The 118,345-nt window shown below is 41.7% G+C and overlaps 3 protein-coding genes across 9 annotated transcripts in view; all 3 read left to right on the forward strand.

Annotated features, from left to right (window-relative positions):
• Nucleotides 1–8,500: 8,500 nt before the first annotated feature.
• Nucleotides 8,501–49,216, forward strand: TCEA3 (transcription elongation factor A (SII), 3). The gene is made up of 11 exons (XM_006883533.1): nt 8,501–8,702; nt 16,240–16,302; nt 16,998–17,103; nt 18,103–18,247; nt 22,395–22,457; nt 32,588–32,751; nt 32,924–32,980; nt 37,445–37,599; nt 44,169–44,315; nt 47,690–47,761; nt 49,204–49,216. Exons 1-11 carry the CDS (start codon nt 8,634–8,636, stop codon nt 49,210–49,212), a joined length of 1,050 nt encoding a protein of 349 aa, XP_006883595.1. The 5' UTR covers nt 8,501–8,633; the 3' UTR covers nt 49,213–49,216.
• A 13,547-nt stretch (nt 49,217–62,763) lies between these two features.
• ZNF436 (zinc finger protein 436) lies at nt 62,764–68,173 on the forward strand. Its single transcript, XM_006883663.1, has 3 exons — nt 62,764–62,796; nt 64,057–64,183; nt 66,921–68,173. Exons 1-3 carry the CDS (start codon nt 62,764–62,766, stop codon nt 68,171–68,173), a joined length of 1,413 nt encoding a protein of 470 aa, XP_006883725.1.
• Nucleotides 68,174–84,074: 15,901 nt separating this feature from the next.
• Nucleotides 84,075–118,345, forward strand: part of HNRNPR (heterogeneous nuclear ribonucleoprotein R) — a 40,072-nt gene continuing 5,801 nt past the window's right edge. The window contains exons 1-8 of one of the 7 annotated variants that reach the window (XM_006883534.1): nt 84,075–84,223; nt 87,341–87,506; nt 89,774–89,892; nt 90,664–90,771; nt 91,912–92,025; nt 110,097–110,273; nt 112,161–112,296; nt 114,006–114,211. In XM_006883534.1, coding sequence (XP_006883596.1) covers nt 87,350–87,506; nt 89,774–89,892; nt 90,664–90,771; nt 91,912–92,025; nt 110,097–110,273; nt 112,161–112,296; nt 114,006–114,211 — 1,017 coding nt within the window. In that variant the 5' untranslated portion in view covers nt 84,075–84,223; nt 87,341–87,349. Of the gene's footprint in view, nt 84,224–87,340; nt 87,507–89,773; nt 89,893–90,663; nt 90,772–91,911; nt 92,026–110,096; nt 110,274–112,160; nt 112,297–113,994; nt 114,212–118,345 lie in introns of those variants that run through there. The other 6 variants (XM_006883537.1, XM_006883540.1, XM_006883536.1 and 3 more) reach the window with 6 other exon arrangements.

Consider the following 118,345-nt stretch of genomic DNA (forward strand, 5'->3'; position numbering starts at 1 on the left):
GCAATGGGAAAGTCTGCTGTTAGGGACCTCTCTTAAGTACTGAAGAGCAACGGTGTCTCTCTGGAGACTAAAGTGCATCTGATACAGGCCATGGTCTTTGCAGTCACTTGCTATGCATCAGAGAGTTGGGCAATGACTAGTGAGGATAGAAGGAGAATTGATGCCTCTGAGCTGTGGTTTTGGAGAAGAGTATTGAGGATACCATGGACTGCTAGGAAAACAAACAGATCCATCCTGGAGAGGGTTAAACCAGGCTGATCCTTGGAGGCAAGGATTCTGAGGCTTCATCTGACATACTTTGGACATGTGGTAAGGAGGGACATCATGCTTGGGAGGGTGAAGGGACAGCAAGCACAGGAGGGGAAGGCCCTCTATGAGGTGGATTGATTCAGTGACTGGGGTAATCAGGATATGTGTGTTGGAGACAGTGCAATTGGCACAGAGCAGAGCAAAGTTTAGGGCTGTTGCACATAGGGTCATGACTTGACTGCACATAACAACGACAACAGTGTTCCCTTGCTCTATTCACACAATAGCCTCTTGATAAAGTTTTCACATAAGCACAGTTAAGTGCTCTAGGATTCTCAGTGTTAGCCATAACTTGTTAGGATCCACACAGTCAAATGCTTTTGCATAGTCAATAAAGAAAGCATAGATAAACATTGTTCTGGTATTCTTAACCTTTAGCCAGAATCCATCGCCAGAATCCATCTGATATCAGCTGTGATATCCCCAGTGCCACAGCCTCTTCTAAATCCTGTTTGAATTTCTGGCAGTTCCTTATCTAAGTACTTGTTCTAGCCATTTTTTAAGGATCTTCAGCAGTATTTTGCTTGCATGTAATATCAATGAAACTGTTTAATAGTTTCTACATTCTTAGATTCCCCTTTCTTTGGAATGGGAACAAATAGGGATCTCCTCTGACATTTAACAGTCTGACTGATAGCAACCCTGTAAGACCACGTAGAGCTGCTTCGCCGGGTTCCCAGAGCTATAATCTTTATGAGAGCCGACTGCCACACCTTTCTCCCAAGAAGGACTTTCACAGTACTATTTAGCTGCCGGGGCTTTAAATACTATGCTACCAGAAGTCCTTTTCTTAGGGGTCAAATCCAGTGATTATGTTGTCTAAAGATTAGTTGCTCTGGTGATTTATTGGCAAGGGGTTGTGATGCCGACCCAGAAGACTATGGTTTGAATCCACCAGCTGCTCTAAGGGATAAAGATGGACAGTCTCCTCCTATGCAATTTACAGCCTTTGAAAACCCACAGGATGGTTGCTGGGTGCCATTAAATCAAGTATTATTCATAGCGTCTCTATGGACAACAGATCTGAACTCTGTCCTATCGTGTACCATCCTCACAATCTGACACACGAGCCCATCGCTGCTCTCATCTTGTCAATCCATCTTGTTAGGGATCTTCCTCTCCTTCCCCGAACCTCCACCTTTCCAAGAACGATGTACCTCTGCAAGAAATAGCCTTTCCTAGAGATGAAGCTTTATCATCTTTGCCTCCAAAGAGCATCCTGGATGCACCTTCTGTAAGGCACACCTGTTTGATCTTTTGATAGTCTATTTAACTGTAGATCATAACAAATTATGGCTAATGTTGAGAAGATTGGGAACCCAAGAGCACTTTAATTGTGCTTATGCAAAACCTCGACCCAGAGGTAGAGGCCAGGGATGCTGCCAAACATCCTGCAATGACAGGACAGCCACCCCCACACCATTATTGAGCATAAGTAGTACTGAGGTTGAGAAACTGCTATAGAGGCAGACCACGGAACTGAATCAAGACCTCCACCTCCACTAGCTCACTCATTTCATTTGTCTCAATTTGATCCTCAAGACAAGGATTTGGGGACCAGAAATTTATTTATTAGGGCGCTCAGGTGGCATAGTCCATAGGGAGTTGAAATGCTAATCCAAAGGCCTCACCTTTCTAGCAATTTGCTTCTCGGGAAAAATAGGCGATCATCTTCTGTATGCTGGACAACCTTGGAAACCCACTAGAGGAGGTTCAGGTTAAAGTAATTTTCTACTTGATGCCGGTGAGAAGGAGAAAGAAGCTTATTTGTAAAGTGATTTCAGGAAGAATAATGAGAAATTAGGGAAATTAGATCTTAGTTAACCTAGTACTGCAGAAATTTTTTTAAACACAAGTGGGTAGCCTTAAAGAAACTTATTATATGAAGGCTAAAAGTCCAAATGGTTCTTGGAAAGTGAAATTGTTGGTAGCCCCAGGTGTTCTTAGCATTCCTTGGCTTGTAAACTTTACATGGTTTCTTCCACCCTATGTACAGTGTGTTTCTTGTGTTTCCCAATGGGTATGAAACCATGCAGTAGGATTAGATTTAGGACCTCTTCTATTCCAATATGGCCTTGTTAACAAGAAAGCCTTTATTTTTAAATAATTTTATAGGTTTGGCAGTTAGACATCAGTTTTCCTTTCTGAGAGACACAATCCATAACGGGGAGTGAAACAAATGGTAAAACGCAATAGAGGATGTGTTAATAAAGGAAGTTAGCACAGTGGGCAGGGAGGGCTTAGTTTTGTTGGGCACCTGTTATATGATTATATTGATTAGACCTTTCTTTTTTTTAAGTAAAGTTTTTATTTTAATTGTGATTTTAATGAAAATTTACAGAAAAGTTAGACTTTCATTCATTCACTGTTTCACATTTTACCCCCTCACCCTCCCTTAAACTTACTTTCAAGGTGTCCAGCTAGTATGAAGAAACTGGGTTGCTGTTATGTGCCATCGAATCACCTGCAACTTATAGAGACTCAACGTACAATAGCTCTGAACCTTCCCTGGCCTGAGTCAGTTTCACTGACTCTGACACACCCATGCCCCCCCATTACCCCCAGTTACTGTGTCAATCCATCTCATCTGGGGTCTTTCTCTCTTGTGCTGTCCCTCCACCTTTCTAGGCATGATGTCCTTCTCCAAGGACTAGTCTCTCCTGGCCACATGCCCAAAGTATGTGAAACAGAGCTTCAAAATCCTTGCCTCCAAGGAGAAACTTGGTTTCACCCTCTCCAGTACAGACCTATTTGTTCTCTTGGCAGTCCATGGTATGTTCAATACTCTCCTCCAGCACTACAACTCAAAGGCATTGATTCTTCTGTCATCCTTAGTTATTTTACAGCCCTCTGATGCACAGCAAGTAATTGTGAAGACCATGGCCTAAATAAGCCACACCTTAGTCCCTAGACTGACATCATTACTCTTTAGCGTTTTCGAGAGGCCCCTGACAGCACAGGTTGTGTGATCTGAATAATGAGTCTTTCTTCAATTCTGATGCCACATTTCTCCTCATAAAACCCAACCTCCCGAATGATCTGTTCCACGTATAGATTGAAAAGGTATGGAGACAGAACACATTCCTGATGTACTCCTTTCCTGATTTTGAACCATGCAATGTTTTCCTGTTCTATTCTGACCACTGCTTCCTGGTCCAAGTATAGGTTTCGCATGAGCACAATCAAGTGTTCCAGGATTCCCATTCTACTCAAGGTTAACCACAATTTCTTGTGATCCACACAGTCAAATCTTTTTGCATAATCAAGAAGCACAAATAGACATTGCACTTGTACACCTTGTTTTCAGCCAAGATCCAGCTGACATTGGCAATAATTGTACAAATTCTGAATTTTTCTTTTGGGTTTGTGTTTTACATGTCAGCATGGCTGAAGTAGGTTGTTATGTGCCATCAAGTTGGAACCCACTCAGAGCTAAACCCTCAGGCAAGTTTTCAGAGGCTGTGCCCTAGTGGTAAGAAGCTGCACTACAATCCTGAAAGCATGTGGTTTGAACACACCCCCTGCTCCTTGGGAAAAGGATGGGCAGTCTCCTCTCATGAGATTTACTGCCTCTGAAAACCTGCTGTAGGGTCAGCTATGGGTCAGTTTCAGCTCGATAGTACACAACAACAACAAGTTGCACAGGAGACGATTGCTCATCTTTCTTTCTCAGAGCAGGCTGACTAACAGTACCTGATTATGCCAATCAAACATTAATCTAGGTGTTGCTGTGAGGATAATTTGCACATGTGGTTGGCATCTACAATCAGTTGATTTTAAGTAAAGATTAACCTAGAAAGTGTAGGTAGGCCTCACCCAATCAGTCAAAGGCTTTAAGAGAGAAAACTGAGATTTCCCAAAGAAGATAATTCTGCCTCAAGACTGTAGCAACAACTCCTTCAGTCTCCAACTTGCTGGCCTGACTTGCATGAGCCAATTATAATTGAAATAAATATCCAGTTTGTTCTGTTTCTTTCAAGAACTCTGACTGATTCGGGATCCTTAACTGTGGCATTTCTCCAATCCTGATGCCACATTCCTCGTCATAGAGTCCAGTTTCCCAAATTATTTGCTCAGCATAACAGAAGGAATAGATATGGGAAAAGGACACAACCCTGATGCACACCTTTCCTGATTTTAGGAAAGGATCAGGATCGAAGGAAGACTCATTAGTGACCTGCGTTATGCAGATGCCAGAATCTTGTTTGCGAGTGAAAAGGACTTGAAGAGCTTTTTGCAGAAGATCAAAGACTGAAGCCTTTGCAAAGATTCTCAGGAAAACAGATTCATCCTGGAGAGGGTTAAACCAGGCTGCTCCTTGGAGGCAAGAATTCTGGGGCTTCGTCTGACATACTTTGTACATGTTGTAAGGAGGGACAGGTCCTTGGAGAGGGACATCATGCTTGGGAGCGTGGAGGGACAGCACAGGAGGGGAAGACCCTCTATGAGGTGGATTGATTCAGTGACTGGAATAATCGGCATGGGTGTGTCAGAGGCAGTGCACTTGGCACAGGATAGAGCAGGGTTTAGGGCTGTTGTACATAGGGTCACTATGAGTCGCAAGCGACTCGACAGCACATAACAACAATAACAACCATTGATCTATGCTGGCTCTTACTAGGTCTTTTCAGGTCCCCACTGAATCTGTCCTAATTCCTTCAAACCTTCCTCCACCCACCAAACTCTGCCATCCTAGAAATTCCCCCCTCCCTGCACTCCTGACCTTGCTCCTTCCCTTTCCCCTTTTGGACTTTTATACACTGCTTACTAGTTATCCTTCTATTTTTACAATAATGGTCTAATGCAGTATTGGTCCTTATGAGACTGGGTTAGTCCACTCAGCATAATGCCCTTTAGACTCTACCATGTTATATAGCATTTTACAAAATTGTTGGTCCTGAGTGGTGCCTACTATTCCATTGTGAGAATGTACCATAGTTTCTCAATCTACTCGTTTGTTGATGGATATATAGGCCGTTTCCATGTTCTTGCTATTGTGAATAACACTGCTTTGAACATCAATGTAAAAAAAAAAAAAGCAAAGATTCTCACCACTAGACCAATGGGCAACATCATGGTGGAGAAAAGGTTAAAATTGTCAATAAATTAATGTTGCTTGGATCCACAATCAACACACTTAGTATCAGCTGTCAGGAGACAAACTGTATTGGAAAATTCTGCAGTCTGGGACTTCTCCAACTTACTGAGGAGCAATGATGTCAATTTGAGGACTAAGGTGTGCCTTATTTAGAACATGATCTTTCCAATCATTTCCTATGCATCTGAGAGTTAGACAGTAAATAAGGACAATAAAGGAAGAACTTATGCCTTTGAGTAGTGGTGTTTGAACTAAATATCCCATGGACTGCTAAAAGAACAAACAGATATGTCTTAGAGAAAGTACAGCCAGAATGTTCCTTGGAGGCAAAGTTGACAAAGCTCACATACTTTGGGCATGTTGTTAGGAAAGGCTATTTCCTTAGAGAGGAACATCATGCTTGGACAGGTAGAGGGTCAGTGAAAGAGAGGAAGACCTTCAGCCTGATAGATTGATGGCAGCAATGAGCTCAAGTATGTCAGAGATTGTGAGGATGGCACAGGATAGGTCAGGGTTCAGATCTGTTGTTCATAGAGTTGCTTTAAGTTGTACATGACTCAAAGACACCTAACAACAACCACCATGGCATTATTTCCCAAGCTCTTCCAGCCTGTCCTAAAAGCCCTCAGAGAGGAGGGACTCTGGGTTATGTCTGGGGCTTAGCCGCAGGTGACCTTCAAGGGAGGCAGAAGGGATCTGGTAGGCATCAATAATCTCTTCCACAGTCAAGCTGTGCAACCCTGAGCATTTAATCACCCTCTGATCATCACACTGTTTTTACAACGAAAGGGTTAAACTCAGCATTTTCTTCAGGTCCTTAGAGCTCTGATGAGGCAGGATCTTTGGTGTCTTTTGATGTTGTTCAGTTCAGGGTGGAAACCCAGCAGAAGTTTGAAGAAAAGCCTATATGTTGGGTTTTTGGTTCATCTTAAAAGGCAATCCTTAATAATTGTAACCAGCCAAGATCTTTCTACTGCCTCTTCATCCCAGGAGGGCTTGGCTGAGGATTTGGTCAAGAAACCACCCCAAACCCCAATATATCAAAGTCTACATCTAAAAGTGATCTGTAGTGCTCTGTGGTGCTAGGGCTCCACCTGTCTATCTCTACTTCCTCTCTCCCAGAACTTTCCAGACTCCTGTGCTGCAAACTTACTGGTCTTTCAGTTCCTGAAACACCAACACACCAAGCACCCTCTCATCCCAGAAACCTCACAGCACACTCAGAAACCTACCAGGGCTGTTTCGCTTCTCACGGGATGCCCAGGGCCAGAGCTCCCTGGTAGCGATAGGTGCTCAATAAATATTTGGTGAAAGAATGCTTCCTCCTTTTTCCCTCTGAACATCGTCCAACTCCTACTCCACACTTCATTCAGCCCAAAGTTGACAATTTCTCCTTTTTTGACAATTCATTTCTTTAGAGGAGATTAACCCAAGTTGATGAAAACCACTTTGAATGAGTATGTCCTTAAACATATCTTTGATCTCACCCCAGTTATTACAAACACAGCAATTGAATATGTCTGCCGCTTTAAGACTTCTCTAGTCAATAAACTTAAAAGGTGTGTAGGTCTTCTTTGTTCATTCATGTCAAGGCCACTGCCTGGTACTGGTCCTGCCTTATTCATTGCTTGGATACTCAATATTTGTTAACTTCGTGGGGGGGGGGGAAATCCCACCCCTGCCTATGCTGATCAGGTGAGAGAGCAGCAGTTGTTACTAGGCTGTCTCCTTGACTTAGGCAGGAATAGGGATTATCTAAGAATAAAGTATTTTAGGAAAGCCTGGTCACTTTTGTGGACACCCAAGGAACAGATCTGCCCCACACACAGTGTAAGGCACTTTTTAAAGCTTCTGTTCCAGATCCCCAAGAGTCCCTGAGTGTCACAAATGCTTAAGTACTTAACTACTAGCCAAAGGCTGGTGGCTTGAATTTACCCAGTGGTGCCTCCGAAGAGGCAAAGCTGACAGTCTTCCTAAAGATCAAAGTCTTGAAAACCCTATAGTTATTTGTACACACAGTATTGGCATAGTTTGGCATGACTCAAAACCTAACAGATACTCCCTTAAAATGTGCTGCTGGCCTAGAGGTAAGGAGTTGTGCCGCCAATTCAAAGGTATGTGATTCTAATGCATCAGAGACTCAGGAACAGCCTCTGAAGACTTCTTGGGAGTCGTTATGAACTGGCTCTAAGGAGCACAACAACAGGTCTTTAAGTTTCGGCTCCATCCCATGCTCTCTTTTTCCCAGAAAATTAATTTTCTGTCATTTAACTTGCTTAAGAAGGATTCAAGTCTGCAAGGGAAAGTCACTCTACCAGAGCAAGGCAAGGGTGTGCACAGTTGCGGGAGGGAGGGGAGTTCAATTATATGCCTTCCCCAGCCCAAGATAACCCCTCCAGACTCAACCCCAAGACAGTGACAGTGACCTGATCCTGAGTGAATAAAGGAAAACCCATGCATCTGAATCAGTGTTTCTCTAAGATCCTTAAGAATCTCTGGATATTCAAAGTTGTAGAGACCTCTCAGTTTCTGCAGCCGCACCACACCGCTGCACTTGGAAACTTGTTGGAAATGGAAAACAGTATGTAACAAAACAGCCGGTGCATGCAAAATTATGCACACTTTGGGTTTGCACTCTAAGATGTAAACGGAGAGCTTGGATATTCGCGTGTATACAGACCTTTTGCAAAAATGAGTGAACGCTAATGAGTTGGATTTAGCTTGATTAAGTTGACGAGCTTTGAGCTCACCAAGTAACCTTGGTTTGATGGCACGGGCGTGAAATGAGGTGCGCCAGCTTTCAGCTGCCCAAGTGCAGGAGTCCAGAACTCTTTTCCGAGTTCCTGGGGCACCCCTAGGCTCCTCCTGCCGTTGTCGTGTCCCGGGACGACAGATTCCCCAATTGGGTCTCCGATCTCTTTTCAACCCGTCACCTCCCAAGAAGGGGCAGGGGCGAAGGGCCCTCTCTCGCGGCCTCTCCCTCTCCTGAGGCCCGGCGGGCTGGCACGAACACTCTGCCCGGGCGAGTCCTTGAAGTCTATATTTAGAGCGCACCAGGCTCCCCTCCTCCCCGCCGGGGTGGGGAGATGGGGGGAGAACCCCGCCCCCCGCCAGTCGTGTGTGTCGTATGTGTGTTTGGGCTAGCGCGGGTCGTGTGTCTTCCAGTTTTGCGCCGCCGCCCCCTGCTCCCCTAAGTTGCTAGCCCCCGTGGGTGTCGCAGGTCACCATGGGCCAGGAAGAGGAGTTACTGAAGATCGGCAAGAAGCTGGAGAAGATGGTGGCCAGGAAACACACGGTGAGGCTGCAGAGTTTGGGCCCCCGCCCCCGAGGCGCGGCGCAGGCGAGCCGGGGAGTCCCGGGCGTCCCGGGGGCGCGTGCTGGCGGGACGCCCAGGAGGCGCGTGCGGACCCGAGGAGGCGCAGCTTGCGCAGAGCTCTGCGTCGCTTTGGGACTGTGGGGCGTCTCGGGGTGGGTGTGTGCATAGACTAGGGCGCTGAAGGGGCGGCTTTTGCACGTCCCTCTACACTTGTGGGGTTCAGGAGGCTTCTGAGTCGTTTCAGGAGAGTCCGGGAAAGTGGGCGACAAAACTTGAACCTGAGGAGACTTGCAGAGTCCCAGGACGCAAGACCTGTGCAAAGCTCCAGGAGCGGAGGGTGGTGGGACAGGGGTTGAGGGGTGAAGAGGAGGGGCTGGCTAGGAAGGAGGCAGAATTCCGAGGGGGTTCTAGAAGGAGCAAAGAAACTTGAGCAGATGAAGAGTGCCGGAGAGATGAGGAGTGCTGCACCCCAAAGTGGATCTGGGGAGAGGAGCGGAGGAGTGCTTAGTGGGACATTGCGTCTGGTTGCAATTTTCTGTTTGCGCGCGGGGAAGGGCTGAATGGGGCGGGGTTGAGTGGCGGGGCGAACAGGTGCTGGGCGACCACAGTGCCATTGGGATTGGTACTGGGCTGGATGGGGGGGGGGTGGAGCGGGGAGAGGGCTGGGCTGACTGACAGAGGCTTGGGCTGCCCGGCCCAGGTGGGCAAAGGACGGGCCTTCCCGAGGGTCTCAGGGATCTCTGTGCAGTTGCCCAGAGCGCAGCGCCAGATCTGAAGTTAATGTTTGATTTCTGCGTGATCTTTGCCTCCGACTGGGCAGGGCCCGGTCATAGCAAACTTGGCTTTGGTGCTGTGCAGGGCATGGGTTCATCTCTGAGAGAAAAGAGAGGACAGAAGACCCTGGGCATGGGAAGTTCAGATAGCGACCTCTTGTCCCACCATCACTAGGCGTTTGGGAAAGGGGTGAACCTTAAGGGAAGTTAACAGAGCCTGGAGAGGGAGGGCTGGCTGCACAGGCCTGTCTAAGGCACGGGCAGATAAGTCTAGCGGGTTCTATAGCACTTTTCCTTCGCCAGCTGTGAGAGCTCATGCAGCAAGTTTAAGCGAATACAGTATTTTCTATTTGAGAACCCTTACTCCTGGCTTCAAAGTGTTGCAGTGGTTAAAGTGCTCCGCAGCAAACCGATAGACATGCAGTTGGAACCTGTCAGCAGCCCCCAGGGAGCTTTCTGCAATCTGCTTTCCTAATGGTTTAGAGCCTTGGGAATGCTACGGGGCAGTTCTCCTCTGTTCTGTAGGATCATGTGAGTTGGACTTCACTGCCTGGCAGTGGGTTGGATTGGGTTTTGATTCCTATGGTCAGGGTTTTCTTCTCCACTTGCTTCCCTTTCTCACTGTTTCCTTTTTCCACTCACCCACCCACTTGCCTCCTTGTACCTACTCCCCTTTTCCACTCCAACACCCCTCGGAGTCCCAGCCAACAGGAATCTGCTGCCTGACCCGAGCACCAGTCCACAAACCCACAAGACTCACTCTTTTCCCCTAAAATGTTTCCAGCCACTGGGGACTGTTTTAATGTACCCTACCATCCAAAAGAAGAAAAAATGTTACCGGAAGCTTCTGAAGGACCAAGGCAATCAGGCGAAAGTGCAAGAGCCAGTTTTTTTGTTTTACTTTGTTGAAAAAAGAAAGAGCTCTTTCGTGAAAAATGAATAATTGGATCTCAAGGCAGAGTTTTGATTGTTAAGCTGAAAAAGTGCTTGATTATGTTAACTATTTAAGATTGATATCAGATGTTTGGGCAGGGGTACAATTTTTCTATTTGCCAGGTCCACCTCAGGGCTTGTCAGTGAGCCCAGGAGTAGATAAGGAAGTGTAATGTGTTACTTTCTAGAGGCCAGACCCTCCTTTTCTACATCTGTAAGGAGATGAAATTACATCACTCATGGAGCGGGGTATATGCTGGCATTTGTGGGGGTTGAAGAGATGAGATGTGTATGTAAAGGTCTGTGGTTGATGAGAGTTGGTTGAGGTCTGCTTCTGCACAGCCGTGAAGAGTTAGGAGGGGCATAGGATTAGCCCACAGAAGGGTTCTCATTCCAACACTCCAAACTCTACCCACCCCAGCCCTCCAAAAGTGGTAAAACTCATAGTCACCTGGCTCACTTTCCTGCATAGTGGTGGTGGAGCCCAGTCAAGGCCTTTAGAGGTGAAGTTCTTGTTGAGTAGACAGGTTACTGCAACCCCTTGTTCACTGACTTACACTGGGAAAGAGGCTCAGCTTCCGGATTCAAGGGATGGAGTAAGGTAGGAAGAGGAGGTGAAGCTTGGGAGGTTTGGGGAAAGGCAGTTTGGTCAGGGTGGGGAGGTAGAGCTCTGGCTGAAGAGGAAGGGACTTTTCACCTTCATTGCTTTTATGGCCTCAGGAAGCCACTCTCTTGGCCTCAGTTTCCTCTTCTGTGACATGAGAAGAGGAAATAGTGTCCCTTGGGGATGGGTCTCTGTGGAAGTATCCAGAGCTTTCTCCAGAGAAGATGCGAAGCTGGCTTCAGGGTCCTCGCAGCACAGAGCCAGTCTGTAGCCACGTCTGCGCCTGGGCTCTTGGCAGCATCCGGGTGGGCACAGAGCTCTGGGCATCTGGCCGAGAAGGTGGGGCCCGCTCTGGGAGTGAAAGTGGGCCCGCCCTGTGGTGGTTAGGGAGAGAAGGACACACTTCCTGTAATAAGACGGATCCTCCACGTTGCAGCTCAGGCCTGTGGTTTGGTGCCAGTTGCTAAAGTCCCAGGGACTTGGAGCTTTTGTTGGATTCAGTGAGTGTGCCCTGGCTGAAACCACTTCAAATTTACAGCTGAACACCAATAATTACAGCTCCACATGCACATAATTACTTGCAAAAAACACACAACTCTGCACACATGTAGCCACACACTATATTAGCTGAACAGGAAACTACAGATATATCTGCCTTTAACTGACATGACAAACATACTGACCCTGGCAGTTTCTAAAGGGAGACACAAAACCATTTCTTAAATGGGCAGAGGCCATGAAAAGATATTTTACCAAAGAAGACATTCAGATCATTAGATAATCTCTCTCTCTCTCTGTCTCTGTCTTTCTCTCTCTCTCTCATTGCTATAAAGTCAGAACCAACTCATAGCTGGCCGGGTTATCAGAGGCAGTAAATCACACAGGAGTAGATTGCCCATCTTCATCCCTTAGAACAGCTGGTGGATTTGAACCTTCTTCCTTTGTGTTGGGAGCACAATTCCTTACCCACTAGGCCATCAGAGATGCAAATTAAAACAACTGTGAAATAGCCTCTCACTTTAGCAGCAATAGTAAAGTTCAGTAGGACAGGAAACAACAAATATTGGTGAGGACGTGGAAAGATTAGAAGGTTCTTACACTGCTGGTGGGAATGGTGTCACTAACCACCGTGGAAAGCAGCCTGGTGCTTCCTCAGAATATTAAAAGCACAAATACAATTTGACATTTGATCCAGTAATCTCACTAACAGGCATATATCCTAAAGAAATAAGAGCTGTGGCACAAACTGACGTATACACATCCATATTTATTGCAGGGAACTCTGGTGGCTTAGTGGTCAAGGAGTTCACTGCCATCTAAAAGGCACACAGTTCAAATCCACCAGCTGCTCTGCGGGAGAAAAATGGGCAATCTCCTCCTATGTGATTCACTGCCTCTAAAAACCTGCTGAAGGGTCTGCTGTGAATTAGTTCCAATTCATGGAACACAACGACATTTATTGCAGCATTATTTACAATAGCAAAGAAATGGAAAAAACCCAAATTCTCCATCAATATACAAATAGTTAAAGAAACCATGGTACATTCACACACAGTGGAGTATTATGCAGCAATAAAGAACAATAAAGAATTCGTGCAACACTACATAATGTGAATGAATCTGGAGGAAATTATGGTAAGTGACACAAGTCAGTCACAAAAGGACAAAGATTGTAGCAGATCACTATTATAAAAAGCTAGAAACATTTTTACACACAGAATCCCTTTTGGATGTTTATGAGGAAAGAAGGAAGGAAGGGGAGTAAAAATTAATAGATAAGACACTAAGTGAAGTAAAAGGCAATATACAATAAGAGGTTGATCAGATATTGTAATTAAACATTAATTAATTGTAAATAATATATGAATGATAAAAAATCAATATGTTTTGTAAACTCTATCTTATTATTGTTACATGCCATCCAATTGCCTGAAACAGTGACCCTATGTATGTACAATCACTTTGAACTTGGTCCTATCCTGAGCCAATCTCACTGTCCCTGACACACCTAACCTCATTACTCCAGTTGCTGTTCCAAATCATCTCCTCTGGAGTCTTTCTGTCTTACACTGTTCCTTTACCCTTCCAAGCATGCTGCCTCCTCCAAGGACTGGTCCTTCCTGGCCATGTGTCCAAAGTATATGAGACAGATCTTCAAGATCCTTGCCTCCATAAAGCAACTTGGTTTCACCCTCTCTAGGACAAACCTGTTTGTCTCTTGGCAGTCCATGGTATGTTCCATACTCTTCTCCAGCACCACAACTCAAAGGCATTGATTCATCTTCTGCCATCCTTAGGTATTGTCCACTTCTCTGATGCATAGCAAGTAATTGCAAAGACCATGGCCTATATTAGGCACACCTTAGTCTCTAGATTGATATTATTCTTAAGCATGCTGGAAAAGTCTGTCCCCGACAACAAATTTTCCCAGTGCAATTCATCATTTTATTTACTGACTGCTGGTGCCAAGAGTGTTGATTGTGAAATTGAGCAAGGTGAAATTTTTAACAGTCTCAGTCTCCTCTCCATCTATAATGGTGCTGGGGAAAAACAAAACAAAACAAAACAAAACAAAAAAACAGGAAAAAATACTCAAGGGGAAAAAAGTAGAAGTTAGAACAAATGAGCTCTTTTAAAAAAATACACACATGCATGCAAATACACAAAGACAACTACATTCATATACAAAACACAGCTATGCCCAGACACATATAACTAAAGATTTAGCAAACAGCCACACTTAACATATACAAGCATCACCTCAAAAGACAAATAGACAAAGGCATTCTGAAACTTCAGATACTCAGCCCCACATGGACAGAGACACCCCCAAGTGCATACATATCCTTTGTGCACAGGGAAATGTGGCTGTCCCACCATAGAGCTGTGACACACAGAGGCACGTGCCCACTGTTGACTTCGCTGTTGTCAGGTACCATCACATTGACTTTGACTCACAGCCACCATATGAACAACAGATCTGAGATCTGCCCTATGCTGTGCTGTGCTCACCATCTCGGACACACTTGAGCCCATTGCTATAGGCACTGTGTTCATCCGCTTGATTGAAGGTCTTCCTCCCTTATGCTGACCCTCAACCTTTGATTCCTAGCTCAGCTTTTCACAAGCTTTATATCCTTGGGAAAATTATTTGACCTGTTTTTTAGATTTTTTTTTTTTAATCTCTCCTCTGTAAAAATGCATTGTAATTATGTAAAATCGGGGATAGTGATAAATACCTATCTCATAGGATGGTTGTGAGTGTTAAATGAGATAATACATGTAAAAGACTTTGAATAGTGTGCACTTTGCAAGCATTTAATGTTACACAGAGTTGTATGACCACAGGTTTGCATGCACACATATATCCACAGGACACATCACTGAAATAAAATCCTGTGAACCTAAGTTCTGAGGGAGGCTGAGGACTTAGGGAGGCTCCCTTGGAATATGATCCAGGAGTTGGGCAATGTGGGAGGTTGGAAGCTGGAACCGAGCAGGGAGGCAAGGAAGGGACATACAGAATAGTCAGCTGGTGCTCCCCAGAGAACCGAGCAAGCCAGGAGGCTCAGGCTGGCTGCTGGGAAGGGGGTGGGAAGAGAGAGGCTAAAATGGGCGAGGAGTGTTTAGAGCCTGGTAGCTAGCAGGCATGCTCTTCTGAGTACCCTTTGGTCCCCTCCTACATTCCTCTCCCACTTCCTACTTTGGGTATTTTTCATTGCTCAGTCACCCATTCATCCATTCATTCACATAGGAAGCACTGGGCTTTGTACTGAGCTCTAAAATCTCAGATATACGAATAATTCTTTCTATCCAAGAGCAAGCTTTGGTGGCCTAGAGGTTAAGGAGTTGCACTGCCAACCCAAAGGAATGTGGTTCAAATCCAGTAGTTTCTCTGAGGGAGAAAGATGGGCCATCTCCTCCAGTCCAGTTTACTGCTTCTGAAAACCTGCTGGAGGGTCAACTATGAGTCAATTTTGACACAATAGCACATAACAACAACAACTTTATTCAAGAGAAATAAAAATATATATCCGCATTAGGATCTATACACAAATACTCATAACAACTTTATTTTTATTTTTTTAATTTTTATTGTATTATTTTTACGTGTACCATCAAATCAGATCTGACTGGTACAGGAGGAGATTGCCCCCTCCTTCTCCAGCAGAGAATCTGGTGGATTTGAACCGCATCCCTCTGGGATTGCAGTGCAGCGTCTTGTCACTAGGCCACCAGAGCTCCCTATAACAACTTTATTTGTAATAGCCCCAAACTGATAACTACCCCAGAGTCCCATCACCAGGTGAATGGATAAACAGATTATGGTACACTCTGCAATGGAAAACTATTATTCAGCAATAAAAAAGAACAACATTTGACCCAGACAATAGCATGGAAGGATCTCATAATGATTATATGACAATAATTGAATGAAGGAAGCCACCACTCTTCCTTCTTGCCCCGAACCCCATGCAGTACTCTTCATATAAAACCCTACAACGCAAGCTCATCTACAGTGACACGAAGCAGCTCACTGGTTGCCTGGGCCCGGGGTGGGGGAGTAGAGAGAAGGATAAATTACAAAGTGACGTGAGGAAACTTGCAGTGATGACTTTGTCCACATCTTGATTGTGGTGGTGGTTTCATGAGTGTACGTGTATGCCAAAATTCATCAAATTGTGCGCTATTAGAAGTCCACTTAGACCTTCAATGTACGTCTGAAAGTCTACAGTTCTCACCGTGTGGGGGGGTGGGATACAGAAACACTAACAAGCCATGTCTAGATTCACCTGGGGGGAGTGTGGGGTGGGGAAGAGCATGCTTGGTAGAAGGGTCAGCAGGAATAAGGTGAGGTTAGAGGGCTAGTCTGGACCAGCATTTTCCTTCTCTCTTCTCCCTTTCCCGTTCTTCCACCCTTTGTCTGTCTGTAGGAGTAGCATCCACTTCCCAAATAACATGCCTCCAGAAACTCTATGAAGTTTGATAAAGGTTCATAGTTGTAGAGGGGCTTCAGGCCTTTTCATAGGGTTGCTATGAGCCATGCTTGACTTGAAGGCAATCAACAACAACATCCTGTAACTGGAATGGTCTCATCTCATCCCTCTCACCTCCCTCTCTCCTACCAAGACCATGCTATAGTCAGAGACCTGGGACCCAGTGCGCAAACCATGGACCTCGGTTCTCACCTTGTTGCCTTTCACAGGCAGGGGCCCTGGACCTTCTGAAGAAGCTGAACAGTTGTCAGATGTCCATCCAGCTACTACAGGTGGGCTGGGATAGGGTGGGGAGTCCTGGGGAATTGCCTGGATTTTGGGGACAGGGAAGACACTTTTAGTAGGAGATGACAATGACGGAGGAGTTCTAGGAAGAATTTCTGAAAACCTAAGAAAAGGGGAGTCTTGAGATACAGACCTCTGAGGGTGGGGACTGAGGGAGATACTGAAATAGTAAGTTAGAAACAGGGTGCCTTCAAGCATTGGGACCCTTCTAAGTCTAAAAGCCTGGTTTTCTTTCTTCAAACACCCCCTTTCCCAGGGCCTCAGGCCTGTGGAATCCAAGAATCCAGTGATCCAGGGAGAGGGGAAAGCGCTCTTGGTTTTAGATCCTCCCTTTGTTGCTCTTATAGCCTCCAGATTTTACTAGAAGCCTGTTGGCCCTCAAAACCTACACTGTGGTAACCAGAGCTTCGTCTAAATTGGAACTTGGGCTCAAAGACACGAGGAGTCTGAGAAAGGCAGGGGTCCTGAGCATCAGTTAAAGCTTCCCTCCTCAGCTTGACCAAAGCCAAGGGTCTCATTAGGGTAGGGGTCAGGCCAGGGCCTCAGTTATAGGATCAGGGAAAGTATTGTTTCATCCATAAGTCAGAGCTGGGGCCCTGGAGGGATCAGGAGGAAGAGGATGGCTGACATAGGATCACCAGTCCTGGTGCCCATTCCTGCAACTACCCATCTTGCTTTGCAGACCACCAGGATTGGAGTTGCTGTTAATGGGGTCCGCAAGCACTGCTCAGATAAGGAGGTGGTGTCCTTAGCCAAAGTCCTCATCAAAAACTGGAAGCGGCTCTTGGGTAAGAGAGGCCAGGAAGACTGGAGTTGGTGTTTGTCTCCATCCACATTCGCTGGAACAATGCCTGGCACCCAGCAGCATTCAGTGTGTGTTTGTTGAATGACTTAATAAATGACAAGTGTGTTCTGGATCAGGGAGTTAGGAATGCTGTGTCTGTGTATACACGTGCAAACATTTTAGATGTGAGCTTTTACATACCGATATATGCATGTATTTGTTTGTGTGCTTGTATTTGTGCATGTGTGTGTGTTGAGTATCATCAAGTCAAAACCAAGCGGATTTTCAGAGGCAGTTAATCACATGGGAGGAGATTGTCCAGACTCCCGCTAGTGGATTCAAACCACGTGCCTTTGGGATTGCAGCACAGCTTCTTGCCACTAGGCCACCAGAGCTCCCCTGTGTTTGTGTATATGGTGCATGTATCAAGGGACTCCACAGCACAAAACAACAACAACCTAGGAATATACATGGAGTCCCTGAGTAGTACAGATGATCATCCTTTATTTTTATTGTCATTTCCTTTCTTTAATTGAGATTTTAATGAAAGTTTAGAGAACTTGAATTTCTATTCATTCATTGTTGCACTTTTTCCTCCCTGCCCACCCCCAGTTTTCTTTTCTCTTTGAAAAAAATTCTTTCATTGTTGTACAGTCCCCCTTCAAAGTAATCTACTTTTGAAAGACCACCCACTGACACACGGCCCTTCTCTGACACCCACGGGATTGCCCTGAGTGAGGTGGGCTCAATGGAGGCTGGATTTATGTGTGTATACAACCATGAAAACGCGCACAGATCTGTGTGTAAATGCAGTTATATTTCCATGTGACAGTGTGTGTTTGCACACATGTGTCTTGTGTAGTCATGTCGTGTGGCTGTGTCCAAATGTATATTTGTGTGCACGTGCTGGGGGGCTGCCCTTTGTTCTCTCCTCCCGAGAGCCATGCTGAGTCCTGCTTTGGTACCACTGAGCTGAGGGACAGTGCTTCTTTGTTGTTTTCAGACTCCCCAGGGCCCCCCAAAGGAGAAAAAGGAGAAGAAAGAGAAAAAGCAAAGAAGAATGAAAAAAAACATGATTGTGCAGACTGGAAGCCAGAGACAGGTCTTTCTCCACCGAGGAAGAAGCAAAAGGAAGAGCCCAAAGACAGGTAACAAATATTTGGGGGGTAGGGGGAAGGATGCTGAGACTTGTCACACCCTCTGCCAGCAGCTCTGCTTCTAAGGTTGCATTTTGCCCTCACACCCTGCCTGGTGGTTATTGTTACTGCCGCCAGCTGTCCCACCTCTGGGAGTCTTTGACTCAATCAGACAGATGCACAAGACCCAGAGGTGCCAGTTGGCACTGACTCCACCAAAGAGGAGGCAGGGACAGAATGTCATGTGCCTGCAGGGTAGCCTGATGCATGCTCAGAGAAGGCCACATGTAGTGCTCACCGTCTCTGGTTCACCCACATGATGGGTGTTTCACAAGAAGCTCCAATGTAGGGAGCTTTGGTGGCCTAGTGGCAAAGAAGCTGCACTGCAGTCCTGAAGGCATGTGGTTCGAATCCACTAGATGCTCTTCTGGAGAAGGAGGGGCAATCTCCTCCTGTGCCAGTCGAATCCAATTGAACGATACACAACAAGAAAGAAAAAAAAAGGGAGGCTGCAAAGTGTGGGGACCTCCTGACTGAAAAGCCTCATCTCCCAAATCTTGTAACGGTCCCTGTCCCAGCAAGGACAGTGATCATTCACCAGCTCAGAGCAGAGAAACACTTTGATTTTCCACATTATTTATAATTTATTATTTATAATTCCTTCACAGCCTTTCTGGTCTTAACAGAATTCGAAAATCAGCTATCGCTTTTATTGTAAGCGATGTTGCCTGGTAACACCACTGATATTCCACCTGTATCAGGTTACAAGGGTAAATAAGACTAGGACCTTATTTGTCCATAGAAAAGGGAAAGCATCTCGTTAACTCTATACTCAGCTTTCCCACTTCGTGTTGAGGAAGCTGAAGGTGAAAGGAGCAGTGACTGTCCTAAGAACACACAGCTGTTAAGCAACAGAGGAAGATTCAGATCTTCATCTATCAGACTCCAGGTCTCCACTGAGAGGAACAGAACTATCTTTTGTCTCAATTCTGAGCCTGTTAACCTTGGCTCTTGGCTCACCTCAGTCAAGTTGCCCCCCAAACCTCTGTGACTTTCAGATAGGATCTAAGTGCCTTGTCTTTCCAGACAGATAAAAGCCTTCATGGATGTATGAATAATTCCTACTTATTCTTTGTGTAGAAGAAAGGCATGAAATTGGCTTCGAAAAATGCAGCCATTGAAATCATTATGGAGCACGGTTCAATCTGGCACACATGGGTATCACTGGGAGGCCGAACCCACAGGCCAGCAACTGGCTTGGTTTTTTGTTTCCTATGTGACTAGAGCTCTGATGGTGCAGGGGTTTATGTATTGGGCTGCTAACTGAAAAGTCAGTGGTTTGCATCCCACTAGTTGCTCCACAGAAGAAAGAAGGGCAGTGTCTACCTGCAAAGATAGATAAACAACCTCAGAAACCTGGTGGTGGATGATCACCCTTCAGAATGCACTCAACGGCGGTGGGTTTTCAGGTGTGACTATTCAGACCACTTACCTTCTTGATAGACTATGTCTGTTTATTTAATAGGTAAAGGGATGGTAGTGATGTAGTGGTAAGAAATTCCCCTACAATCCTCAAGTCATGCTGCTCAAATTCACCAGCTGCTCCGTGAGAAGGACGGACAGTCTTCTCCCATGCAATTTACTGCCTCTGAAAACTCGCTGGAGGGTCAGCCATGGGTTGGTTTTGACTTGATAACACACAACAACAATAACAACTAGATAATACTGAAGACGTCTGCCACCCATTATATATCTATTTTTATAATGCACACATCTTTGACCCATTATATCCACTCCATGCCAGGAAGTTCTTCTTTTTTTAAAAAAATATTTTTTTATTGGGAAAAACATATTGGGGGTACAAGGAGGTGAGGGTTGGGGGCAGAAGGGTGAGGATCGGCCAGGATGCAGTTGCAGAGCTGCACAGTTTGGTCTGTGGGGGGAGCAGGTGAAGGAAATAATGAGGGTCCAGTGGGGACCAAATGCTACAGAGGAATGACAAGCATTTTCCAATAGTAATTAAACCAACTGTCTTATTGATTTGGGAATTGGATGCCGACTCTCTGGCTTCTTCATGCTGAACAGGGGCGTAGATATAAAGGGGGGAAGGGAGGACGCTTTATCACCTTACTGGTGGTCTTGGTTTACAGCTGCTTGCCTTCTTGCTCCTGAGGGCCGCGACGGTTCGCCCCGAGCTGGGGGCCAAGCGCAGCCCGCCCCGGGCAGAAGGCCACAACGGCTCACCCTGGACAGAGGGCTGAGGGCAGCCCGCCCTGGGCAGGGGGCCAAGGGCAGCCCGCCCCAGGCAGAGGGCCATGACGGCTCACCCCGAGCCGGAGGCCGAGTGCAGCCCGCCCCAGGCAGAGGGCTGCGAGGGCTGAAGTAGTCTTTTTTTAAAAAAGAAGAAGAAAAACTGTGTGTGTGTGTGTGTGTGTGTGTGTGTGTGTGTGTACCGTCAAATTGGATCTGACTGGTACAGGAGACTGCCCCTCCTTCTCCAGCAGAGCATGAAGTAGAGTCTGGGTCCCCCCCCCAACCAGGTGCCTGTCGGGGCCTGGGTTTCAGCTGTCCACACCACAGCAGTGGACAACGAGCTTAAAGCCCCTGATGGCTCTGGGCGCTGACTCTCACCAGTGGCTATGGATGAAGTCACAGGCGATTTTCAGCCAGCGCCGGGAAGTTCTTCTTTTTTTAACAGTCCTGCTGGACTTTATATAACTGTCTGGGAAAAGGATGCTGGGAGGTGGGAGGGCATAGGAACAGGAAACTGCCAACCTCAAATGGTACCATGGCCATCTGAGGGCCACTGCACCCAGCAGTCCACCAAGGGTGTAGCTTGAGGTCTCAAGGGCATAGGCACAGGAGGGGCTCCCCATCTATGGTCCTCTGAAAGAAGGCTTTGCAGGCCTCTCAGAGTGCCACGCCATCGTGGTAGCTGGACGTCAGAACCCCACAGACCAGGCTGAGGCACCTGCTTCCCACTGCCCTCCTCACAGGACCCAGCCCCCTCCTCATCTCCCTCCTCCTGCAGCCTGGGGGGCAGTGGGTGGGAGTTGGACCTGGGACCAGGGCCACTGAGGGTTTGGGCTCGGTCTCTTAAGGAGCCCTTTAGGCTGTTGAGGCTGGATGGCTCTGCCTTGATGTAGAGACGTACAGTGTCCACCATCTCACTGGACATGGTGCTGGTGACCCATGGGAAGTTGCTGCACCTACAGGGGGTGGGGGGGATGAGAGTTCATTTTAAAGAATTCACTAAAGTACAAATATCCTAAGTTCTGTGTGTAATAGTCATCTGTTTTTAGAAAGTACTTTAGATTTTACATCTTGAACACTTCCCTGGGATGTTGAATTGTAACTTCCTTTTAACTCAGGAGCTATGATATGAAGCTGTCAAAGTGACTAGACACACAAGAGGATCTTGCTGGGAGGAGTGTGCCTAGCAAGGGTCCTGGTCCAGCTCAGCTGGTGAACTTAAGTTTCCGTTTTTGTAATGAGAACTTACCATCAGGATTTATTATATAAAACCTATATCAGGGAGCGCTGGTGCTGGTAGCCTAGTGGCAAGTAACTGCACTGCAATCCTGAAGGCATGAGGTTTGAATCCACCAGATGCTCCACGGGAGAAGAATGGGCAGTCTCCTCCTGTGCGATTAACTGCCTCCGAAAACCCACTGGAGGGTCAGCTATGGATTGGTTCCGACTCAATGGTACACAACAAAAACACCAAAAGTATATTTATGAACTTGAAAATAAAAATGAGAAACTTTTGCCCACAGTTGTGTGGCCTCCAATGAATAAAACGGTTTTTGTTTCCATTCCCCTCCCAGGCCTGGTCTGTTTACATACTTTTTCATTTTGATAGGAAGTGTACAAATTACTTTGTCTCCTGTTAGTTTGCCTTTGTAATGTTTTCTGAGTATTTTTTTCATGCTTCTGAATGGTTTTCATAATGGGTGATTGCAATAACTGAAAAATGTTTCTGGTTTGTTCTATAAATAACACTGCCAGGGGGTCCTCCCACCTGCTGCAGATGCAGTGGAGGCAGGTCTCCTCATCCTTAGCTCCAGTGGCCTTGGCCTGGGATGCTTTCTCCCCTGCTCTCAGGACTCAGGATGCATGTCAGTGTGCAAGACAATATCATTTCAATCTCTCATTTCAGGAGGGACTCCACAGACTCCAAGTCTTCTGCCACCTCCTCTCCGAAAAGACCATCAATGGAAAGGTAAAATAAGCCACGGATCTTCATTTCAAAGGTCCCTTCAGCATGGGCACTCCCTCTGCTCTTTCATAGAGGAAATAAGAGGTAGAAGAAAGGAGGAAACCCCCTATGTTCTGTTGCATTCAAATTCTAGGACTCACAACTATAAGACTAATGGGCCTGAGTCAGAGATGTGGGTCCTTCACTTGGGTAGCTGACCAGTTGCTTGGCCCATCACTATCTGGAGAACTTTCTCCAGGTCAAACTTGAGAGCTGAGGTCATGAGGACCTGTGCGTGGAGTGAAGACAGTTAAGGCAGTTGTCCTATTGATTTAAGCTGAACTGTTTATTTAGCAGGTGTCATAGAAGCATAAGTCACCAAATCACACATTCATTGAATGTCTGTTCAGGGCTTATAATTGAAGCCTCCTGACCCCCTCCTATAGTGCTTTTCCTAGGGTCAGTATTGGAGATGGGAAACCTAAAAGATCAGAAAAAGTCTTCTCAGTTTACTTTATTCACTGTTGTTGTTGCTATGTGCCGTCCAGTAGCCCGTGACTCATAGCGACCTTATGAACACTGCCCTATCCTGAGCCAATCTCCTCATGTCCCATACATTTATTGACACACACACCCTTACCACAATCACTGTATCAATCCAGGGTCTTCCTCTCCTGCACAGATCCTTCACGCTTGCAAGCATGATGTCCCTCTCCAAGGACTGGTCCATCTTGACAACATGTCCAAAGTATGTGAGATGGAGCTTCAAAATTCTTGCCTCCAAGGAGTAGCCTGGTCTCTCAGAACAAACCTTTTTGTTCTCTTTGAGGTCCATTTTCAATAGCTCAATACTCCTCTTCAGCACCACCACTCAAAGACATCAATTCTTCTTCTGTTATCCTTAGATCAAAGAGCTTATCTACTACCCAAACCATTTTTTGCACTTTTTCTATATTTCATCTTTCTTTTGGATTATTTCATTCATTTGTTCATGCATTCACTCTTTTATTTGGCAAACCCATTTGTTGAGCAACTTCTTGCCAATTTAACATCTTCCAAGGATAAAGGTGCACACAGTGCTGGCTAATAGATACCAAGGCAAATCACAGAGTACATGCCCACTCTGAACGGAGCACAAACGATTTCATTCCTCTTATTGTTGCTTTACTGAAATGCTGGTCCTGCATGCAGGGCCATGCCTATGAGTTTTCCAAGAAAAGCTGGACACTTATTGTTCCATATGAAATTCTCTGTTTCAAATATGGTCAGTCTGTTCACGTTTTTATAATATGCAGAAAACTCAGTAAACTGTGTCTGTAGTTCTAGAGTTGTGATCTTTTTGCCCAGGCCATGCACCTGGTCTCTGCCTTTGTGGAGCTAACCACCAGTAGAGAGGCAGGCAGCAGGGTAGTTGATTTTAGAGGGGCATGGGCAGCGTGAATGGTTTGCACTCATCTGTAAGTTAAAGGTGAGTGGTTTGAAAGTGCCTGGCAGCACATGGAAGAAAAGCCAGGTGATCTGCTTCTGTAAAGATTACGGAGGAGGGGGGACCCCAGGACAGTTATACTCTCTAACACATGGAGTCACTATGAGCGAGAATAGACTTGACAACAATGGATTTGGTTTTGTTTGGAGTAGATACACTAACACACAATGGGAACATACAAAGAATATTTCAGTCTGGCTTGAGAAGTCAAAGGGAGACTTTCATATAAGAGATAGTATTGCAGCTGAGAATTAAAGGATGAATGGGAGTTTCCTGATGGATGGCTAGGAGAAGGCGCAGAGAAGGAGAGAGGGAATGGCTTGGTCACAAGTATGGCAGAACCGCACCATGACGTTGTGGGAATGATAGCTGGGTTAGCAGGGAACAAACTTCTTGTTGTTGTTGTTGTTGTGTGCCATCGAGTTGTTCGTGACTCATAGCAACCCTATATACAAGAGCTCTAAATGCTGTTCTATCTTGTGCCAACCTAGCCATCTCAAATGCACTTATTCCCACGGCTCCAATCACAGAATTGATCCATCTCATCGAAGGTCTTCCTCTTCTTCGCTGCCCCTCCACTCTGCCAAACATGATGTCCCCCTCCAAGGACCAGTCCCTCCTTGCAACATGCCCAAAGTATGTCAGACAAAGCTTCAGAATCCTTGACTCCAAGGAGCATTCCGGCTTCACCTTCTCCAGGACAAACCTGTTTGTTCTTCTAGCAGTCCATGGTAAATTCAACACTCTTCTCCAGCACCACAGCTCAAAGGCATCAATTCTCTTTCTATCAACCCTATTCACTGTCCAACTCTCTGATGCATAGCACATAATTGTGAAGACTATAGTCCGGATCAGGCGCACATTAGTCTCCAGCCTGACGTCGTTGCTCTTCAGTACTCTTGAGAGGTCCCTCACAGCTGACTTTCCCAATGCAATTCGTCACTTGATTTCCTGTCTCCTGTTACCAAGAGTGTTGATTGTGGTGCCAAGCAAACTAAAACTGTTAACTATCTCAATCTCTTCACCATCCATACTGATGCTGCCAATTGGTCCAGTGGTGAGAATCTGTGTTTTCTTAATGTTGAGCTTCAATCCGTATAGGAGGCTGCAGTCCTTGACCCTCAGTAGCAAGTGCTTCAGGTCCTCCTCAGTTTCAGCAAGCAGGGTTGTGTCATCTGCATAACACAGGTTGTTGATGACACTTCCACCAATCCTGATGCCACATTCCTCTTCATACAGCCCAGCGTCTCGGATGATCTGTTCTGCATACAGATTGAAAAGGTATGGAGACAGAATACATCCCTGATGGACCCCCTTCTTGATTTTGAACCATGTAGTGTCTCCCTGCTCTGTTCTGACAATTGTCTCTTGGTCCAAGTATAGGTTTCGCATTAGCACAATCAAATGTTCTGGGATTCCCGTTCTTCTCAACTGCAACAGGGAAAAAAGTTTCACTTTAACACCCACCTTAGGGCTGGCAGTAGGAATGTCTTTCTTTACCCTTGCTACACAGTTAGAGGCAATCCGAGGATCACAAATTAGTTCTGTTCTTAATCCCATCTTTAAGTCAAATTCGTATGTAATTTGGAAGAGTTAGATATATTTTGGGGTGCACTAGTGCTGCTAATCCAAAGGTGGGCCTCTCTGGCAGTACAAATCCACCAGCAATTCCGAGGGAGAAAGATGGACAATCTTCTCCCACACGATTTACAGTCTCCCAAAAGCCCACTGGAGGGTCAGCTAGCTATGAGCTGGTTCTAATTGGACTACAGCGAGGAGGAAAAAAGCGTGCTGCACACTTAGTTGCAGTGACTTGGGGGGGGGGGGAATCTCAGTTCCCTCTAGATGGCGCTCATGAGCAGCGAGCTGGGCCTCTAGTTGCCGCTGCCCAGACCAGGACTGGGAAGATTTTCTAGGGCTTGATGATGTCAGACCCCAGGCTGGCACGTCCAGGGAGCAGAAAGAAGTTCAAGATAAATCCAGCTTCCTGCTGCCCTCCAGTTATACGCCCTCTACGATTTGGCACAGTTCCAAATCGTGTGTTTTGAAAACAAAGTGAATGTGGCTGCCTGAAATGCCACCTAGACACGAATTCCTCGCAGCCAGCCAGCTCTAGCGAAGCAGGAGGGACTGGAGCTGGAAGTGCGCTGCCAAGGAAGGTGGGAAGAAGTGCTACACGCAGCCCAGCCTTTGAGAGACACAGTGAGACGTGAAAATAATATGGAGAGCAGGCAGACCTAAGTTTGTGGTCTGACTCTGCCATTTGCTAGGTGGATAACCTAGGACAAGACATTCATCTTTCTATTGATCTGTGAAAATAGGAATAATTACAATCCTTTCCTGAGGTCATTATGAGACTCAAATAAGATAATGACATGTTTAGCACTATTTCCAGTTCATGTAACTACTTAATGGTGTTGTCGTTACGAACCGTTGAGTTGGAACTGATCCATAGTTGACCCTCTGGAAGGTTTTTAGAGGCCGTTAATCGTATTGCCCATCCTTCTCCTGTGGAGCAATTTGCAGATTTGAACCGTGTGCCTTCTGGATTGCAGCGTTGGTTCTTACCACTAGACCACTAGAGCTCCCTTCACTACTTAATAAATGTTCACATTTAGTAATAAACTTCACACTCAATGTGGTAATCTATACAAATTACAAATTTTTTTTTATTCCTAGAATTCTCTTATGGTTTTAATCCTATTATTACCCCAAGATGAAAGATGTGACAGTCTACTTCTATAAAAATTTACAGCTTTGGAAATCCTATTTTCCTTTAGAAAACTGCACTTTGGGTCAGTTCTGCTCTGTCTTATGTTGTTATGTGGCATCAAGTCAGAACCAACTTATAGCTGACCCTCCAGCAGGTTTTCAGCAGCTTTAAATTGCATGAGAGGAGATGGTCCAACTTTTTCCCGTGGAGCAGTTGGTGGATTCGAACCATGTGCCTCAGGGTTGGCACTGCAACTTCTTACCACTAGGCCACCAAAGCTCCACTCTGCCCTATGGGTGTCTCTATGAAACTCCATGGAAATTTGTTTAATGTTACTCTATGCTGATGACACAATAGTTAAATGCTTAGCTGATTACTGAAACGTAGCAGTTTAAACCCAACCAGAAGCTCCTGAGAAAGGATTTGCGATATGCTCTCAGACCCATTACAGATAAGAAAACCCTAAGAGACAGTTCTCTCTGTCACATAAGGTCTCTATGAGTCAAAATTTGTCTCAGTGGCGCCTACCAGCGACAGCGTTACCCTCTTTCACACATAAGAACCTTTAGGCACATAGAGGTTAAGGAACTCGCTCACAGTCACAGAGCTAGAAACCAACCTTCTATATGATTTAAGTTTGTAATAAGTATAGCACCTCAGTGTAGGTGTTCCAATGACAACTATCTATCACTGTTCCTGTTTATACCTCCTTCAGTGAAGCATACCACAAACTCAACTCTGCTTGTTCCCTTCTAGTGAGTCCTGGATATTGAGGATGTGATGATGGGGGGAAGGGGCGTGGCGATGGGGCACAGAACTTAGTGGAAACCAGTTCCCAGAAGAAGATGGCAGTTTATTCCACCTCTAGGCATTGGGATTGGCCCACGTCATAGGAGATGACAGAGCTGGCACAAAGGTAGCTCTGCCTTATACCCTGGGAACAGGGCCACTGGCTTCCAAAGAGGAAAACCAAAGCCACCCCAGCTGCTGTGGAGTTGATTCCAACTCCTGGCTCCCTGTGCTACGTCATAAAACCCTCCCAGAGACTTTTCATGGCTGTGACCTTTCAGAAGTAGATTCTCGGGCTTTTCCTCTGCTGCCTCTCTGAGTGACTTTGAACTGCCACCCTTTCTGTGCTTTACATCCCCTTTGGCCAGCTCCTTTAATTCTTCATGCATGCACTCAGTCAGTGAAGATTTATCAATGTCCATCTTGAACACTATATCAGGTGCAGAAGGAGAGTGGTGATCCAGGCCACCTGGTCCCTGTACTCTGGAACTCCATACACTGGGGGTGAAGGTGATGTTTATAAACATTAAACAAGTTATAGGTTTGGATGAGTGCCATGAAGGGAAGAAATTGAACAATGTGCTAGAATGTAATGTGCAGAGACAATCTCCCTTGGCTGGCATGACCAGGGAAGGCCTCACTGAAAACATTTGCTGGACAGGTACAAAATCCATGCCATCTAGTCAGTTCCAACTCATAGAAACCTGTAAGACAGAATAGAACTGGCCCAGAGGGGTCTCCAAGGCTGTAAATATTTTTGGAAGTAGCAACCATTAGCAACCAGTGTGTTCATACTACCAACGTTTTGGTTAGCACCCAAGTACTTTTAACAACTGCCCTGCCAGGGATCTTGGATGGCCATAGTCTAGGGAAATCTGGAGGAGGGACTCACCAGTGCAAAGGCACTGGGGCAGGTGTCACCAATGTGTCCGAGGAACAGAAGGAAATCATAAACTGTGAAACAGGTGATGAAGTCAAAGACACTGGACAGTTGTGGAGGGGCTGGAGCCCCTGTTAAGAGGTTGATCCTTGCTAAGCATGATGGGAAGCCATTAGAGAGTCAAAGCCGCTGAGCCGCTGAGTGAGAAGATCAGCTTGAATGTGGCAAGTAGATTGTAAAAGGACCAGAGAGTGTGGGGAATATCAGTGCAGGGCACGTGAAAGTTCAGAGTTAGATGCAAGGAGACTATTTTAATTGCAGAAAATCCCTTGGTCTCTAGATTCCTGCCCTCCTGTGCCTTCTCTCACCTCCTATACCCTTGTCTCCTGCTAAAATCTAACTCCAGGCAATATTGAGGCTAGACCTCAGCTTCTCTATTCATAAGCCCAGCTGTCTGGCCACCCAGTTGTCTGGCAGAGTCTGGTAGAAGCTAGGGTAAGTTATTTGAACAGTAAGTTTCAAACTGCCCTAAAAAGAAATAAATAAAAGCTGGGGAATCTCGTTGAACAACTTTTATAAGAATTTAAAATATGAACCTGGTAAGAACAGAGCATAGTTCCCTGGGACTTTCTCCCCTCCTTTCCTGCCCCCATGGCTGCCTGTGAAGAACCACAAGGCTCCAGAAAACACAGAAATCCCTGTGGTCTTAGGGTAACCACTGTAGAGAGGGGATCCAAGGCTAGACTAAACAGGAAGGGTTGGAGGACAAGGAGGTCACCAATAGAGTTCATGTTAAGGAATCTCAATTGGCTGTTAGTTGGCATTTTTCTGTTATCAGTTTTTCAATCCTGGAATACAACTCCTTGATCCCAAGAAGACTTGATTAGATGCCAAGCTTCCTCTTCTTCCTAAAGGAAGAAGCACTCTCATAGCCTGAAAGTGGATGTGAAAAGCAGCCTAGGAATTCCACTCCAGGACTGCCTGGTACTGCTGCCCAGGCTGTGCACTATACAACTAACACCAGGAGAGACTCAGGCTAAGAGGTAAATAGTGCCTCTGAAGTTAAAAACACAGCAGCCCTCTAGGTCCTTCCATGTGCTCAATGTGGAGAGACCCTGGAGAAAAAGACCTTAATTTCTTCAGGTCTGCAAAGTCACTTTTTCCTGAACTGTGAGCATCAGGATTGACTTGACAGAACCTGATGAGTTACTGGAAGAGAAGACAGAAAGGCTTAGGGATAAAGGCAGAGAGTTCTTGACAGCCAAGACTCAGAACAGTGCAGAAACAACTCTAAAAAGGAGGGAACCATGCAGTTATCACTAAACCACTTGACTTTGCTGAGGTTCTCAATAAAACCCCTATTGATTACAGTGATCTGGTCATGGGGCTGGCACAGGGCTCGGCAGCCTCTGCATGGGATCTCCATGTGTCAGAGACCACTGCATGCAGTTAACAACAATATGTAACTTGCAGAGTGACAGAGAAGAATAAATAGTAGCAAAGTCCAAGTCACATCTCTTGCTGTCGAATGATTCTGACCCATAAAGACCCTGAAGGACAGAGTAGAACTACCCCACAGTGTTTCTTCCAAGGTTCTGATCTTGATGGAAGCAGATAGTCATATCTTTGTCCCTTGCAGTGGCCGCTGGGTTTGGATCTTTCAGTTAGCAGGTGAGCACCACCAGAGCTGTTCTAATTAGCAAGTCCAAGGGTTGCCATGAATATGAACAGCAACCATAGGTAAATGGTGACTTTCATTATCATCATCCACAAGTCCGAGAATCTGGCCAGATCCTTTCTCTCCAGCTCTCTCTCAAGTCACCACTTCCCCGGCTCCTCCTGCTGCAACTGTCCTGAGCAACTTAACACTGCCCGTGCAAACCACACACTTCCACACCTCTATGCGTTTCTACCAAGAAATTAAAGAGACTTCTTTTTTTTCAGAATGTTTTGCATCAAACTGCACTGTAGGTCACTATATGACTCGTCTTATATTTCTTAAGTTATACAGGAGCTCTGGTGGCCTAATGGATAAGGAGTTGTACTGCCAGCCAAAAGGCAGATGATTCAAATCTACCAGCTGCCCTGAAAAAAAAAAGATGGCCAGTCCCCTGTTTGATATACAACCTCTGAAAACCCCCTGAAGGAAGAGCAGTGAGGGTTAAGTTATACACAGTAAGGCACAGCCTCGTGCCCTAGGATGCTTGGGGGATGCCTCTAATCACTTCACTCAGCATTCTCTTCATGAAAATGGAAAAGGTCCTATAGCAATCACAGTTTGAGCCCTGGCCAGTTTTAATTTATGACTTCCACAAAGCAGCAGTTAAGAAATAAAACAACATATTGCATTGGGGAAATCTACTGCCAAGGACCTTTTGGGGGGGGGGGGAATGCTAAAGAGCAAGGATATCACATTCAGAACTTAGGTGTATCCGACCCAAGCTAAACTATCAGAGATTGCTTCCAGTGTGCATGGCATCATTATGAATCAGCATAAACAATTAACTCATTGAGGGAGGGAGCTTTTCTTACTTGTCTGCTTTTTCTGTGTTTTTTGCCCTCTAGTAACCAGAGAATAGGTCTCTGTGACTATTTATGACTGAATGAATGCCTAAATGACATAATGTACATAAGCCAGCTAGCACAGTATACTATGAGTTGTAGTATAGTTACTGGCATTATTACACTGTTCTGTTACTCACATAGAGGTTGGTTAAGAAAATGAGTGCTGGAGTTTGGCTGGGTTTGGATCCTGGTTCTACTGGTTTCCAGATGGTTAATGAAAGCAAACTAAAATAACCCTCAGTGCCATCAAATCAGAAACACCTCTTGGCTGACACTCCAGCGGGTTTTCCTAGACTGTAAATTGCACAGGAAGAAAGACATGGCCTTGGTTTAACAGCACTACCCTTGCTAACTGTTGTACATTGCCCTCGAGTCAGAACTCATAGCTCACCTTTCAGTGGGTTTTCAGAGGCTTAAATCACACAGAAGAGATTGTCCTTCTTTCTCTCTAGGAGAAACTGATAGATTCGAACCCCCTGCCTTTGGGTTGACATCCCAACTCTTTACCTACTAGGCCACCAGAACTTACTCCCTATGGGCTACGCCATCAGAACTTCTGACACTAAAGCAGGCTGTTTAATAATGTGTCTATTTCTAAAATGATGGGGTCCCTAAGTGACACAAATGATAAAAGGCTTGATGGTTTGGGGAAGAAAAATCTGATGATCTATTTTCAAGAGGTCATAACTATTTGACTCAGCAATTCCACTACTAGGAATATACCCTAAAGAAACCATAGTTGCTACCCAAACAGATATATGCATATCCATGTTTATTGCTGTGCTATTCACAATAGCAAAGAGATGGAAGCATCCAAATGACCATCAACAGATGAATGCATAGAAAAACTATGGTATATTCACACAATAGACTACTACACCGCACTGAAAAACAAGGAACTGATAAAATATTACACAACATGGGTGAACCTGGAGGACATTATGCTGAGTGAAATATCTCAGTCACAAAAGGACAAATACTGCATAACCCTACTGTTAAAAAACAAGACTGACATGAGGGTTAGAGGGAATCTAAGAAAAGAGGAGATAAATAATGATACTGTATTGGAACAAATAAAGGAAAGAACTTTCTATTGTATGACAATAGTCCAGAATAAGAGGTACATTGAAAAGAAGACTTGGGGGAGGGAGGTAATTGTACAACAATGAATTTTTTTAAAAAGTGAACGGGGGCAGGGGAAGGAGAGGCGATAAACTGTGCAGTAATGAATGAATGAAAATCTAAATTTTCTATAAGCTTTCCTTAAAATCACAATTAAAATAAAAAATTATATTTAAAAAAGACATAAAAATGAAAATCTTATGAAATTTTTCTCTGAAACACAGTGAAATCTTCTTGTACTGAGAACTCCAGGGTGTGGAGATGCTCTGAAACACATAGGATTATCATGAATCAGGATTAATTCAGAAGTTAACAACTAATTTTTTTTAACTCTCTGCAGTCTAATTTTCTCTGTAAACATTCACTCAAACTACAATTTTTTAAGTGCTTTAAAATGCATTTCTGAGATGAGGGTCAGAATAGTACAGGCTCATGGCATTATTACAAGGATTAAATGAGTTGATCCATGTCAAGTGTCTGAAATAGCACCTACTTCAGAGGGTTGTTACAAAGATTAGTGCAGATCATCTAGAACAGAGCTCACTTAATACATTGTTCACTTAGTGCCAACATGTTCTCTTATTCATTGTCATCCTCAGATCAAACAGCACCAAGTCAAAAGCAGAGACCCCCAAAACACCCAGCAGCCCCCTGACCCCCACGTTTGCCCCCTCCGTGTGTCTCTTGGCCCCCTGCTATCTCACAGGAGACTCTGTCCGGGACAAATGTGTGGAGATGCTGTCAGCAGCCCTGAAGGCAGATGGTGAGAGGGCCTGGGGCAGGGGAAGTGGCTAGGGGCGGGGCTTCCTAAGGGGAGGGGAGCCTCCAGCTTGCTTTGCTCCGTGGGAGGGATGCAGAAACACTGGAGTTCTCAGTACAAGAAGATTTCACTGTTTGGGTCTGGTTGATGCCTGTGTTTTCTTATTCTCTTTCAGACGATTATAAGGACTATGGGGTCAACTGTGACCAGATGGCATCAGAAATCGAAGATCATATCCTTAAGCTGTTCTGGAACTGTGGTGCTGAGTCTGTCTAGTGCCAAGCCTAAATGCAAGAGACCCAGGGCGGTGAAGGTGGGAGAAAACACTCCCTAGCACCCCCTGAGCTAGTGCTCCCCATCCTGACTTTGTTGTTATGTATTGTTGAGTCAGAACCACTCATAACTGAAGTCCAGCAGGCTTGCAGAGGCAGTAAATCACACAGGAGATCACCCATTCTTCTCCTGGAGCTGGCAGATCACATGCCTTTGGGTTGGCCATGCAATTCCTTACCACTGAGCCATCATTAATAACTAATATGTATAAATTAAGGTTTGCATCTGTCAGCTTCTTGCCAACATTTTTAGGAATAGTACCTCATTTAATGTTCAGACCAACCTCACAAGTTTCCATGATTGATCCCATTTTACAGATGAGGTAACTGAGATTCATAAAGCTTGAGTCACTTATCAAAACTCATACAGCTAATAGTGGCTGAGTTGGGATTTGAACCCAGAAAGTATAATTCTAGAACCCTGGGCTCAGCCACTAAGTATGCCTCCATAAGTCAAATTGTCACCACGTGAATCAGAGAAGGCAGAGAGCCCAGCATTCTCATAATCAGCCCTTCCCTTCTTCTATTCTCTAAGGACAACAGCTCTCATATTTTAGTCTCTATCAAAGGAGCTCTGGTGGTTTGTTGTTGTTAAGTGCCGTCAAGTCAACTATGACCCATAGTATCCCTATGAACAAAAGATTGGAACCCTCTCTTACCTGTGCCCTTCTCACAATCTCTCACATGCCTGAGCTCATTGCTCCAGTCCACTGTGTAAATTCATCTGGTTGAGAGTCTTTCTCTCTTTCACCATCCCTCCAGCTTTCCAAGTATGATGTCCTGCTCCAAAGAATAGCCTCTCAAGGCAACACGCCCACAGTATGGGAGATGAAGTGTCACAATGCTTGCCTCCAAGAAGCACTCTGGCTGCACCTTCTCCAAGAAGGCGGTCCCTGGGATATTGGCACTCTTCAACACACCTCACAGGCAGGCATCAATTCTTCTTCAGTCATCCTTATTTACGTATTTGCATCCAGCCCTCAGATGCAAGTAATTGACAAGAACATGGCCTGAATTGGTCATACCTTAGCCCTCAAATTGACTTCATTGTTTCTCAACAGTTTGGAGTGGTCCTTGACTACAGATTATTCAAGTGCAATACATCTCCTGATTGCTGGTGCTAAGTGTATTGATTGTGGATCCAAGTAAGATGAAGTTTTTGATAGCTTCAATCTTTTCTCGATCTACTACGATGTTGCCTATTGGTGAGAATTTTTGTTTTCCTGACATTGAGATGCAATTCATGTTGAAGGCTTTAGTCTCTGATTTTCTGCAGTTAAGAGCTTTAAGTCCTTATTTTTAGCAATCAGGGTAGTGTTATCTGCATAGGGAAAGTTATTGATAAAAAATTGTGCTGCCAACCCAAGGGCAAGTAGTTTGAATCCTCAAGAAAAAGACAGTCTCCTTCTATGTGATTTACAGTCTCTGAAAAGTCACTAGAGGGTCATCTATAAATCAGTTCTGACTTGACGATACCCAGTAACTATGTGCCAGGCACTGTGGTGGGTGATTAACACTTCCACCTCCATTAATCTTCAGCAATCTCTGTGAAACAGATATTGTTGTTCTCACTGGATAGATGAGAAAACCAAGGCTCAGGAACTAGAGGGTGTCAGAGCTTGACCGGTCTTTGGACCTTGGTAGAAAAATGGAAAAGACTTGCCAAGCCTTGATCTTTGGATTCTGTGTCCTGAGTTCTTTCCTTTATGCCCCACTTCTCCAACTTCTCTGAAAGGGGTTCTGTGTACACAAAGATGGTGACCATCAGAGTGATACGGGCCTACTGGCCCATTGTAACAAAAGGGAAACTTTCTTTTTGTTTGTCTTAGTGAAAATCTTGCCCTTTACTATGATGACTCTACTGAATAAAAGGATAGCATTTCATTTACTGGCAGCAAAACTCTGCATGCCAAAGAGGAGGAAGGAGGAAGTAGGGAGCAGTCCCCAGAGGACAAGACCTCAGTGTCATTCCAAGTGTCATACAAGATGCAAGTGATGCCTTTGACATTGCTGGAGTGGACTAGTGGCCAGAAGAGGGTAGAAAAGTAGGGATCAGCCTGCACACGACAACCTTTCCTCCTCTAATCTCTTCTCTGAGGCTCAGCCTAATATCTTTCAATATATTTTCTGGTAGTTTCCTCCAAAATCCACTACCACTGATTCCAACTCATGGGACAGAGTGGATTTGCCCCATAGAGTCCAAAGCGGTAATCTTTCCTGTGGAGTACCTGATGGGTTTAACTGCCAGTCTTTTGATTAGCAACCAAGCCCTTTAACTAGAGCAGCACCAAAACACCTTAGTATTGCCTGACCATCACTTAATTATTAACCAGCATGGTTTGAGGGAACAATTTCATAATTTCCTCTTCATTCAGGAACACAAAGTATGAGAGATCAAGGCAGTCTTGAGTTTCTTCTGGTTTTATCTGCAACAGTAGTTCCTTTAGCAGGTCCCTTCCACCTTCTGCTTAGTTTGAAACAGAAAGTGGGTGATCCAGTACAAAATTGTACTTCCTCCCTTCCTCCCCATCCTCTTTCTCCACTAAGTGTCCCTCCTCTGAAGGAGAGAGCAGATTTCAGCTGCACCAAGGCCAGTGCAGCAATTTGTTCTTAGATGGTGAGTGGTCTGTGGGGAGAGAACTGTGTGTCCTCTTTGAAGCGATCCTGGTTTATGGTGGCTGGTGGCACATACAAGGAAGCACTGAGGGGTCAGACAGTCCCAGGTCTGCTCCTTATCGTCCTCTCCTGTAGTTCCAGGAAATGGATGAAGAATGAGGAGAAGGCTGGCAAAGACATTGCCAGCCTCACTCACTGTGCCCATTTATCAAACCAATACATACTTCCAGGAATCCTCAATACAAATTTTTTAACACAATTATGAGCTTTCAAAAGTGTTGTGGCACATACCTTTCTTTTCACCTCCTTAATTGAGTTGTAGCAACAACTGAAAAGTGGAAGAAACACTCTCATCTTCTAGGGAGTCAGCTGTTCCTATTTACCCACAATTCTGCAGCCTCTTTCTTGTCTACGGTTTTTCCCAGCAGCAGCTTCGTCTTCCTGATTCGGCTTGGCTCAGGCAATCGAGAGAGTGAGGCTGTGTTCCCCAAGCTCCCAGAGGGTGGAGATGGGTGGAGTGAGTGGGAAGCGAAGAAGCCAGCCTGGCGGTGAAGGAGGCCTGCCTGGAATGCAAGGTGGAGAACGTGATGTGGTCAGTGGCTAGGACTGACTTCCTGCTGAGCTAGTAGAGAGAACATTACCAATAGGAGAGGGTTCTGGCTTCCAGCCCTGCATTGCCAGTAAGTCACCCTGTGACCTTGAGCAAGCCCTCACCCTTTCTAAGTCTCTGCTTCCTCATGTGTTAATGAGGAAAGCAATTCTGACCAGCAATTCCCAAAGTGGGTTCCACAGAACGGTTATGGAGGCATAGGGATAACAGATACGATGGTGGCGGTTCTATGATACACATATTTAGTTAGTAAAAACAATTTCTAACATAGATCTCTTGTAAAAACAGTGTTGTAACTCGAACTTTTAAAAAAGCAGGAGCTTTGGTGGCATAGTGGTAAGGAGTTGTATGCCGACCCAAAGGCACAGAGTTTGAATCCACCACCTGCTCAGCAGAGGAAAGACAAACAATCTTCTCCTGTACAACTTACGGCCTTGAAAACTTTCTGGAGTGTCAACTATGAGTTGGTCCTGACTTGACTGCACATATAACAGCAGTAACAATGCCTGTATTCAGAAACGTCAGATTAATCACGCCTCAACAGAGTTCTATATTGCAATACTTTTGAACATGTGGATGGGCGGAGTGGTGAATTCCCGCTGGAGGCAGCAGCGAGCAGTGTTTCCTAACCTTACCTTTCCCCTAGAACAGACTCTAACACTGGACTCATGACTCCCTGGGACCTTTCCAGGGTAGGGGTCATCTTAATCTTTGTCATCACCCCAGCAACCAACCCTTAATGTTGAGCCTTTTGTGTGTCCCAGGTACCAAGCCAGTGTGTTTTATGGTTTAGCTGGTTGAATCCTCATGACAGCTCTGTAAGAGAAGTGAATCCTATTTTATGAATTTATAGGGGTTCCATAAGGAACTAAGGCACAGAGAGGGCACGTGCCCCACCTGAGGTCATACAAGGGATACCGATACCACGGTCTTCACCATGGGAGCGATTTTTTGTTTCTGATACTTGGCTGACCCCCAGAGCTAGTTGAGGTCTCCCACTCCTCAAGGCAGCGGGCATGAAGGCGCCTGTCCCTACAGAAGTCACAGCAGGGGCAGAGGCAGCGCCGGCATCGGTATAAGGCTCCCCATTCTTTGCTTCCCCCTCCATGAGTGGCTGGCTGGCCCTTGACCATGGCACATATCTATCAGGAGCTCAAGAGCACAGACATGAAGTACCGGAACCGTGTGCGGAGCCGGATCAGCAATCTCAAGGATCCCAGGAACCCAGGCCTGCGACGCAATGTGCTCACTGGCGCCATCTCTGCTGGCCTCATTGCCAAGATGACGGCAGAGGTGAGGGCCCGACCCCTACCCAACCCAGAGGAGCAGAGGCTGGGCTCCCTTACTGTGCCCCAGGATGCATGGCTCGTGACTCAGTGGAGATGAGAAGGGAGGCTTTTCAAGTCATGACCTCGCTGCTTCCCTGCAGCTGCCTCCTCCAGAGCCAGGCCCTTTGTGTGTAGGCTGCCCCCCTCACCCACCCTGGGCTTCCGGAATCTCTGGATACAGAACACAGCTAATGAGTATTAAGCTCTGAATCGAACTTAAGACTTTAAGTGCTTTGTTGTTGTTGTTGTGGGCCATCAAGTCGTAACTGACCCATAGCTGACCCTCTGGCGGGTTTTCAGAGGCAGTTAATGGCACAGGAAGAGACTGCCCATCCTTCTTCAGCAGAGCAGCTGGTGGATTCAAACCACGTACCTTCAGGATTGCAGCGCAGCCTCTTGCCACGAGACCACCTGCGCTCCTTTTAAGTGCATTGCCTAATTTTACTTATTGTATATTTATTATACTAATATGCTCATTTCAGGTGGTATAGTCCATAGGGAGTTGTCCTGGTGACCCAAAGGCCTCTTTCATGGCCCAAATCTATTCAGTGGCTCAAGAGAAGATGGGCACTCTTCTGCAGTGCAATTTATAACCTTGGGAACACAGTATAGGGTCAGCTGTGAGTTAGTTCTGACTTAACAGCAATGAGAGAGAGAGACCCATTTTACAGATGAAGATGCTGAGGTTCTGCCTATGCACACAGGAGGCAAGCCGAGGCTTCACCACTTTGTTATACTGCCTGCCTATCAGTCTTGTTGAGTCCTATCTGTTCTAGGCATAATTCAGAGTAAGAGTACCCATCTCCATGGAGCACCATCCAGACTGGGAAGACAGACATGTTTACAAACAAGTACAAACACAAACATGGTGAGAAGTATGACAGAGCCACAGTAGGAGAGCACAAAAGAGGGACTGAGAGAGCTCGGTCAGTGAAGGTCATACAGAGGAAGAAAAGGAGCCCCTGTTTGAGGGAGTACGTGCAAAGCATAGAAATGTGAGTGTGAATCCTACCTTTGCCATTTATTTATCTGTGTGATCTTGGACAAATTAATAAACCCTTCACTACCCGTCTGTAAAATGGGGATAATAACAGCGCCATCATAATCTCACGAATAATTAATAATATATATGAAGGGGGCTCTGGTGGCCCCGTGGAAGGACCCGCACAGCTAACCAAAGGCTGGAGGTTCACCAGCTGCCCCATGAGAGAAAGATGGACAGTCTCCTTCTGTGTTATTTATAGCTCAGAGAACCCACTGGATGATCAGCTATGAGTCAGTTCTGGCTTAGTGGCAATGGGAAAGAGTATATACGTGAAATGTTTAGAAGGTTAGTATGTATAAAGTTCTGTCCCCAATTAGTGTAACTGGCTCATTCACCAACCATTTGGTATCACTGCAGCACAATGTCATGAAGGAGGAAATATTATCCTCAACCTATTAAAACAGTCATACACAATAAGTAAGTGAGAGAACAAAGACAGGAACCTAGATCTGTTTCAGAGTCCTTATCCTGGAGGCCTTGTGCATATTTTACAACATGGTTAGCTCTTTACTGCCAGAGCTAATAGAAAAGACCCCCTCCCAGAAATGTACACTGAGTTAGAGGGAAGTTTAGAAACTCAAAGTGGCTCAGAGAAAAATAGTGACATGTGTTAGGGTCCTGGAGTCTGTAACTAGGCCATAGAATACCTCGGAACCTTCTGAAACTCTTGGCAGTTTGCCTGAGTGTGTGTGTGCGCGCACGCTTGCTTATGTGCTCAGGAGATCAGGAAATGTATTGGACTAGTCAGGGACCTCTCCAAATTATTGAGAAGCAATGATATCAGTTTAAGAACTAAGGTGCACCTGATTTCTGATTTAGGCCAAGGTCTTTTGGTCACTTACTATGCATCTACGAGAGAAAGATGGGCAACATCCTGTGCGATTAACTGCCTTTGAAAACTTGCTGGAGGGTCAGCTATGAGTCAGTTCCGATTCGATGGTACTCAACAATGACAACACTATATTTCTGAGAGCTGGACAGTGACTAAGGCTGACAGAAAAAGAATTGGTGCCTTTGGACTGTGGTATTGGAAGAGTGCTAAATATCCATCCCATGAATGGCCAAAAGAACAAACAGGTATGTCTTGAAGAAGATGCAACCAGAGTGCTTCTTGGAGGCAAAGATGAAGCTTTGTCTTACATCCTTTGAGCATGTTGCTAGGAGAGGCTATTCCTTGAAGAGGAAAATCATGCCTAGGAAGCTAGAAGGACAGAGAAGAGGAGAATGACCCTCAATGAGGTGGGTTGATATAGTGACTGTGGCATTGGGTTTGATTGTGTCAAAAATTGGGAGGATGGCACAGAATAGGACAGGGTTGAGATCTGTTGTTCATAGGGTCGCTATGAGTCGTACTCTACAACCTAACAACAACAATAGAAGTAGAAAGTCAATAAAAAAAGAGGAAGATCCCAAATGAGACATATTGACACGTTGGCTGTAATAATGAGCTCAAACACAGCAACCATTGTGAGAATGCTGCAGGACCCAGACACATTTCCTTCTGATACGCATATGGTTGCAGTGAGTCAGAAGTGATTGGAGGGCACCCGCCAACGCCCTTCCAGATTAGCATTCCTGGGGAGCGAGATATCTAAATCCTTAAGACTTGGAGTCAGCGGTGTGCTGGCGCTGCCTTCCAGCCCAAGAAAACAGATTCTGTCCCTCTAGTCCCATTCTTCATTCAGTTACATCACATTGTTGTTGTTATCAGGTGCCTTTGAGTCAACAACGACTCCTAGCAACCTTATGAATAACAGATCTGAACCTTGCCCTATCCTGTTGTAAATTGGCCATGGTAAGAGTATTTCTTCCATGTAAATTGGCAAACTCTACTAATTAGGGCTCATTCACAACCACTCCTGTTTCCAAAATCAGTTTACTAGCATGGCACTGTAATTAGAGGCATTACATAAATTGGCATCGAATAAATTTTCAATAGATAAATGCATTTTGCTCTGGAAAAATCTCCCCAAATGAAACTAGCTTGCTTTTTTGTAAAAAAAAAACCCCAAACAAACCTTCATTTGCCTTTGGGTTAACTTGTTTTTCCTATGTATCTCTCTGTAATCCATGCTAGCTATTAAGTTTAAAATAAGCTCAAAACGCATTGGTGTAGATTAAGAACTGACTCATAGCTGACCCTCCACTGGGCAAAGGCTGTAAATCCCATGGGAGGAGATCACTGATATTTCTTCCTCGGAGCTGCTGGTGGATTCGAATCTTTGCATTAACAGCGCAGCTCCTCACAGACTACACCACCAGAGCTTCTTGCATTTAAGATACATTTAGAATTTAAACATTATCATGACTCAGAATAGCTTGGAGACCCTAGGATAAATGCTAATTCCTGAGCTCTGCCTGCAAAGATTCAGACTCCTAGGAATTTGCCTTTTTATCGGGAAGCCCAATTGAGGTTGATACAGATGCTTTGTTCTGTGTGCCAACTCTGTTCTCCAAGGCCTGAGAAATGTGCTCTTGTTGTTGTGTGCACCTAGTTGATTCTAGTCTATAGTGCCTTTTAGGTCGGAGAAAACTGCCCCACAGGCCTTCCAGGGCTGTAGTCTTTATGGGAGCAGATGGGTCTTTTTTTCCTTTCTCCTGCAGAACCACTGATGAATTTGAAATAGGAACCTGTGGTGAGTAGCCTAGTGCTTATATATTATGTCATCTGGGCTTTTCAGGAATGAGAATTGTTGTTGTTGCTACGTGCCCTCAAGTCAGAAATGATTCACAGCTGAGCTTCCAGTGAGTTTTCAGAGGCTCTAAATTGCAGATGGGGAGATTGCCCATCTTTCTCCTGCAGAGCAGCTGGTGGATTCGAACTATGCGCACAGCTCCCTACAATTAAGCCACCCGTGCTCCTGAAGAAATAGAAGTAGTTAACAGGATATTAGAAAAATCATATTTGTTTTAAACTAAAAAATAAATTTCTGCCTATATTCTCTAATGGGAATAATGTGAGAATGTTGTTTGGTTGTGTTTTTTTTTTAAAAAAAAAAAAGTATAGTTAACAGAAACAAAAATATTTCTCTCATTGCCATCATGTCAGAACAACTCAGAACTGGTCTTGCAGCAGGTTTTCTGAGATTGTAAAGTCTCACAGGAGGAGAAAGTACATTTTTCTCCTTTGGAGACATTGGTGGATTTGCATCACCAGAGAGGCTTGGATATTGGGTTAGCAGCACTACTCTATATGGGCCACACGACCAGAATTCCTCTTCAAATATTTGTTGTTGTTGTGGTGGTGGTTAGGTGTGGTGATGTTGACTACAACTCATAGCGACCTTCTGAACAACAGACCTGCACCCCGCCCTGTCCTGTGCCCTCCTCATGATCTCTGTCCTGCTTAAGCCCGTTGTGTAGACACCACGTCAATCCATCTAGCTCATTGATAGTCTTCCTTTCTTTTGTTGACCCTCTACCTTTCCCAGCATGATATCTCTAATCACTGGTTCCTTCCTCCTAAAAGTATGCCCAAAGTAAGAAAGTCAAACTTTCACCATCTTGGTCTCTAAGGTGTTGATTGTGATTGCACTGCCTTCAAGAAATTGTTCTTTTGCCAGTTCATGGTATATTCAATACTTTTTGTCAACACCACAATTCAAAGGCATCAATTCTTCTTCCGTCATCCTTATTAATGGTCAATTTTCAAATGCATAAGAAGCAAATGAAAATACTATGGCTTGCATCGAGCCATCTTAGTCTTTAAAACTAACATTTTACTCTTGTGGACTTTGGAGAGGTCCTTGACAGCAAATTTCTCGAATTCAACCTATCTTTTGGTTTCTTGACTGCTGCTACCATGAATGCAATGTGGACCTGCCCAGCCAGATTAGTTGGCAAAACATGAGACTCAATCTCCAGGACGTAGGGTGTGCTATATATTTGCTATATTTTTTTTCAAATATCTAGGTAGATTCATATGCTTATCTTAATATCAGCTTCAGCCATTCTCCTCCCCCTACTTCTCCAAACCAACTTTTAAGATGAGCTTCTCTAGAAGAAGTTTAAAAGCAAAAAAAAATCCCACCAAATCTACCATAGAGTTGGTTCCAACTCATAATAACAAACTATTGGGTTTCCAAGAATGTAAATCTTTTCAGAAAGACTGCCCATCTTTTTCCTACTAAGCAGCTGGTAGATTTGAACTGCTGACCTTTGGTTAGCAGTCCAATACATTGTGTCCTATGTCACTGAAGTCAAATGCCCAAGGAGATAGAGAAAGAAAAGGTCTAGACAATGGAAGCTTGCAATAGATTGAAGAGGAAACAGAGGACTTTATTCTGCGGCAGGAAATCACGTTCTGGGATGCATTCAAAGTGAGGAGTTGTAAGAAAAAAAAAGTGAGGAGTTGTGTGAGCCCAGGAGCTTCATGATCCAGTGGGGTCAAGGTAATTGCAACAAGTCAGGAAGAGCTGAGACCAAAGTTCCCATGGCGGAGAATCGACTGGCAGTGGTCAGAGCTCAGACAGGCTCTGGATCAGGTCTTGACTGTAAGTAAATAAGGGGAACATCATAGATCCAGACAAAAACCCTCCCACTGGGCTGATAGGCAACATCATGATAGATGGTGAAAAGATTGAAATTGTCAACAATTTCATCTTGCTTGGATCTACAATCAACATTCTTGGTAACAGTAATCAATAAAGCAAAAGGCATATCACATTGTGAAAGTCTACTCTCGGGGACCTATCTAAAGTTGTTGTTATTGTTGTTAGGTGCCATCGAGTCATAGACGACTCATAGCGACCCTATGAATGAAAGACCTGAGCACTGGTCATAGCGTTTTCAGAGGCGAGCCATTTTGAAAGTGAATGCCACTCCTGCTTCCAAGCTTGTTTTAATTGGGAAGCTCCACCAAACACTGTCCACCATGGGTAACCATTATCGCATTTGACACATCAGTGTCATAGTGTTTAGCATCACAGCAACCAAGAGTTACCTCTGTACAGCAATGCACAGACCATCTCTATACCACTTAGAAGAACTGGGCTTAAGTGTGTCAGAGATGGTGAGGATGACACAGAATGGGACAGGGTTCCAATCTGTGGTTCACACGGTTGCTATGAATCATACTCAACTCGACAGCACCTAACAACAGCAGCGATCAAGTGGGCAGTGGTGAAGAAGCTCAAGCAGGGAGGACCAGGCAGGTGGCTAAGGTCCTGGCAGGCAGGGTGAACACCAGGTTGTAGGGATGTGCTCAGGTGTGCTTATCCTCAGGCAGAGACTGCGCACCTGCTGCATTCCTGTGTGTATCCTACTGTGCATGGCCCAACTAGAGCCCCCAGCATTGACCATCCACCAAGGGGTCAAGTGGAGACTACAGATAGGGCCTTACCCACTAGGGACAGGACCAGGGCTCCAGGCCTCTCCTCAGCTCCTCTTATACTTCTTCCAGTGTGTACCCTCCCCCTCTGTCAGGCTGTCTGAAAACCAGGTGTGCCACGAGGTGTCTGTCTCTGAAGGGCAGAATCATTTCTCCACAGGAAATGGCCAGCGATGAGTTGAGGGAACTGAGGAACGCCATGACCCAGGAGGCCATCCGTGAACACCAGATGGCCAAGACCGGTGGCACCACCACTGACCTCTTCCAGTGCAGCAAGTGTAAGAAGAAGAACTGCACCTATAACCAGGTACACATATGGGGTGAGGGAGGGGCATGACCGTAGGGAGGAGGCCTGTCAAAAACCACAGGGACTTAAACCTAAGAATCAGGGAGGCGGTCAAGGAAGAGCCATATGGGGAGAAAGGGCTACCGTGCCCCAGACTGCAGAGAGTTGTGCAAGCCTTTATACTCCAACATGATACACTTGTGGCTTCTAAAAAATAGTCAGGGGTATAGAATCACTCAGATATACAACTATGAGCTGTGGCCTGCGTGTTTTGGTCTGCCCTGTGTTGAGACTAAGGGAAGCCAGACTCAGGGACCTCACAACTTCTCTGGAGTCACACATTGTCACAAGGGAATGTAGCAATATGAAACCCAGCTCCTTCATTTTTCACCCAGTGAATCCAAGACCCAAACAGAGGGCAGGCTTTGCAGCCTTGACCCAAGATAGCATGGCCAGTCAGTGGTAAAGGTGATCATAGCTCACGCCTTTGGACTCTTAGATCCAGACTTTGCACCAACAGTACAGCTAATGGCAATAAAGTCTGAGGGATTTAACCCTGAGTCCCAAGGGTGAGGACCATGGCCCTGGCATGGAGCTACGGAAGCCTGTGGAGACCTTCCTCTCTGAAGGATTTAAACCTAGGCAACCGCTTCCTCCTTCAGGGTTGCACATGTTATGACCTTGCTGTTGTTACTGTGTGAGACTCATAGCTGATCCTCCAGCCTGTTTTCAGAGGCAGTTAAGTAGCACAGAAGGAGATTGCCCATCTTCTTGCAGAGCAGCTTAGTGGATTCAAGCCGTGTGCCTTTGGGATTGCAGTGCCCTGTCTTATCTTTAGGCCACTGTGCACCAATATTCTTGGATTCTAGGGAATGTCTAGTAATTCCAGAACACTGTTCTGTTTAGTAACTATTCTATAGCTACAGCATCAATATAGATCACCCTCACTATTTAGGGAGAGCCCTCAAAGAATTTTCACACTCAAGAATCTGACGCTGGATGTGTGTACTCTTGCTTTCTCTCAAGTATATCTCCATGTGGAGTCATGTGCTTCCTGGGCCTCACCTCCCTTAGGAAGTAAATTACCCATTAGCAAAAATGTCTCTCTTAGAAAGAAACCCCACTATCACCTTTTCTCAGGGGTTGCTGCTCTACAGCAACAAGACTTTGCTGAGTGGTGTCCTCTGGGCAGGCTCATGAGCTGGGGACACTCCCAAAAGGCAGGCTTCCAGCTAGTGGCATCATAGCTGAGTGTCAGCAAAGTGTTCATGTGTTACAGCCATCTAGGGTGGACTGTAGAGAATCTAAACAGGGCTGGGGGTGTCAGGAGTCTGCTTTGGGAAGCTGAATTTCTGCACCTCAAAGGGCTAGAATATGGTTGAGGGGATAAGGAATTAAAAAGAGAACGTTCAGCAGCCTCAAGGATCTTCATGTCCCATTGTTCTCTGGGCCCACGCTCTTCCACTCGTGAAATAGTGAAGAGGAGCCAAGTGGTCTAAAGATGTCCCCAGCTAGTTTGAGCTCGGACCAGTAAGGCCTGTCCAATGGAGTGTGGTCAGGGGTGAGAGGGGGAGAATACTTTCTGCAGGAGATGAGCCTGGAAGTCCAAGAAGAGACATCACTCAGCAGTGATGTCACTAGGGCTGGTGTCACCCACTGTGGTGACTTATGGTGTGATCACCTCACCCCATTGATTTCCTCTCATACCAAACCATACAGACTCCTTGGTAATGGTTTTTATCAAATTAAAAAATTTTTTTTCTTTATTGCACATTTTCTTCCCTCCACCCCTCCCCTTAGCCCTCTCTGCAATGCACCCCTTGTTCCAGACTGTTGTCATACATATAACACCTAATCATATACTCCTTTTGGACTGTTCTTTCCCTCATCTGATCTAATGCAATGTTCATTATCTGTCCACTATTTTCCCATTCTCTCCCCGAGCCCCCATGTCTGTCCTATTTTATAACAGCATTTTTTATCAACTTTAATCAATACATTATATAGTTGAAAACTGTTGAAATGTAATCCTGAGATTTTATGAACACTAACAACAAAATTGTTTTGTAAAATCTTTCAACACTACATTAAAACATGATTAGTGATAGCAAAGCAGAAGCCTTTTTATTTTTTTCTTTTTGTTTAATTTCTACTTCATTCTTAAAAGGTGGTGCTTCACAAATACTGATTACTACCGTACAGTAGTTAAAACACCAGAAAGTTTGGCGAAATCAGCATCTATAAGAATATCTATGGCCTCAAAAGGGAGCTCTAGTGTGGCCTAGTGGGCAAGGAGTTATACTATCAACACAAAGGCAGGTAGTTCGAATTCACCAGCTGTTAGATGTGCACTCTCTTCCCATGTGATTTACAGCCTCTGAAAATCTGGAGAATCAGCCATGAGTCAGTTCTGATTTGATAGCACATAAGAACAACACACCAACAAACACAGCAGTACATGCCTGCAGTATGAGCAGTTGGAGCCGGGTGACTCAAAGCATTGTTGCGATTGTGTAAGAATGATAGCTCAGGCCAGAGGGTATCTCTCAAACACATTGATTTAGAATGATAGTTCATGTAACAATGAATGAATGGAAATCCAAATCTCTGTAATTGTTTATTAAAATTAATAAAATAATTTTTTTTAAAAAAAGATAGCTCAGCTCAGACCAGACTGAACTTCTCAAATCATTTCCATGGAGTCAGAATTGACCCACCCACTGGATTTTCAAGGCTGTAAATTACATGAGAGGAGATTGCCTGCCCGTTTTTTTCTCAGTGAGCTCACCAATATAAATTTGAACCACCAAAGATAGCATGATCTTTGGGTTAATAATGCAACTCCATATAGACTAAATCACCAGGACTCCCTAAGAGTGTAATAATTAGAAGGTTCAAAAATTGATTAACACCCAGTGTTAGCCTCGTAGGTATTTTTATGCATGTAAGCTGGGCTTTTATTCTTTTTTTCTTTAATAACTAGCTACAGGGCTTTTTAAATATAAAAAAAAATACATTTCTGCCAAAGCACTGCACAGAAAAATCTGTTAACAGTCATTTTGGTGTCACCTGCCTTTGACAGTGTCATCTGTTACAGTCTGCACCTCCTCCTTCCTCCAGTGACGCCACTGCGGTTCAGGAGGATCAATGCAGATGACCGCACAGAGGTCAAAGTGGAGCCCGTGAGAGGCTGGGGTGAGCTGATTGAGAGAGGAAAGGAAAGCACACATTCAGGGCTTCGCAGTGATAAGAGACTGGCGACGGTGGAGTGGGAATAATATATGAAGTTTTGGGATTTGGACCTGTTCCCATGGACAGTGAGAGTCATGGCAAGTCCTAAAGTGAATGAGTGGCTTTGTGAGCTGTCCTCTCTTTTCTCTTTCTCTCTCCCTTAGGTGCAGACACGCAGTGCTGATGAGCCAATGACGACCTTTGTCTTATGCAATGAATGTGGCAATCGCTGGAAGGTTTGTATATCTGTTTCTTTCTCTCTCCTCTGCCATCCACAGGCATTGCCCCCACCATCAAGTAGATTTTGACTCATAGTGGCTCTGTAGGACAAAGGAAAAACTGCCCCATAGGCTTTTGTAGGCTGCAGTCTTTATGAGAGCACACTATCAGGTCTTTATTCCCGCAGCTACCAGCTAAGAGCTTAACTACTGCATCACTAGGGCTCTTTCTACTGCCTACATAAGGGATACATATACCTGCTGCCCAGAAGGATCCTCATGGAGGACAGGCTTGCCGTGTTAGGCGAGAGCAGCAGATTGTTAGTGGAAAGGAGGGGAGAGAGGACTTGAGCACATTTTCATTTCTAAGAGGCACCCAGCTGGGGTGGGGGCAGCAGCCCACACTTTGTCACAGGATGGGTAAGGCTACCATTTAAGCACAGATGGAATCAGCCTCCCAGCTCCTGGAGTGGGGAGAAAACAATAGCATTCTGCTTTGGGACCACACCTCTTTGCAAAGTGTTTTCACAGATGTGTTTCCTATAAACCTGGCCCCAGACTGGGATGAAAGACATGGAGGGGCTGAGCCAGATCAGAGGTCATCCTTCCCTTCTAAGGCAGCTCTTATAAAAGCCTTATAATACTCATGACTATAACCCAGGCCACTTCAGCTCCTGCAAAGGTGGAGACTTCCTTTGCAGGCGAGGGAGCTGAGCAAAGACTCCTACTGGCGTGCTCCCGCCCTCCCCCCTCCAAAATCATGCCAGAGCTTCTGAAAGAAACAAGTGTGGTTATGTGACTCATGTCAGTTTCCAGAAGCATCTGACTTGCATGTATTTTGTGTGATATCTGGGCCTCCAGGTAAGCTGCAAGTGCTCCAGACATTCTAAGCGTTTAACCTCTCTGAGCCATTTCCTTCGCTGTGAAAATGAGAGTAACACTAGTGTCTACCTTGGGGTGATTGTGAAGATGTTAATACTGCCTGAATCAAGAAAAGCCTCACAGCTCCTGTGCTTGTTCTGACTCTGAAAAAAGGCATTCTGCATGCTCTCAACCCAGCTCTTCCTCCCTGATTCCTAGTAGAGAGAGAGGCAGGAAATGTTAGCTCTAGCTACACAGTCTGGCATTTTTAGGTAGTACCCATAGCTGTGTGGCAAGCCCAAAGTCTAACCATATGATTAGTAATAATCACTGTGATACTCTTGACCATAAATTGCCCATCATTGCCTAGCATTGGACTTCCACTCGCTATCTCATATCATTCTTGTTTTAGATGGTATATAATCTGCACTTTACAGATACATGATTTGCCTAAAGTCATGCGGTTAACAGCAGCAAAGTGGGAATTTAGACACTGGCCAGTCTGGTTCCACACCCCTCCTTCTTTTTCATGTTCTCTCACAGCCTCCTTACAGAACACAGGGAAACTTCTCAGATTTGTTGGCTTTTTGGTTTTGCAGTTCTGCTAATGGATGGACCCACCAACCATGATTCTAGTGGACAGCGTTGAGGAAGAACAAAGAGGAAGCACTAAACCATATGAACTAGACAAACAATAAAAAGGAAAATGACGAAAAATGATGAAAGCTGAATGAGGTATAATCGAGATCACAGAGGGGAATTCTTTTGCAAATTAGTAACCAGTCATTCCTAATTGACTCACAGGGGAGTTTAATGGGGTAAAGATGCTAAGAGTTCTGTGTGGACAGACACTTTGAAGAAACCAGAGACTTCAAACCTCACAGCTTGAGTTGTCAGATCTGTGACAGTGCGAAGGCAGTCCTTTCCTTTAGCCTTTTCTGAATGGAAAATATATCAGGTGGATACAATATTCCTTTCCCACCTCAGAGCTCAACAGGCAGAGCATGGCTTGCTCAGGCAGATAGAACCTCCACATCACATAGAAATATTTCTTCCCTGTTCCTTCATCTCTTCTCAAACTTTCTGCTGTTCTCTGCCCAGAGCTGGCTTTGGGGGCATCTGAGGGCTCCAGGCCTGGTTTCTCTAGGCAGGGAGCAAGTCCTCTGAGCTCAGGCTTTCCGAGTGAAGAGTATAGTAGTGCCCTGCCTACCACAGCCCTTTAGAGCCTGTCCAGGTCCTGTCATTGTGTTCTTCACAGCTCCTTCTGTGGCCTGAGCTTCAAAGGAACTCTGTAGAGAGACATATGGAACCCTTTCCCCAGTGGAGTGCTTCCCCCATGGTGACGTTAGCTTTAAGCTGTTAAGAACTTCAGGCAAAGGTTGAACTTACAGAAAAGCCTTGGGAGTGAATGGTCTGATGGGCCTGTCTGAGAGATCAGATTTGAGTTTCTGGCTGTCTCTGCATATCCTCAGGCTGAGCCTCTAAGGATTCTGCTTCCTAAATTGACTGAAGTGCAGGAGTCTGTGAACTCTTAGGGCTCCTTTGTGCAGAGGCCACTGGGATTCTGTTGTTTGGGGTTCACCCTTAGGGGCAGAGCTGCTGGGGTGACCATCACCCAGTTTCTTTTATATCTTGGGCCACCTTCACGCTGGAATTCATTGTTCCTCCCCTCCTTTCTTTTTTCTTTTACTTTTTAAAAAAAATATTGTGAAAAACATGTATGGGGATGCAAGGGGTAAAGGTTGGGAGCAGAAGAGTGAGCATGGACAGGGATGAAATCACAGGGCTGCACAATTTGGTGGGTGGGGGGAGTAGGTGAAGGAAATGAGAAAGATCTAGCGAAGACCAGCAAAGATAGGGTAAGTATAGTCCAATGGTGATTTTTTTTTAACAAAGAAATTGTCTTACTCACTTGTGGGTTTCTCATTTGGGAATGGGGTGCAGACTCTTTGGCTTCTTCATGCTGAACAGGGGCATTGATGTGAAAGGGAAAGGGGGAACCTCCTTTCACGTGCTAAGTGCCTCCCAACCTGGGCCCCAGATGAAGCCTGTAAATTGTATACAGAAACTTGCCAAAAGCTTTGGAAGGCTTGAAAAACCCTCTCACAGAACATCCAACACACCTAGCTCATAAACGGCAGGGCCAGGACAGAAAGCTAGGGCTTCAACTTCTTTTCGTTGTATTCAACGTTTCAAGAGTTCCAGAGTTAAAGGGAGTTGGCTGCCAACCAGAAGGTGCCACCTCTCTGATAAGGGCTTCAATCTACCATCAGCTTTGGAGGAGAAAAAAGGACAATCCCCTCCTGTGTTGTTTACACTCTCTGAAAACTCCCTGGCCGGTCCTTGCATGACTGACTCAGCTCAGCACTGCCTGAGACTCAGGCTCACCCCCACTCCTACCCCGTGAGCAATTCACAGCCTGGCAGGGAAAGAGGCAGGCCAGACTCCACCGAGGAAGTGATAAATGCCACATTTGAAGTGCAAATATTATCCCCAGTAGGACAGAGGGAGGTTAGATACCCGCTTCTCTTAATCTTTAATGTGGGTGGTAATCCCCCACTGGGGATCTTGTTGAAATGCAGATTCCAATTCTGTGGGATAGGGAAGGGGCCTGAGATTTTTCATGTTGCTTATTGGGCCACTGTGAGTCGTACTGGACCTAACAAAACAAGAATACCAGGGTAATGGGTGATGTGGATCCTGCTGGCCCACAGAACACAGTAGCAAGAGATTTAGAATTCAGATTTTCCTCTGCATTATCTAATCCTCTGTCCACATGGCCAGAACCACAAACAAAACAAAACAGCATCTACTGTCAATGTAGTAATGTCAATTAAGGTTACTTTGAGGTGAGGTTTGTTTGTTTTCCTTAAAAAAAAAAAAAGATGGTGCTCTGGGGCAATTTTCAGTAGTCACGGTCTAATTGTATGTTCCAGGTGTCCTAGGTATTCAGAACATGGAAGGAGAAAAGAAAGTGGAATCTCTGCCCTCAATAACTTCACTGTTTACAAAAGGAATGAGTCAGATTAAATTGTAAAAAGAGCAAGTCAGCTCAAGTGCACCCATCTATACAGCACACATCTACATGGACAAAAGGATTCAGAAAAGCAAGAATAGGTCACAGCTTGTGTGTATCAGCAGACACCAGTACCCTCCAACTGCTCTCCCTGTGTCTGTTCTGGACTAACTCCAATTCAGGCTTTCCAACAGTGATCGACCTGGATAGGCTATTCAAAACTGCAAACCTGGTCATGTTACAGCCACCTCCCCTGTCCCACTTAAAACTCTGGGTTTTTTCCCATGGCTCTTGGCTTCTGTCCCACCCCCTCATTCAGTCATGCAGCCACAGGAGCCCTCCAAACATGCTGTGCTCTCTGCCACAGAGCCTTTGGCTGGAGCACTTGGTTTAACCCCAGTTCCCTCTTCATGCCAGTGACAGAAAGGGAATGAGATGCATCATTGTTAGAACCAGCTTGTACCCCAAGGCAGGAAGACTTCTTAGTGAGAAGAGATTGTCACCTAATGATAGAGATCAATTCAGGTGAAAAGAAGAAGAGAAGTAGCATTCTAAAAATGGAGAAGGCCAGGAATGTTATGCCAAAAAGACCTTAAAAACATAAGTACATTCAAGTTCCTATGACTAATTTAAATGTTTTCCAAAGATTCCCTCTTCCTGCCCCCGTTTGCCATTGAGACTGTTTTAGTATATAGTATCCATACACAGAACTTTGGAAGCAGGAGTGGCATCCACTTCCTAAACAACCTGCTTCTGGAAACTCTATGAACTTTGATAAATGGTGATAATTATAGAAAGGCTTCAGGCCTTTTATTCATAGGGTCGCCATGAGTCGTGCTCTACTCAGTGGCAATCAACAACAACAACATACAAAGGACCAAGTAGAACTGCCCCAAATGCTTTCCAAGGCAGTTGTCTTTAATGAAAGCAAACTACCATATGTTTTTCCTGGAAGGTTCAAACACATGACCTTTTATATAACAACCAAGCACAACCATTGCACCACCAAGACTCCTTTCCAAACATTGCAGGAGCCTATTATATGCCTTATCCAGACTATCCCATCTCTATCTTTAGACCTGATTTTCCTTGGGTCAAGACATATATGGCCAAGAACTCCACGGGCCCTCTAAATACAATTAATCTGAAACAGAACTACCATCTTCTGTTTCTTAATCCCCCTCACCTGTCCTTTCTGTTTCTGCCAACTAACTCATTCTTTAGAGCCGTCTTTGACCCTTCTCCCAGCCCCACTTCACTTTATCTGTGAACAGTTCGACAGTCTCTCTTTCAGGCAGCCCTCTTCTTCAACACTGTCTTCTAGGCTTCCTTCCCCATTTTCCCTTCCATGTACTGGAGCAAAGTCCTGCCTTTACTGTTCTCCCAACTCAAATACACACATTTCCTTACCTGCATCTGCACGGTATAACTCTGCCCAAATAATTTTCTAAATCATGTTCAGTGAAGTTCCATCAGGTATCAAATGAAATCCAAACTCTGATTTGACTTTCAGAGAGGTTCTCTCTACTGTCTTGAATGACTTATCTCTCACTACTGCAGCCCCTTATGTTTAAGGTAAAGGGAACTATTCTTTGATTACAGGGTAGGCTTTCCCACTTACAACTGTTCTGTTTCCTTCTCTTCAACTGTTCTCTACCCCATCAAAGTCTTATCTATTCTTCAAGGATTACCTGGGATAAATGTCTTCTATGAAGTCTTCTCTGCCAACAAAAAATGTTTCCACAGAACTCCTACAGCACTGATTCCTACAGAATACATGACTCTGATGATTCAGTATTTCTTTGTCTAACACTGTCATTTGTTAAATAGTGTCAGGTTGACTCTGAGTCATAGCAAACCTATGAGCAACAAATTGAAACCTTGCTGTATCCTGAACCAACAGTGTCAATAATAATTATTGGGCACTTACAAGCTGGGTAGCTTGGGTACATTACAAAACTTCTCCAGATTGCTTCTCTTATGTGATAGGATGGTAATCATAGCATCTTTCCAAAGGAAATGCTTTCTAAATGCATTCATATAAGGAAGGTACTTAGAATCATGTCTGATACACAATGACAGCCATGTATAAGGGATTATACTACATTGATTGTCTAACCTTTGACCCTATGAACTAGTTAGTATTCTACCCTTTTGACAGATCGAGAAAAATAAACAGAGATTTAATTTGCTTTTAGGAGACAGAATCTAGATTTTAACTCAAGTCCCTTGTCATGTTTTTAGCCCCTTTGAAATATGCTGCATCTCATAGAATATCTGTGATGTACTTTATTTCTTCCTATATTAATGATGGAGCTCTGGTAGTCTAGTGGTAAGAAACTGTGCTGCAATCCAAAAGGGACATGGTTTGAATCTACTGGTTTCTCCGTGGGAAAAGGATGGACAATCTCCTCTCATGGGATTTACTGCCTCTGAAAACTCTGAAGGGCCAGCTATGGGTCAGTTGTAACTCAAAGGCACACAAGAACAATAACAAACTAATCATCTGAAGACTAAATGAGTTGTGAGATGACATCAAGGATATCATCCATGAAGAAAGTAAAAGGTCATTACAAAGACTGAGAAGAAAGAAAAGACCAAAATAGATAACAGAGGAGACTCTGAAACTTGCACCAGAATTTCAAGAGGCCAAAACAAAGGTAAGAAATGCTGAAGAAAGATAAACAGAAGATTTCAAAGGATACCTCAAGAAGACAAAGCAAAATGTTGCAACAGAATCCACAAAGAGCTGAAATTAGAAAAACAGAACAAAAGAACCCGTTCAGCATTTCCCAAACTGAAAGAACTGAAGAACAAATTCTTCAAGCCTTGAGTTGGCAATACTGAAGGAATCTCTAGGCAAAATGTTGAATGATGCAGAAAGCATCAAAAGAAGATGGAAGGAATACACAGCTACTGTATGAAAAGATTTGGTAGACAATGAACCGCTTCACAATGAACCAATATATGACCAGGACATGATCAAGAACCAATGATACTGAAGGAAGAAAGCCAAGCTGGATACAGGCATTAGCCCAAAGTAAGGTCCCAGAATTGGTGGAATACCAAATGACATGTTTCACCAAACAAGTGCAGCCTGCGACATGCTTACTGGTCTAGCTGAAGAAATTTGGAAGACAGCAATCCAGCCAACTGACTGAAAGAGATCTGTATTTGTTCCCCTCTCCAAAAAAGGTGACCCAACAGAAAATGGAAATTATTGAACAAAATCATATGCAAGTAAAATCTTGCTGAAGATTATTCACAGATGACTGTTAACAGTATATCAACAAGGAACAATGAGAAATTCAAGCTGCATTCAGAAGAGGCAATGACTTGAGAGATATCATTGCCATTATCAGATGGCTGAAAGATCAGAAAGACATTTACTTGTGTTTTAGTGACTATGCAGACATTTAGCTAGATAATAACAAATTATGACCAACTTAATTATACTTATATGAAATCCATACATAGACCAAGAAGCAGTTGTCCAATCAGATAAAGAGAACACTACATGGTTTAAAAATCAGAAAAGGTGTGTGTCAGGGTTGTATCCTCTCTCCATACCTATTCAGTTGGTTTGCTGATAATTGAAGTTGGAGAAGAATATGTCATTATGATAGAAGAAGACTAATAATCAAAACCTGTGCTATGCAGATGACAAAATCTTGCTTGTAGAAAATGAAAAGGATTTGAAACTCCTGCTGCAAAAGATCAAAGATTTCAATATGGACAACTGAGCATCAGAAAAAAATCCTCTCCACTGGACCAACAGGCAACATCATTATGTTGTTGTTGTTGTTGTTAGGTGCCATCAAGTTGAGTATGACTCATAGTGACCCTGTGAACAAAAGATCCTAAACCAGTCCTGTCCTGCACCATCCTCACACTTCCTGACACACAAGAGCCCATAGCAGCAGTCACCTTGTCAATCCACCTGGTTGAGGGTCTTCCTTCCCTTCACTGATCTTCCACCCTTCCCAACATCATGTCCCCCTCCAAGGAATCATACCTCCTAGCAATATGTCCAGAGTATGTGAGATGAAGTCTCATCATTCTTGCCTCCAAAGAGCACTCTAGCTGCACCCTTTCTAAGACATATCTATTCATTTTCTTATTTCTCCATGGAATGTTCAGTACTCTTCTCCAACATCACAACTCAAAGACACCAATTATTTTTCTGTTATCCTTATTCATTGTCTAGATCTTGGATGCATAGCTAGTAATCAGAAATCCCATGGCCTGAATCAGATACACTTTAGTCCTAAAACTTAAATCATTATTATTATTATTATTATTACTACTACTACTACTACTATTTGGAAAGGTCCCTAACACAGATTTTCCTATTGAAATGCATCTTCTTATTTCCTGACTGCTCGTACTAAGAGAGTTAATTGTGGATCCAAGCAAGATGAAGCTGTTGAGTTTCAATCTCCTCTCCAGCCATCATGACACAGCCTGTTGGTTCAATGTAAGAATGTTTTCTTGATATTGAGTCACAATCCATACTGAAGGTTGCATTCCTTGATCTTCTGCAATAAGTGCTTCAAATCCTCCTCACTTTCAGCAAACAAAGTTGTGTCATCTGCATAACTCAGGTTATTGATGAGTCTCCCTCCAATCCTGATGCCACCCTCCTCCTTCATAGAGTCCAGCTTCTTGGATAATTTGCTTAACATATAGATCGAACAGGTATGGAGATAGAATACATCCCTGACACACTCCCTTCCCAATACCAATCCATGAAGTGCTTCCCTGCTCCGGATAGATAAAGATTGAAATTGTTAAGAATTTAATTTTACTTTATTCCATAATCAATACTCATGGTACCAGCAGTCAAGAAATCAAAAGATGGTTTGCATTGGGGAAACTCTGCTGTCAAGGCTCTCTCCAAAGTGCTAAAACAACAATAAAAACCTCACCCAAACAAAAAAATGAAAGTGCTAAGAGCAATGTGACCAGTGTGAAGACTAAGGTGCACATGATTGAAATAATATTATTTTTAATTGCTTTGTATGCATCTGAAAGTTAGATAATGGACAAGAAAGAAGAACTTATGCCTTTCAACTGTGATAGTGGAGAAGAGTACTGGCTACAAAAGAACAAGTCTATATTGGAGGAAGTATAACCAAATTCTCCTTAGAATCAAGAATGGTGAAACTTAATCTCACATATTCTGGGCATTTTATCAGGAGGGATCAGTCCTTTGAAAAAGACATCATGATAGAGGCTCAGAAAAAGAGGGGAAGACCTTCAATAAGATGAATTGAGACAATGACTTTTAAAATGGGCTCAAGCATATCAGAAATTGTGATACAGGATGTGGCAAGATTCATAGCATCACTATAACTCATAGTTGAGTCAATGGCACCAAACAACAACAACATACTTCGTAAAGATGGCCACAGTGCTCCAGGCACTATTTGTGTGGCAGCACAGCAGGGCAATGTGTTTTGCAGCCAGGCTCACATTTATTCCTTTAGCATTGTGAGGAAATACTTTCCTCTCTGCTCAGAGTCTTGTACAGAATAGGGGTACAGTAAACATGTCCAATGACTGTGGGCCTATTTGATGTCCCTAAAACAAACTGGAGGAGGTGCAGCAAGAGTGCTCGTCAGAAGCAAAGATGATAAAACTTTGTCTCACATACTAAAGGCATGTTACTAGAAGAGGTAATTAATTGGAGAGGGACATTATGCTTGGAAAGGTGAAGGGACAGAGAAAGAGAGGAAGACCAGGTAAGTTGACACAGTGACTGTGGCAATGCACTTGAGTGTGTCAGAGAGGATGGCATGGGATAGGACAGTGTTCAAAGTGAGCTGTATTTGACTCAATGGCACCTAACAACAGCAACAAAGAAAGTCTGGCAGCCTAGTGGTAAGAAGCTGCTCTGCAATCCTGGAGGCAAGTGGTTCAAGTCCACCATCTGCTCTGTAGAAGGATGGGGAATCTCCTACCAGGCAATTAACTGCCTCTGAAAACTCGCTGGAGGGTCGGTTCCAACTCGATGGCACACTACAAAAACAAAGTAAGCTACACAGCACTAAATAAGTCAGTTACACATTTTAAGTGCAATTATGTACTTGTATTGTAGTTATTTATTGTAAGTGTTGATTCTGTTTGGAGAAAACGAACTGAAATCCATTAAGTCAGAGAGAGCCTCCCCAACTTTTGCATTCCTCATACTGCTGAATCAGTCTGCCCTTCTCACTCAAGGCTAGATCTCAGTCCTACCCCCCATTTGCATCTTATCACCAGCTTTGCTGATGCCAAAGGCTGGCAAGCCTGCAAGGGGACATAAGCGACTGTCCCTGCTCTGCTTCTTCTCCTGCTGTTCCACCCCCATATTCTTCCCTCAAGCCACACTCAATCCTGGCCCTTCTGGAACATGCTCTGTCCTTTAACGCCTCCGTGCCTTTGCACATGCTGTTCTCAAAGTCTGGAATGCTCTCCCTCCCACTTTCCTCTGCCTTGCAAACTCCTACACAGTCTTATGGAGCCAACTCAGATGTCACCTCCTCTGTGAAGCCTCCCTTCACCCTCCAGCAATTCAGCTATGAACTTGTCCCTGCCTCAATGCAGACTGGCTCGTTCATCCTTATATAATAGAGCTTGGACTACAGTGACTGCTTGCAAATCTTTGTGTCTTGCCTGCCCCTAGTTTTCCTTGTGCAGTGATATGCCCTCCTTCCTATTCCTAGCAGGACTCCTCCAAAATTTACAAACAAACAAACCTTAACAGTTCAATTTCTTCAAGTTCCTGATATATTTGAAAATCAAGAGATGACAAAATAAGATTATAACAATTGAGGCATATTTTTCAATGTTTAACAAAGTGATGTTTCTAAAATGACAACATAATTGTGCTACCCACACAATGACAGGATTTATTAAAATAGAATCTTTTCTAGAATTCTACAGGCACAGTAGTCTGGGAACGGTTGTTTGTTCTTAGTGCTGTCAAGTCCAGTAAGACCCATAGTGACCCTATGAACACAGAGCTGAGCCCTGTCCTATTCTGTGCCATCCTCCCAATCTCTGACACACTTGAGCCCATTGCTGCAGTCACTGTGTCAATCCATCTGGTTGCGGTTCTTCCTCTCTTTCACTGACCCTCCACCTTTCCAATAATGATGTCCCTCTCCAAGAAATAACCTTGCCTAGCAATATGGCCAAAGTATTGGAGACAAAGCTTTATAATCTTGGTCTCCAAGGAACACTCTGGATGCACCTTCTCCAAGACATAACAATTTGTTCTTTTGGCTGTCCATGTAATATTCAGTACTGGTAATGAGGCAGGAGATTAAAGGATATACCAGGAGGTGTCTCTGATCAAATTGGTCAGTGGATCTGACAAATACCAAAAGCTTAAACTGGAAACCAAATGACTCTCTCAGCCCTATCCCCTGGGATAGATTTGCTGTTAGCTTTGCACACAGTAGGGTGCTAACTGTTGGCTGAATAATGGGAATCAGTATAGCATCACACATTGTTTATTTAAAACTCACAAACAGTAAGTTATCCCTAAGAAACACTGAAGTTCTGAACAATGCAGCAGGAAACCACCTCCTTCTCCAGTGACTCCAACCCCCAGAGTCCAGCTGAAGGCTGCCACAGGAAGCCCCTCAGCCACTGTCTTTCCTCCCCCACCTCCCCCCAACAGGGCTCCAAATGCCATCATGCTTTCCATCCTCTCATCTCCACCCTCTGGAGGGTCCCAGGTGAAGAAAGAGAAAAGCACTTACTCACAGAAGGCGGCAAGCAGCCAAGCTGGCTTTGGAGAGTCATCCTGCCCCCAGGCAAGCTTGCAAGTTAAAGAAACAGGGAGCAGACAAAGAAAGGCTTACAGCCCTGAACTAGGGGAAGAAAAGGCCTAAGAAAATTTACAAAGGAATCTACTGGAGAATGGATGAAAAGGGAGCCCCATTGGGCTGAGGGGTGCAGGCCCTCACCTTGGCTTAGGTTTAGTTAGAAACCTCTAATTACTAAAGCAAAGTCTGAAATGATCCTCCTCCCATACACTTCTTCCTGGGAGTTCAGTTATTGACTCCTGACCTAGAAGTATCCCTTAGAGGCCCCAAGTTCACACCAAAATGGCCCAATTTCCAGTTTCCTCTGGATTTCCAGCAGAAACACAACCTGAGGGTGTTTCCAGCAGATGGTCCCAGTCACTGATAGAGCTACTCTGATGTTGCAGGTTTTCTGAGCAGGTGAAGACACATACAGGGTTTTTCTGGAAGCCTTCTCTGCCACAGAAAAGAGCCCTACTAGTGTACTAGTGTAGTGTATTATGGGCTGGGCTACTTCCTGAAGATCAGCAATCCATGTCCCTCATTTGCTCAACAGAAGAAAGGCAGTTTTCCTCCCTGAAAGACTTACAGCCTTGGAACCTGATTGAGAGTCGACCTAAACTGGAATCCAGCACGGCAGTGGGTTTTGGTGTTTAGCTGGTCTCTGCTACAAAAGGCAAGATTAACAATATTAACAGCCATCCATGCTTAATTTGTGAATCCTGCTGTAAATAATTTCACTTAGTTCTCATCACCACCACCATACTGGTGTTTATCTCCGGTGTTTATCTCCTTTATATAGAAAAGGAAATGGGCTTGGAGAGATTAAATGACTCTTCAAACGATATATGGAGCTCTGGTAGCTTAGTGGCAAGAAGCAGCGCTGCAGTCCCAAGGTAGGCAGAGAAGATCAAGGCCACCAGCTGTTCCCCTGAAGAAGGATGGGCAGTCTCCTGCCCAGTGATTAACTCCCGGTAGACGGTATGGGTCGGTTCCGGTTCTGACTCTACGGTAAATAACAACAAAGGATATAGAGCTGGATTCCAACCCAGGTCTCACAGACATATTGAGATTCACAAGGACTCTCTCTTAGTGACCCTCCACTACTCCATTTTTGTTGTGCCCAGATCAATTTTACATGGACAGGATGGTACCATTCCATGGCATTTCAAGAATTTCTAGTCCTTCAGCTGAAAGAAGAAATGCAGAAGAGGTGTGGGAGTACAGGAGGTTGTCTCCTGGCTGGGTAGGGTCAGAGTTCTTTTTAGCCACTAGAGTAATTTAACCATAAATAACGGGGCACTGGGAACAGGACACTCACTAATAAAAGCATGGCCTGGAGTAATATTTGAAAAAAAAATTTATTCAAGTCAGTGGGTGGATGTATCTGCAAAACAAAAGAAAAACCCCTTTCCCCGCCTAGGCAGAGAAGTCTCCTGTACAGTTAAAGACAACAGGCTTCCGGGCACGTAGCCAAGATTCTGGGGATATTTATAACTTGAAGAGGGTGGGAGTCCCTAATAAGCTGCTATATTCTTTTTCCATCACTTCCCTCTCCAAGGCTACAGCGAGCTCGGAGCTCTTCCTCACGAAGAATGCCTGTTTTCCCTAGTGCTTCGTTTCTATTGTCTTACTCCGTCATTTTAGCTGTGCAAAGCAAAGGCTCCAAGTTCTTCCATTCAGAAGAACTTTAGCAGTTGCTGGTGTTTCTGGCCTCAAAGATCTACCTACAAGAATATGGTTTCTCTGCGTTGCTTGAGTCTGAGGTCGCGGGAATCTGGTACTTTGGGGATTAATCTAAAATCTTTGGGTTTTGTCTGCAAATCGAAGGGCTCGCGATCTACCTGAGGATCTGGGTTCTCTTCAAATGGCCGAAGTTTCTCTGCCTGAAGCCGGAGTAATTTGCCTGCAGCTCAGGGATTTGAGACCTCGTGGGTCTTGGATCTTAAAGCCGGAGATCTACTGGATTTTTTTTTTTTTGGTAGGTTCAGGAGGTAAGTCTGTTCCTTCCCAACTCGGGTTTTCAGCTTCTTATTTTCAGTCAGGTAGGGACTACTAACATCCTGAGGTCCCGCTGGTCTTAGGCTCTCAGATGCCCTTCGGTGTTGGACGTGGCCAGAAACAATGTTAGCAGACAAACCCAAAGGTGATAAATAAGGTTGGTCTTTCCTTGGCTCGGAATCTCGATCTCCTCTCTGCCTCTCTCTCTCGCTTTGTCAAACACTCCGTTCCAGCTTCAGATTTCCTTTAGGGTTTTCGCTAATCCTTGTGCTTGGCACCACTCTGGTTGCTCCTTGAGAGGCGCCCTCTTCAGAAGGACGCTCCTAGCCGCCCCGACAGGGTTAACAGTGATACGGCCAGGACACCGTCAGACCCACACGCCCGCTATCCACACGAGCTGGACACGGCGCAGGGCCTGCTGGGAGTTGTAGTCTGAGCAGTCAAGTGAGAATGCCGCAGGCGCTGCCGGGAGCTGTAGTGTGTGGGCGGGGCTTAAAGTTCCAGCGCGGCTGTCGAATCGCCTCTGGGGAGTAGGCGGTGGCTACTGTTTTTCTCTCATGCCTGGGTTGTCAAAAGAAGGCCAATCCCCATCTAGCTCAACTATGACCAGCACATAAGTTGAGTCCGACAGCGCAGTCCAACTCAAAACAAGCTTATAAGGCCATATAAGGATAGACAAGGCTGCTTCTTTGGCTTAACTGAACTGCGGGATCTTCAGGAGAAGAAAGCAAAAGATACTCTGACACACTTCTTTCTTGACTCTTTTGTTCTTTTTCTCCCCCCTCTTTTTTTTTTTTTTTTTTTTGGTCTTTGTACGCCAGATTGGGACTCCGACTCCCAGAGGGCTAAGGGGCAGGCGCAGGCGTGGTTGTAGTGCTTGGCCACGCTACAGGACGCGGGTCTAGGATTAGGCATCTAATTGGCAGAGTCCTCTATGAGTTTCACTCCTTGATTGGCTGATCCAGCTGCCGGAAAGGGCCCTGCCTTGGGATGGAAGAGCAGAGGCGTTCTGTGGGTTGTGCCGAGAGCCTCCTCCCTCAGGCTGCAACGACCTGACCCCGGCCCGGGAGGGACCGAGCCAGGGGGCTGTCCGTTTGGATACGAGCTGTGCCTCCACCTCGTACAGGGCGGGCTTCGCACCAGGGTCAGGCAGGAGAGTGACCCAGCCCTGGATGCAAGGCCCTCCCCCTTTCCCTCCCCACTCGACTTGCGGCCAGAACTCCAGCCCTGGGGAGTGGGCAGGGCCTGTTTTCTGCTCCTCACGCCCTGATTTTCGCCTCCTTTAGCGCTGTCTGCTCGCTGCTTTTCCTGCTTTCTCTCCGGGGAGGCGAACCTTTGCGCCAGAGATGGCAGCCACCCTGCTCATGGCTGGGTCCCAGGTAAGCCGGGGGTGGCTTCTTGGACCCTGCCTCTGCTTACCTACTTCGTCCTGCATTTCTGTGCTCTGCAACCTCCCCCCCGCGCCCCGTGTGAAATCCCCTTGAATTAGCACTTTCATTGATTTTTTTTTTCCTTCGAAGACCCAATGCCAGGCCAATATAGCCATAGACAGGCGTTTTTATATAGTACTGTTGTATGCCTGAAAATACTGAGATGATTGCTGTTGTTATTGTTATGTACCGTGGAATCAGAACAGACTCATAGCTGACCCTTTAGCAGGTTTCCAGAAGCTGAATGTAACATGGGAGAGATCTTTCTCCTCCTCCAAGCAGCTAGTAGATAGGAACCTTTGGATTGGTAGGACAATTCCTTACCCACTAAGCCACCAGACCTCCCTGAAATACTGAGGAGATAGACCAAAAATGTGTGAAACAGTCCCTGTCCACCTGCCCACAGGTGTAGAGAGATCTATGCATTTGGTTAGTTGTGATATAACGCGGTAAGTGCACCCCTTGTGGTAGGACAAAGCAATGTGATACAGTAATAAATTTTGACTAGAGGATACCAGGGAGGAGCAATTGGCATTGGTTCCGGCCTTAAAGAATAGTTGGAGCAGCCTATGACCCACAACAACCTTACGGACAACAGATCGGAACCTTACCATGTCCTGCAACATCTTCACAAACTGAGCCAATGTCAGTCCATCTTGATGAAGGTCTTCCTAGCATCTTGCTAGTCTAAGAAAGATCCCGTGGAGCTCTGGTGCCCTAGTGGTAAGAATCTGCACTGCAATCCCAAAGGCACAGACTTGGAATCCACCATCTGCTCTGCAGGAAGAGAAAGATGGGCTATCTCCTTTGGCCCCTGAAAACCCGCTGGAGGGCCAGCTATGGTTGGTTCTGACCTGATGGCACACAACAACAAAAAGTGTTAATTTGAAACGCACACATTTTAAGAAAGATATTCCAACAGAAGAGGGACATTGCAAGTAAAGGCTGGAGTGATGTAAGTGTTCTGAGAAAGACACTACTAGAGGATAAGTAAGGTTCCAAATAGGACAGGGATGTCCAGTGTATAAATTGCTTCTCTTTTTGCCGCGCCTCCTTTTTGCTTATCTCTTCTTTGGACTATGTAGGCCAGCCTAAATGCTCTTTTTGTTTGCCCTTCAACATTTCTAGCAACATATTTAATTTCAAGAAGAAAAACTGAGACTAGCCCCTTAGTTACTAAGTACTGAAAAAGCATTTGTGTCATTTCAGGCACCTGTGACATTTGAAGATATGGCCATGTACTTGACCCGGGAAGAATGGAGACCTCTGGACCCTACACAGAGGGACCTCTACAGGGATGTTATGCAGGAGAACTATGGAAATGTTGTCTCATTAGGTGAGGATTCTACCTTTTGTCACCCCTACATTTTTGAGACTGGCAGAATGGCTAAGCTCTTTCAGCATAACCTAGTTGTTTTATTTTAAAAGCACTTTAATTGGATTTTGGCTTGGTTTGAATCCTCAGACAAACCTTTGAGTGTGGGAACATCCAAGTCCTACTATCTAAGATGAAAGAATGTTTCTGCACATTTATAAACTGTTCATATTTCTTGTGCCCTGAGTAATTTGCCATTCTCCAACCTGTTTGTACAGATCACTGACCAAACAGGTCTGACATAATAGTGCTTGCCAGGATATAAATGCCCTATAAATGATGCTTTTACTAAGAGGCACGAGGATATGAGGGAATCCTGACCAAGGTCATGAGAAGGCCAGAGCCATGTTGTGTTATTTTTTTGGCATCAGAGCCCTAGTTTTGCCCCAAGTCCCTTATTATCTGGAGTAGGTTCTTGTCTAGAGATGTTTCAGAGTTTAAACAAATGATATCACAAATTTTGTTGGAAAAGGAAACACATTTTTTCCAATCTATACCCTTTCTTAAATTTTTTGTTTGTTTTTTTTTAAATTTTTATTTTATGAGGGAGTTCTGGTGGCCTTATGGCAAGAAGCTGCACTGCAATCCCTAAAGTGTGCAGTTCAAATCCACCAGATGCTCTAGTGGAGAAGGAGGGGCAAACTCCTCCTATGCCAATTGGATCCAATTCAATGGTACACCAAATTTAAAATAATTTTTTAAATCATTTTTATTTTATGTTGATTTGCTTACAAAGTTCATATACATTGTCTTTCACACTATCCTTCAGGGAAACAAATTTTTAAATGGGCTATGAATCTATCTGCTCTCCTAGTTATCCTTTGGTCTTGATGTAACTAGACAAGCTATCTGTTCTCAAACTCAATAGTCTTTTGACAAATTTTATCTCTGTTACTACTTGACTGAAGTTAGCAACAGTGCATATAGTTTACTAGGTCCTCTGCCACTCACTAGAACTAATCCTTTTTCTTAAAAGAAAAAAAGGAAACACCCAAAAACTTTATTCCTAAAACTTTTTTCCAGAACAATGAGTGGTTTCCTTTTTAACTTGGGCACTTTCCTTTACAATATCAAACATTTACAAAGTGATCTACCTAGATATTTTACCTAATCTAACAAAATCAAGAAATAAAAGTCTTAAAGAACTAGATATTTACATTTTCATCCTTCAGCCCTAGAATCCCTGATGGCATAGTGCTTTACATGTTGGGCTCCTAACCAAAAAGTCAGTGATTCAAATCCACCAGTCGCTCTTCAGGAGAAAGGTGAGGTGGTGGTCTCTCATAAAGATTTCTAGCATCAGAAACCAGATGGAGGGTAGCAGTGGGTTGGAATAGATTTTCTTTTTAGTGCAATGAGTTTGGTTTTGTTTTAGTTTAGTCCAGCCCAGAAAGCATACCATCTTTACAATATCCACCAAGAATGGCAGTGTGTCTCTCACTACTCCTAAAAAATTATCTTAGCCAAATAAATGTGAGTGTATAAATAATGTTTACCAGGTTTCTTCACCTAAGAACATATCATCAGGCATTGTGAATGTCTATTGATGATGTTGTATATACCTTTATCTAACTAATTTATCCAAGGATTCTTTTTTATTCCTTAACACATTTAGTGATCCCTTTCTGTATTATAAAAACCAATAGGAATTATGCAGTATCTAGCAGAAAATTTCTGATGGACAGTGGCTGGATTTTTTAAAATTTTTACATGAATATTATATGTGAAATATACTTGGTCTTTGCAAGGATGTTCTGAGTCAAGCCTCTCTCTTGCCTTCTTTAATCTTCTCACGTCTAATTTTATTAAAAATCTACTGGAAAGTAATGAAGGACATTCAGGAGTCACTTTTTCTGTCAGGAACATATTGAATATTGTTAGGTGCAGTTGAGTAGACTCCAACTCGTAACAATCGTTTATAGATAAGGGTGGAATGCTGCCTGATTTTGCACCATTCTCACAATATCCACTGTGTCAGTCTATCTCACTGAGGATCTTTCTCTTTTTTTACTGACCCTCTACATTCCCAAGCATGATGTTCTTCTCCAGGAATTGGGTCATCCTGGTAACATGCCCAAAATAAATGCTGCAAAGTCTCACCCTCTCTGCTTCTATAGAGTACACTTGCTGCACTTCTTCCAAGACAGATTTGCTTGTTCTTTTGGCAGCCATGGAATATTCAATACTTTTTTCCCAACATCACAATTCTGAGGCATCACTTCTTCTTTGACCTATTGTTGTTGTTGTTAGGTGCCATTGAGTTGACTCCAGCTTATATACTCTGCCCAATTCTGTGCCATCCTCATAATCTTAGCTGTGCTTAAGACCATCATTTCTGTCAGTTGTGTCAATCCATCTTGTTGAAAAATCTGCTTTTCTTTCCTTTATGGTTTTCTTTATTTTTTAGTAGTCTTAGTAAATATTTTATGATGATAATTATGAAGATTTGACATGTTAAATAAAAATGTATACTTATTATTATATTTTTAAATGTACATCCTATTAGAATAAGTACATATAAACATCTAGACTTTTCACTTTTAGAGACTCTAATTTAGAGTCTGTTTTATATGTTCTTTTTCAGATTGTTTTCTGCTTTTAAAATCTAAAATCTTTTCAAACAAGCAGCACTATGCCTGGTACATAGTAGGCATGAAATGTGTTTTCTAGTCTTACTATTATTTACCCTTTGTTACAGATTTTGAGATCAGAAGTGAGAACGAGGTGAATCCAAAGCAAGAGATTAATGAAGATGTAGACTTTGGGACTATGTCTGAACGAGCTGTTGGGAATGCTGAGGAAAATCCTGAAAGTGAAGAGGCCTTTGAAAGTGAGGATAGATCAGAAAGACAGTGGGGAGATTTGACAGCAGAAGAATGGGTGAGCTACCCTCTCCAGCAAGTTACTGATTTGCTTGTCCACAAAGAAGTCCACACAGGCATCCAATATCATATATGCTCTCACTGTGGAAAGGCCTTCAGTCAGATCTCAGATCTTAATCGACATCAGAAAACCCATACTGGAGATAGGCCCTACAAGTGTTATGAATGTGGAAAGGGCTTCAGTCGGAGCTCACATCTTATTCAGCATCAAAGAACACATACTGGAGAGAGGCCCTATGACTGTAATGAGTGTGGGAAAAGCTTTGGAAGAAGCTCTCACCTCATTCAACATCAGACAATACACACTGGAGAGAAGCCTCACAAATGTAATGAGTGTGGGAAAAGTTTCTGCCGACTTTCTCACTTAATCCAGCACCAAAGGACCCACAGTGGAGAGAAACCCTATGAGTGTGAGGAATGTGGGAAAAGCTTCAGCCGGAGCTCTCACTTGGCTCAGCATCAGAGGACCCATACAGGTGAGAAGCCTTACGAGTGTAATGAATGTGGGCGAGGCTTCAGTGAGAGATCTGATCTCATTAAACACTACCGAGTTCACACAGGGGAAAGGCCCTACAAATGTGATGAGTGTGGAAAGAATTTCAGCCAGAATTCTGACCTTGTGCGCCATCGCAGAGCCCACACAGGAGAAAAGCCATACCATTGTAACGAATGTGGAGAAAACTTCAGCCGCATCTCACACTTGGTTCAACACCAGAGAACCCACACCGGGGAGAAGCCTTATGAATGCAGTGCTTGTGGGAAAAGCTTCAGCCGTAGCTCCCACCTCATTACACACCAGAAAATTCACACTGGAGAGAAGCCCTATGAATGCAATGAGTGTTGGCGAAGCTTTGGTGAAAGGTCAGATTTGATTAAACACCAGAGAACCCACACAGGAGAGAAACCCTATGAGTGTGTGCAATGTGGAAAAGGTTTTACTCAGAGCTCCAACCTCATCACACATCAGAGAGTTCATACGGGCGAGAAACCCTATGAATGTACTGAATGTGAAAAGAGCTTCAGCCGTAGCTCAGCTCTTATTAAACATAAGAGAGTTCATAATGACTAATCATCTAATTATGATGACAAAGAAATTATCCCATTGAAGGTACAATTTTATATCAATGAGCTCCTTCAAGAGTGAACATTGTATAATCATAGTGAATTTTCTAGTTTTGAGCCCCAATTTAAAACATCAAAGAAGACAAGCCATTTGGAATTCTGACCTATGGCTTTGAGAATGTTATTCCTTCCTCCAGAATAGTGATTTTATCCACTCAATGAATTACTTCATCAGCATTGGCTCCACAAATAGCTGGAGATCTGGAAACCAAGGATAAATGCTGGTAAATGGTTAGGCCTAGAAATGGCGTAAATCTTTAGAAGTTATTTCTCCCAACCTTTGGCCCAAAGAACAATGTTAGGGGAAATGCAGGACTGTAGCAGGGTGGCCATGGCTGCTTTGTAAAAAAGCAACAGGGACTCTCCCTGACTCACCACACCTATTCACGCACCACAGTAGTTAGGCAAATGTATTTTCCCCTTCAAAGTACTTTTTCCTTGAGTTGCTCAGCATTTGTAACTTTCTGTCCTCTTGGGAGCAGGATTCTGTACAAGGAAGGCAATGACTATTAATTTTCTCCTTTTCTTTCTATTTAAACTTGAAAGCTTGTATCTTTGTGAGAGAGAACTGAAGATAAACATTAAAAGGAAAAAACGAGACACAGGTTTGGTGATCAAGGACCCATCAGTGTAGTGACTTTAGCAAGAGATACCCAGTGGTGTTATTGGCATTAATCAGCATTTATATATTAGCCTGCCTTTGGGAATCAATCCATGGAACATGTTAGGGGAAATATCTTCAAGGAAAGATAAGAGTATGGAGTGATGGTGGAGTGTAAGGAGCAAGCGGAATTTACCAAGGAAGGAAGCAAAGTCCCTAAGGAATGCAAGCCATTTCAGTGTTCCTTCCCTTCTTTCAAAATCAGTTCTCCCTATTGCTAACATTAGGATTTGGTAAGGGCCACATCCAAGTGTTTATCTTTACATACATAAGGGCATGTGTATATACAGTGAAATGTGTATTCCTGTGGTTTTTCCCAGTCGTCGAAACTGCCAGTCACTGACAGATTTAGCATGTTCTTGGGTGATCCTGATCATGTGACAGAACTAGACATAATTCCAGTGTGACAAATAGTCTTTTCCCCCTACTCTTTAAGAAGAAAAAAAAAAGTCATCACTAGTGTTCAGTGTTCAGTATTGTCCTATAAGGTCTGTCTTTGTACAGAACTAAGCACTTGTTTATATGTATCAGTAATTGTGGAAAGATAACCACCATACAAATAGAATCATTGTCCTCTTCTCAGATTGAATTATAATTATTGACAATGAAGAACTCTCTGGCTTAGTGTAAAGGAATTAATAAACCTGGATTCAAGTGGATAAAATAAGAGTTTATCTAATTTTTAAGATCAATAATGTTAATCTCCTTATCTCAGCCTGAGAAGGAATTAAATATCACAAATGTTCATGCTCATTTAAGCATTGGAAGATGGGTGGGAATAGTGTTTGGAGGGAAAGAGATTAGAATAAGGAATGTATTTTCTTTTGAGAGTGCCCCAAATTATTTCTACTATGCTTTATTGCGAATGTTGTAACATTTTCAAAGAATACTTTTGCCATAGCTTTTTTAATGGGGCCAGTGGTCCCTCTCGGGTAATGTTACTGTAACTCAGCTGACTGCATGTACTGCTTGCCAGTGACAAGAAACTCAACAGTAACAAAAATGGAAGACCAAGCCAATGAGGATCTCTTTTGTAATTCCTATTTGAATGCAAATTTAGGCGGGGATCATGTCTTTTGTTCTATAAAAAATATAGCAGACTGAGTATTCATGTTTTAGTTGCTGAGTGACTTATATGTTTTTGGTGATTGAATATAAATATATCTTTTCCCATATCAGTGTTGCTGATTATTTTAATTAATATAAAAATTCTCTGGAGCTTCTATAAGCCACTGACGGCATCAGTTTGAGAGTGGCTATAGAAGACAGCCTCTCCATGATCTCGCTGTATTTCATCCCCTTTTTCTTCTCTTCTGTCCTTGTTCCACTTCCAATTTGCTGCTGCTACTTTTGGCTTTTTAGACATAAAAGGCTCAAAAAGTCTATTTAATGCCCACACATGTATATGGGGAAGTTAAGAGGACAAAGGCCAGCCACAGCAGCTGTCTCCTCTCTTCCTGCCAATTGCTGCCCCTTCACTATGTTGAATGAACTTTGTGTGTAGAAGTTAGGCATCAGGCTCTTTGCTGATGCTTTTTGCATGCCTTCTGCTCCCAAGTCCCTGGCTGCTTCTGCAAGTACCCTAAACACTTGTGCCTGTTTTCTATGGTTGTGGAAAATGAGTGAACAAGTCTGTAGAGCAGTTTTCCTTATGGTATTTGTTGTGGTTATCTAGTGTGTATCTACAGCTATACTATTCTAACAATATCTTAGAATGAAAAGAATAATTTTTAAAATAAAAACTTTGAGAATCATTTTAGTATTCCAACACTCATTCCAATAACAGCTTTTTATCAGATTTGTTAAAATTTATGGTGCTGCATTTGTACAGATGTTCTTGTGGGAATCTGGGGAGACAGTGTCTTCACATATTGATGAACCTTCTAGATATTGCTGTATCTTGGGAAACCACAAAAATGTAGACATTTTCCTATGATAGTTATGTAGGTGGCAAAAGCAATATAGAAATATTTGGTATTGATGACTCATAACATTTTGGGAAAGGAAAACAAGCCAGAAAAACATCACAAAGGAAAAATAGAAAGGGTTTTTTAAAATTTTGTTTTTGCATTAGGAAGATATCTTAAGGTATCCGTTCATAGTATGTGCTGTCAACCGACAACTCACATGAACTCTCTGAACAATCCTATGAACAGCAGACCTGACCCTTTCCCTATCCTGTGTCATCCTCACAATCACTGATAAACTCCAACTCACTGTTACAGGCATATTAGTTATTTTTTTTTTTTTTAGATTCCTGAGAACAAATGTTCTTAGTTGTTTTTGTTAGGTGCCATCGAGTCATAGATGACTCATAGTGACCCTGTGAATGAAAGGCCTGAGCACTGTTCATAGAGTTTCTGGAGGCAAGCCATTTCAGAAGTGGATGCCACTCCTGCTTCCAAGCTTGCTTTAATCAGGAGGCTCCACCAAACACTGTCCACCACGGGTAACCATTATCACATTTGGCACATCAGTGTCATGGTGTTTAGCATCACAGCAACCATGAGTACAGCAATGGGCAGACCAGTGCTATACCACCCAGAAGAATGTTTGACAAAAAACCAATCTGAGCACAAGCCCAAAAAAGCACATGGTCCCAAAACCTTGTGATGTGCACACATACCACCATGCTCAGGCTGCAAGAAGTCACAGAAACCCTGGGTGGAGTCATCCAGGAAGGACATGGCCGCCTTCTCCTCTCCTCTGTCTTTGAGGCATTAAGGACCGCCTGCCTTAAACCCTAGACCAAGCCTCAAGTACTTCCTCAATGTACTTAGAGGAAGTAAAAAAAAAAAAGCTCATGACATAGCTGCAGTCTAAGGCAGTGGTTGTATCTTAATTCAGTCTGGGCATTATTTTTCAATTACAAGTTGATTTTTTTTTTTAAGAATGGGGCAGGCAGGCAAAGGTGAGTAATGGAAATGTATTACATTGACTGGGAGGGAGCAGGGAGTATAAATGTTCTTAAGTGCCCGTCCTGTTGTAGATGACTCATAGCAACCCTATGAACGAAAGTCCTCAACACTTGTGTGACTTTCATCCTTTCTCCAGGTTCATAGGGTTTCCGGAGGGAGTAAAAATATGAAAGAAAATTTTGATGGGAAGAACCTTTTGTTTGATCTCTGGAAAGCAAAGTGTCAATTCAAGCAGAAAAAAATACTTCCAGAACCTCCTGTCAAAGGGCATTTAATATGAGATTGTCATGACTATTGTTAGGAACTGAAGCTCAACATCAAGAAAACAAAGATTCTCACCACTTGGCCAATTGGCAGCATCAGTATGGATAGTGAAGAGATTGAGATAGTTAACAGTTTTAGTTTGCTTGGCTCCATAGTCAACACTCTTGGTACCAGCATCCAGGAAATCAAAAGGCTAATTGCATTGGGAAAGTCAGCTATCAGAGACCTCTCCAGAGTACTGAAGAGCAACGACGTGAGGCTGGAGACTAAGGTGCACCTGATCCAGGCTATAGTCTTCGCAATTGTGTGCTATGCATCAGAGAGCTGGACAGTGACTAGGGATGATAGAGTACTGTTGCTTTTGATCTGTGGTGTTGGAGAAGAGTGTTGAATATACCATGGACTGCTAGGAGAACAAACAGGTTTGTCCCGGAGAGGGTGAAGCCGGGCTGCTTCTTTGAGTCAAGGATTCTGAAGCTTCATCTGACATACTTTGGGCATGTTGTAAGGAGGGACCAGTCCTTGGAGAGGGACATCATGTTTGGGAGAGTGGAGGGATAGTGCAGGAGAGGAAGACACTCCATGAAATAGATTGATTCAGTAATTGGGGTGCTGGGATTACGTCGGAGACAAAGAGGTTGTCACAGGATAGAGCAGGGTTTAGGGCTCTTGTACATAGGTCACTATGAGTTGCAAGTGACCTGATGGCACATAACAACAACAACATTGTTGGGAAAACAGATTTCCTGTTCTGTAAACTGTTAAACTCAGGGAGCTTAGAAGTAAGTTAGAGTTGTGATCTCAGGCCATTAGCACACCATTGAAGTGATAATCTCCTCAATGGCTCCCCATTGTGCCAAAACTTTGTAGTGCTGGCAAATACCTATTCCCTGGGACAAAAAAGTTTTCATTTCCTGCTTGGTAGCTTTCATTAGATACCCACTCTGCAGTGAAGTGGATGGTGGAGGTCCTGCTTATTCTAAGGGTCCAAGTCAGCATTCAAGGCTGTTAAGTCTTCACTGAAGTAGACTGTTCATCTTTCTCCTGCAGAGCAGCTGGTAGATGCAAACTGCTAGTCTTTCAGTTAATATCACAAGCACATACCACCAGTCTGTCTTATTCTATATAGAAGGTGTCTGAGATTTCAGACAACAATGCAGTACAAGAGAAAAATTGCTGAGGAGGAAAATTAATAGAATCATCCTATAATGACTTGAAATGATTTTGTGGCAAATCCTATTATATTTTGCTTCCCTAAATGCTTACTTTCCAATATTTCATTGTTCAGCTCTCCAAAGGCTTTTCTCCCCCTTTTCTTTTTTCCTCTGGTGGATGGGTGATTGGGGCTGATAATGTCAAGATCTCACTTTGAGCTGGAGACCAGATTTTGCAGTCGTTTTCTGGACATCTCCTCTTGGCAATTATCAAAGTAATTCAAAGTTCAGCCTGAATATCTCCTCCTTCAGTGTTTTCTAACTCAGTCACTACCAAGATACCCAAGCTCAGAAAGCTTCATGTCATCGTGATATGCTTGATAACTCCAGTTTCTTCTGCCACTTCCCCAAATCAGTAATTCATATTAATTGACTAATTAGCATTAGTTCATGTCTATGCCACTTTCCAAATAGTTCTGTAATATGCCCACCTCTTTTTTTCCACCACCCTGCTCTCTGCCTAACTTTGGGAAAGTGAATTAGTTTTTCTGTTTCTTGGATTCCTCATCTGTAAAATTGGGGTAATTATGTCACTTTCATAGAGTTGTAAAGAGTAAATTACACAAAACCCTACTGCCTGTCAATTTTGACTCCTAGTGACTATTAGGTTTCCAAGGCTGTAAACCTTTGTAGAAGCAAACAGTCTTTTCCCACAGGGCAGTTAGCAGTTAATGAATTCAAACCACTTACCTTTTGGTTAGCAGTCTAACACTGTTGACTCACACTACACCACAAGGGTCCCTGAAATGAAATGACACCATAAGGCTCAAAATATTAGCCACAATTATTCATCACCAGGTCACACCCTGCTTACTGAAACAACCTTTTTTAGTCTCTTTTGCTGCAGCTAAAATAATCTTCCTGAAGGGTATATATACCCCTTCAGAAGGGAGTGAATGTAAAGCCCTCTTATGCTTCTCATTGCCAGCAGCATCCAGTAAAATTTCCTCAGTGGATTTATGAGTAAGTCATTAATAATTTAGACTCTGCTGCCCTCTCCAGCTTCAGTTCCATCTACTTTACTGCACTTGCAGCTTTCCCCCATAGTTTCTATATTTCTTACAGTTTCCAGAATGCTCCATCACATCTCTTGAGTCCGTACCCTGTACTCTCCTTTACTGAAGTTTCCCACCTCCCTTTACTCTTTTTCTAAGCGACTCCTAATTATCTTTCAGGTCTCAAGCCTAACTTTTAAAAAGAAAGCCTTTTGTGACTCTACTAGACCAGATTAGAGATTCATTTTCTCTGTTCACGGAATATCTCAGTTGAAGCACTTACTCTTTTTATTTTTGTAGTTTGTATGTTTGCTTTTAGGATTATGACATTATCCAGTTAAATGTTTATTTAAATTATTCAGAGAGAGTTGTAGAGGTAGTTGGAATATCTGGCAAGAATGTGGTGATGTTTCTCCAATATTAACAAGGAGGGAGAATGGGTCTATACGCTAAAGAAGTTCAATACTGCTCAATTTCCCCAGACAAGAAGTACTTGAGACATCGAATCACATCAAGACTTGAGACACTGAATCACATCAAGAAACACTTCACGGTGCTCATGACCCAGCAGCCTTGTCCTGTCCTCTGAGGGCTGCTTGTAATTCACATCTCATCTGCCACCTGCTGCCCTTCGGACTTTCCATGATCAAGTTCTGCAGTCTGTGAGCCATGAAGCCCTGTGTTCCACCCTTTTGTCTTTCTGGAGTCCAGCCTCAATCATGTTTGTGTGAGGGAATCACGGTAGTATCTCCTTTAAAGGGAGTAAGTTTGGATACAGTGTAAATCAGGGTAGGTTAATAAAGACAAAATGACTTGAAAAAAATTAATTCAAATGCATTGCCCTTGAGATGATTCCAACTCATAGCCGGCCCTCCACTGGATTTCTGCAGCTGTAAATCACATGAAAGGAGACTGCTCATCTTTTCCTCAAGGAGCTGTTTGCTGGTGGATTGAAATCGCCAGAAAAGCACACACAGGACGAACTCCTTACCAGAGTTACACCACCAGGGCTCTCTTGAGGATATGATAAACCATTTTGAACCCTTCACAAAATCTATATTGCTTAAAGGATAAAGATTAATCCACTAAATTCCTCTTGTCTTTTAGGCTTTTCTCCTACAGTGGCCCTCCTTTCAGAATTTGACAATGTATTAGATAACCCCAATTTCCCTTCATCTCGTCATACAAAACCTTCAATACTTGTAACCATACTTTCCTTTCTTCATATAATACTAATACTTTTCTTGCCATTCTTTTTGCTTTGTCTAAACAGTGTTCTAGAATCTCTGGTTGTGTAGGGTTATTGTCTGAGAGATCAGTCTTTCTAATCCACCATCCACTTCAGGGAAGTAAGGTAGGAAGTCTCTTCCAGTAAAGATTTATATCCTCAGAAACTCGATGGAGGGCTGTATGAGTCAGAATTGACTAGATGGCAGGGGTGGATTCAACAGTAATCTTAAAAAGCATTTACTCATTAACTTTTCTGTGAGTCCTGACTTCTAGAGACATAATTAACCATTCCCTTATATTTTTATTTTAATACTTGATGCATCATCATATTTCATTATCATTATCTTTGAGCACTACTTGATTATACAATTTAAAAACATTGATAATAACTACTAGGACTTAAGGACTACTCTTAGCAGCCTTTTTAAAAGTTCATCCTCATAACAGTCCTCGGGTAGGGCAATTATTATTTCTGTTGAACAATGAGAGGAGTCTCTTAGGATATTTGTCATTTGATTCTCAGTGTTGGTCTTTGCTTGTGGCATAAAACAAAAACCAAACCCAAACTCAGTAGCATCAAGTAGATTTGCCTCATAGCTATCCTACCAGAAAAAGTAGAACTATTCCACACGGTTTCCAAAACTAATCTTTTTTCCATGGAGCTTCTGTTGAATTTGAACCACTAACCTTTTGGTTAGCAGCAGAATGCTTAACTACTGTGCCATCAGGGTTACTCTCAACATGTGGTCTCATAAAGGACATATTAATAATCAGGACTCACAGCTGTCAAGTTGATCCCAACTCATCATGAACCTCCACCAAGTTTCTGAGGCTATAAATACTTAAAAGAGGAGAATGCCCATCTTTCTATGCTGAAGTGGCTGGTGGATTTAAACCACTGACCTTTTGGTTAGCATCCTGAGATGTTACATGCTACACCACAAGGACCTGTTGCTATGTGCTGGTGAGTTGACTGCAACTCAGGTGACCCTATGCACAATAGCTCTGAACCCTGCCCTATCCTGAGCCAACCATGCTGCCTCTTACACACCTGCCTCCATTACCCCAGTTACTGTGTCAGTCTATCTTATCTAGGGTCTCCCTCTCCTGTGCTGTCTCTCAACCCTTCCAAGCATGATGTCCTTCTCCAAGGACTGTTCCCTTGGGCAATATGTCCAAAGTATGTGAGACATAGTTTTACAATCCTAGCCTTCAAGGAGCAACTTGGTTCCACCCTCTCCAAGACAGACCTGTTTGTTTTCTTGGTGGTCCATGGTACATTCTTCTCCAGGACCACACTTTAAACTCATCAATTCCTCTTCTGCCACGCTTAGTCATTTTCCAGCTCTTTGATGCATAGCAAGTAAATGTGAAGACTATAGCTTAGATCAGGCACACCTTTGTCTCTAGACTGATGTCATTGCTTTTTAATGCTCTGGAGAGGTACCTGACAACACATTTCTCCAATGCAACTCATCTATTGATTTCTTGACTGTTGGTACCAAGAGTGTTGACTGGCAGCACAAGCAAGCTGAAGTTGTTACCAATCTCAGTCTCTTTTCCAACTATCATGGTACTGTCAATTGGAACAGTGGTGAGAATCTGATTCAGTCCATATTGAAGACTGCAGTCCTTGACCTTCTGTAGCAAACACTTAAAGATCATTTTTGGTTTTAGCAAGCAAGGTCTTCCTCCAATACTGATGCCACATTCATCCTCATAAAGTCACTCATGAAGGACAAGTTTTAGTGGAGCTTCCAGAGTAAGAGAGCTTCTCCACAGATGTAGTCAATCTGATTCCTATGCAGTCCATCAGGTGAGGTCCATGGGTAAAGTATCAATTTGTGTGTTTTTAAAAAAAGGTATTTGTGATTAATAAAGCACTGAATGTATAAAATTCAATCGTATAATTTCTTCCACATCCACTAGTATCAGTAGAGTTAGGTTCCAAAGACTGGTTTGGTTGCAAAGGTTAGCATTGAGATAAAATGAAGGGTAACTACATAATTTCGAAATTGCCAAGTCAATGACAGTCATGACCCAGGCCAGCTGACACATAATCTTAACACAATGTTATTCTCATCTTGCACCTTGGCATTTGTTACTGCCAGACTTAAATTATCAACCAGTATATTTCACTATTGTAAGTGTGAAATATCAGCTAAATAGTGCCTTATAAGTTTTCTTTTTATTAATCTGCAAAGTGATAGCTCTCTTCAAGTATAAAAATCTTTGGTAATGTTTCCAGGAGACTAGGGTAAGAAGACTACCTCTATGGGCTCTGATCTTTGCAAAACCTTCATCTGCTCTTCTTCATGGGGCTCCGGACACATGTTCACCCAAATCTCACACTCCTTGTAGACCATATACTGCTATTGTTCAATACCCTAACGGTTTTGCCCAGACAACTCACTTCCCAGCCTCTTCTCCAGGTTCATTCTTTTGAGGGAGTATCAAGCTGCTTGTATGTATAGCTAGGCTTTAGGTTGAAGATGGGGTTGTTTGTTGTTGTTATGTGCCGTCAACTCGTTTGCAACTCATAGCTACCCTATGTACAACACCCCTAAACTGTGCTCTATCCTGTGCCAATCTCATTGCCTCCGACACACCCATCCCAATTACCCCAATCACTGAATCAATCCACCTCATAGAGAGTCTTCCCCTCCTGCGCTGTCCCTCTACTCTACCCAGCATGATGTCCCTCTCTAAAGACCTGTCTCTCCTTACAACATGTCCAAAGTATGTCAAACAAAGCCCCAGAATCCTTGCCTCCAAGGAGCAGCCTGGTTTAACCCTCTCTAGGATGAATCTGTTTGTTTTCTTGGCAGTCCAGGGTACATTCAATACTCTTCTCCAGCACCACAGCTCAAAAGCATCAATTCTCCTTCTATCCTCCCTAGTCATTGTCCAACTCTCTGATGCATAACAAGTGATTGCAAAAACCATGGCCTGTAACAGGCGCACCTTAGCCTCCAGAGAGACACTGTTGCTCTTGAGTACTTCAGAGAGGTCCCTAACTGCAGACTTTCCCATCGCAATACATTTTTTTGATTTCCTGGCTACTGGTGCCAAGAGTGTTGACTGTGGAGCCGAGCAAACTGAAGCTGTGAACAATCTCAATCTCTTCACCATCCATCCTGATGCTACCGATTGGTCCAGTGGTGAGAATTTTTGTCTTCTTGACATTGAGCCTCAGTCCATATTGAAGGCTGGAGTCCTTGACCCTCTGCAGTAAGTGCACGTAGTGTGGATAAAGCTTACTCCTGGAAGTTGGGTGACCACATATTTGGATGTGTGAATCCTACTGTATAGATACATAGCTGCAATGGAAAAAAAGGAAAAAAGACAATTCTCAGGAGAGTCAGCTATGGTTTGGTTCCAACTCAATGGTACACACACACACACAAATATGGAGAGGATAGTAATGAAAAGCAAGAAATGAAATCCTGATAGAGTGTGGGAAGTGTTCTAAAGATGGAATCATGGAACAACAACTGTTAACAGATTGGGGGAGGACAGGGCCTATAAGGAAATACTGCTTACAGGACCAAGAAGATAATTAAAATGCTGAGGATGAGGCTTACTTAATAGTATTCAAATGTAATAAAGATGTCTATTAAGATACTAGGGAGTTCTGGTGGCCTAGTGGGAAGAAGCTGCACTGCAATTCCAAAGGCATGCAGTTCAAATCCACTACCTGCTCCATGGGAGAAAGATGGGCAATCTCCTATCGTGTAATTAATTGCCTTTGAAAACCCCTGGAGGGTCAGCTGTGGGTCAGTTCCATCTTGACAGTACACAACAACAAAAACATTCAGATAAAAAAAGATACTATATTGGAAAAACAGAAAGAGAAAACCTCTAAGTATAATATTTTATATTATTGTTATTAATAAGAACTAAAAAATGAATATGGATATTTTAAAATTTAAGAATAATGAGAAATTAGTTCTGTACATACAGCCCATTTATACGTAATTGAAAAATTTCAAAACAAAGCACACATAAGTTCTACTAAATGTTATTGTCGCTGTGTGGCCCCAGCCCAATATTGGGAGCAGAATGCATAATGCTAATTCAGCTTTATCTGTGGAATCATAAATTTTCATATGAATAATAATACTTAATATTCTACTCTATTTCAGTTAAAAGCTTACTGTAACACTTCCATAAGAGATTTCCAATTTATAGCGCTTTTGCTAGTATAGAGGGGAACCTTAAAATAATTATAGAATCTGAAGTCTCTAAAAGTTGACTTCTTCGATTTAGATGGTAGCCTGTCTCTTTAAAATGGCTGCAGAGTTCAGAGTCAGGGGGTGACAGCACCTTAGTCCTGGTATAAAATCAGAAGAGAATTCTGCTCTTTTCAAGGAAAGAGTGGTATGTTAAGTTCTTCTATAATACTAAGTGTTCATCACTCTTTATCTGAATTTAGCAATTCTAACTTATAAAAAATTATTCTTGTTTTCTTGCGTTTGAATGGGGCATAGATGTTTGGAAAGGAGAACTCACTTTGGTATCTTTATTTATTTGCTATCTTGATTTTTCCTTATTTTATCAATAGAAATGAGTGTGAACAGATGACTCATGAAAAAAGTAAATTAAGAATGAAAAGAATGCTGAAACTACTGGGCTTGAGAATATAAAGGTTTACAAAAGGGGACGTTTAAATTACTAAGGAGCTCTAATGAGTGGTGTATAATGTGTCTGACTTCCAACCAAAAGATCAGGAGTTCAAATTCAACACCTGATCTGCTGAGAAGTCTCCTCCCATGAAGATTTACAGCATAGGAAACCTGATGAAGGACTTCTTTAAGTCAGAGTTGACTCACAGCTGACCATTTAATAGATTTTCAAGGCTGTCAATTGCATGAGAGGAGATTGCTGGTGGTGGACACCAACTGCCAGGGAGGCTCAGCCTTTGGGCTAACAGTGCCACTCCCTCCAGACTACGCCACCAGAACTCTTGTTGTTATGGGCCAACTAGGACTCATAGTAATGGTTCTGACGCTTGCTTGATCCTGTGCCATACTCTCTCTCTGACACATTTGAACCCATTGTTACAGTCACTTGCAAAAGAGAGGTGATACCTTTTGGTATCTGCTTCATAAATTGTGAAGATTAAACAAGATAGCATACTAAGTGGTTGACAAATGTTAACTAGAACTATGAAGTCCATATAAGTATAATCTTTATGAGAACATTTCTAACAAAGCCAAGTAAAGAATTGTAACTCTCCAAAATGGAAATCTTATGAAGTCACAGCTTTGTTTAGTATATTGTCACTTTTCAGAACAATTTTAAATTGCATTATGGGTCAATTTGCAGAGTGCATAAGGAAAACAATTCCCTTTATCCTATCTGATGGCTTGCTTAGGACTCTAAATAGTATTTTCTGCCTTATTCACCAAGGAAGCCTGATGGTTAGATGCTAGGTGCTAACTGAAAGCTTGGTGGTTTGAATATACCCAGAGGGTCCATGGAAGAAAGACCTGGTGATCTACCACTGTAAAGAATAGAGTTAAGAAAAGCTATGGGGTAGTCTATTCTGTTACATCAATTTACTATGAGTTGTAATCAACTTGATGGTGTCAAACATCAATTCATCAGCTTGACAATGACTTCTTTTACTAGTAAAAAATATATACCAGATTTACCATCTATAAATCAAGAATTTTCCAGATGGAAATAGAAATGGAGTTTGATAAAAGTAGAAAAATTATGGGCTTTGTAGTTAAACAGACCAATATTTGAATCTTAGTTCAGTTGTGTGGATTTGGGCAAATTTGGGGAAAAAAATCCATCTGAGATTTGGTTTCTGCAAGGAAATGGAACAATATCACTATTGGTTTCATGTAGGGCTCAGTAATGGCATGGGTAAAACCCATGACACATAGTAGCAGCAGCTCAGTAAGTAATAATGATTGTTGTTTAAAATAATGAAATGTTCATTGAGGGTGGGGTAGTGTGGTAGTGCCACTCATATGTAAATACACCTAACTTAAAAATGGCTTTGATAAATATAAGAACTGGAAGGGAATGCAATGAACCAGCTCAAGAATAATGTTCTAAAGTAAAACTACTACAAAATTGATGATAAAGCTGTCTTACAGCATCATCATCTTTGAGGGTAGGGTTGGGTGATGGGAAGTGAACAGCAAGTTAGTCTGAGTTGGCACTTTAGTCTTTAAAAGACACATAATCCTAGGAGGGAGATATGAAAGACAGCCTTCTGTTCCAGGCTAAGAGATTAGTAGTTCCAGCCTTCTGGTAGAGAAAGATGAAGCAGCAGATGCTTTGGTAAGTTTACCAAAACATCACCAAACCCACTAGCCTTGAGTGGAGTGGAGCTGGAGACATTCCTCCTGGTTTCTGAGGCTGTACCTCATCATGGAAAGGGACTGTCTCATCATTCCCCCACACATTAGCTGGTGGATTTCAACCACTGACCTTTGCGTTAGCATCTCAATGCAGTCATGGAAACCCTATAGTCTTAGAAACCCTATGGAGCATTTCTACCCTGTATTGTAGGGTTGTCGTGCATTGGAATTGACTCAAGGGCAACAAGTAATAAAATTTAGACTTCAGAGTCATTCACTTTTAAAAACAAGCACTTTCAGACTTTTTTGTCATTGGACTCAAATCTCAACATTTGTGTGCTTTTGTATCTTATAGCACAAAAAACCACAGCATTTCACTTGGCATATATTGTTTTCAATTACTAATTTTTTAATTCAAAGAATATGGGAGGTTGAAATAAATGATCCTCAGGTGTATCAGGCAACCCTGCTTGCTCTGCTCTATGCCCTGAGAAGAGTGGGTATTATCAGGTGCTAAGTGACCCTATGAACCTGGAGAGAGGATGAAAGGCACCCAAGCAGCGAGAACTTACCTTCACAGGGTCGCTATGAGGCGCCTGAGACTCCACCACACTTAACAATAATATCATCATAGAGAGATCAGCTGGCCCAGTGGACAGAAAGTGATGCTACCAAGCCAAAGGTGGGTGACTTTTAATCTGTGGCCCTCGGGCCTGTCTTTCATTGTTTTTGTTCAGACATTCCTCTAGGTCGTATAGCCCTGGTGTACAAGTTGCCGTCCCACGGTCACTTGTGGTTGCTGTGAGGCTGAACATGTGACACTGGTGTGTCAAATGCGTTAATGGTTGGCTACCCAATGCGGACAGAGAGTGGGGTGGAGCTCCCTGATTAAAACAAGCTTGGAAGGAGGAGTGGCATCCACTTCGTAATAACCGGAAACCCTATGAACCTGGAGAGAGGATGAAAGGCACCCAAGCGTCGAGGACTCTCTTTCATAGGGTCGCTATGAGTCGCCTGCGACTCGACGGCACTTAACAAGTGACCCAATGTAAAGCAGAATTAAACTCCGCTTGTTATCCACCATCCTGGCAATCTCCGCTGTGCTTACACTTCTTGTTCCAGTCATGCTATCAGTTCGACACCTTGAAGAGCTTCCTCCAGGAGACCACCAGAGTTCCCTAAACAGAGTTCCTTACGGGTTGTGATTGTTAACTGCTGTCCATTATGATTCATAGCGATACTCATTACCAGTACAGGTGAAAGATGAGAAACAGGTTTAGGAGTAATGTGTGAGAAACAGAGTTAGATATGATGTGAATATATCTCCTTCTGGGACAACTCTTTTGGTTTGTAGATGTCTACTTCATTGAATTACGCTGCTTACTCATAAAGCTCCAAGTCTCTGGCAGATCGAATCCACTGGGGACTCTAGGAAAGAAAGGTGAGCCGACTCCTCCCCTTGCGATTTACATAAATCCTTGTAAACTGAAGAACGGCTGAGTGCGAAATCGAGTGGGGAATGAACGGAATGAGTTAGAGAAATTAGCTCCAGACCCGGAGGTCTGCTCTATCATTTGTACTTGAGACTGCCTTTATAGATTTCCCACAAGTTGAGTATCCACCAATGATGTGGGGAAGGGAGTCAAAGAAGCAGAGGTAGTTTCCTGATCATTCCAGATGACTTTTTACACAAAATTCTCTAGCACAGCGAGGTATCAACTCACCATTACACAATATTCTACCTAAAGCCAAAAGATGACCTAGAGTGAGGCCCAAACGCGTGGCGATGGGCGTGTCTGGAGCGAACGCCCGCTGCAGGGAGAGGAAGGGTATAAGGGAGCGGTGTGACACCGGCTTCAAGGCGGCCGGGCGGGCTACGGCCCAGCCAGGCAGGGACCGATGGCAGGGGGCGGGGTTCCGGAGGCGGCCACGCGGCGCAAGGCCGAGGTTTTCGACCTCTTTTCGGTGGCAGACGGGAAAAGAGGAGTCTTGGCCCCCCATAGCATGGTCCCCCGCAGCCTAGCTGCCACCCGGGGTTTTCACTATAGACCCCTTTGTGTGCCTGCCCCCGCCCCGGAGGCGCCCCAGCCATCGGCGCTTAGTACCCTCATTGGCTCTGCCGGCGGCTTCACGGGTTGGTTCTCGAGCCGCCCGGCTAGGTCCGCTTCTCCTCGTTGTTATTGGTCACCTGAGCTGCTTCTCAGATCGTCAAGCGACGTGATTGCTCGGCAGCTGGGAGTCCCTGGAAGCAGTTCCGGGAAACCCCGCGTGCTGCCGGGATCGCGTCTCTATCCATGAGGGGGGGCGGGGGTGGCGCGCGCGCCATTTCTAGTCGTTTTCAAAGCGCCTCGCGCTGATTCTCACGGGCCTGGCCGTCAGCCCCTGCTCTGTCCTGGTAAGTTTCACGCCAGCCTGCGGGGGGAGGGGCCGGGAGCCCCGATCCAACCCGATTCGACCCGGCAGGGGCTCGGTGCCTTTTACCCCAGTTTCGTTTTAGCTACGAGGCCCCGGGGTGGGGGTGGGGATGGGCTGGGGGCGGTTTCGGCCTTGTCCGGCCGCGCGGCGGTGGGCCTAGTCCCCCCCGAGGCGCCTCGTTGACTTCGCTCATTTTCCTCCCACCCCTGGCCCCCGCGGTGCGGCCCGCGGTCGCCGTCTCCGGGGCCTGCTGAGTCGGCCGCGCTTTTCCCGCCTCCGTCCGCGGCTCCATGCGGCCAGGTCCCGCGAAGGGCCCGAGGTGCCCGCGGCCACGTCGCCTCTCCCGCTGGAGTCGCAGAGTGCTCCCGTTTCATCCGGCCTGGCCGCGTGTGAGCTGTGTTGATACTCGGGACGGGCATTGGGGGGGGGTGAGATGGGCAGCGGGAAGGATGCAGATCCCTGGGTTACCTGAGCCTGGAGAAAACTTTTGTGCGAGCCGCAGCTCAAAGGCCAATTTGTGTAGGAAGCCTCGCTCCCCTCCCCCATCCTGCATGCTCTAAGCCGAGATTTGAAGGAAAAAATGACTATTAAGAGGCCAGGAAACGTAGCCTACAAGCGGCGCCGAGGATGTGTAATTTAAGAATGTCATAGGCGCACTAAATTGGAAGGACACTTTTTTCTTGTATGGTAGTAACCGTGGTACCCAAACTTAAAATATTAAAGCCAGGGGGTTCTTCGAAGGTTCAGTCCTCTCACACTACCTTTTTAAGACTTCTACTATTTTCAAGAGGCTGAATTTATGTTTTCATGAGTCGGTCGTAGGACAAGGACTTGACACTCCCAAGCCATGAGATTACCGTTAGTTTTCATTTCGCTGATTCTTTTTAAAGCTGTCTTACTTAGTATGAGAAATTTACAGAGATATTTAGAAAAATCCAGACAGGCACTAGTACACCCAACTTTCCAAATCTCCCAGCAGCCCCTTATAAATCTTACTAAATTTCTTCTTTTTGCAACAATATTTGGATCCAGTGACTTCAGTTACATTAGTATATTTGCTGCATCCAGAAATATGGTTTGGCTGTGTGGCATTGTGTTGAACTGATAAAAGAATTTACCTGGTCTCATGATATGATAGCCTTTAAAAATGAGCGCTTTGTATTTGGCTCGAAGAGGTTTTTTCCTTTCATCCGAAAAGTTTGTTTTCCTGCAATCTAATGATAGTGTTTTTCATTAAAGTTACAAACTTTTTGAAAATTACTTCACCCCGTTTCACTGTCAGCTTAGCCTTTGCAACTAAACAGTCATAATTATTTGTCTTGTGCTTAATGCACAACTTACCCTTTTTGCTTTACACATACTTTTAAAACAGTACCACCTTAATGGGACTTTTTTCCTTGTTAAAAAAGTGTGCTTTCTTTCTGTGAGTATTCCGAGGTGCAATGCTATATTAGGGTCTTGTGATACTGAGAACTTTTGAGTTCTGATGATAATAGGTTGTATTTGGAAGTGGGGGAGTGTGGGAAAACAACTATGTTTTCACAGATATTTGGGTCTTAGGATGATTTCTTTGTATTAGTAAACATATTCATCTTACATGATAAATAGCAAACAGTTTCTTAACAATGCAATTTTGAATGTTTTTAATTTTACTAGTTCATCAAAATGAGGCTTGCCTTGAGAACCTTTTATTCATTCAGTTAAACCACAAAGTCTGTGTCTACATAGATGATGGTAGACTAATAAGTCTTGAGTTTTGTAATCATGAAAAGTCATGATACTCTTATTTTTAGAATAACCTTTTTCTGCATTTTTCTATCTCTAGTACTTTCCCTCTTGATCTTCCTCATTAATTTCAACTAAGTATTAGTGCATTTTGAAATACAAAGCTTTCTTTATGCTGGAAAAATTGCACTGGTACATTTGCAGTATTTGATACACAGTCTCAAAGTGTGGATATCTTATGTGTTAGTATATCTTATTTGGTTATCTTAGTTCTTTGTATTTCTTTATAACTGACTAGCCAGCTATCTTGAGTTTCATTAAGAAACTTCCAGAAATTCACCTTCATGTCCATTTTGAGTTGCAGTGCATTCAGCTACTTGTTGTTTTCATCAAATTAAAATTGCACCACAGACATAAACCCTTTAATTCCCTGTCTTATGAGGCAGTGTAGAGACTGGCCTTGTGTGGTTTTATTAGTATATCTCTTTTCAGGCAGTTGATTCATTTGAGCATTACTTTAGTGGCTGAACATAATAACATTTTTGATAGGGCTAACCTGAGAAATAGGCTCTAAATTTATCTCATTAGGTAATGTTTGTTGAAACGCTTTACAAGAAGTTAGCTGTTCATTCTTCAATATATTTTGCAGGTTTATTTTATTGAAATGAAAATTCAACATATACTCAGTTTTTTGTTTTTGAGTTTTTTTAAAAGATGGGACCTCAACTATTGCTCACGTTATGTGGACTTAAAAAATTGCTTAGCTTTTAATCTTGGTCATTTTTTCTTTTAAATCTGCAAGTGGGAACAGCAAATTAATTTTAGAACAAAATTTATGCTGAGTTGTGTTTTAAGTGAGGTGGAAAAGACTCAAAACAGTATCGCCATGTTGAACTAGAAACAGCAGGGTATTTATTGGATTTAAAGCAGAGCCAGGAAAATTTGAAAATTCTTAAACCTTGATTTAAGTTGTTTGTGGGTGTTCATCTTGTTGTAAACCAAACTTTTAAAAACTGTTTTAAGAATTGAGAGCTTGAAGGACTTGTAGGATTTTGTAGGACTTGTTGTTATGTTCACCAGGACACAACAGCTGCTTTTTGTTAATCTACAATCATGTCAGTAAATTCATGCCTTTATTTAAGCAAGTGTACATGAAGTTTCTTAAAGATATAATGCTCCATGTACATGTTCTATGGTTTCATAGGATTATTTTTGCAAATTTAGGTTAGCTACATCACAAAAGGCATAAATACTATTTTGGTACAGGTTAATAGTGGCATGTATACAAATTAGTTTAGATAATTCGTGCATTGTCCTACAAATTAGTTCTTTCTGGCTTAATGTAATATAGCTCCTGAATTTTTTCCAGCAGCATAATAAAATGGCTAATCAGGTGAATGGTAATGCGGTACAGTTAAAAGAAGAGGAAGAACCAATGGATACTTCCAGTGTAACTCACACAGAACACTACAAGACACTGATAGAGGCAGGCCTCCCACAGAAGGTGGCAGAAAGACTTGATGAAATATTTCAGACAGGTATAATATGCATTTCTTGTTTCTGACTGGTTATAAAAGTGAGGGCAAACCACTTTGAATTTTATAGACTTTTTTTTTTAAGGTTAAATAATACTGTTTCTGATATGTAGAGCTGAATGTTTGTTACTTTCCCTTCCTTGAGGGCATATTGGGTTGACTTTGATATTCTTATTTCATTATTTTGAAACTTCCTTAGGGTTGAATGTTCAGTTTTAGTTGTTTTCAGAAGAGTCCATCATTTGTCTTAGATTTATCACCAATTAAAATGTTTGTTTCAGCATACCAAATTTTGCATTTTTCTAAATCAGTCATTTTGCTTTTACTTTTCTACTTTTATCATCTTAAAGTGATTGTTAAGTCAGTTTGGGTCTTATTAGGTGGCATAATAGGATTAGTTAGACTGTATTGCTTGTAATGATAATAAATGTCTGACTCCTTAAGAGTTTGTGGTCAGTATCGATTGTAATAGACAGTAATCCACATTTCAGTAACTTCAAAGTGTTTGTTGTGTAATAGCCGCCTTTTTTTTTAAAAACTAGAAGTTCCATGGTTAAGTGCTTAAACAAATGTGACCATCTTAATATGGTTAGTTCCAAGTGGTTTGCCATTCTAAAGAGGGAGAGAAAATACTTCTGTTAGGGAGTGTTGTTCATAAATAAATGTGTCCTTTCCCTTTGGGTCCATAGATTGAAAGTTTCCTCCTCTGTGTTTTTTGTGTGCTTATACAGATTCTGGGAGAGAAAATCAAGTTGTCTTACAAATGTGCCTTAAGTATAGTAGTAACATACTACTAGTTGGTTTTTCCCCTTTTGTTTTTATTATTGTTTTTAATTTAAGATACTCATGATAATTTTAGATCTTAAAATAACTTCTAAAATGACTCTTGAGTGATGGTCCCATTTGAGAATCAGTCCTCAGGACAGTTGCTGTGATATCCTGCCTTTGAGAATTGGCAGTGATCTGCTTAGAGGTGCTCTTTTGTAGAATGTTTTGTTGTTAAGAGGCTGATCGTTTGAGTGTGCATGGAGTGGCAATAGATTGATGGGAGTCCTGAGTGCAACTTTGGGCAGTGTAATTTTCAAGCAGGAAATCTCCAGTTACCTAGGCATGCTCTTTTTGAGCTCATAACTCATGGCATCTTTTTTCTTAAATAAATTACTTTGCAAGTGGCATTATATTTAAAATTACTTACTGTATGGAATAAAGGTTGTTTTGGGTCTTTTTTTGTGTGTGTTTGGTGTTTTTTTTTCTCCCCCCTCTTTACCAAAATGAAATCAGTTTTATGTTAGTCTATATGGATTTGGGGGGTTTACTAAACCAAATATTTCCATTTTACATAGAATCAATTCTGAAATATATTTCTATTTCTACATGTATATAGGTAGATATAGCATAAACTTAGAATGTTAAGTAATTATGTTTTAAATGAGTAGAAATCAGTGTGTGGTTATATATACTACATACATGCAATTAAGTACATAAATTTTCTGTACGGTTTACATGTTAATCTGTAATCAGGTCCTCAGTGCCATTTGAAAAATGTTTGCCATTTCACAAGTCAATATGCTAAATGCCACAACATCTTTTAATCTCAGCTTGTCGCCTCAGAAGAACAAAGACTATCTTACATTATGATTTTCAGAATTGATTAATCAAGCTGCACTTTCATTTGCAGAGGAGTTAAATTTTTTGCCTTTCCACATTCTGATTGCAGCAAACTTGATGCTTAGATAAACTAAAATTTCAGTTTATTTTTTGGTGCTACTATGGGAAAACTTTTGATACTTTATTGAAGACTGGATAGAATTAATTAGTAAACACAGTTCTATTTCTTACCCTCCCCCCACATTTTGTCTGGATAACTAGTTGTAGTGCGTAATTTGAAGGTAGATCACTGGTGAATATTGTATATTTTTAGTACTTTAACATAAACTATAGTTTTTTTATTAATGCTCAATCTGTAGTACAATGTGTACTTCACATTTAACATCCAAGATTTATATAACTTTTGGGTAGTGGGTAATGGGATCAAGATTATCATATTTGGGGGGGTTGGGGGGATGAGGGAAAATGAAATTCTGTTTGTAGGGTGCTGGCATTTTATACTGAGTCTATATAACTGGTATAGCAGTGTTTATACATGTAGTTAAATAAAAATGTTTTTTTAGTCAAAGTATTAAATATAGGTAATTCTTGATTAAACATTAATAGGATAATTTAGATTACCCATTTTGTTAAAATAATGCTGTTTTTCAATTTAATTTTAGGATTGGTAGCTTATGTCGATCTTGATGAAAGAGCAATTGATGCTCTCAGGGAATTTAATGAAGAAGGAGCTCTGTCTGTACTACAGCAGTTCAAGGAAAGTGACCTATCACATGTTCAGGTAAGGTCTGAGAGATGTCTGAGTAAGTAGTGTTCTGAAATTATTTTAGTTTTCCCCTCCATGGTGGAGAAGTGAGTTTTTGAGTGTGATTACTTCAGCTTTTTTTTTTAACCTGTTAGCAAAGAGTTGCAGAAAAACCAGTATAACATTGAAATGACACCCCTCATGTTACTGTAGTAAGTTACTTTAAAAGTTTTAAATGATAAAGTTTTAAATTATTATATGATTAATAGGCTTTTTAATATTTAAATTTTCCAGTCTTAACATTTTTGGGATCTTTAGCTGATCTTTTTTTTATATTGGAGAAAAATAATATAGGTAGAAAAACTAGTTTCAGAATATCTGGCAAAGATAGCCCAGATTCAGTTAAAATACCAACAAATAGAAGACTTTTTTTCATTTTAAATGTTTGTTCCCTGAACCCAGACTGTCTTTATTTAATTTTTTTTTTTTTGCTCTAGTCTCACCTGTAGTAACTACTCAACAATTATTTGTTGAATGAATGAATAAGTAAATGTTGTGATAAACTGTGTGTGTGTGTGTGTGTGTACAGTCAAATCAGATCTGACTGGTACAGGAGGAGATTGTCCCTCCTTCCCCGGCAGAACATCTGGTGGATTCGAACTGTGCGCCTCTGGGATTGTAGTTGCAGTTCCTTGCCACTAGGCCACCAGAGCTCCCCCAAACTTTTTCTTTTGTAATTCAGTTACTCAGTTAAATATTCAAAGATTACTGGTGACTCTTTTTTGCTGAATTACTTGCCCATTCTAGAACAAAAGTGCATTTTTATGTGGAGTTATGAAGACCTACAGGCAAAGGGAGAAGCAAGGAAGCAAGGTGCAAGAGTCCACAAAAGGCCCTGATGAAGCAAAGATCAAGGTAAAACTAAAGCTAATTATTGTCAGATTAATTTGATAATTAGATAGAATACTTTCTTCATATTTTTTAGATTTTTCATAACTTTTTTACTTTTTTCAATATTTGCTTTAAAACTAGTATTTAAAAATAAAATAATAAAATTTTATAAGTACATATGCATTAGAATCCTAGGGCAAACATTGAAATTTATGTGTGATGAAAAATGTTAATTAATACTCCCTCATTTTATGCTTCATGAATAGTAACTATTAGTTGTTTTGAATAATAATTCTTGGATTGATCTAGTAATTTTTTTTTATCAAGATTTTGGTTCACTTTCTATTTTGTTTTCTCCTGGTAAAGAAATGCCCTTACTTTTAACTATTCTCCTTTTGAGTGTTCATTTACCCTTGTTATCTTCCATTTTGTTTGTAAAATAGGATAGTAATGCTAACTCATGATTTGTTTTTTGAATTAAATTAACATCTGTATAATAGGGTAGTACCTACAATGTAGTAAAGATTCTTTTGATAATTTATTGAAGACTGGATAGAATTAATTAGTAAACATAGTTCTATTTCTTACCCTCCCCCCACATTTTGTCTGGATAACTAGTTGTAGTGCATAATTTGAAGGTAGATCACTGGTGAATATTGTATATTTTTAGTACTTTAACATAAACCATAGTTTTATTATTAATGCTCAATTTGTAGTACAATGTGTACTTCACATTTAACATCCAAGATTTATAACTTTTAGGGAGTGGGTAGTAGGATCAAGATTATGATTTTATCATATAACATGAGCCCATTATTGTTATTACTGTTGATATTTAGAAGCTGAATGTAGGGTTTTAGTGAAACAAATGAATTTAATTCCATTGTGGACTGGATAAGGAATGTAGTCATGTTTTCAGATGAGAGGAATAACGTACAGAAAATTCAGTATACCTTAAGTTATATGTATATAAGTGAGTTAACGTTGCTAACCCAAAGACCATATGTCTCTGGTGGTTTGAATCCACCAGTCTCCTCCTTATAGGATTTACAACCTTAGGTGGGATGGAAGGTTGCTATGAGTCAGAACTGACTCAGTGGCATTGAGTGACTATATTCATTGTGTGATTTAATATCTGATATGATCATATGTAATTATCTCTAGGCCTTGCTTGAGAGGACTGGTTATACTCTGGATGTAACAACAGGACAGAGGAAGTATGGTGGTCCTCCACCAGATAGTGTGTACTCTGGTGCGCAACCTGGAATTGGAACAGAGGTGAGTGTTATTCAGTTATTGTATCAGTCCTTTAGTTTGAATTCTTCTGTCTGTTTGAGAAAAAATAGTTGATCTCTTTCAAAGTCTAGCTTTGAAATAATAATTATTATCATTAGTTTTGAGGCTTATTTGTGTTTTGCTGCTGTGTAAACATGTGTCTGATAAATACCTAAACATCTTAAAAATGATTTCAGGTTTCATAGAAATTGTGGCTAAAACTATGATGCTAGTGATAACCATTTTGTTACTATTGTTATTGTATGCCCTTGAGCTAGAATAAACTCATAGCTGACCCTCCAGTTGGTTTTCAGAGGCTGTAAAAATAGCACACTCTATTCAAGACACATCTGTTTGTTCTCTTGGCCATCTGTGGCATATTTGATGCTCTTCTACAACACCACACCAGAATGTTCTTTGGAGGCAAAAGTGAGGAGGCTTTGCCTCATATGCTTTGGGCATGTTGCCAGAAAGTACTATTCTTTGGAGAAGGACATGATGCTGCAAAGAGTAGAGGGTCAGCGAAGGAGAGGAAGACTCTCTACCAAGTGAACTGACATGGTGGGCTCTTCTGTGTCAGGAAGTGTGAGGATGGCTCAGGATAGAACAGGGTTCAGATATTTTGTTCATCGCATCTTTATGAGTTGTACTTGATTCAGCAGCACCAAACAGCAACAGAAAATAGCACAGGAAGAGATTGCTCATTTTTCTCTCATGGAGCAGCTTGGTGGATTAGAACCACATGTCTTTGGGTTGGCAGTTGAACTCCTTACCCAGATACTAGTAAAATTGGAGAGAAGCTATTACTTTATTCTGATAACATGAACATTGTTTGTCTTCCTCAGTCCATTCCCTTTTCTCCCCAGAAAATGACATAGAAGATACTCATTCTTTATTGAGAAACATTGATGGGAATAGGTTGCATAAGAGATTTGGAATCAGAAAAAAGGTTGGCCTCATTGGTCTGTATTTCTGCATAGAAGCAATTGTCCTCCATCTGTGCCTTCCTTAAGTTTTCTACATATGCTAGTCTATTCTAATCCTTTAAATAGAGAAAATAGTGCTTGAGTAAAACTTGGTTAATGGCCACTAACTGACAGAGGTTCAAACCTTCCTAAGCTACTCTGGGGGAATAACCTGGCAATCTATCCCTCTAAAGTTACAGCCTTTCAGAAAAGGCAGGCACTTGATATAATTGTGAGTCAAAAGTAGCCCGTCAGCATCTAAAATGAGTTCTGTTAGAGCAGACATTATTTCGTAGGTGTATCCACTGTACTTCTTTAGTGCCTCACATCAGGAACATGATGTTTTTGTTATGTGCTGTCAAGTTGACTGAGACTCATAGCAACAGTAACTTTTTACCCTCTCCTGTTCTGAGCCAGGTTCACTGTTTTCCGACACAACTACCCCCATTACTCTAGTTAATTGTATCAGCCCATCTCCAGGGTCTACCTGTTTCCAAGCATGATGTCCTTTTCAAGGACTGATCCCTCCTGGCAACATGCCCAAAGTATGAGAGACAGCTTTAAAATCTTTGCCTCCAAGGAGCAACTTGGTTTCACCCTCTCAAGAGCAGACTTGTATTTTTCTTTTGACAGGCCATAATATGTTCATGGTTCTTCTCCAGCACCACTACTTGGGAGGCATCGATTCTTCATCTGACTGTGGTCTTTTTCTTTTAATATTTAAATTATAGCCTTATAACTTAATATCTGAACTATGTTGGGTTATATTTCAACATCAAGAAAACAAAAATCCTGACCACTTGACCAGTAGGTGAGATTGTGGAGGAAAAAAAAAACTAAACTTGTCAGCAGTTTAATTTTACTTGGATCTGTAGTCAGCACCTTGATAGCAGCTGTCGGGAAATCAAAAGGCACCTGTAATCAGAAGAGAATAAAATAGATGGATGGGACCTTCTAAGACTCGAATCCATATGTACATCAAAAAACTACAGCAGTGTAAAAAGGAAAGACACAGACTGGGAAAAATTATTTGGTAATGACATGTCTGATAAGGAACTTGTGTCTAGAAGTTATAGAATATTCTAGCACCTCAATAAGATAAGACAGCCCAGTTGCAAAATGGACACAGGATATGAACAGACACTTCACCAAAGAAGACATTCAGATGACAAACAGTCATGTGAAAAAATGTTTAAAATCCCTAGCTCTTAGAGAGATGCAAATCAAAACAACTAAGACTAACAATTAATACCATCTCATCCCAGCAACTATAGCACAGTTCAACAGAACAGCAAACAACACATGCTGGTGAGGTTGTGGAGAGATTGGAACCCTTATTCACTGTTGTTGGGAGTGTAAAATGATGCAACCACTATAGAAAGCAGTATGGCACTTTCTCAAAAAGTTGAACTAGGAATACCATTTGATCCAGCAATTGTACTGCTGGGAATTTACCCTAAAGAAACCAGAACTTCCCAACCAAACAGATACATGCACCCCCATGTTTATTGCTATTCACAGTAGCAAAGAGGTGGAAGCAATCCAAGTGCCCCATCAAGAAATGAATGGGGGAAAAAATGGAGAAACTGTGGTGTATTCACACAATGGAATACTACTCAGCACTTAAAAACAAGGAGCTTATAAAATACACAAAATGAGTGACCCTGGAGAACATTATGCTGAGTGAAATATCTCAGTCACAAAAGGACAAATACTGCATAATGCCACTGTTGTACAATACGCCTGACTTTGGGGGGTGGGGAAAACTAAGAAAAGAGGGTAAATAATGAACATTGCATTGGAACAGATGAGGGAAATACTTGTTTAAAAGGAATATATGATTGGGCATTATTTGTATGACACCAGTCCAGAAAAAGAGCTGCATAGCAAAGTGGACTGGGCTAGAGGAGGGAGGAAATTGTTTAACAATGAATGAATTTTTTTAATTTAAATTTCATTCTTTTTTTGTGCATGTACTGTCAAATCAGATCTGACTAGTACAGGAGGAGATTGCCCCTCCCTCTCCAGCAGAGCATCTGGTGGATTTGAACCATGTACCTCTGATATTGCAGTGCAGCTTTTTGCCACTAGGCCACCAGAGGTCCCTAATAAATGAATTTTTTTAAAGAGAAAAGTGAACTGCGGAGGGTAGGGAAGAAAATGTGCAACAATGAATGGAGATCCAAATTTTCTGTAAACTTTTATTAAAAATCAGAAAAAAAATTACTAAAATAAAAGGAAATCAAAAGACATCTGTTGCATTGAAGACCTCTGTCAAGGACTTCTTTAAGGTGCTTAACTCAGTTTAAAGACTATGATGTGTCTGAGCAAGCCATGATATTTTCATTTGCTTCCTGTGCACCAGAAAGTTGGACAAATGAGTAGGGAAGACAAAAAAGAGTTGAAGCGTTTGAATTGTGTTAGAGAAGCATGTTGAAAAAGAACTTGTCTTAGGGAAAGTATAACCAGACTACTCCTCAGAGGCAAGGATAGTGAAGCTTTGTCTCACATAGCTGGTTTTCAGGAGGGGCCAGTGCTTGGAACAGCATCATGCTGAGAAAGAAAGGTATAGGGCCAGAGAAAGATTTAAGACTCTTAATGAGATGGGTTGACACAGTGACTGCAATAGTGGTATTCAGCCTGATGGAGATTGTGACAATAGTGTGAGATAGGGGTAGGTTCAGATTTGTTATTCATGAGATTGATGTGTTTTTTGATGCTTTTGGCACCTAACAACATCAAAAACTGTTGAATGGTAATTTTATAGATCTTTCCTTAAAGTAATGTGAGGGGGTAATTTCTTGTGCAGGTGATGCCAGTTAAATTCAGATAGAATTATTATGTAGTTTTGTTTTCATTAGAGTTTTAAGAAGTTGTAAGTTTACTCAAGAATCAGGTTTTTGAAAGAAGAGATTATTTTTTAGTTTGTTAGTAGATAAAGCTGTCACCATTTAACATAATTTTACAAAGTTCTCTATATAATTAAAACCAGTCCTGTATATAATAGTTGTTTGTTTATTGGTGTTTTTTTTTTTAAGTTTTTAGGATTATTACAGCTTTTGTAAAGTGTTTTATTTCTTTTTTTTTTTAAATTATTATTTTTTGTGTACGTGTACCGTCAGATCAGATCTGACTGGTACCAGAGGAGATTGTCCCTCCTTCCCTGGCAGAGCATCTGGTGGGTTCGAACCGTGCCTCTCTGGGATTGTAGTTGCAGTTCCTTGCCACTAGGCCACCAGAGCTCCCCTAGTGTTTTATTTCTTAATAATCGGCATTACTGTGGTGGTATAACTTTAGAAGTTGGCTTTTCTAGCCATTCTTAGGTTTTGCTGGTCTCCAGCTGTCTTAACTGCAGAAACATGGTCTTGCAAATCATCAACAGTTGAAGGGCCAATGTAAGGGAGAGCTTTCCACGCTTTGAGGTATCCGGTGACAGTGGTGGAGAGATGGTGAAGAGACCATGACAAAGTGTATGGAAAAGTGTAACCAGAGGAACCTTGACATGAAGGCCTCAGTTACAGGTTTTGCTTGCTGAATGATTCAAGGAAAAACTGACTTAAACTGCTCTGAGGCAAACCTTGATGGAGATTGAGAAAACTGGAGGATTCATGCATTTGTGTTGTTGGACTTTCACTAATTGGGGAATTGTACTGTATTAGTCTGGTTTGGGACTGCTGGACTAAACCTAGACTTTCATTGATTTTCTTTGCCTTCCCCACTCTCCAACTTAATTCCTTAATAAACTCCACAACTGTTAGTAAGGTCTGAGTCAACAATGAATATCAGACCCAAGTGATTGGTAGAAAGAGGTGAAGGAGCACGTGGGGGTTGGCATGTTTGAGCAGTTCTGCTGCTGCGGCTATTATTGATGGGAAGACTGCCACCCTTACATTGCATCTGCTCCCTTTGCAATTACTAAAAGGATTTTTTTTTTAATTCTTTTTTGTGTATGTACTGTCAGTATCAGAGTTTATAAAACTAACACATACAAAATAAATAGATAAGAATGGAACTGCAGCTTTTATTTTCATTCTTGAGATAGTTCCTACAACAAGCACAGACACCTCTTGAAAATCAGTGACCTTTCAACATGTAGTGTCTTTGTTAATACCACCTTTACAAAGCCCTAAGAATAAAAACTCACTCACTCCTAGATATCAAGTTGGTATTGACTTATAATGATCCTTTATAGTGTTTTTCAGAGCTATATATTACAACAGCAATAGACTCTCCATTTCCCTAGGAGCTTCTGGTGAATTTGAATCTCCCTAGATACGTAGCCTTTGGGTAGGAAGCACAGCTTGCTATATAGACTACCCAGGAATAAAAAAAATTTTTTTTATATTCTTAGCAAAACCATTACAGAATCTGGTGCAAAATTAGTCAGTTGTGTCCATTTTATAGAAGACCCTGGGTGAGACAAATTCATAGAGCTGTATAAAAGTTCTGATTTACACATGTGTGACTGCTGTGAATTAGAGTCAGCCTAGCAACTGATCTACTTCATAATGATTATAGAAATGAACTTTTTTTAGCCCATTAGAATGTTTTTCATTAATGAGCTCATTAGTGGAGACTTGTTTTATCTTTATATAAATAAGGAAGGAATTTTCTAGTACTGTTAGTAAAATTTCACTGGCGACATGAACAATAGGTTAGTGGTTTTAAGGATCCAATTAATAAATGATTGATATGCTAAATTAAAGCATGGATGGATATGTACATTCTCTTAAATTTGTATTGCATCTTAGAAAAAGATGAATTTTCCTAAATAATGTATTTGATGTCCTAAAATATAGTTTATTGTAAGTAAAATCCCTCTGAGATCATCATTCTTGTTTTAAGTAAAATCTCTATGAGAGCCCCAGCTACTCCTATCAGGCAATATCTTAAGACGCAAACCAAAGGATAAAGTTATAGACTCTTCTATAAGCTAAATTTTGTGAGATTTGGCCTAGAGTAGTTGAAATTTGAGGTCAGAAGGTGTTTTCAATGTACTAGATTATTTAAAGATTTGGGAAAGATCCAGCGGGGATCTAGAAAGACAGGGTGATGGTGAACATAGTTCCATGCTGATTAATTTTATAAATCATAATGGGAATGATTGTGTGAAACCCAATGTATACGAACTTTGTAAGCAAACCAATATAAAAAAAATTTAAGAAAAAAATTTGATAAATTGGTATTAATTGGTGTCATTTTTGATGCAGGATTTTGAGGCTTTCCTTGTTTTAACTTTTGTTTGAGAAATCAACATCAGTGCCTTTGTTTGGCAGTAGTAAAATGTTAAGAACTGTATGTGAAATCCATCAGATGCTGTGCTGGAGAAGGAGGGGACAATCTCCTCCTGTACCAGTCAGATCTGATTTGACGGTACATGCATAAAAAAGAATAAAAAATTATTTAAAAAAAAGCACAAAACAAACCAACCAAACTGTATGTGAGATTTTTTTGTCTTTGGATAAAAATCTATACATTTTCACTATAAACTGGTTTGATTGCTAAATGTCTTCCTGAATATCCGAGAATAAAAATCCTGTTGCATCAGTTTGATTCTAATTCATAGTGATTCTGTAAGACCAAGTAGAACTGCCCTTTAGGGTTTCCACTGAGCCTTGGTGGTGTTTTATGTTTCCTGCTGGTTGCTGAATAATTTGCATTTTGAATTCATCAGCTACTCTTTGGGAGAAAAATGAGGCAAGTCTCCTCTGAGTGGTGGGTCACATGAGTCAGAACCAACTTGAAGTCATTGGTTTTGGTATAGTTAGGTTTTTCAAATCTTTACAAAAACTGATTTCCACATTGAGGAGCAGTTAGTGAGTTTGAACCACCAACCTTCTAATATGAAGGCTGTATGATTTTACAAAGATCGTTCTTTTTTTAAGTCATCCTTTTTTGTTTTTTATTTGTTATTGTTACCTCAGCGCATCGAACTGACAGACAAGTGCTGTATTAGAAGAATGATAAACAAGAATACAATTTTTACAAATAATCCTCCCCCCCTTTTCTTGTGCACCGTCGAATCATATCTGACTGGCATAGGAGGAGATTGTACGTCCTTGTCTAGCAGAGCATTTGGTGGATTTGAACCACCTGCCTTCAGGATTGCAATGCAGCTTCTTGCCATTAGGCCACCAGAGCTCCCTTAAATAGATCATTCTTTTTTTTTTCAAATGTTTTTTTACAGCATATTCTTCCCATTTAATTTTTTTCTCATTCATTCATTCATTGTTGTACGTTTTCCTCCCTGCCCCCCCCAGTTCACTTTTCTCTTAGAAAAGAAAAAAAAATTCTTTCATTGTTATACAATCCTCCACCCCCCACACCTGTTCACAGTCCACTTTATTATGCATTTCTTTTTCTGGAATCCTGTCATGAAAATAGTACCTACTCATATATTCCTTTTAAATAGTTCTCTCCCTTACCTGTTTCAATGCCGTATACATTATTTATCCACTCTCTTCTTAGTTTTCCCCCAGCCCCAATGTCAGTCCTGTTTTACAACAATGGCACTATGCAGTATTTGTCCTTTTGTGACTGCGATATTTCACTCAACATAATGTCCTCCAGGGTCACCCATTTTGTATATTTCATTAGTTCTTTGTTTTTCACTGCAGCATAATACTCCGTTTTGTGAATATACCACAGTTTCTGTATCCATTTGTTTATTGATGGGCACTTGGGTTGTTTTCAACTCTTTGCTATTGTGAACAAAGCCACGATAAACATGGGTGTGCATATATCTGCTTGGGTGGCAGTTACGGTCTCTTTAGGGTATATTCCCAGTAGTGGAATTGTTGGGTCACATGGTCTTTCTATTTGCAACTTTTTGAGGAAGCTCCATACTGCCATCCATAGTGGTTGCAACATTTTACACTTCCACCAACAGTGAATAAGGGTTCCAGTTTCTCCACAACCTCGCCTGCAATTGTTATTTGCTGCTCTGTTGAATTTTGCCATTCTTTCTGGGGTGTTTTGGTTTGTACCTCTTAGAGCTAGGGATTTTGAACACTTTGCTCATCATCTGAATGTCCTCTTTGGTAAAGTGAACTAGATCATTCTTCAGAGCATAAAGCTTAAAGCAGATATTCTTTACTATTTCAGATGAACTATTGTTTTGGATTTAAGATACAATTTGATTTGTTTCTGTTAACATAAGTAACACCCAGTCATGATTGTATAGCAAATTCTTACCTGTTTGAAGAACATAATATGTTCTGTAGGATTAACTAAAGAGAAATGATAATTGAGACCTAATTCTTTTATTAACTACTGGGCATATTAGAGAACCCAGTGTATTTCAGAGATTTAAAAGTATATGACCAGCTTTTAATTGAATGATAAGGAGAAACATCTATTTGCACAGTAGCAGTTTCAAGTAGCAGATACTGATAGAACTCTAGTAGATCATTGAGCAGCGTAGGTACTTGTATTGACTTTATACATTGTCCTTTTCAGAAAGTCTTCCCCTTGTTACTCTTAACGTATTCAGTGGATAGATAGTGGTCAATCAAGCCTTTTTCTAAACCTTGATGGTTAATGAGTAAAAAAAAATAGTTACAGCTGTTCATAAGTTTCTCTTGATTCTAAAGAGAAAGGGTTATCTGTACATAACTGAGTGCTTACCCTTAACAGTTTTGGTGGAGTCACAATGACATGGGGCCAAATCATTAATAAGCTAATAAAAGGAAAATATTTTTATTTCATTTTTAGTTCTTAAACACTTTAAGATAAAAGATCATTTGTTTTTGACTACTGTTTCTTTTTAGCTTTCTTAAATTCTTTTAAGTCCTAAGTTAAATTGATTTTGAAATTGAAGCCATCTCTTCGTTCTCAGATAAATAAGTATTTCTAATGCATAGCCTATTTATTCATGGAACTCAATGATTCCGATACTGGAAACTTGTTTGACTACAGATTTGTTGATTTTTTTTAATACAATAATAGTATTCATTTATGGAAAACGTGTTAGACTTTTAATCAGTTTTTTAAATGACTTTTCCTGAATGTGAATATATTTGCTGTTGATGTTGTTGTTATGTGCCATTGAGTCACCTGTGACTCACAGCAACCCTATGTACAATGGCCCTAACCCCTGCTTTATCCTCTGCCAGTCTTATTGTCTTTGACACCCCCTCCCTCATCCTAGTCACTGAATCAATACATCTCATGAATGGTCTTTCTCTCATGCGCTGTCCTTTCCACCCTTCTAAGCATGACATCCCTCTCCAAGGACTGGTCCTTGAAACGTGTCCAAAGTATGTCAGGTAAAGCTTCAGAATCCTTGCCTCCAAGGAACAGCCTGGTCTCAACCTTTCCCAGGACAAACCAGTTCGTTTTCTTGGCAGTCCATGGTATATTCAGTACTCATCTCTAGCACCGTAGCTCAAAGGTCTCAATTCTCCTTTTCTTTAATGAGGCATTCCTATCTGTTTTTAACCAATATAACTAATTGTCAAATTCACTGCTGTTGAGTCAATTCCTACTTTTAGTGATCGGAAGTCTTTACAGAAAAGATTACGCGTCTTTATCTCATGCAGTGGCTGGTCAATTCAAATTAACAACCTTTAATCTAGCAGCCCTGCACTTTACATACTATGTCATAAAGGCGCCATATAAGTAGTATATGGTATATATTTTTCATTGTGTTACTTTGTGTTTTGTTGTTTTTTTTTCCTTGTATCTGTAAGGTATAGGGAGAAAATATATATGGCAGAAAATAATTATGAAATATTATTATCTGTGTTAACAGGAACAATATAGAACAGAATTTGCTTTCTAAAACACTTAAAATAATTAAATAAAATATATTCTTATTACATCTGATTCTTATACTAGATTAGCTGCACTGAAAAATATATTTCAGAATTACCACCAGTTATTTGTGTGTCTTGCTACATCTTAATAGGTTACTTTTAGTGCTAGCTCTTCTATTCATGAATGCTCATTGTTTTTTGGTGCCATTGCTTTAGCTTCAGCTCATAGCAACCCTTTGAACAATAGATCTTGCCCTATATTGTACCATTTTCATGATCTCTGTCATACCCAAGCCCATTGAGGTGGTCACTGTCAGTCCCATCTTTTCAGGGTCTTCCTTTCTTTTTCTGACATTCTACATCTCCTAGCCATGATGATTCTCTCTTCAAGGATTAGTTTCTTGTGAATATATGCCCAAAGTAAATGATACAACGTTTCATCATCCTAACCTTAGGAACACTCTGGTTATGCTCCTTCAAGACAGATATTTTCCTGTTCTTTTATCAGTCCATGGTATATATTCAATATTCTTGGCCAACTCTGTATACTGCCATGAGTACTTGTTGTTGTTGTTGTTGTTGTTACGTGCTATCAAGTCAAGCACAACCCATAGCGACCCTAGGAACAGCAGATCTGAACCCTCTTCTATCCTATGCTATCCTCATACTTCCTGACATGTTAGAGTACATTGCAACAGTTTTTGTGTCAGTCTACTTGGTTGAGGGTCTTCCTCTGCTTCGCTGACCTTCTGCCTTTCCAAGCATCATGTCTCTCTCCAAGGAATAGCCCGTTTTAGCAACATGCCTGAAGTATGTGAGGTGAAGCCTCATCCTTCTTGCCTCCAAAGAGCACTCTAGTTTTATCCTCCCCAATATATATTTGCTCTTTATTTTGTTAGTCTGTGGAATGTTCAGTGCTCTTCTTTAATACCACAGCTCAAAGACATCAGTTCTTCTGTCTTCCTTATTCATTGTCCAGCTCTCAAATGGTTAGCAAGTAATTAGAAAGACCATATCCTGAATCAGACACACCATAGTCCTCAAATTGACATCATTACTCCTCAGTAATTTAGAGAAGTCCCTAACTGCAAACTTTCCCAGTGCAGTATGTCTCTTGATTTCCTGACTGTGGTACCAAGAGTGTTAAATGTGGATACAAAGAAAATGAAGTTGTTAAGCCTTTCAGTCTTTTCTCATGACGTTGCCTATTGATTGGTCCAGGGTAAGAGTCTCTATCTTCTTGACATTGAGATGCAATCCATATTGAAGGCTGTATTCTTCTGCAACAAGTTCTTCAAGTCTTCCTCAGTTTTAGCAAGGAAAGTTGTGTCATCTATAAGTAAGTTACTGATGAGTCTCCCTCGGATCCTAATGTCACATTCCTCTTCATAAAGTCCATCATCTTGAGTAATTTGCACAGCATACAGATTGAGTAGCTGTGGAGAGAGACTATAACCCTGGCATACTCCATTCTTTTAAACACTTGGTCTGTTCACACAGCAGCCTCTTGGTCTAGGTAAAGGTTTAGCATGAGCACAATTACGTGCTCTGAGATTTCCACTCTTCAGTGTTAGCCATAATTTCTTATGATCCACACAAGTGAAATGCCTTTGCATAGTGAATAAAGCATAAGTAGACATTTTTCTGGTATTCTTTACTTTTAGCCAAAGAAAATTAAAATAAGTCCATGAGAACCAAGATATGCTCTTAAATCTAGTTCTTCTGAATTTCAAGATTATTTTAAGAATAGACTTGAAGCATTAAACACTGATGATCAAAGACTAGATGAGTTATGGGATGGTACCAAGGATATCACCCATGAAGAAAACAGAAGGTCACTTCAAAGACAGGGGAGAAAGGAAACACTGAATTGTATGTCAGAAGAGGCCCTAAAAATTGCACGAGAATGTTGAGAAAGCCAAAACAAGGGGAAAACATGCCAAAGTAAAAGAGCTTAACAGACTGTTTCAAAGGATACCTTGAGAAGACAAAGCAAAAGTATTACAATGAAATGTGCAGTGAGCTGGAATTGGAGAATAAAAAGGGAAGAACTCAATCTGCGTTTCTTAAGCTGAGAGAACTAAAAAACAAATTTGAGCCTCAAGTTACAATATTGAAAGATTCTATTGGCAAAATATTAAATGGACCAGAAAGCATCGAAGGAAGATGGAGGAAATACACAGAATCACTGTGCCAAAAAGAACTGACACTGAAAAATTTCGATAAGTAACATATGAACAGGAGCCAGTGGTAATGAAGGAAGGAGGCAGTAGAAGCTGCATTGAAGGCATTGGCAAAAAATAAACACCCCAGGAATCAATGAGATACCATTTGACTTGTTTCACTTTAATAAATGCAGCCCTGGATGAGCTCACCAGTCTATGCCAGGAAATTTAGAGGACAGCTGTCTGGCCAACAGATTGGAAGAGATCCATATTTGTTCCCATTCCCAAGAAAGATGATCCAACAGAATGTGGAATCTTTTGAACAATATCAGTGATAACACGTGCAAGCAAAAATAACGCTGAAGATCATTAAAACCAGCTAGAACAGTACTGCCAGAAGTTCAAGTACTTAGTGGGTTGATATAATAGGGTGGTAATGCATTAAGTATGACAGAAAAATAATTGACGCCTTTGAGCTGTGGTGTTGAAAAAGAACACTGAACATGGATGGTCAAAAGATCAAATAGGTCTTGGAGAGGGTGCAACTGGAGTGCTTTTTTGGAGGCAAGAATGATGAGGCTTTACTTCACATACTGGGCATGTTGCTATGAGGGGCGATTCCTTGGAGAGGGACATGATACTGGGAAGGGTGGAGGATGAAGGAGAGGAAGCCCTTCAAGCAGGGGGATTGACACAGTAACTACTACAATGAGGTCTTGTGTATCAGGAAGTGTGGGGATGGCATAGGATAGAACAGGGTTCAGATATTTTGTTCATAGGGTTGCTGTGAGTTGTACTCTACTTGATTGCACCTAACAACATAGTTAAAGCTAAAGAGAGATGGTCAAATGTTGGATATTTTGAATCTCTTTAAACATCTAGCCTGGAACTATTCATTAAACAATTATATGAGCCTGATATTTATCCCTACAGTTCTGACTGGAAAGTATAGATGTAGAAGGTCAGTATGTTGTTGGTATTTAAAAACCAGGACTGTGGATGAGGTCACCAAGGTAATGTGTAAATGGGAAAGACTGAGATTTGGCCCTTGGGTGTTATAGCCTGGAAGATTTTTGTCGTGGATTAGAATGGTATGAAGGACAGATTTGGAAGATCCAAGGAGTGGGACAAGAAATTTTTGAATAACATTGTTGCAAAGAACAGAGAAATGAAACAGTAGCTCCAAGAGGTTGTTTTAAAGATAAAGAGCTTTTATATCCCAGACACCAAGTTCAGTGCTGGGAATAAGAAATATCACCTGAGCTCTTTATCATATAGAAATTGAATCCTTTCACTGTTGATATTTCCAGATGAAGAAATAGTTTCACTAATTGAGAAACTTGCCCAAGTTAGCTAAAGAATTTACTTGACTGTACAATTAGAAGCTTATTAACTTTCTTCTCAACTTTATAGTTGTAGCCCTGCACTGTTGTTATGTACCATCGAGTCGCCTAGACTCATAGCAACCCTGTATGTACAACAGCCCTGAACCCTGCTCTGTCCTACGCCAATCTCACTGTCTCTGACACACCTACTCCCATTACCCCAGTCACTGAATCAATCCACCTCATAGAGGGTCTTCCTCTCCTGCCCTGTCCTTCCACCTTCCCAAGCATGACATCCTTTTCCAAGGACTGGTCCCTCCTCTCAACATGTCCAGAGTATGTCAGACGAAGCTTCAGAATCTTTGCTTCCAAGGAACATCCTGATTTAACCCTTTCTAGGATGAACTTGTTTGTTTTCTTAGCAGTCCGTAGTATATTCAATACTCTTCTCCAGCACCACAGCTCAAAGGCATCAATTCTCCTTCTATCCTCCCTAGTCATTGTCCAATTCTCCTTGCACTAGTCCACCATAATTTCATCCTTAGATTGCCTTATTGACTTGCTACTCGATTTCTCTCATACAATCTATTCTTCACACAGCTGCCATAATAGTCCTTTTATAACATCTAGTGACTTGTGATTAAAACTCTTCGATGGCTTCTCATAAACACCAGGAGTAAAACTTAATACTCATAACTATGACTTAAACTTAACTCTGGTTCTTGTGTCCCTTTCACCACTGTCTTCTGTGGTTCTTCTATTGGCAGTCGTTGTTTGATGTTCCTCAGATATGCCATGTGTTTTTTCTCATCTCTTGGCCTTTTGTATTTCACTGCATGGAATGCTCATTCCTCTAATTTCTACTTTATTTTTTCCTCTTTCCTAAGTCTCATTTCAACTTTAAACTCTTTAGAGAGGTGCTCTTACAATTCCTTCTCCATCACAAGGGGAATTCTCTTTCCATACTTTGATTTTTCTCTCTAGAACTTAATACTTCCTGAAGTAATAAAATTTGTTTTCTTGATATTTATTTGTAAGTAGAATACAAATCTCATGAAAGCCTTGACATGATGGTCTATAATGTTCTTTCTTCCTTTTAGAGCCTAGAAAGGGCATGTCACATGACTTTGTGTATACAACAGTCTCATGAAAGGTGTGGACAAGTTTAGTGAATATTCAGTGAGCCATTTGTTTGGATAGATTAGACATAACTGGAGCACCTTCATGCTGATACTTTAAAGTGAATAGGATATGGAGGGAGAAATTACAAATACTTAAAATTATTTGTTCGTTCAGTTATTTCTTTGATCATTTTGGAAGGAGAAGGGTGTACAGCCAGAAATGATATAGAGATTTTTTTTTTAAAGCAAAGTAGCTTTTATTGTGGCTCTCAGGCTCTAGGGCACAGTTCTCTGACCCAGGCGGGGGGTGGGGGCAGGCTGACAGGACGATTCAGAGAAGTTTCCATGTGGTATGAAGAAGTGACCTTTTAAAGGACTGTGGAGGAAGAGGCCATCTCCTAACAGAGGAAGTATTCATATAGCTCATTCATTGGCTGCAACTGTTGCCACTCTTGGTGACATCTGGTGAAACCATTAGGTGAGCAGAAATGACCTTTGAAATAGAAATGAGAACATCATAAAGCCTGCTGCTAAGAGTGGTTTAAATAATTTTGATTTTAAAAAATCTAATCTGCCCTTTCTGTATCTCTGTGGAGCTCTATTGCCCTAGTGTTTTATAAGAAACTGAACCATAGTCCCAAAGGCATGTGGTTCAAATCCACCAGCTGCTCCACAGGAGAAGGATGAGGGAGTGTCCTGTGTGATTAGCTGCCTCTGAAAATCCGCTGGAGTGTCAGCTATGGATTGGTTCTGATGCAATGGTACACAGCAATGATCATTCTGAGTTTTGTTTTGGGAAAAATGCCAATGATAGTATTTATCATAGAATATTTAGAAAATATAACTAAAGAAAAAGGATAAAATTAGAATTACCAGTAATTTATGTGTGCATAGAGAATCACTGTTAGCATTATGATAATATTGTCATCCTTTATACATACCTACGTATATATTTAAGGAAAAAAATAGGATTTTAGGTAAAATCAAGATGTTTAATAAAAAAGTAAACCCAAACTCTGTCGTCTAGTCAGTTCTAATTTTTACTAGGTTTCTGAGATTATAAACCTTTATAGTAGGAGACTGACCATCTTTTCTCTGTTGGGGCTAATGATGGATTCAGATGGCTTACTTTTTGGTTACCAGCCTGATGGTATTAGGTATTATGCCGCCAACCTCCTCAAACATCAGGATATCCAAGAGGATATGTTTACTAGGTGGTTGAGATAAAGACTTACATAGCATATAAATTTGAAACATGGCTGTATATTTGTAGACTTTACAAATGGAAGTTATCTTTAAAGTTGAAAAAATGAGACTAGGAGATAGAACCATTAATTTGAGATACTCTCTATTAAATGAGTGGAAGAAGTACCATGCAGAGTCTGGAAAAGAAGTAAATGAAAGTATGACCAGATTATAAAATACTCTGAGTTAAACGGAAAAAAAACAAAACAAAAACCAAAACAAACCCCATTTCCCAGAAGATAGTAACAATAATGTTCATGCTTGTACAGGTAACAAGGGAGGATGAGAACTGAGAAACAAAAGTTTTGAATCTGGTTGTTAGAAATCCATTAGTGACATCTGAACACAATTTACCAAAGCTGGAGAAATAAGTCAATTTTAAGCAATCAGTGCATGATCATCAAGTGCTTTTCTGTCTTGTCTTTAGATGCTTTGTCAGGACACAAATGCTGTCCTACACAATATTTTCTATCATTGGAGAAGATGACACATCTCTGTGATTTATAAGTTGCTAGTTGCCTTTTAGTTGGCTGTAACTTATAGCACCCTTCTGGACAACAGAATGAAACTATGCCTAATCCTGTGCAATCCTCAGAGTCCTTGACATGTTGGAACCTGTTTTTGCAGCCACTGTATCAATTCATTTCCCTTATTTTTACTAATCTTCCACTTTAGCAATTGTGATTTCTTTAAGTGTATAGCTATTCAGTAAATAGACCAGATACAGATGTGGCCCAGGTATTCACAAACTTTTTTATTTGTATTTTGTTACTGGGAGGGTGGAGGGACAGCGCAGGAGGGGAAGACACTCTATGAGATGGATTGATTCGGTGACTGGGGTAATCGGGATGGGTGTGTCAGAGGCGGTGCGGTTGGCGCAAGATAGAGCAGGGTTTAGAGCTGTTGTGCATAGGGTCGCTATGAGTCGGAAACGACTCGACGGCACATAACAACAACAACTGTGATGTTTGAACATTTTTTAAATAGAGAAAGAAACCATTGGGAAGGAAAGGATGTATCAAGCAAAAGAGATATAAAGAAAAAACATAACTCTGACTCATTTGCCTTTGATTCAGAACTGACTCCACGCTGACCCTTCAATAAGTTTCCAAAGCTGTCAATCACAGGGGAGGTTTCCCATCTCTCTCCTCTGGAGCTGCTGGTTGATTTAAGCAGCTGGAGAAGTGCCACCTTTGGGTTATTAGTCCAGTGCCTAAGGACTAAATATCAGCAACTTTGAGAAAACAAAGGTTTGTAATTTTTTGTGGAAGAAAGATGAGCATTTGGGCAGTCTTTTCCTGTGTCATTTACTGCCTCTGAAAGTCCATTAGCTGTGAGTCAGTTCCACCTTGATGGTACATAACAATTGCTCAGGAGTCAATGAAGAGAAAGACTTATTAAATGAATTAAGAGTTTACTCTTGGCAAAGGAAGTAGATCTTCCTCTGAGTTATGTGGGAGAGGGAGAGAAGATAAAGGATTTTGGGTATTTTTAAAGGCTGAAGAGAAGGAACATGAAGAATACAGAACAAGTATTGAGGACTTTAAAAAGAGAGAAAAGAATGGGAATAGATGTGAAAATAATTCTAAGATTCAGGAGTATACCTAAAATTTTATTAGGCAGCAGTGATGGTGAATTGGATTAATTTGGGAAATATTGGCTTAAGACCATACAGCTGTTTGTACAATTTACCTTCAAAAGTTAATACCCAGTCATAATTTTATCATCTTTTAAATTGCTGTTGTTCATTATTTACCTAAGATTATGCTTCAGAGAGTAAAATGTTCATGTTGATGAATTTCAATAGAAAATTCCTCTGTAATGGACTTTTTATGGATTATAAATGTTTTAATGTAAAAGATTGTTTTTAATGTTGCTGATATTTTGGAAGCTTGAAGAAAATAATAGTCTGATATCTAGTTAACTGAGGTTTTCTGTATAGTAAATTTTTCTTATAATTTTGTATTTCATGATAATAAAAATTCTTCATGGAAAAGATGTTTCAGTATCTTAAGATTTAATATCCTGAGTGGAGAATAGGTTGAAGCAATATTCTATAAAAATAGTGAGGTTACTAATTAAGTAGTAAAACTTCGTGTTGGAGAGAATATTTGGAGAAAGGCCATGTCATGTCAGTCTTTTCATACAATTACTGTTTTTGTAAGACACTGTATTTTTATGAGGATAAATGCCTTTTATTCTCTATGTATGAGAAAAAGATAGTGTATAACAATTCAGATTAGTATAAATGTTCTCTGTAATGACCCTGGAGTTATTACAATAAAAATCTAGGTTAGCTCTCTTAAGTCAACTGTGAGATTCAGCTAATTAATCAAATTGTTGACATTCTTTAGCATTCTCAACAAACTTCCTACTCCTTCTCTCTTGTGTTTCCTCATCCTCAGGCCTGTCCAATTTTAATGAAAAAGGCAATTATGATTTACAGCTCTAAAACAAAACATGTTGAAATTCTTAAAAAAAATCCGTTTTATTTCAGGTTTTTGTAGGTAAGATACCCAGAGATTTATATGAAGATGAGTTGGTGCCTCTTTTTGAGAAGGCTGGTCCCATTTGGGATCTACGTCTTATGATGGATCCACTGTCTGGTCAGAACAGAGGGTATGCTTTTATCACCTTTTGTGGAAAGGAAGCTGCACAGGAAGCTGTGAAACTGGTATGTTATCCACTATCTATCTACCAAGTCATAATTTGAGGGAAATAAACCTCAATACAAAAGTATTTCAAGATAATGAGCGTTCATTTTCTTTAGTTTTTTGCTTTAAATGTTTCTATACTGAGAGTTGATATATGATCTTTGCTTTGTTTTTCAAATTCTAATAGAAGTGAAAATACCCCAAAATACGTATTATTTAGAATGCCTCACTATTCTAAAAAGATACCCATAATAGATTGACTAGTACCAAACATTTCATTTGAATATGTGTGTAGTTTTATATTTTTAATTTTAGACAGAAAAGGATGTCAGTGAAAGCTGTAACGAAGTTTTGGGGAACATTAACAGTTGATGATAGTGACTTTTAGACAATGTCCAAGTGGTTGTGAATTTTTTTGATTCATTTTTGGCTTATGTGTTTCTATTTTATTTTTATCTCAGTATAGCAGTTAAAATTTGTTTTCTAAGTGTCTTTTTTTTTTTTCCTTTTTGTTCCAGGCCATTGGGTCTGCTGTTACAACCTTTCTCTTTTATTTCAGTTTTTTTAAGTGATTTTTTTTTAGTATTTCTCTTTCTTATAATTTTTTAAAACATTTTTTATTATTTTTTGTGTGTGTACCTTCAAATCTGAACTGACTGGTACAGGAGGTGATTGCCCCTTCTGCAGCAGAGCATCTGGTGGATTCAAACCGCTTACCGCTGGGATTACAGTGCAGCCTCTTGCCGCTAGGCTACCAGAGCTACCCGTATTTCCCTTTCTTTAAGGCCATTTTGCCATTTGTGCTTACTTCAGAGTAGTAGTAATAATAGTATCAATGGTCTGCACATTTAAGTATATTTTCATTTCTATACTAAGAACTATTTCAGTGACTTAAAATAACAATGTCATGGGATTTTATACATACTCTTTTAGCAGACATCTAAGGATGTTATTTTGTACTAGTATTTCTTCATTGGTTGATATTTTCCCCAAAGGGTTGTAGTTTAATTAATAACCTCTAAATTAGGGAACTCTGGTGTCATAGTCTGTAGCAAGATGCACTGCAGACTCAAAGATATTTCCCAGTGGTTTGAATCCACCAGCAGCAATTGCTAGGGTGAAAGATGGGCAGTCTCCTTTCAATATAAGCCTTGAAAACCCAATGTAAGGTCACTATGAATTATTGCAGCCAGTTTGACAGTATTGACTTTTTGCGTTTGACCTAGGTTTTCATTTTTATTATGAACTTTTTCTTCCAGCTTGTTTATTTAATAGTGAGATATTTTCAAAACTTAATTTCTTCATTTTTGGCAATATATGAGATTTTTTAAAATCTCATACCTTCGAGTTAAGCAGTGATAAACTATTACAACTTAAATAAAATATTTTTTGTTCCCATTATTTCATGTAGTTTTGGACCACCAGACCTCCTTTCTTGTTTGGATATTTGCCATGCAATTTAAACCATTTATTTAAAATTATTTTATTGTACAGAATGAAAGTCTTTTACATGGATTAGAAATAATACGTAGTTTTTGCTTTTTACATATTAATTTATACCTTACTATTTTCAGCATGATAAATCTTAATGTACTTTTTCTGAAATTCTCTGGAAAGAAAATTTAAGGGAAATGTGAAATAAGATCTTTTTAAAAATGAAAAGAAATAACTTTGAGTCACTATATATGAAAAACAGCAGAGGTTAATGAAACCAAGCTAAAAAAGAACCAAGAGACTAACAGTGAAATTAAAAAAGAAAACTTATTTAGAACCTGAATGAACCCTGAAATTTCTTGAAGCAGGGAATGGAGTGCTGGGCCTTAAGTTGTTGAATGTTTTAGAAAAGATCATTTGTCCTTAATTGGGGGGGGGGTTGTGCGGTGTCTTTGTTTTTTTTTCCCTTACAGTGTGACAGCTATGAAATTCGCCCTGGAAAACACCTTGGAGTGTGCATTTCTGTCGCAAACAACAGGCTTTTTGTTGGATCAATTCCAAAGAATAAGACTAAAGAAAACATTTTGGAAGAATTCAGTAAAGTCACAGGTAAAACAAAATTGTATTTATAAATTACTTTTGGTGAATCTGTTGTACTGTTTGTTTCTAAGTGCAGAAAATAAAAATATTCTCTTCATCTAATTTTAATCTCCATCCTCTATTCTGCTTTTTAGTGGTTGGGACTAGTAAATTTCCTCATATCCTCAAGTTTCTTGGCATATCGTCTTCACTTCTTTGCCTTAGTTGAATCCTGACTTGCCAAAGTCTGGCCCCCAAACAAAGGCTCCACCCTACACCCATTCCCTTCCTACTCATTGTAGGTAGGCAAAGGAGGATCAAGGTTCTTACTCTCCTTTCTGTTAATCTTCTGATAGAAAAGACCTGATTTTTCATTCTAAACCCATAGAATTGAGAAGTAGATTTTTATTACAGTTCTGTAACACATTTGTTTATATCTATTTCTTTTCTGATTTTACTCTTTCATTAAAGATTTTTTTCCTGGCTCTATTTCTGTATCTAACTGATTTAGTGATATATATATATGAACCATCTAATATTTTTGTCTTCTAGTTTTATTGCTACTCCATCATCACCAATTCTATTATTTACCTCCTTTACGTTTAGATCTGCTATTACTTATCATACTTGGTCACATACACAAAATTGTGCAGTGCTTTGACTTCATCACGTTAGACTGCTTTTCTTTGGTGTCATATCCATTAATTTCCCTAGGAAATGTTTATTTGTTTGTGTTGAGGGAGGTCTCATGGTGTAGTCTGCAGGGAGTTGTGCTGCTAACCCACAGTGGCACCTCTGGTGGTTTGAGTCCAGTGAGTTGAGTTACTAAGCACTAGATGTTCTGCTTGGTGCTGGGATGCAGTTGTGAATAAGATGTGTTCTTTGCTGCCATGAGATAAGAATTCTTTTGATAGTCTTCACTGGGTTTTCAGAGTCCGAATTTCAGAAGAGGAGAGTGCCTATTTTCTTGTTCAAGGTGACGGTGGATTCCAGCAATAGAAAAGTGCTACCTTTCAGTTAGCAGTGCAGTTCTCAACCCTCTCTGCTGTCACACAGCATAAATTTTAGAAAAAGAGCTGCTAAAATGAAATACTTTTAAACTATAGTAAATGGTATGAGAGGGAAAGCTAGAATTTTTAGCTTGAGAATAGCTACTATCTGTTTTAGGAAGCTTTTCCAAGAGGTAACAACATTCAATCCATTGCTTGAAGAATAGGAGGGATATAACCATACAAAGAACACAGAGAAGCACATAACCTTGACTTTGATTACACTCTTGACATTGTGTGCTCATTTTCTTTTTCCAAGTTATCCCTTGCCATAACATACCGAAAAACAATAATAGTATTTTATTGAATGGCCTTCTTCTTGAATTTATTCTTCTAGGTCTTTTTTTAAGATCTTCTATTCTTTATAAATATCTTTTTAAGATCTTTGGTAGTGTTTTCACAGATTTTACAAAGTCGTACTGCAGTTCTGCCAACTGTTCTGAAACCTTGTAAAATATCACATGCTTTTCCTCTTGTATTTGTACCTTTAGGATCCTTAAATTATAGAGACACAAAATACTGTCTCAGATCCATTTCTAATAATGCTGATCTAATTATTTACTAGGTAATTAATCATCTTGAGGCTTCTTCAGTTTTTTTTTATTCTTCCGCAAGTGGATTTGTGTCTGCCTAACCTCTAGATGTGTGGTGGATGCTTTTGGCTTATATATCTGACTGTTGGTTTAACAGAGGGTTTGGTGGACGTTATTCTCTATCATCAACCCGATGACAAAAAGAAGAATCGGGGGTTCTGCTTCCTTGAGTATGAGGATCACAAGTCAGCAGCACAAGCCAGACGCCGGCTGATGAGTGGAAAAGTTAAAGTATGGGGAAATGTAGTTACAGTTGAATGGGCTGATCCTGTGGAAGAACCAGATCCAGAAGTCATGGCTAAGGTAAATGGAGTTCTTTGGGGGTGTGGGAGTGGGTAGGGTCATCATTTACATTCTTTACTCAAAGCATAAATTTTTCAAGTTATGAATATAAATTAAAACTCTGGACTAAAGGAACTCTGGACTTCGGCAAGGAGCTGCTTTAACGCTGTAAACTTTACAATCTGCTTTAGTATACAGGAATGTCTGTTAACTGTCTTTTTCTTACAGATTATATATACATAAGGAACTTGAATGAAATCCTTTTAATTTTCTATATTGAGTATTTGTTTAAAGCTAAATACTAAGGTAATAAAAGACTAGTTTTTTCTGGATGAAGAAAGAAGCAGTATTTTAAGATTTTTTGATCTCATTGACAGTGAGAGAAGAAATCTGCAGTTAATACTATGTGTAGCAGCAACTTCCCTACCCTCATTCCCTTTTCCTGAGTTCCTGTCTTGTATTTCTATTTTTAAAAATTTTGGTTCCATGGAATAAATTTTTCTTTTTTTTAAATAGCTAATACTTCTCTTTTGGCTTTAAAATAAAAAATACTCTGTGTATTTGGCATGAAGAAAGGCAGAAGGGCCATGCTATTTGTTAGAGACAAAATATGCAAGGCAGGTTGTGCAGAGGGCCCTCAAATTTTTTCTGAGTGTGTACTTGGATTGCTAGAATTTTCCTGTTAACTGGTGGTACCTTGAGCTGAAGAGAATTGACTTGATGGCAGCAATTTTGGTCTTTTTAGTGATTTCCTGCAGTTGAATACACAGATAAGAATTGTATCTCTGCTTCATTTAGTTTTTCTTTTATTTCTCTGCCATCTAGAGGCAGCAACTCTGGAGGACCACAACTAAATGGTTAGATGATTCTTCCCGGAGAAGTCTTTTCCTTAAGCGTTTTCTTCCAGGTTTTGAAGCAGCAACTCTTTACCTTTACTGGTTTGGAGGAAAGCCTTCTTTGATAGCAGTTTGGAGGTTTTATAGCCAAAGATACCTTTGGTTTAAGGAGAGACAGTCCAGTAAAAATAAACCAGAGATAAGATGAGTGAAGGGAAAGGCAATAATAGTAATAATAAGGGGATGATGGGCACAGTATCACTAAGCAAAGGAAAGACATGGAGAGGTACACAAGAAACAGTCAGCAAAGGTAAACACTGTTACACACATGCAAGACTAAACTAGAGACACTCTCAGAAGTAATGCTTGGTAGTTTTTGTTGGTCCTATTTAATTCTGGTCCTTTCTTTTCCTGATAGAATTGGGATTTTAGGTAAATAACTGAATTTGGAAATCATCTATTTTATTGAGGTTGGCAAAATCTAATAAGAACCCCTATACCTTGATACTCTATGTGTAGAAATATAACCTATGTTGCTTTTCCTATAAAAACCTTAAAGTAGCATGTTGAGAGGGAAAAAAAAATATAACATTTCTAAGAAATTATCTGTCACTCTTCGTATACCTCTGTTAACCTTCAGATTGAATTTGTAAAGTTCATCCTAAATCTTTTTTTTTTAGGGTTAGAAAACCTCCAGATTTTCTTCCAGTAACCATTCTTCTGGACCAGAAACAAGTTTCAGAATGAAAAGGAGGCCTCTACAGACTTGGGATCATATATTTACTCTCCTTTTTTGTTTTCTGATAGAAATAGTAGCTTACTCAGTGTAAAGCTTTGTTACTCTATCAGTATTTTAATTCATTAAAGATGGTTTGCTGAGTTGGGCCCATTTTAAAATCAGCCAGAACCTAACAAACCTAAGGTTGCCTTTTAAATAGGTCCTGAACATTTTAAAACACAATTTCAACATGGCTTTTAGATAAAAGTTTCAACACACAAAGAAAGAATAAATGGTATATGTGGAGTTACTTTAAAAAATGAGCTAGTAAATTAATGTAGAGGCTAGACTTTAATATAAGACTATGGGGGTGAAGAAAAAATGGAGGAAAATAAAAGTGAGTAGTAGGCAGAAGTGAAATTGTTACCTTCCTCCTAGATCTTTCTTACTCATTTATCCTTTATATGGCATTATGAATGTCTTGAGTAGAGTCTGTTAAAATATTGAATAGGTAATGTAAAAAAATTAAAATGATGTGGAAAATTACAATTCTCCCATGTTCCTATAGGCATCTATCTTTTCAGTGTTACCTTGGGTAGATATAAGTACATAGTCTCATTCTATTTTTTTGCAAGTGGTTGGTGATAGCATGATATTTTCAGGGATCTGTATTTTCTTTATTCACCATCCTATCTTATCAGCTATAAGAAAATGCATCATTATATATAACATTAAAGAAATGCTACATGTTAAACTATGACAATGCTTGCTTATAATTTGATTGACTATAAGTTTTATCCCTGTTTTAGACATGTGAAAATGAGGATGGGAATGTATTTTACTAACAGTCTCTCTTGGTAGTCTGTCAGTTCAGAGGTCTTTCACATTTTTTGAATGGTTATGTCTTTCATTCTCTTGATGTGCCATATTTCAACCATCTGGACATTGGATTGTTTCTGATCTTGTTATTACATTGTTACTATAAAGTTGATAAGCTTTACTATGCAGACTTGTACAAGTGCAGATACATCTTTAGGATAGCTTTTCATGGATAAAATTATTTGCCAATGGATAAATGCATCTGGAATCATTTTAAGATACTGCTATATTATCTTCAGATGCAGATTGGAGGCAGACTATATTGTACTCCCACTAGAAAAAGACACGAGAGTCCTTTTCCCCCCCATAATTGGCAAACCAATGTAAGGTCAGACTTTTGTGTGTTATCACTTTGATGACAAATGACATTAGTGCCAGTATAATTTATTCCTTTTAATGCACAAGTTTACTCTTTTTATATTTTAAGTATCATATCTATTACTCTTTGTGTGAACTATGTATTCATGAATTTTGTCTCTTGCCCTTCGCTATTGCACTTACTTTTCCCCTCATATTCTGGAGTTATAGAGAGAAAAAGATAGTTCTTGTTGATGATTTAAGCCACATAATATTTTTTTCCTTCATATTTGTCTTTTGATTTTATGTAATTCTTCTATTTTATATTACTTTCTGTTTTTATGGTTTCTGGATTTTTAATTTTTTCTCTCTTTCTGGTGGCCTGCTGGTTAAGAGTTGCAATGTCAATCCAAAGGCACACAGTTCAAATCCACCACCTTCTCTGAGAGAGAAAGATAGGTAGTTTCCTCCTATGTGATGATACTGCCTCTGAAAATCTGGGAGGTCAGCTTTGGGTCATTTGCAGCTAGATGGTACTTAAAACAACAAACCTTCCATAAAGGAGCTCTGCCAGCTTCGTGGTAGTGTTGTGTTGTCAACCCGCAGCATGTTCAAATCTACTGGATGCTCCAAGGGAGGAAATGGGCAGTCTCCTCCTATGCCATTTACTGCCTCTGAAAACCCATTAGAGGGTCAACTATGAGTCAGTTCTGACTTGATGTTGTGAAGTAGCAAATGCAGCTTTTTATAAGCTAAGATCACTTTTTTTAAAAAAAACAAAAAACCTTTTATCTTCTAATATTTTCATGGTTTTTCCTTGTTTCTTCTTTTTTTGTGTGTGTGTGAGTGTACCTAAAATCAGATCTGACTGGTACAGGAGATTGTCCCTCCTTTTCCCGGCAGAGCATCTGGTGGATTCGAACTGTGTTCTCTGGGATTGTAGTTGCAGCTCCTTGCCACTAGGCCACCAGAGCTCCCCTCCTTGTTTCTTCTTAATAAAATTTTATTTTAATCTACTTGGAAATTAGTGTATATTAGAGATAGAACGCAGGGGTTTTTTGGTTGTTGTTTTTTTTTTTTAGTGCCTCAATGTTTATTTACAAAAAGTCCAAGTTACATATGATACAGGCTTTGTACACGCAGTAGTTTAACCACCAGGAAGCTGATGCATTCTGAATACTGAAGGGAAAGAAAAACATTTAATAAACTAGTTTTCCTTGCCATTTCTGTACAAAATGAGACCTGCACTTTTGTTTCTGGTTTGAACTCTTCTGTGCAAACACTACAACCTCACTCCAGTTTTTTTTTTGTTTTTTTTTTCATTCATGCATATGAGTAATTTTTTTTCTATAATTATATTTTATTAATTTTCATAAACATTTACAGAGATTTTGGGCTTCCAGTCATTCATTGTTGCACTATTCT

The sequence above is a fragment of the Elephantulus edwardii genome, unplaced genomic scaffold, assembly GCF_000299155.1.
Source record: "Elephantulus edwardii isolate Elephantulus edwardi_28Jun2011 unplaced genomic scaffold, EleEdw1.0 scaffold00028, whole genome shotgun sequence".
NCBI lineage: Eukaryota > Metazoa > Chordata > Mammalia > Macroscelidea > Macroscelididae > Elephantulus > Elephantulus edwardii.

Bases quoted from the DNA above. Each gene is read 5' to 3' on its own strand.
- TCEA3 (XM_006883533.1), top strand. From the start codon at position 8,634: ATGGGCCAGGAAGAGGAGTTACTGAAGATCGGCAAGAAGCTGGAGAAG. The intron at 8,703-16,239 runs GTGAGGCTGCAG...TGCCTTTCACAG, and splicing joins TGGTGGCCAGGAAACACACG to GCAGGGGCCCTGGACCTTCT. The intron at 32,752-32,923 runs GTGAGAGGGCCT...ATTCTCTTTCAG, and splicing joins AGCAGCCCTGAAGGCAGATG to ACGATTATAAGGACTATGGG.
- ZNF436 (XM_006883663.1), top strand. From the start codon at position 62,764: ATGGCAGCCACCCTGCTCATGGCTGGGTCCCAG. The intron at 62,797-64,056 runs GTAAGCCGGGGG...GTGTCATTTCAG, and splicing joins TGCTCATGGCTGGGTCCCAG to GCACCTGTGACATTTGAAGA. The intron at 64,184-66,920 runs GTGAGGATTCTA...CCTTTGTTACAG, and splicing joins TGGAAATGTTGTCTCATTAG to ATTTTGAGATCAGAAGTGAG.